General features: G+C 30.5%; 4 protein-coding genes across 11 annotated transcripts; 3 read left to right on the top strand and 1 right to left on the bottom strand.

Annotated features, from left to right (window-relative positions):
* Positions 1-5,748: 5,748 nt before the first annotated feature.
* On the top strand, positions 5,749-8,778 carry LOC149033328 (cytochrome P450 4V2-like). Of its 2 annotated transcripts, XM_089179812.1 has the most exons (12): positions 5,749-6,050; positions 6,124-6,230; positions 6,334-6,424; positions 6,687-6,869; positions 6,949-7,018; positions 7,107-7,233; positions 7,355-7,424; positions 7,522-7,634; positions 7,716-7,784; positions 7,893-8,067; positions 8,165-8,341; positions 8,428-8,778. In XM_089179812.1, exons 1-12 carry the CDS (start codon positions 5,879-5,881, stop codon positions 8,589-8,591), a joined length of 1,518 nt encoding a protein of 505 aa, XP_089035938.1. In that variant the 5' UTR covers positions 5,749-5,878; the 3' UTR covers positions 8,592-8,778. The 2 variants fall into 2 exon arrangements, with proteins under 2 accessions (XP_089035938.1, XP_089035939.1); XM_089179813.1 differs by lacking the exons at positions 5,749-6,050; positions 6,124-6,230; positions 6,334-6,424; ... (1 more) ...; positions 6,949-7,018; positions 7,522-7,634.
* A 3,242-nt stretch (positions 8,779-12,020) lies between these two features.
* On the bottom strand, positions 12,021-12,965 carry LOC149033327 (uncharacterized). The gene is made up of 2 exons (XM_089169761.1): positions 12,497-12,965; positions 12,021-12,135 (listed from the first exon to the last, which is right to left on the bottom strand). Exons 1-2 carry the CDS (start codon positions 12,963-12,965, stop codon positions 12,116-12,118), a joined length of 489 nt encoding a protein of 162 aa, XP_089025887.1. The 3' UTR covers positions 12,021-12,115.
* A 5,550-nt stretch (positions 12,966-18,515) lies between these two features.
* LOC107069071 (cytochrome P450 4V2) lies at positions 18,516-21,428 on the top strand. Of its 5 annotated transcripts, XM_015326034.2 has the most exons (12): positions 18,516-18,793; positions 18,867-18,974; positions 19,079-19,169; positions 19,431-19,613; positions 19,696-19,765; positions 19,854-19,980; positions 20,102-20,171; positions 20,269-20,381; positions 20,463-20,531; positions 20,640-20,814; positions 20,912-21,088; positions 21,175-21,428. In XM_015326034.2, exons 4-12 carry the CDS (start codon positions 19,484-19,486, stop codon positions 21,336-21,338), a joined length of 1,095 nt encoding a protein of 364 aa, XP_015181520.2. In that variant the 5' UTR covers positions 18,516-18,793; positions 18,867-18,974; positions 19,079-19,169; positions 19,431-19,483; the 3' UTR covers positions 21,339-21,428. The 5 variants fall into 5 exon arrangements, 4 of the variants coding, with proteins under 4 accessions (XP_015181520.2, XP_089026100.1, XP_089026098.1 ...); XR_016175809.1 differs by lacking the exons at positions 20,640-20,814; positions 20,912-21,088; positions 21,175-21,428 and having other exon boundaries at positions 20,255-20,381; XM_089169974.1 differs by lacking the exons at positions 20,269-20,381; positions 20,640-20,814; positions 20,912-21,088; positions 21,175-21,428.
* A 56,668-nt stretch (positions 21,429-78,096) lies between these two features.
* On the top strand, positions 78,097-132,021 carry LOC107069043 (zwei Ig domain protein zig-8). 3 transcript variants are annotated; one of them, XM_089169975.1, is made up of 6 exons: positions 78,097-78,267; positions 78,632-79,820; positions 113,635-113,846; positions 122,380-122,608; positions 123,276-123,575; positions 126,479-132,021. In XM_089169975.1, exons 2-6 carry the CDS (start codon positions 79,760-79,762, stop codon positions 126,577-126,579), a joined length of 903 nt encoding a protein of 300 aa, XP_089026101.1. In that variant the 5' UTR covers positions 78,097-78,267; positions 78,632-79,759; the 3' UTR covers positions 126,580-132,021. The 3 variants fall into 3 exon arrangements, with proteins under 3 accessions (XP_089026101.1, XP_015181460.1, XP_015181461.1); XM_015325975.2 differs by having other exon boundaries at positions 78,109-78,257; XM_015325974.2 differs by having other exon boundaries at positions 78,097-79,820.
* Positions 132,022-144,179: the final 12,158 nt, after the last annotated feature.

Raw genomic sequence — 144,179 nt, 5'->3', positions numbered from 1 at the left:
AACAATTCAACTTATTTTTCCGTTCAGTATACGATTATTCGAAAAAGCGTGGATAGAGGTGAGGCAAACAGTATCTTTATGTTCGAAGAAATTTGGGGAAAAGCTTACTGATAAAATGCTAGAAATTTTAACTCGAACGTAAATTGAAACTTATTGCGTTTAACAAAAATTGATATACCTATACTCCTATCTACTTTTCTATACTTTCGAAAAACAAAAATAACTATGTGTAGATTATTTTTGATCGTTGTATGTTAAAAGAAAAAAAAGACAAAGAATCTTCTAAATAAAATGTATCATGAAAACTGGCTCTTCTTTCCTTTCGGAAAATAAGAAACCGTTAGATTTCCCTCTGGAAATTCGAAAAAAGTAAGTCTGACATTAAAGTTATTTATTGTTATCGGTGAACCGTTAGAGAGTATCGGACAAAATGTTATAAGAACGTAACACGTTCCAATACGATCGAATATTTACTATACTATACCCACTTCGATACTTGTTAAAAATGGATACCAAATTACTAAAACAATATGAGAAGAAAAAACTAAATATTTACTAAATAAATGTTTTTAAAAAAAAGATAAGAAGATAGTGTAAACTAGTCTTGAATAAGCAATAGATTTAAACATCTTACGTAAGCACAAAAAAAAGAAATAAATAAATAAAAAAAGAAGAAAAAATAAACCAAAAACAAGATGGTTAATAAAAAATTAAATGAAATTAATGAGTATTGCCATAAAACACGCTAAGTCTTACAATTGAAAGAAGTGGAATAGTTGTGAATGTATGTATTAGTGTGTATGATTGTGTGTGTGTGTGTGTTCAAGTAATATGCTTTGACCAATAATTTTCATTCATAAACTTTTATTATGCACATTCACTTTATATCGTTGACTTTTCGATTGAAGATACTGAAAATACATACGTGTTACTCTATCACGAGAATTATTATTAATGGTTACTTTTCTATGGGAGATTCTAAACCTGCACAGGTGAGTTTAACATATGAGTATTTTCCTGCATGGTCGGAAACAGGTAGCTTTAAATCAGCTCGATTATCGTTTATGTATATGTAATGTATGTATTGTATATATTGTGTGTGTTTGTGTATATATAGAAAGTACATACATATAGAAGAATATTGTAGCCTAGTGTAAGGGTTCTACCCACTCAAAACGTCCAGCCATTAGGAACCAGGAAGTCGACCATTACGCTATCGTTCTCCAGAGGATGACGAAAAGGAAAAAAGAAAGAAATAAGAAAAAGAATAAAGAAAGATGAGAAAAAAAAAGAGAAAGATATAGAACACAAACCTTCGGATACTTTTTCGTATCGTCGTGACTACAATACAGAGGATTTTCCTTTTACTCCAAATCGATTCGTATCACGACGAAAGAAAACTTTTTTACCATTTTAACGACACCATTGTATTTTCCCTACATATTTTTTTACTTAAAATATTCTATACGTATACAAGTATTTTTAATATACACTCGCGATTATGAACAAATTTCTATTATTTTATCTAAGTATGAATATAAATATGTATTTTAAAATTTATTGTTGAGTTTTCAATGAAATTCATGGAGTTTTGGAAAATAATGTTAATTAAAAAAATGTATACAAAATAGAGAATTTCATTAAGAAAATCGAAATATTTTCGTTAATTATAGTTGCATTGAAAAACATTGGTAGAATAATAACATTGGTAGATAAAGATCTCCTTGTGCACTGTTCCCTCTGACGAAAACATATGCGGTACCCATTAGTGGACCATGGACTATGGACCCTTGTGCTATTGGTCAATCGAACTGAGAATCTCCTACTCTTTCCAAAAGGAGTGTTACTTATTAGACTATAAATGTGTGGAAAGAAGGGGACTGTGGCGGTTACTGTTACTAAGGATTGAGAGTCGAGTGTTTTTTATTAGAAATTATTTGTCTTATTCGTTTTACTCGTCTTATTCGTCTTATTCGTTTTATTCGTTTTATTCGTCTTATTCGTGTTACTAGTGTTATTCGTCCTATTTTATATTATTCGTATATTTGTAACATGTCTACATACTGTAACATTCGTATTGTGCTTACTTGTAAAAATAAAGCTGTTTATGTTGTTTACCTTCAATCATCACGAGTTCCTAAAGTGTTTTACACACTAAGTAAAAAGTATATGTATATCATTTTTCTGAGAAAAAAATTATAATTTATACATGAAAAACTTTATTACAATGTAAACGCGTAGAGAACAGCCTTTGAAAAAGATTAGAAAAACATCCAACCGTGCATAAGAGATTAATTATAATATTGCAATCAATTTTTTCGCATACTAAGTATACTAATTATGCACAGGTTTTTTTTTTAAATCGTAAGTATCTCTTTCCTAGTTTTTATTCTTTTTGTTATCTCGTTTTTTCTATTTCTATACAGATACAAAACGATCGACAAGTAACGGATTAAAAAAAAAATAAAAAGACAGATCACACGTTTTAGAAGTGAAATCTTCAAAAATCTAAGTTTCGAGAGAATCAGACGAATGCACAGTTTCAAGAGTAAGATAATTGTAGGATTTATTTATTATAATATTATTACCATATATAACAAAGGTCACCGGTATGGTCTATGGGTGAAATAGCTGATAAAAAATACACTTTTCCAAATTCAAGCAATAAAAATGGAATGCTGAATGCGATAGTTATAGATAGTAACCAAAATCGTAGAATGTTTATCAAAGGAAATATAATTCGTCGGAAACTAAGTAAATATATAAATTATCCTTTTTGTAAAACTCAGGTATAAAATTTTATTTGTTAGGATATTTTTCGATTTCTCGTTTTCATCTAAATTTTTGTGCTGTCTAACAAACATTTTAGGGGAATGACGACATAAAGACGTTACAAAAAACATATGGAAATTACTGCTGGACTGAACGAAAGTTCTGGTACAAATGCATTGAGAGATCTAATAGAGATCTTTTCGAGAAATAATTTTTCAACTGCATACCCTGTTACTCTTTGAGACTCTTATTATTTATAACATATCTCGTTTTTATTCTTTAGACCATAAACTTATCTTTCTAAATACTCTTGTCTAAATAAAGATATGAACCACGAAAAATCTAAAGAACGCATTTAATTGTATCGCTCTCTCAGCTTATCGAACTGAGTAAACAACGAGTCTCGAATTTGGGACCCCCCCCCCTAAATTTTACAAATTTCCGACTGCCAAATGGAAAATCAATCAAAGAAAAATGTGGGTAACTGCAGTGAGGAGGCAAAAGTAAGTAGTATCCTAACCTTTATTTTCGTTACATCAATAATATTGAAAATAGCTTGTGTTCTAATATTTGTAAGTTGAATAAAAACAAAAAATTTAAATTTATAATTAGTAAATAAAAGTTAGAGAATAATCAATCTGCATTTAATTCTTTACAATTACTTATTACAAGAATTAATTTTTTTTTCAATTTTATAATTCATTATAAAAAATTATTTATTATGTGTCTCAAATAATTAAATGTATCAGTAATATTTTATAATTTTTCCTGAAGCCCTGATGGATCACAGTGGATTTTTAAATCATACGATTATATTTGTAGTAATCATTTTATTGGAGGCAAAAAATCCGAAGAGGAGTTAAGTCCTAGCTATATTCTTACAATATTTCCTCCAAATTACAAGAATCGAAAAGTGAATGAACTTTCTGCTGAGAACAGGTAAATAGTTAGTAATAAAAATTATAATTATAAATGATTAATAAATTATATTTCATACAAAAAAATTAATTATTGCAAAATTTAATTTTGTTATTTTTGAAAGTTAAATATAAAAATTGTAATATAATAATTTTTTTAGGTACAAGCGTTTAAAGGATCGTCGAAAGAAAATTAATTATCATCAACATCTTATACTGAGTCACCAATTAATGAATTGGTTGAAATAATGATTGAAAATCCACCAGTATCACCACAGAAAGTCGACCAAGGGTGTCAAGTAGACTTTTACTCAAATTTTGATGTAAATTCTCAAACATTTATTTGCAACAGATACATCAAAGATGAAATATCTCATGCTGAAACTCAAACGGAAATTACAGAAGTTACTGGAGCAACCAAAGTTAATTATACTAATAAAAAATATGTAACAACAATGTTTTTAATAACAAAAATAAATTGTTATCGCAAAGCTCTATACGTTTAGATATTAAAAACCTCAGCAGCAGCGTTCTTTAGTTCATAGATACCATGGCGCTGCAATCACGCACGGTGCCTATATGTTTGTTTTTTTCTCTTCTTACATCCGTTTCGACCCGTTTTCGTTATGCCATAGCGTTACATTTTTACAAATTACTCTCATTCTAAAGAAGTTTTCACTTTAAAAAGGAAATAAAAAGGCATAGGTATGACAAACGTTACCAAGTAGTATGCCAGTAACTCGTTTATGCATCGCTCACACGCGTAAAGTTTACATACGAGAGTATATTCACTCGACATGTCAATCGTTGGAAAGAACCGATTTAGTATCCATAGAAAACAGGTTAACGATACAATTTTGGACTATGATGATACGCGAATGAATGTATATAATATTCTTTTGTGTATAATATATATATAATAATTCTATTTCCATACAAGATATTTCTGATTAACACGATCAACAATATCAGTTAAAAATAATACAATATTTGTTTTGAAAACAATAAGCCTTGTAATGTTACAAATTTTAATTTCTTTTCCTTTGTAAACGAAAAGCCATATATTTGATTTCCCTCTCAAGTCTTTTTATATTATTTCCTTTCGTTTTACATTTATTTAATTTCCTGTTATATTTAATTCCCTATTTCCTGTTTGGAGTGGAGACAATTACTTTTTCATTCAGAACAGTTTAATAACTTTATTCTTCCTTCTCTTTTAATACTCGTTATTTGCACCAATAATGGATGCAGCGTAACGAGCTAAACGTTATGAGAGCCCAGATTAACGTCAGGTGCGATGCTACAATGTTGTATACAGCTTCGGCTTCATCACTTCACCCATGGCCAAAGTCAAGGAGGATATACCCTCTGCTGAGACTCGATCCAATGATGGTTAGTAGTCGTGATGGGATAGTGCATCGCTACCACCTGGGCTATTCACCCAGATTTTGGTAAAAGTTGCTGAAAGCTGCTGCGTCAGTCTAATTAAAAACCTGAAAAAAACGCAACCGAAGGTAAATTGTCCTAGAAATTATTTATTAAATAAATTCATTAATTTATTAATTCAATTAGATAAGATAAGTTACGTATTTTTTCTTTAAAAATTAAAACTAAACGACACCATTTATATAATATTGAAAAATAAACTAGTCTAATCTTGTTTTTCTTTATTAGCATCTTTATAGATAGCATAGCTTATTAGCATTAGCATTAAACTTCTTTATTATGATATTGCAAATTCAAGTAGAAGCAATGTAAAGTAAAAAGGCTTCTTTAACAAAAAACTAAATATATTCTATCGATTACTATTTTTTAACCTTGGAATCTATGGTAATGATTGATTGCAAAAATTAATAGCTAGTATTAAAGCGCGCAAAAAAAATAAATTTATAAAAAGTAGCTTCTTTTTTTTATAAGAATGACATATCACACTTACGTATTAAAGGTATCATAAAATATGGATAAAGAACAGTCTTGGTAATCTATAAATTTGCTCGAGCTCGTTTACTCATTTTCAGTTTCTGTAAAGACGCGAATACTTACTTCTGAGTTAGCTCTGAAGTAAGTAAGTAGCTCTGGTTACTTCTGAGTAGCAATTTTGTAATTATCCCTTACTTATAAACAGAAGCAAAGTAGTATTTTTAAATGAATTAAACAACTTCTACTATTTCTAATTTGTTCAATTCAACATGGAATACATTGCATACTTTATTGTTTCAACAATAATAATTATTCTATTATACAATTTTATTAAATATTTAATAAATAAATTTCGGGAACATAAGATGGTAAAAAAATGTCCAGGTCCTAAAGCTTATCCTATTATAGGAAATATGCATTTATTTCCTGGTGATTTGAAAGGTATATTGTATTTTCATATTTCCAGTATATACATTTTTACCATTTTTATTGAATAAATCTATTTTAAAAATAGATGTAACTCGTAAAATAATACAATACTCTGCAATCTATTCTTCTCCTTGGAAACTCTGGTTAGGATTAAAATTAGCCCTATTCTTCGATGATCCTGAAAATATTGAAGTAAGATTTATTAAATTTACTGCACATTTTTTTACAAACGATTTATACAAATAATATTTTTTTTTCGTATCTTATTATATAAATTTATTATTTCATTTTTCAGATTCTTTTAAAAAGCCCAAAAACTGATGAGAAAAATTTCATATATAACTTTACTAAAGATACTGTAGGAAATGGATTATTGACAGCGCCAGGTAAATTATAAGCTCACATGGTTTCATTTTATTTAATATAGAACAACTACCAACATTCAAAGTATAATTTAGTATGTTGTATATATTTCTTACAAAGTATTGCTGGTAATAATAGTTTATTTTTTTTACGTTTGCATAAAAAGTCTACACACCCATGTGTGTCAATAACTATATGAAAATATAACTTTTCCTAATTTTTTACTAATAATTATATAAAAAAAAGAATAATAAAAAAAAGTAAAAAATATTTTCATATTTGTAGCGGTATTATGGAAAATACATCGAAGAATAATAGATAAAAAATTCAATGCCAAAATGTTTTCATATTATATGGAGCCATTGAATAAGAATTCAAAAAGGCTAATAAACATTTTAGAAACTAGAAACGGAGAAAACGTAGATATATTTCATTACGTACATTTATGTACGTTGGACATAATATTTGGTGAGTAGAAACTCTATAATTTTTAAAATATTCAGACATGTAAAAATCTTTAACAAATTATGTTTTTTTGTACTGACAGATAGCCTTTTGGAATCTGATTTAAATTTGCAGAATACCCTAGACTGCAAACTTGATAGATATGTAAAAGAGTAATAATCAAAAGAAAATTATTACATTTATTATATAATATAGTATAACTTTATATTTGTCTTCTTATTAAATTTTATTTTTATTTAGAGTAATGGATCTAATGATGGAAAGGGTCTCGAAATTATGGTTACATCCAAATATTATATTTAAAAATTCATCTCTAGGAAAGCGGTTACATGAAAATCTCGCATACATTAATAATATAACAAGCGAGGTAAGATAAAAATTAATTGTTTGTTTCAAATTTTTTGGTTGTAACTATATATTACAGTATTAAGAAAAATTATATTTTATTTATACTTCATATATATTAATATATAACTTTATTCATTAAGATTATAAGGAAAAAGAAAGAGTCAATAGAGGAAGAGAAATTTACCCATGAAGGAAATGGTCTATATGCAAGTAAGAATAATCATTTCCAAAAATATTCTTTTAGTAATGTATGTATGGATAGTTATCCTTGATATAAATAATAAATAATTTGGTATTATTCCTAAAGATAAAGTAAAAAATACGAGTCCATTTCTCGACGCACTTTTTGAATCACTTTACGAGACCGGAAAATATTCGGAGGAAAATATTCGCGATGAAATAAATACATTTATTTTTGCTGTAAGATAATTTTTTTATTAGATTAGATAAGATTTATTTTTATTTATAAATTGATTCTTAAAACTTTTTATTATTTTTTAGGGAAGTGATACTTCTGCAGGAACTCTTACATTTTTATTTTTAATGCTAGCATCTTTTCCTGAGATTCAGGTAACTACTGATAACCATTAAACATTATCAAATTTATCCTAACCTTTTAAAAATCAAATTTATTTTTGTACAAAACTTGTGTTATTTATTTGTCATTTTTGATTGTAGAATAAAGTTTATAAGGAGCTGTGCGATATGTACGGTTCAAGCAATGAGAATGATGATCAAATTACATACGATGATACTAAGAAAATGTATTATTTGGATCGAGTCATAAAAGAAACACTTCGTCTTTTTCCTACTGTTCCATTTTTTGGACGAACATCATGTAGCGATATAATAGGTATTCATATACACAAAAAATACTATTCGTATTTTTTTTCCAATATTTAAATTATTATCTTTTGTTATAATAATATGTATTTTATTATTATATGAAGTGAACGACAACATTGTAGTACCAAAAAATACTACATTATTTTTTTCGATATATTCTTTGCATCGAAAGGATAAATATTGGACGGATCCTTTACGGTTTAATCCTGATCGTTTTCTTCCGGGAAATTATGATCCGAAGTGTTTCATTCCATTTGGTTCTGGGAAACGAGGATGTGTAGGTAAGAGCACATTATTATTTATTTCTTATTTAGTTTCTAAACTTTTTGTTTTCAAAGTACATTTCTATTTAATATTACTTTTTTAGGTAAATTTTTTGCCATGGCACAAGTGAAAACTATAGCTGCTAGTCTATTGAGAAAATTTACTGTTGAAATAGATAATCCAGTATCAGTTGAAAATATTGGCCTACAAATATCCATAACTTTGAAACCAGCTGAAACTATACTTTTGAGATTTATCAAACGATAAAATTTATTATTTTTGTCAGTACTATGTTCCGAATAAAACAATTGTAATAATTAATTTTTCTATTAAAAAATAAATTTTAAATACTAAGCATTTTAAGTTTTTAATTGAGAATTTCGGTATTCGTGTTATTATATATGAAATATACAATATTATTAATTGAAAAAAATAAAGACTTCTAAAAATATAACTTATTGTAACATGTTAATCTTAGTTAAATTAGTTTTACATTTATTTTATTTTCTTCTCTATAAAATCTACTTCTCAAACTTTTGTATTGTATTGAATCCATTTGATCTAACCTTCACCAGTACACACGCTCATGCGCTTATGCATATCAATTGGAAAGGAAGAAAATGCAAACATGCGCGTATACGCTAAACGATTTTTATAAATATATACTTTTTTCCAGTTCTACTTTATCTATCATTTGAAAAAGACTATTTATTAAATTAATTTCTAAGTTCACAGACTTTCAGGTAAAGGACTTTAGTTTCCTATAAAGGTTTGTCTTCCTAACATAACAAAAATAAAATAAAAAAAAGAATTATGTACTGATATGTAATTAATCTATATAAATAGAATATTATTTCACCATAATGTAATTCCAGTTCATGTTTGATAAACATCAAACCAAGACTCTGTTGGTTCAGTAAATTTTGTTACATATAGAAACTGTTACTAATCAAAAATAAAAACCGACAACAAAATATTATCTAATCATTCTTATATTATCCAATCATAAAACCTGTTTATTAAAGTCAGTGTTGTTATAAATATTGCAGAAATTATTTATATTTTATTTAAATATAAATAATAAATAGATATTATTGTTCGCGTGCACTATATGTTATGCTGACGCGAATCCGTTTCAAACTAACGTACAATTTTTAAGTAGCAATTATACGTGCGTATTGTACGGAAAGCCTCACGACGTTATATTAATACGATTTGAGTGATTTTGTAGTATACTAAAGGCACTTTATTGGTCAACTATGGCTTATTAACTTGAGTTTTGGCGATTACGTTACAATTGCTTGATGTGGACTGTATAAATGTATGATGTATAACAGACAATTCCAAGATCTCATGAGCCCGCTGAAGGCGGGTGAAGTTTGATCACAATTATTGGAGTGTCTCGCACGAGAGATTACGAAGGTAGTACTACTTTTATGCCTTGGACCACACTTGAGAGCTAAGTGAGCGACGGAAGCGCCACTCGACCATCGTGGCGCTGCCCTATTTCTATCTATTCATTAGTTTAAAGCTATCGTATTTCATTTTTTTTTTGGGATTGGGTAACACTTGGTAATGTTTGGGTGGGTATCTCTCGTGGAAAACATTCGAATAATTGAGAACAAACTTCGCCCGCCTTTGGCGGGCTTGTGAGGTCTTGCAATTATCCTTCGTGTCTCGCGCTTCGAGATTAACCCTTTCACTACTACGGGTGACTATAGTCACCCGCCACAAAACGACACCCGCACACGACGGGTGACTATAGTCACCCGTCACACGATGCCACCTATACGCGACGGGTGACTATAGTCATAGACTATAGTCACATAATTATGAACAAAAATCATTTTGGTTCTAAAAGTAATGTCACAAAGTCGTTTTTGAGACAATAGGCTCCGAATGCTAAAGACTGCGCGCGCTTAATGTTCCCACTTTCGGTACGGCGCTCCGTTCTAGACGAGGTACTTCGCGGCGAGGCCCACCGTAGCGAAAGGGTTAAAAAGGTAACTGTTTAGAGCAACAATCTCTTAGTATCAATGGTAATTAACCGATTATAACGGAATAAAAAGAAAAAATAAAATACTTTACACTTTTAACGGCTTATACCTATAGCTAATATAATTATACAGATTTATTGGTTGTTAACATCACCTTTACAAAATTTTTGTTGTGAATAGTTACTAGTTGGTGGTAAAAGTCGGCAAACATTTTGGAGTTTTTGGACCAGCCTGCTACTTTTTTAATTTCCTTGATACTAATGCCTTTGTCAAAAGCTTTTGACGTCGATGCATGCCTCGTGGAGTGTGTCTTGTCATCTCCCAGCGATTCCAACGTTGTCCTTTTCCACCGGCTGATCGTTTCACTCTTGACCGCCTTATGCGGCTTGTTGGTTGAGATCAACAAAAAATCAACATCTCCTCGCAGCCCCTTAGTCGCCAAGAGATATTGCTTCAAGGTTTTGGCAAAACATAATTCTGGTTTGTCCAAAAAAAATGAAAGTCTTAAGACCGGCTGCGTGGCCCCTGGACGAGAAGTCTTAATCCTCCCAGGAATTCAGGTTTAGATTTTTGACTCTGAAATGGTAATACTCGAGATATTAATCAGTGCAAACGTTTGACAGCGGTAGGCTGTACCCAGCGCCAATATCACAACAAGCTTTTCCGTCAATTTCTTTCAAGGAAGATCCTCCACTGGACCTTATTCCGCTAGTTTTGATAAAACTGGGTCTATGTTATGGCCTAAATTCCTCAATTAAGAGTCCTCTGGCAATTTCGTATATGCTATTATATGGAGAATAAAGGGTTAGGTTCAGGTGTAAAATAAAACACGTGGTTAAGCCAATAAAAGATGCGAAGCTTTATTAGCTCGTCAGAAAAAAGCCTTGCGGCATAAAAACCCTGGATGATATTGGTAAAATACATTGATGAAAATCTTGCACGTGGCGCCGCCACGCGGGAAACTATATTGCGCGAGAAAACTATATAATGGAATGATCTCACCTCTCGCACTCCTCACGTATAGCGATCACAGCCTTAAGGGTTGTGGGGCTGAATAGGCTTACGTTCACAAATCGGAAAGATTGGGATGTTCCCTTTGTTGTTCCTTGTTATTCCTTAAGTCCTTTGTCCAGTATGGCTTCTATATTCTTTAGATGCCGAAGGTGTATCATCGTAGGCGTCCGGTGGTGGAATGGAAAGAATGTCCTTTTGTACTGGCCCAGCAGGGCGTATGTGTTAGGTATGTGAGGAGATGGGATGCAAGAGGTGGTGGTTACTATCGTAGCGCTTTGATAATCGCTGGTAGTTCGATACTCGTAACGAGTATCGATCTAGAATCTTAATCGATAGAATCGGACGCGCGACTTTCGAATACCGCTAGTTACCGTACGATCATTTCGGATCGTACAGTCTACATCCCAAGTGGATTCGTATTTAGGATCTCCAGGTCTCATCCTTAAAGAACCCTTGATGAATCGGCTTATTAAAGAGCTGTTCGTGATATCCTTGTTCGATATCAAGGATAATGCCGCCCTGCCTGTGTTTAGCAAGCTATGTCCAACTCCATCATCGAATCTTTCCGTCAAAAATTTCAGAACCTTTTCCACAGACACCTCATATGGATCTCCGATGACCTAATTATTCCAACGCCACCAGAGCTTCAAGGTTCCATTGTAATTTTTTAGTGTTGCTTCTGTTAGTGAAGCTAGCGAGATATCCACTGCTTTCTTAGGCATGCCTTTGATTACATGTGCCTGGCTGATAACCTGGCGGCAACCAGGGTAAGTCTCTCAGCTAAGGGATGATGTCGTGACCTACACGGGAAAACCAAAAATTTAATATCTGCCTCAAACCAACCCCAGTCTCTCACAAAGAGTTCCTTAAGGGCCGGAAACCAAACCTGAGTAGGCCAATAAGGTAAAACCACAATTCCTTCTGCCTTATCATCTTTGATTTTCTTAATTACTCTAGTTATGATGGAAAAAGGGGGGGGGAAAGGCATAAAATATCCAGTCAGACCAACTAACTTTAAAAGCTTCAAACGCAAAGGCTTCTGGATCTCTCCTCAACGAACAATAAACCGCGTATTTGGTATTGATTCGTGAAGCAAATAGATCGATCTCCAGATTCCCGAATCTTCTAACGATTGTTTTAAACGCATAATTTGCTAATTACCACTCCGCGTCTGAGTTATTGATTCTTGAGGATCGGTCAGCCTCCCCATTTTCCTTTGACGGGATCTACGAGGCATACACCCATAATTGGCGGCCCTCGCACCAATTCCACAGTTCACTCGCCAATCTATGTAGCCCGGCATAACGAGCACCACCCATCCTACTAATATATGCCATCGTTGTCCTATTGTCCACCATAAGTAAGACATCAGTGTCCTCAGGTCCGTCGCAAAACACTTCAAGGCCAATTGCGCCGCTTTAAGCTCCAGGTGATTTATATGAAGACTTCTCTCTTCCTGACTCCATAACCCATTGGCGCTTTCGCTTCCACAGAACGCATCCCACTCGGACAATGATGCGTCTGAAAAGATTGTTCTCTCATATTGGTTATTCTTTACCTTCCTACTGGCTTTTAGTAAGGCCTTTACCCACCAATCCCAGTCCTCTAAGGTAAATTTCGGTACTGCCATGGCTGAATCAAAACATCCCTTATTTCTTTCTAGAGCTTGGACTTTCGCCCTTTCGAATGATATACAGTGTAACAAACTGTATTTAACTGCTGGACAACACGCTACCACTGACCCCACAACCTTGGCAAAGTCACGGATCTTCACCGTGCCCTTCTTCTTAAGATCCTCGATCTGTTTCCGTACTGAAGCTTTTTTTCTCCTAGAAGCTCCACTCTCATTGTAGATGAGTCAAGAATAAAGCCTTTATACTTACATCTTCTTTTAGGCTTCAACTTGGACTTCTCAAAGTTCACAATGAATCCTAACCTCTCGAGTTAGACCTCGATCGTCTGACTCAGGTTCTCGCTGCACTCTGTAAACCGAATGACCAAAACATAGGAAGTCGTCCAAGTATACGACCGACAAAAACCCTTTCAAGCAAAGGTAGTTTATCACTGGCTTCAATAACTTTGTAAATGCTAATGTACACGTGCATAAGTCGAAGGGCAAACAGACAAACTCATAAATTTTCTCCTTAAGGGCAAATATCAGAAATCTCCGGTGTGGTTTCCATATTGAAATTAGAAAGTAAGCATCTTTAAGATCCACCGTACCCATGGAAATATCACGCTCTAAAAGGTTATAAACGGATCTAAGGTCCTCGAGTTTGAAAAGTTCTGCGTCAATAGACGTATTCAATTCCTTCAGGTTCAAAATAAACCTCTGTTGACAATCCGGCTTAGGGACCAAAAAGAACGGTGACAGAAATTGTTCAAGAACCCCTTTTACTTCCTCAATCGCACCTATCGAAAGCAGTCTGTTAATCTCAAATTGTATGCCTGCCAGTTCCTGACCTGACCAAACCCTGTCAGGTGATGGACGAGTTTGCACAGAAACCGATTTAAAAGGTATTTTATACCCTTGCACACACTGAATGACAATCTTGTCCTCAGTGATTGTTTTCCAGGCCTTTAGGAAATACTTTAGACTCACCGCAAACCTACTTACATTCTCCTCTAAAGTTAACGGTTCTGAGGCCGTTGTTTCTGCTGACGATATTGGTTCGACTTGGGATAGGATGTCTGTCTCGCTGGGAATTTGGGAGTTAGTGGTTTTTTCGCTGATGCGGTTTTCCCGCTCGTCTGAGACACTGACTTCCTTCGACTCGACGAGCTCTTGGAGTTTAAAGACCCGAAAGGCACGAACGACTTCTTCGGCTGGACGGGCTTCAGCTCTTCACAGACTTTCTCAATGGCCTTGATCTCCTTGACCTTGTCACCTAGTTTGTCGCTAAACAAAAATTCGTCAGCCTTTCTTTTCTCTAGTGTCGTCATCCACTGTCTGGACAATGTCGGCAAGATGCAAGCTCTGCGTGCAACCGTTTGAGATCTATGGATCTCAACCATTAGTTCTGCCGCATCTCAGATTTGCTCCAATCTCTTAACATTGTCTGGGTCCCTAAGGGATGCCAGAGACTCAATTACTGGAGCCAAAGCAGCTAAGGCAGACCTTGCTAGCTTCTGCATACCACTAAAGTGTTTGTCCCTCTTCAAAGCCGGTTTTTTTAGATTCACTGCCACCTCTTCATTCAGAATCGGCAGCTCGAGCGAGAATTTGCCCTTCTTGGGATATTTGCTTAGGAGTGATTCCCTAACCTCTTTCTTTAAGCTTTCGTCAAAATATTTTTTCCAGCGATTAACGACAATGGAGTGAAGGACTAATCGAGGTTCTTCCTGCACCGGTTCCTCTCCCAAGATACGGAGAGCATCCGCATCCAGCTCCCATGGAATCTCTGTTTCTGCGCTTTCAACTGGCTCTGAGTCCGGTGGGACTACCCTGCTAGACGTTTCAGGCTGAGAGTTCTCTTCTTCTACCACTTACTGCTCACTCAGGGCTTGGTCCTTGATTGACGTAGTCTTTGTATATTTAATTCATTTTATTATAGATTTTCACACATTAATTTATTTAACAATTGCACAAAAATTAGGTAGTTCATTGTTTACTCTGGATTAACCTCCAAAATAATTCGAGTAATTTTACTCTATACTTTACCTTCAAAGTAAAGTCACATTACTCTATGAGTCCTATTTTACCTCTCGGGTAAAACAGAGCTCTAAATACCGACAGAGCACTACCATGCCCAGCTGTAAGTAATAAGATTATTTATACCAATGTGAGCCTTTCGGGCGTGGTGCTTCTCGGGCGTAATGCCTCTCGGGCGTGAAGGTATAATTTACGAAAATTGTGATCTTATCTCGTGCTCACAATTAATCCGTAGTTATAATGGATACAGTATCTTCTACATCTGATTCCGACCGCTCTGACGTCTCACGGACTGCCTCGCGGCGTCCCAAGATGGCTTCCTTTATTGCAGCAATCCCCCTTGCCATCTCCTCCACCTTATTCTCTAATTTGCGAAGTCTTTTGGATATTCTTTCCTTTGAACGCTCTCGACTTCTTGATCTCTTCTTCTTGCTATTACCTATTGATATTTTTTATCACTATTATTAACAATAAAACCCGTTAGAACTGCTCACTTGCACCAAACGTGTGATCTCTCTGACACAAAAATAACGAATGTATAGATAGTAATAGGGCTGCGCTATGATGGTCGAGTGGCGCTTCAGTCGCTAACTTAGCTCTGAAGTGTGGTCCAAGACATAAAAGTAGTGATACTACCTTCGCAATCTCGAAGTGCGAGAGACGACGGATAATGTGTATTAGAGGAAAAAGTACTTAATGGACATAACGCTTCTTACATTATTTTACGGGTTTTTATACATAAGTTAGTTACACCCCTCTGGAGAGGGAAGAACCTAAATGGGACCTATTGTCTAATAGTAGGAGGGCTCACCTACCAAGATCTCCCGAAGGAAAATCTTATGTTTTTGGGAAAAGGAAACAATGCATAAAGAAATGTGATGTAGCATCTCGGAATGTTATTTCCTTTTATGGTATCGTACGTTCTTAGAAATGAATCAGAAACCTTTAAAGGGCCCGACACTGTATAAAGGGTTTTCATCGCACCATATGTTTCTTTGATCGTTGAGATAGTTTGGGAATTTATGGCCCTTTGGATTTTCTTAATATTTAGGTAAATAATACCTTTACTCTGCTTCCTATCGTATTTCATGATATTTTAATTCATAGGCTTATCGCAGAATCTGTTGCACACAAATTGAATATTATAAAAAAAAACAACAATAAAGTTTATCGTTTAAAGAAGATTTGTGTGTCTGTGTGTGGGTGGTACTGAACAGTTATCGTTAAATAAAAACAAGTATCGATAAAAAAAAAAAAAAACATGTGTGCAGATCACACGTGTTAGAAGTGAAACCTTCAAAAATCTAAGTTTCGAGAGAATGAGACGAATGCACAGTATCAAGAGTAAGATAATTGTGTAGGATTTATTTATTATAATATTGTTACCATACATAACAAAATCCACCGGTATGATCTTGGGGTAGATGACAAAAACTATCAATTTCTAAATTTAATCAATTTAGATGGAATGTAGAATGCGATAGCCATAGACAGAAACGAAAATGGTAGAATGTTTGTTGACAGAAAGATACGCCATCCTAAACTAAGTAAATAAGTAAATATACTATATTTTTTTTTTTTTTTTGAAACTCGGGTAGATGATATTTTCTTTCACACTTTTAACCCTTCCTTTGAATTTGAGATATCTTTATTATGGGTTTGCACACACAAGTATTTCTTTTTGTGTTGCAACTAATTACCTGTAGATGCTGTTAAAGAAGGGAACAATAGTGTTCTTTTTTTTTTTTTCATCTAGTTTGGAATTACAACACTTATAACATCAATTTTTTATTTTTGTTGTTTTAATTCGCAATTTTTTCAATTAAAAAAAATTTTCTTTTCTACATCTTTAACCCTTTCGCTACGGGGCGGATCTCTGCCGCGGTACTCCCGCAGTACGGCGCGCTACACCGAAACAGTGCACGGTGCACGCAACGTTCGAGCCGGTGTCGTAAGTCTTATGATCGAGGCATTTGGTTTATTATTGAAGCCCGTAAAAAACAAATGATGCAAAACGAAAGACTCACGCGGCATGTCTAGAGTGAGATACTCTGTGCATAGCAACTGCAGGCGCTTATCATATATACAATTGCGCGACATCTTTAGCGGGAGCAACTATAGCCGCTCGTAGTAGCGAAAGGGTTAAAACAAGTTATATTATTGTATTTTTATCGGAAATATAATAGCAAATAAGGTTTATTTGCTTGTGTCACGCACGTGTCCAGTTTCTTCTATTTAGAAACTTTTCAATTTTATTAAAAAACTAGTGTAAATTTCCTAAATACGCAAACATTATAATTAAAAAACATGTCTTTGGATATTTATATGAAACATATTCTACTGTGTTGTCTAATTCTTTTTTTCTGATGTATCTTGTAATCATTTTTTTTTTTTGTAAAATATTGCAGACAATACAATTATTATATTCTGTATATTTTATAATTATTAATTATAATATTTGCGATATGTAGAATTTAAAATTAATTTTTTAATAAAATAGAAAAATTTTTAAGTAGAAATAGAAAAATAGGAATAAAAAAACAGAAATAGAAAAAAATAGAATATTATATATTCTATATATTCTGTCTCATTCTCTCGCAGGCTCAATCCTATATGTTTGTCTCTATTTCTTTTCTTACTAAATATCGTGGCCATTGCATAGCGGCCCGTTGCTCCGTTGCCTGTCCGTAAACAGGCTCCGTTGCCTCGCTATCTACCGGTTCGTTGCCTGAACCAGCGTTTCATTCTTTTCAAATCACTCCCTATTTTAATGAAGTTTTCACTTCAAAAATTGGAGTAGATAGAAATGATTCGTATACGAATATCTCGCTACCGTAATAGTACTTTAACTTTTTATTATTTCTTGATTATCACACGCGACATTTTCTAGACGAGATATTTAATTTAATCAGGTGGACTAATATATAAATTATTGTGGATGTTGTTTAGAGCTACTGCGTCATTCTAATAAAAAACTTGAAAAAAACGCGACCGAAGGTAAATTATTCTAGCATTTACTTATTAATTGAATTTATTAATGTATTAATTCAATTAGATTAGAAAACTTGTGTATTTTATTTTTAATAATTAAAACTAAACGAAAACATTTATATAATATTGAGAAATAAACTGGTCTAGTTTTATCTGTATCTGAAAGAAACTTCTTTATTATGATATTGCAAATTCAAGTAGAAGCAATGTAAAGTAAAAAGGCTTCTTTAACAAAAAACTAAATATATTCTATCGATTGCTATTTTTTAACCTTGGAATCTATGGTAATGATTGGTTGCAAAAATTAATAGCTAGTATTAAAGCGCGCAAAATAAATAAATTTATAAAAATTAGCTTCTTTTTTTTATAAGAATGACATATCACACTTACGTATTAAAGGTATCATAAAATATGGATAAAGAACAGTCTTGGTAATCTATAAATTTGCTCGAGCTCGTTTACTCATTTTCAGTTTCTGTAAAGACGCGAATACTTACTTCTGAGTTAGCTCTGAAGTAAGTAAGGAGCTCTGGTTACTTCTGAGTAGAAATTTTGTAATTATCCCTTACTTATAAACAGAAGCAAAGTAGTATTTTTAAATGAATTAAACAACTTCTACTATTTCTAATTTGTTCAATTCAACATGGAATACATTGCATACTTTATTGTTTCAACAATAATAATTATTCTATTATACAATTTTATTAAATATTTAATAAATAAATTTCGGGAACATAAGATGGTAAAAAAATGTCCAGGTCCTAAAGCTTATCCTATTATAGGAAATATGCATTTATTTCTTGGTGATTTGAAAGGTATATTGTATTTTCATATTTCCAGTATATACATTTTTACCATTTTTATTGAATAAATCTATTTTAAAAATAGATGTAACTCGTAAAATAATACAATACTCTGCAATCTATTCTTCTCCTTGGAAACTCTGGTTAGGATTAAAATTAGTCCGTATTCTTCGATGATCCTGAAAATATTGAAGTAAGATTTATTAAATTTACTGCACATTTTTTTACAAACGATTTATACAAATAATATTTTTTTTTTCGTATCTTATTATATAAATTTATTATTTCATTTTTCAGATTCTTTTAAAAAGCCCAAAAACTGATGAGAAAAATTTCATATATAACTTTACTAAAGATACTGTAGGCGATGGATTATTGACAGCGCCAGGTAAATTATAAGCTCACATGGTTTCATTTTATTTAATATAGAACAACTACCAACATTCAAAGTATAATTTAGTATGTTGTATATATTTCTTACAAAGTATTGCTGGTAATAATAGTTTATTTTTTTTACGTTTGCATAAAAAGTCTACACACCCATGTGTGTCAATAACTATATGAAAATATAACTTTTCCTAATTTTTTACTAATAATTATATAAAAAAAGAATAATAAAAAAAAGTAAAAAATATTTTCATATTTGTAGCGGTATTATGGAAAATACATCGAAGAATAATAGATAAAAAATTCAATGCCAAAATGTTTTCATATTATATGGAGCCATTGAATAAGAATTCAAAAAGGCTAATAAACATTTTAGAAACTAGAAACGGAGAAAACGTAGATATATTTCATTACGTACATTTATGTACGTTGGACATAATATTTGGTGAGTATTAGAAACTCTATAATTTTTAAAATATTCAGACATGTAAAAATCTTTAACAAATTATGTTTTTTTGTACTGACAGATAGCCTTTTGGAATCTGATTTAAATTTGCAGAATACCCTAGACTGCAAACTTGGTAGATATGTAAAAGAGTAATAATCAAAAGAAAATTATTACATTTATTATATAATATAGTATAACTTTATATTTGTCTTCTTATTAAATTTTATTTTTATTTAGAGTAATGGATCTAATGATGGAAAGGGTCTCGAAATTATGGTTACATCCAAATATTATATTTAAAAATTCATCTCTAGGAAAGCGGTTACATGAAAATCTCGCATACATTAATAATATAACAAGCGAGGTAAGATAAAAATTAATTGTTTGTTTCAAATTTTTTGGTTGTAACTATATATTACAGTATTAAGAAAAATTATATTTTATTTATACTTCATATATATTAATATATAACTTTATTCATTAAGATTATTAGGAAAAAGAAAGAGTCAATAGAGGAAGAGAAATTTACCCATGAAAGAAATGGTCTATATGCAAGTAAGAATAATCATTTCCAAAAATATTCTTTTAGTAATGTATGTATGGATAGTTATCCTTGATATAAATGATAAATAATTTAGTATTATTCCTAAAGATAAAGTAAAAAATACGAGTCCATTTCTCGACGCACTTTTTGAATCACTTTACGAGACCGGAAAATATTCGGAGGAAAATATTCGCGATGAAATAGATACATTTATTTTTGCTGTAAGATAATTTTTTTATTAGATTAGATAAGATTTATTTTTATTTATAAATTGATTCTTAAAACTTTTTATTATTTTTTAGGGAAGTGATACTTCTGCAGGAACTCTTACATTTTTATTTTTAATGCTAGCATCTTTTCCTGAGATTCAGGTAACTACTGATAACCATTAAACATTATCAAATTTATCCTAACCTTTTAAAAATCAAATTTATTTTTGTACAAAACTTGTGTTATTTATTTGTCATTTTTGATTGTAGAATAAAGTTTATAAGGAGCTGTGCGATATGTACGGTTCAAGCAATGAGAATGATGATCAAATTACATACGATGATACTAAGAAAATGTATTATTTGGATCGAGTCATAAAAGAAACACTTCGTCTTTTTCCTCCTGCTCCATTTTTTGGACGAACATCATGTAGCGATATAATAGGTATTCATATACACAAAAAATACTATTCGTATTTTTTTTCCAATATTTAAATTATTATCTTTTGTTATAATAATATGTATTTTATTATTATATGAAGTGAACGACAACATTGTAGTACCAAAAAATACTACATTATTTTTTTCGATATATTCTTTGCATCGAAAGGATAAATATTGGACGGATCCTTTACGGTTTAATCCTGATCGTTTTCTTCCGGGAAATTATGATCCGAAGTGTTTCATTCCATTTGGTTCTGGGAAACGAGGATGTGTAGGTAAGAGCACATTATTATTCATTTCTTATTTAGTTTCTAAACTTTTTGTTTTCAAAGTACATTTCTATTTAATATTACTTTTTTAGGTAAATTTTTTGCCATGGCACAAGTGAAAACTATAGCTGCTAGTCTATTGAGAAAATTTACTGTTGAAATAGATAATCCAGTATCAGTTGAAAATATTGGCCTACAAATATCCATAACTTTGAAACCAGCTGAAACTATACTTTTGAGATTTATCAAACGATAAAATTTATTATTTTTGTCAGTACTATGTTCCGAATAAAACAATTGTAATAATTAATTTTTCTATTAAAAAATAAATTTTAAATACTAAGCATTTTAAGTTTTTATTTAGAATTTCGAATACAAAAATAAAATAAAAAAAAAGAATTATGTACTGATATGTAATTAATCTATATTCATAGAATATTATTTCACCATAATGTAATTCCAGTTCATGTTTGATAATCATTAAACCAAGACTCTGTTGGTTCAGTAAATTTTGTTATATATAGAAACGGTTACTAATCAAAAATAAAAACCGACAACAAAATATTATCCAATCATTCTTATATTATCCAATCATAAAACCTGTTTATTAAAGTCAATGTTGTTATAAATATCGTGTAAATTGTCTACATCTTGTTTGAATGTACTCGATAAATTTATTTAATTGTGAATTGAATTTTTCGATACTTGAGAATAAAATTGAAATAGATAGCAATTATTCGGACTTGATCGTCTCGCCAATGAGAATTACACTTACATTGTTTCTTTCTTATCTCATGTGACATTTTTGATATGAAATATTTAATTTAGTACGGGTCTAACGAGGTTGGGCCAATCAATAAATTCATATAAAAGTTGTTGAGAATTACTACGTTATTCTAATTAAAAATCTGAAAAAACGCGGTAGAAAAAACTATGTATTTTTTCTCGAATAATTAAGACTAATAAGAACTTTTTATATAATAATGCAAAACGATACGTCAAATCTTTTTAATATTTTATGAATGTTGATATAGATAATGTATGACTATGTAATGACATAGATAATGTAATAGGAATATACATATATAGCTTTACGTAATAAACGCTAAGAGTATGTATGTAAAAAGTATTACGTATATACATTTACGTAATAATTTTTTATTAGCACAGTACAAAATCGAAGGCATCAAGTTACTTCTTTTAATTTTAATAATTACATGTATGATAAATTGCAAATATATTTGCAAACTGGTATTTATAAATGCTTTCAATAAATAAATTAATATAAGACACTTGTGTGTGTTTTTCTCATTTTTTCATGTTCTCATGTTTTCATGTTCTCATGTTTTCTCATATGTATTGAAACGTTGTAAGTATTATACATTTATTATGTATTCATTTTCTCATTTACATTTAAAATTGAAACTCATTTTACATTAGAAAAGAACATTTCATTGATTGTTCAGAGAATTCATGTCTATTTATATTTTAATACAAATATATCATTTTTGCTTGAAAAGTTCGTTTTGAACGTAGAAAATACATATTGAAATGTTATATTTTATTAAATAAATATATAATTTTTTGTGAAACTTTTCAAATATCCATACAATTATCCATCGGGTTACTCGAAAATTTTATTTCCTTTTTTTAAATAAGGAATATTATGTTTATATTAAAAATAATTATTAACATGAATATATTATGGACAACCTAGTATGTATAAATATATTATTTAGATACGTATAAACGTATGTAGTAACATATGATTTAGCAAAAAGTATTTAAAATTGCTTAATGATTGGCCAAATGGGCTGAGAACATATGACGTAGCAACAAATATTCAATACTGTAACACATGCTGTATGATAACACATGCATATCGTATATCACGTGTAAATGCTTTTTACTTGTAATATTAATAATAACGTGATACAATCGGTTTATAATCGATTGCGGATGTTCAATACAATTCGAAAACTAAATTGAAAAAATCGATTTTGAAATTCTTTTGACTTTTTGATTCGTTAATGACAATCCTACGGAAATCTTCTCGATAGAATTTTTTATACAAAATCTCGCTCACTGATATTGAAAACTTTGATAAAAGGTTTTTTTTATGGGAGAAAAAAAAGAAAGAGAGAAGAGAAAAAATAACTTCGATCAGGAACGTTAACTGTTAGGATGAAAAAGTTTTTCCAAGATAAAATTTGTTGAATAATTTCGGACAGGTAATGGTAGTAGTAGTAGTAGCAGGTCTCTTTGAAAAACAAAAAAATAAATATCAAGCGTACAACTTTTTTAAAGTAGCAATATATCTAGTGATGTAATTTTGAGATTGATTGGTAGATCAATTTTCTCTTCTTAATGTTGTTAACCCACTTCAAAGAAGATTCGATCTAACATTGTTTCTTGGTAATTAAAAATTTGAGATGAGGAAAACAAAAAAGAAGAAAAATAAAAAAAATTCTTTTAACGACTTTACTCTTACGGCTTCGATTTATTTTCTAAAGAAAAATATCTCAAAGTTTGTAATAAGAAAGCGAAGAGGCGAAAATGTAGAAAATTATATATCAGAAATAAGAGAGAAATAAGGGAAGAAGAAGGTATGAAAAAGGAAGACCATAATCAACGTTGCGTAAGAAAATAATACATCCTCAAGAGATTTCTTTTTCTACTGACGAGGCTTCGAGCTTCTTTTCTTCTTATCGTTTTCTTCAAAGGATACCGGGGATTCACTCTTGATAAAAGAGAGAAGAACATCATCTTTCGATTATATTACTTGGGATCAAAACGACAGCTTCTCTATTAATAGAAAAATGTCGAAAGAAAAGCTTTTCTTAGTTGACTAAGTCCCATCCTATTTGACATGAAATAAAGAAAAATATCAAATTCAAATTTTGCAAATATAAATTTTACAATTAAAGAAATGCTCGAGCGATAAAATTTTTACATTTTTTTGATGATGTTGTTGTTAAAAAAATTTAAATATTTTATTGAAATAAAAAATACAACATTTAACGGTCGACCTATTAAAACATTTTACGCAAAAAATTAAACGATATGCTAGTTATAAAAAAATGGGTAGCAATCTAGCTCTGAATGAAAATGAAAAATAAAGGTTTTCTCAATTGAAATAAAAATAAAAATAAAATAAAATGTTTATTTTCGATTAAAGCCTTTGAAAAAGAATTTAAAAAACAAATGAATAAAATTGAACAATGAGCTAACAAAAAGTATAAAAAAAAAAGCAAAATAATTGATAATCTAGGGCGGAATCGAACTAAAATGATTTTTCCTAAATTACCATAAAAGATAAAAGAAATAGTATATTACTCACCTAGGGAGGAAAGTATGGCATTCCGACCAGTGGAATATTGTCACCCGAGCCGAATGGGACAATAAAAAAAATAAATAAATAAATAAAAATATATATATATATATATATATATATATATATATTGTCATATTGTTCGCAAAAACGAACTTTCGATCCATGTGTGAGAAAAAAATTGTTATTCTCGTTCTGAAACTACTTAAAATAAATCACACATGGTACGAATGTCTGATTGTGAGTTTCATAATATACTTGTTTATAAATAATTATCATTTCGAATGTTGAAATATTAGTTTTCTCTCCATCCATTCCCCTTCTTCTCAAATTCTCGAAACTACAAACAAGAAAATAAGTACATTAGAGATGAATTTTTCCAATTGAAGTTAGAATTCTACTACTGTTGGTTGTAGTAGTGGTGGCGGTGGTGGTGGTGGTGGTGATGGTGGTTGGCTGGTGCTAGGCGTATCATGTTGCCGGCAAGTAAATACATTCATATTCATGAGAGGCTACATATTGCGATGCGACAAAAATGCTTATAACTGAGCGGATAGAAAAAAATCGACGAGGCGAGGAACGAAGCAAGCTTGGATTTTTCCTAACAAAAGGGTCCACACACGTTCAAGTTTGCTCGTTGTTTCAGTCAGAGGGTACACATCTATCATAACATAAAAAGTTGGCTCGTATGGTGAACTAGTAAAAAAAAAGAAAAAAGGAAAGGAAAGAAAAAAAAAAGAATAAGAAAGAAAACAACAAAAAATGCTTTTTCGTCCCTCCCCCCCCAACCTCCGCTGCTTTCTCTTCTACCTCTTTTTCCATTACATTTTTTTTTCTTTTTTTTAGTTTTACATTTTATTTCGTGTACCACGTACACACAAGTACCTTACAAGAGATTGTCCTTGTATTTTTCGAGTCCATTATTACTCCTACTTGACACAGTGCTGAATTTAACCAGTAAGAAAAAAAAACAAAAAAGTCATTTTTTAATATTCTTCCCATAATATACTTAACAATATTATAATATCATATCCCATAAGTGGAAGGTAAACCGATTAAAGTGAGATAAACTTAATTTGTTCGTCGTGCGCAAGATATTGCGCGCAGGCGGTAAAATATGAAATTAAGTAGTTAAGAAGTGGTTGGTGTGTTGCATTGTAAAGAAAAGGAAACGTGGTCGGGGGGTCTACTGGTGGTGTATAGGGGTAAATGTGCGGTGGTTAGTATTATGGTCGTGGAAGAAAAGGTTGGTTCTAAGGGTCAGAACAGAATAAAGGTGAATGTGTGGTACGAAGAAGGGGTTGAAATTAGCGTTCCTGGGAAGAGGAGGGTGAAGCATGGGGTCAGAGGAATCAAGGGAAGATAGGAAGGAAGGAAGGAAGGAAAGGACGAGTTGGAGTTTCCGCGAGGACGAGCGAATTAAACCGATCTATCTGTGAGAGTAGGAGTATGAGGAGAAGGAGAGGGATAGGAGTGGAGAAACGTGCAGAGGAATATAATCGTTTCGGCCACGCTCGCTTTCGTGACGTTTCACCGTATCTCGATTCGTGGACGATTTGGTTGGCTTCCTTTGTTAGACAGAAATGCGGATTTACGCAATAGAAACAGTTTTGCACGAAACAGGAATAAACCGCACACGTAAACGAAAAATATACGTAGGTGTATAAATAATATTTGGATTTTGTACATTTAATTTAATTTTATGCCTAATGGTCGGTAAATGGAGATAATATTATAATACATTTATTCCGTGATTTTAATGGAAGTATATTTTTCAATTTGTTAGTTTTATAAATAGAAGAATTTAGAACGAGAAAATATATCTCTGTGGTAATTTTCTAGTAATTTTTATACGGAATGTTTTTCATTTTATAATTAAATTTATATTAAATAAATTAGATTTAATTATATTCGGGTAAAAAGGTTTGATATCATTTATATTTAAATTAATGAAAGTACGTAGCTTTGTTTTTTTGAAAATTTGAAATATTTAAAATATTATAAATAAAATTATTATATATAATTATATATAATTATTTTATTCTTAAGCCACACTCTTTTAACCGATTTATATCTTATTAGACGATTCGAATATAAAACATAAACGTTACGTTTCGTGACTTAACCTGTCTTTTTTTTATTAATACTTTTTTTCTCATTTTTAATATTTTTAATGTTTAATAATTCTTTTGTTGTTTTGCCTTGTCCTCTTTTATTTCTAGTGTTAAATTTTCTAATGGAGACTTAAATTATCTCTATCTCTCTTTCTATTATAAATTATGGTTTAAATTGCAAGGCAGAAAGCTTTCTGACTTGTGAAATATAATCGTTATCATACTGTCCAACTTAATATACCTGTGTCTTTCTAATGTCAGACCATGCCAGTTAAAACTTCTAACATTCGCATATACACACGAACTTCTCGATCATGATATCACGCGTAACATACTGCATTAATGACGTTTTGTTTGACCTTAAGGGTATATATACACGTGGCATTTAAAAGTGTCATAGGTCAAGGATTAAAACGATTTTTTTACTAACGGTATTAATATCTTACGTTACTAAATTATCCTAATTTACGCAAGACATTTTTTCTCGTTAATACCTAATTTTAATTTTATGAATAGTCAGTATGGAAACACGAATAAAAAATTTTATTTTTACATAATTCGATGTCATATATTTTTTTAATTTTTAATTATTTTTATATATAGGCAAATATTTTTATTAATTATTAATTTTCGAGATTATTAGGCGTTCTCTTTTTTTTTTTTTTATATATAATTTGTGTTCTCATATTAAAACATTTTTAAAATTAGCTTCTAACGTTTTACTTTAAATGACTATATTTACTTTAACACTTGTATTAACTTCAGACGAGAACTTGTATAAATTCTAAAATTTGTTACACAACATTTACCTTAGGATGTAATAGAACAAGTAGAAGGACTTAAGTCCTTCGAAACATACTATTCTAATTAGGTTCAACATCGGAGCACCAGCTTGAATCTCAGTCATGATAAAGTTTAAATGCCTGTTCTAAAGTCCGATATATGATATATTGTCTTTATATTTGTCTTAACAAGACTCAATATTTAATATTATACAAAAATCACGTATAATGTATAAATAACAAAAATGAATTATTTGTCGCTGCCCAATAAATGTGTACTTTTTAAAAATAATTTTATTCAAATTTCATTTCGAATTATAAAATTGGAAATCTAAAAACTTTTATTTCACTCTTTAAAATAGTAGCATAATTGTATTATATAACATAAAAAATATTAAATATAAAGAAAATTTTCATTATATTAGGTTGTTCGGAAAGTCGTTTCGTTTTTTGCTGACGCAATAATAGCATTAGTTGATGCAAACCGACAAATAGTAACACATGAGATCGATGAGAGGTTAAATTTATCAAATGCAACTATTTATGACCACTTGAAAGGTTTAGTTTTAACCTCAAAGCAAAAATTGTTTTCATTTTTACAAAAGAAAAACGAAAAGACTTTCCGCACCACCTAATTAAATAAATTGAAATAATACTTAGAAACTAGAACAATATATTTACATGTAAATGTATAACCATGAAAGTTATATGACGTTTTAAAATGAAAACGTTTATGAAATAATGAAAATTATGTAATTATGTATGTAAAAATTATTTTACGAGAATGTAACTGTAAAAAGGAACAATGTTAAAAGTAATAACATTTTCTACTGACTATAAGACGAAATATATTATAGTTTTCGTGAGAAGGAAGTAAGATGCCTAGAGTAATGGAAAACGCATGCTCTTTTGCTCAAGTACGGTCGAGAAATAAGAAGGTAAGAAGACAGGAAGAAAATACGAGCTTCTGTAGCTTGACCTCCATTTCGTTCGACGTTTCACGAAATACTGAACTTTTACTGCCTTTACGTTTAGTATATCTATTTTAGGTATTTTTGAATTTTAGTCATTTTAGCTTAGTTCTTAGTTGCAATGATCCGTTTTCTTATTCGACTCGGTAATTAAAGATCACTAATTTTTCATTCTTTATTTTATTATTTTGTATAATACTTAAATTATTTGCGATTATAATTATTACTTATGATCAGAAATTTTTCTTTCTTTATTATTTTGTGTGTTACACATAAGCTATTATTTATTATTATAAATTTTAAACAAATATTTTTATATAATAAAATAAAAATATTCTGATTTTTATATATTTTGATAGATAATTTGTTTTTATTATTTTGTATTTAAATTATTTGCAATTATAATAATTAGATAATAGATAAATTATATGAATAGTATATAAAAATCATAAGATATGTTATAGAATTATTTTGTATTTTTAAGAATGAATAGAATATTTGTGATAAACGTTAGAAACATTGTTGTTGACATTGTTTCTACTTTCATAAGGAGTGTAACGCGTGACGTGAGAGAGACAAACTTCGAGGATGACACGAAAGAAAGCTGTTTGAGACTCGTTTTAATGAGAGACCCTTTTGGCAGGTACATAGGACTGGTTAACTATATATCGCACGTTGCCAACAGTGTGTACACTCAAAATTTCCTAGCACGCGACTAATTGCCGGCTTCTTTTGAATTTTTTAAGTCCACTGTCAACGAACCTCGAGGCAGTAGGCCAAATAATGTTAATGGAATACGAAAAATAGTTAAACTCAACTAACTATTTTTTCTTGAAAAATATTTTTCAACATTTTATATTTAATAAAAGTATTTCGCTCGAAACATGATTGAATATATGTGTAGTATGATTTAAAAAATTTATTTATAATAAAAATATAAGAAGTTGATTGGATATATATGAAGTCAATAAAAAGTAAAGGGAGAGAAAAAAGAAAAAAAGAAAAAATGAAACAAATAGCTTCGAGCCATGAAGAAAATTCGAAATTTGATTTTTGTATGACGTGTTGTTGTCGTCACTTTACGAGCAGACCTTTCTTACCGGATACGATATTAGGAAATAAACCGAAGAAAATCTCATTTTCACGAAAGTTTACGAATCGAGAAAATATTTCTTACGTATTGTAACAGATGTTTTTATTTTGATAAAACATAATAAGAATTTATTATTGAATTTCGTATAACGATATGATACAAAAAAAAAAATCAGAAAAAAACCAAGAAAAATAAATTACATTATCATCAAACAATTTTTAACGACGTTTAATCTATCACGATTATTCTCGACATTTGTAATAACTCGTTCGAATTATTTTTTGTTAAATATGAAAGATCTATATATCTTTAAAATCTAAGATAAATTATATTTATATTATATATTAGAATTAAATTATATTAATATTAGAATTAATAAATTAAATTATATTTATATTAGAATTAATAAATTAAATTATATTTATATTAGAATTAATAAATTAAATTATATTTATATTAGAAAATCGTAATTAATCGAGCTAAGTTAAGTTAATGAACTTTAAAACGTAATCTGTAACAGGGGTAAGGACAATTCGCGAACATTTGCGTATAACTGCTGACGCTTTTATCGCATCCGTTCACTTTGCTATGACGTCTAGTGGTCCGACGTGTACGGCAGATGTTATGTCGCGACGTCGTAACGAAATGTCCTCTCTGATTAATTGCAAACAACAAGTACCCTTAGCATACGTTACTGTCGTCTGCAAACGGTCTAGTACGCACGCACGTGCGTGCATTCCGAATGAAAACAAAGACGACGATGACGATGACGATGACGATGACGATGGCGATGGCGATGTAATAACGATGAATACATTATTCAATGCATTCAACTCAACGAACTAAGACAAAAAAAAATAGAATAAAAAAATAAGAGAAACAATCCTGAATTTTGTTTCCAAAAAATTAATTCACTTCCCCTTATAATACGTCTATGTAATTTGTATAATTATCATATTTTCGCTTACTATGTTATTTATTCCGTTAGCTCGTTAAAATGTGCGTACTCAATGATCATTTCTACTGCATTTAACGCAATCGTTAAAACAAAAACAAAAATAAAAAGGTTAAAGTTATCTATTTTTAAAGCAATCTCTTCGAACGATATTTTCCAGCCATTGCATAATAATAACAAGGGGGATTAAGTTTGCATAAATTTTTCATTATTTTGTAATACGATACATTATATTTCCCATGCAAATTTTGTATATTATTTTTATACCATTTCCTAGGAACACTTTTAAATTATACATATCATTTGTTATTTGATGTTTGTTAATATTATTTTATGATATGATACTATTACAATTTCATTATATTTTTCTGATTACTAATAATAATAATTACTTATATTATACTAACATTGTATTGTATTATTTAATAATTGAATACAATATTATTAATTAGTAATATTTTTTTAGTAATAAAAATATTTATTAGAAAATAAAACAAAAAAAAGAAGCAAAGGATAACTTTTAATAAAAACATTTTTGATAGGAATTTTTCGGTGTCAACTAATAGAACGGTCAAGTTAAATTCTCTTTGAAACGCTACAAACTCGTTTAATATATTTAAAATTCTTACCCTCTCTAAACGAAGGAAAAAAAATTTTTTTTTTTTTTTACATTTTAAAACACGTTCGCATGTGATAATCACTTTAGTGGATAAGCGGCACCTCGGATAATGAGTTTATAGTATGGCTATCAACGCTCGAAACCCGTCTGTCACGAACAGCAAACGATATTAATGATAGGTTTTCAAACATTTTCGTGACATGCTATGAAACATATTGCGAAAGTTCATCGATTTAATGCAAGCAGTGTTACGGACGTTCGTTAGTGAGCCGTGTTATATATAATTTATGACACACGGAAATCGTGTTAACTCTTTATCTCATATCGATTCTTCCTTTGACATTCGTTAAATTGTCTATTACTTTTGAAGATGAGAAGATGAGAATATCGTATTGTGATATGACAAATAATTTGTATTCATTTGATGTCACTGATAGTATTAACAATAATGATAATAGTTATTCTTGATATTACCGTAACATTTTTGTTTCAATATATTATTAGTTGGTAATAATATAATAAGAATTATATTATCAGTTTTGTATATGTATGTAAGATTTATTTAAATTTAAAAATATAAGTATTTATTATAATAGAACAAATGTTTAATATAATAATAAAGAGATAGAAAAGATAAGAAAAGCAAGTAATAATAGTTGACACACTCGAATTACACTTCTTTCACTCACAGATAGTAGCACCGAATCAAGAAGGCGAAGACCGCATTCTTCGCCGCGCTTATATACACATTCACCCCACCAATGGTCCCAATCACTTCCGTCAATCATTCTCGAAATCTCCAGACTATTCCCGACCGATTAAACAAAAGACCTTTTCCCGATTTCCGGTTCGGGAATATTCGAGAGACTTCGGGGTGCACGCTCGCTTTTCTTTCTTACTGGACACACTCATATTCATACTGCTGCGCGCACTCACACTCATATCCATATCGCTGCGCGCACACACACTCATACCGATATCGCTGCATACTCTCACACATCTTTCACATTCATCAATTGTTTTCACGCACACCATACACTCTCACTCTTCGTCTTTCTCTCACTCTCACATGTATTTTTACTATACATATAATTATGTAGTTATTTATAATATGTTAAAAATGGTTATACTAATAACTTATAGCTATACATTAGCTTACTGTATATATTATTAAGTTATTTTAGTAGTAGTTATACTAAAATACATAATTAAATTAATATACAATAAGTATTAGTAAGTATTATATAATTAATATAGTAATACTATTTAATTATTTATAATATGTCAAAAATGGTTATACTAATAACTTATAGTTGTACAGTAGCTTACTGTATCTATTATTAAGTTATTCCAGAGGTAATTATACTAAAATACATTTATAAATCAATATACAATAAGTATTAGTAAGAATTACATAATTAATACAGTAATATTATTAATATTTTAATAGGATAAGCTTAAGTTTACCCATCCAATTATTTCTAATCTACTATCAAGTTCTATATATATATTTAAGGATCTAAATCATACATATTTAATAATCAATAAACATTTTTCAGGCTATCCAATACAATTCTAACGAAATGAACAAATAAAAAGAAAAAAAAAACTAATGCATTCGTCGAACGATCTCAACGTCTTTGCATTTAAACAAGAGATGGAAAGTATGTACTACATATACACACACAAATATACATATTTACACACACACACATACACATATATAGAGAGAGACCTTTCTAAAATCCATTATAGAGAAACAGTGAGCTTTCCTTGTGATGGGAAAAGCTTCTTTCTACGAAAAGTCTATAGGCGATTCGAAATAAAGTGTTTTATCGTTCATGCGAGAAGAAGGAAAAGAGAAACAAATCGTAGAATTAGTAACGCACGAGTTTTAATTATTTTTCTTTTTCTCTTCTCTCACGGTATTGATAAAAAATAAGAAAAAAGAAAGAAAAAAATAATTACTAGATCGTAATGAATTCTTCGACTGGACTATTAATTCTCACTCGTACAAAAAAAAAAAAAAAAGAAAAAAAAATATTAAAAATATTTTTCTCGATTGAATCTTATAAAATAGGTGAATAATTTAATCGTTGATCGAAGTATTATATGTCATTTCGCACATTTAAACATGCTTTCTCTAAATTTCGACGAGCACTGATTGTAAGTGTAGTTTTGTTAGCAGAAATCCTACGATACCAGAACAAATGTATTTGTGTGTACGAGTGTTGGAGAGATAGCAAGAGAGGAAAGGGGAAATAGAAAGAATGCTTTAGAAACGATGAATGTGAGTGTTAGATGGAATGAGATGAATAGATAGGATAGATAGATAAATAGATATATAGATAGATTAGGTAGGGCAGTAACAGTGGAAGTTTCGTCTCGTAGCTAGCTAGCGACGAAACGCCGCGTAAACACGGCCCAATCAAAGGTTATGGGCCATTAGGCAGAAGAGAAAATCGTGCTGCGTGTGCAGACGAACACACGCCTATTACTATCCTACCAAGAGTGAGAGAAAGAGACACTATATATATATATATATATATGTGTGTGTGTGTGTGTGTGTGTGTGTGTGTGTGTATGAGAGAGAAAGGTGAGAGTGAGAAAGCTCAAGTCCGACAGAGCGTATAATCTTTTCGCGTCATTGGTCCCTAAACGCGAATAAATCATCGGTTTCGCTCGGTGGCAGCAAGCGGTGGCGGCGGCGGCGCCCATTGGTGTTACCGTAAGTTAAACGGAAAATTACACGGATCGTTTCCGACTCTGTGTGTAACGTATTACCGAAGTGTGTGAGATATAAAATGAAAAAGAACAAGAAAGAAAAAAATCATGTGTGCAGATCACACGTGTTAGGAGTGAAACCTTCAGAAATCTAAGTTTCGAGAGAATGAGACGAATGCACAGTTTTAAGAGTAAGATAATTGTAGGATTTATGTATTATAATATTATTACTATATATAATAAAGGTCACTGGTATGGTCTCTGGGTGGAATAGCTGATAAAAAGTGCACTTTTCAAAATTCAAGCAATAAAAACGGAATGCTGAGTGCGATAGTTATAAATAATCACCAAAATGGTAGGATGTTTATCAAAGGAAATATAATTCGTCAGAAATTAGGTAAAAATAAATAATCCTTTTTTTGAAACTCAGGTATAAAATTTTTTTATTTAGTATGGTTTTCTATTTCCCGTTTTCATCTACATTCTTGCGCTATATAACAAACATTTTAGGATAGATGAAATAAAGACGTTACGAAAAACATATGGAAAATACTGCTGGACTGAACGAAGGTTCTGGTAAAATGCAATGAAAGATTTAATAAAGATATTCTCTAGAAATGTTTTTTCAACTCTGTAGCCTACCACACTTCGAGACCATTATTATTTATAACATATCTCGTGATTATTCTTTTGACCACAAACCTATCTTTCTAAATACTCTCGTCTAAATAAAGATCTGAACAACGAAAAATCTAAAAAATGCATTGAATCGTATCGCTCTCTCAGCTTATCGAACTGTGTACACTACGAGTCTTAGATTTCAGCTCCGTGGTAAGCTCCACCGATTCACGCTGGGCGTTCAACATCTTAAAAATGTTTTTATTTTATTGAAAAATTACTATAAGTTTCTTAAATACGCAAATATCACAATTTGCAATATAATTTTCATATAAGCATGGGTCAGTACATCTCTTTGGATATTTTTCATATAAAAATCAAATTTAATAGACATATTTTGTCTTTATGCATCAAATATATTTTATAAGGAAGCAAAATATAAAAATGTGACATTAATTTACTTGCTTTTGAATGGAATTTGTCAGCTGTTCCTCATTTATTTCACAGTATTCTCCAATTCTTTTTCTCTGATGTATCTGGTAATCCTTTTTTTTTAAATATTTCAGACAATACAATTATTATATATTCTATGTACTTCATAATTATTTATTATAATATTTGCGAAATAAAGAATTTAATACTAATTTTTCAATAGGATAGAAACATTTTTAAATATAAAAGATATGACTCGTTGTAAAAAGAAAACTATAGGCATGAATATTATCGCATCGATAATAAAGATAATAAATGTAGATCGAATTTCAACAGACCTTCCCTGTTTTTTATATTTCTTTTCTCATGATAATGAACCGACCTTGGGGTGTAGGTAGCTGACAAAAACTAATATTTTCAAAATGATATCCATCAACATAGAATGCTAAATGCGATAGCCATAGATAAAGACGAAAATTGTAGAATATTTGTGTGCAATGCACAAATATATGTGTGTTGAAAGATACGTTGTCCTAATCCAAGTAAATATAATATATATTTTTTTGAAACTCCGGTAGATGAATTTTTTCTTTCACTCTTTTCACCTTTCCTTTGAATTTGAGATATCTTTATCATGGGTTAAAACACACAAGTATTTCTTTTTGTGTTGCAACTAATAACTGTAGATGCTGTTAAAGAAGGGAACAATCTCATGTATCTGATAATCATTTCATTTTTCTGTAAAATATTGCAGACAATACAATTATTATATTCTATATATTTCATAATCGTTAATTACAATATTTGCGAAATAAATAATTTAATATTAATTTTTTAATAAAATAGAAACATTTTTAAATAGAATAAATGGAAAAGAGATTACACGTTTGGTAAAATAAAAACAGTCCACCCACCTTCTTTCTTTATTTCGACCGTCGGTTGGTTTGGACCTTATACTTTTGTCGCATACCTACGTGCTTATCTCTGTTTATTCTTTTACCTTTCTATCACTCGTACCTACAAACATATCGAGTATCGAAAGAATACGTGTCCACGCTTTGTAGGATGCAGTCGCGCACAAACACACACATATAAAACCAGGAGCGATAACTACGAAGCATTGCATAAAGAGGAGACCGAGAATAGGAAAAACTGTATAGCTATATTCCGTCTCATTCTCTCGCAGGCTAAATCCTATATGTTTGTCTCTTTTTCTCTCATTATTTAGTATAATAGCCGTTTCATAGCTTCGTTGCATAGCTTCGTTGCATAGCTCCGTTTCTTTACTTTTCAGATCACCCCCATTCTAAAGAAGTTTTCACTTCAAAAAACAAATGGAAAAGGGATAGGATGATGCTTTGAAAAGATACTCTTCCTCAGTGGGAAATAAGTGAAAATTATTTTAACCGGAAGCGATAACGTAAGCGTAACGGAGCGATAGGCGGCGGTGTAACAGAGCAGCGGGCGTCTATGAAACGGCCAAGATACTAAATAAAAAGAGAAAAAGAGACAAATATGTAGGATTGAGTCTGCGAGAAAATGAGACTGAATATAGCTATACAGTTTTTCCTATTCTCGATCTTTGACTCGAAGTCCGCACCGCACCGCACCGCACCGCACCGCATTCAGCAATAAAATTCAGCATTTATATATATATTAGGGTGGGTCAAAAAAATGACTTTTTTTTTTTTTTCAAGTGCCACGCAAAAATGGGTTCCTAGACACCTTAAAAGAATTCTCACCCAATATGAGCTCTTAATTTTAATAAGAAGATCCTCCGCATCGCAGTTTTTTATTTTTTTTTCAGTCCAATAGATTAACATTCATACCTTATTATTTATTGATTGTACAGAAAAATGTTCTAGACGAATTTTGTAGGAAATTTAATGCTCTACAAAAAAGGTATCTTATACTTTTTCCGTAAACCTCACCGTTTGAATGATATTGAAGATTTAAATTTGATGATTTTTTGACAAATCTCATTTTTGCTTATGAATTTTATAACTCGACAATAAATGACTATCAAAAAGTGCACAATGCAAATTTTTGTAGGAAATTAACTGAATTAGGAAATGTAGGAAATTAATCCAATAAGAAACTAAGTTTTATATCCTACAAACTGATTCGTTATTCAACGAAGTAATTGATTTAAGAAGTGGGAGTAGAAATAGGTCTATAAAGAAGATTAAAAAAAAGTACAAGACACTTATAGTTTTTTTTTTTTTTGCAAAATTCAGTATTTTTGTTTTAGTTAATAAGTCTGTTTAGTTAATAGGTTTATATTCAGTTTTCATTAATAAGTCTGCATTTTAACTGCGTGACCAAAAGCTGACCACAGTTTTTATTAAACTATTATTGTCGAATTGTTGTTTTTTTGCTTTTTATTTTTTATTTTTGCTTTATAAATACTAGAAAAACAAATGGAAAAGGGATAGGATGATTCCTCGAATGGGAATAAATGAAAGTGATTTAATTTATTATTGTCGAATTGTTGTTTTTTTTTTGGTCTTTTATTTTTTATTTTTGTTCCATAAATAACGTCGAATTATCTTTCTAGCAATAAAAGGAACGAAGAGAGATAAGCATAATGACGATGTATCGTGCTCAGACCCGTTTTTGTTTTCTTTCATCTTATCTCACCCTCAGAAGTTTTATTATTGGATGGATGATTTATCAGAAACGTTAGAGCGTGCATATCGTACTTAGTTTTTATTTTAAGTTTGTTTTTATATTTTTTATTTTAAATGAAAAAAGATTGTTCTTTCTTATGGCTAGTTTTTTTTTCGTTTTTTACGTTTAGTGTATTATTTTGTTTCTTTAATAATAATATGAGAATCATCGAATTTGATTTTGGTGTTTGTATAAACGTAGTAAAGCAAATCGTTAAGAGTTTGAAAATGTTGGGATAGAAAATAAATAACTTATATAATATATTTCCATAAAATATATAAGTATTCCTATATTTCAAGAGAATTTAATGTAAGTGAAGTAGTAGTGGTGGTAGTGGTTGTAGTAGAAGATACTTTTCCATAAGACGGATAGATGCAAACAAATTCGTCTTCGTTTGCCCGACTAACAGGAATTCTGACGAGTAGAAGAGAGTAAGAAAGGACTTGATCTATGTTTCAAGCAAATCCTATATTAAAGTACCACCATCCAGAAAGAGAAAGAGAAAGAGAAAGAGAAAGAAAGAAAGAGAGAGAGAGAGAGAGATAGATAAGGGAAGAGTATTTTAGGATGACGAGAGACTACGAAGGTCTGTTGCTTTGTAAATTCGTAACGAACCTGTGTAGGGTGTTTCAAGTGGATGATTAAGAAACCTTAATTCAAAATGCGTTTGGAAATAGACTAACTCTCTATGCTTATTTTCTTAAGAAACAAGTTCACTCGTTAAAGACTTCGGTGAATCTTACGAATAAGAGAAGTTACGAGAAGAATTGTAAGCTAAGTTTTCAACTTCTAATTTCCGAAGTATTAATATATTTTAAATCACTGAACTGTAATCTTTTAAATTAAGAAAAAAAAAACAAATAAAAAAATTTTTACAATTTTAAAATATCGTTCTTTATTTGATAGATATTTAAAAAAATTAAAAATAAATCAAGTCATTTGTTAAGTACTTTCCAATTAAAATTAAATTATTAATAAGTAATAGAATCATTTATTAAACTTACAAATAAATTATGTAGTGTAAATTATGTAGTGTATAATTTATACAATGAAAAAAATTCAGATAATAAAAAATAAATCCGCTCGATATACTCTTCATCTTCGCACATAAGTGTAAAAACTAAAAGAGAAATAAGTTTTTTAAAATGATGAATATCTTTTTGAAAAGAAAATGGAAACGATAGATCACAATTGTAACCATTTAATATCTCAGATTGATTTATTTAGAAAAAAACTTCCGTAAGATTTAACGTTCAATAATAAAACGTATCACCCACTTCGTTTTCCCGTTTGAAGGTCCTTATCCTGATCCACTTATAGCCAACTACTAGAGCAAGGAGGCATCTTCTCTTTCTTTTGCTTCTTCTTCTTTCTTTCTTTCGAACAAAGAAGATTGGTTGCTGGTGATAATGAAGTCTCATAAATAAAAATTACGGTAGGATCAGCGACCGGTTGGCTAGCAGTATAGTATAAAAGTGACATGAAAAAAATACTCCACCTTGGTGGTAAACTTTATCACTTTCGTTTCTTCTATCTTTTACTGTGGGGGAAGTAAGTGGAGGTTGAAGGGGGGAAATCTTTTTTTTCCTTTCTTCCTTCCTATCTCATTCTTCTTCCATCTAACATTTTGTTCTCAACACTTACCTCCCACCCTATCTCCTACTGTGACAACATTGAACATAATTTATCTCATTCGATCATCCCTTAACTAGAAAATATCAATATATTTTTTTTCAGTCGCCCAAAGTGCTTCTAACGAATTTTCATCCCCCCCCCCAAAATGTATTTATTAATACAATATATTTTCCTTTTTATTATTCATTTCTTTTTATTTTAAATTGTATATATATATTTTTTTTATATTAATATTACATAATTTTGATCTTTTGTTTTATTCTTAAGAAAATTTGTTTCAATAAATTGGCGCACGAATTTTGATGATAATTCAATAAGTACATTGGTTTTTTTTTTATTAATGTCTTTCGTTCATCGAATAATAGTTATTATTCAAAAGTATGCAATTATTAATAATTTTACAAACGAGGAAATTGTTATATAATAATCGTATAAATTCATCGAGAAAATCACGAACCATAATTCTATATCTCTTCATCGTGATAATTTATCGTCCTTTCACTTTACTCTCTCAGTTATTTCAACGATGAAAAGTTTAATGTACACGTTGATTTTAAATGATAACATATAACTTGAACATAAATGTTAAGAAAATCAATATAATATAATATGACTACATTGTATATAGAACATTTAAATAATTAAACGAAGAATCAATGTTACCACAATTTTATAATGAACTAAAATATCCATTAAATTATGGATCGTATCGAACAGTTTTTGAATATCAACATTCTAACTTAATATTATGATCAAATTAATTAACTCCCCAAACGCGTTATGTAATTTTGAAACAACATATCTTCCATATAAATTTATATCAATAATTATTTGATAAACTATATTCATTTAATCGTATTTCGATTACTTACAAATTCTTCAGATTTTATTTAAACTCAAATATAATTTTGATTTTGATAAAATTATATCAGCACGACTAATTACGTATTACTTTGAAATTATCAATACTGATAATGATAAACAATTTTTTGTAACTGAAATTAAATTACACAGTTTATATGCTCCTCATCATTTTATATATTTTTTATTTTATACTATAATAGATATTAATTCTTGTTATATTACATTATATTATATTATACATATTTTTAATTTATATTATAAAACAATTGATTTTTTCATAAAAAGGATTAACACAAATATATTTGATAAAGCATATATGCTGAATAAAATTAATTAGATGAAAATAAAAAAAAAGATATAAAAACAAATGCGATCGTTAAATAGAATTATATTTAAGTAAAGTTAATAATCATTTTCCTGTAGTAAATTTTCAAACGGGACTAAAAAAAAAAAATTGACGATTAAAAGAAAAGAAAATACATCAATGTCTGATGAAAAGATGTAAGGACGTGCTGATAGCCATAGAGCACTACATCACGACATGGTCGCAAATTATAGTTGGTTCGCTCTGTGTTTGATGGACGATCGTAATTCAGCTTAATAATGGCCACGGGAACGCCTTCCAAGTACCTGAATTACTGTAACTTGTGGAAATAAATAATGACCCTTTACGTTCGCACCCATTTGACTTGCTTTTCGTGTTGTTACTATGAGATCAGTTATTTTATTTTATTTTTTTTTATATTTTTTTATCTTTATCTCTCTTTCATACACACATACACATACACAGACACAAAATCACACATACGTAAACATACACATATTCTCGTTTAATAATCAAGCGTTAAAGCTCACGAGTTTGAGCTCGTTTCGTGGCTTGCATGCGTAATTACAAGGACGCTTAACGTAACGTCAGTAGTATGAAACTACAAGCCCGCGTATCGATTATTCTTAGAACTTTTTGAACATATTCCTACATCATCTTGTACCATACCTAACTTTATTTTTATTCGTTATTATCGAGTCATGTTATATAAGGTTGTAAATAAACAAATAAAAAAAACTTACACGTATCTTTTAATTCATTGAAATCAGTTTATTGTATTTAACACACATTGACATCTATAAACACTTATACATATATTTCACGCATGCATGCATATATATATATATATATATATAGATAGGATAAAGTAACTTTGCTATATCAGAGAATGGAGGAAAGTTAGCGGGCAGATTAGGAGCAGCTGAGAGAGTGCTTTACCCGAAGTTCATTGTGATCAGTGACGTGAACGATGTACGTACACGTACGTTCCCAACCATCGACAGGTGTGTACCCGCGTATTAAAGGTTTTGCATCGACGACAACGTATACACCTTAACATACATGTATAGATATATAGATGTATATCCTAGACGAAACTGGCTGAGACACCAACAATGAAGCTTTCCTAAACATTCGAGGCTTTAATATCAGTGTCACGTGGTACCATGTCATACAACGTTTCCTTAGTAACATCGATAATTACTATAACCCCTAAGTGTGTTAATATACTTAAATAAAAATCTAAAATATCATATCCCACATACATACATCCAACAATGTTCATACATGAAAAGTAACTTTGAAACTAGTCTTCTATATTTATATGAATAAATAACTATACGCGTTACAGAGGTTTGATTGATATACCTAAAGTTATTTAGCATACGTAGCTTAACGAAAGGAATTAGGCTTTGTTGACGTCTGTATCAGATAGAACGGTTCGATATTCTCTCTCTCTCCTCTTGGCATAATAGATATCGTACACGCCGACGTAATCAGTATCCATCGTCTTAGAATTAATAGGATAATGGAATACGAGAGGGTCAATCAGATCTTGGCACATTTGGACGCCCATCAGAATTCGAATGGAAACGAGATAGTGTTTCGGATTAATTATTGAAGTATAACATCCGTTTAATTAAAAGATACGATCGATAAACCAAACTTTATTATTACTAATGTTCGTGTTATTTGACATTAGGTTCTCTAGGATCGGCATGTCTATCGTTTAATAAATGTTAATAAAGAAAATGGAAAGAAGGAAGGAAGGATAGGGAATTGTTGAATTGCGAAAAATGGAAATAAAATATGAGGTTGTCTCGGTTAGTTGTATCGATTATTTCGCAAAGGTGCTTGCCTGTTTATAAATGTCTTCCAAGTACCACGCACGTCCTGCGAGTAAACACGCGACAAAGGCGTGCCACTAAGGGGGTATAGAAATTGCCATATATTTTCTTATTTACTATACATAGTAGAAAAATACCCTTCTAAGAACCCTACTCCTAACATCTAAAGGTTCGCTCGGTTGACGCGTTTTTTCACGTGGAAAATTCGAACCGTGCATATTGCACGGTTCCATACAAACTACCATCGTCCACGGTAACTTAACATAGTTATATATAGAAATATATATACATAGAATTTTCATGGGTATATATAGTATACATTTATGCATACTTCCAGCTAAAAGTTTCATATAGTTTGTTGATTTTTGTGAAAAATCAAATATACCAATTAATTTTCGAATGATGTATCAATGTTGCATGAAATATTTACAAGCTTAATTATCCTTTAAGAAATTCTAGCATTCTCGTATACCCATAGTGATATTATAGTAGTTCAAACGTCTAATTTAGAACAATATTTGGGATGATTTCTCCTATCATGGGATCGCATATCCAATTTCAAGTAAAGTAGACATTCACGATGAAGTTGACCAGTGAACTCAAATAAATCGAAGTTTAGTACAATTCTTCAGAAAACGAATAAGATCCTAATTCGTCATTTTTCTGACAAACAAATTTGTAAATGTATTCATTTTTGTCTAACGAAATATCTTCTTCCTCTTCCGTAATGTACGTAACTATTAAAAACTTTTAGCATTTAGTGTACATAGACGACGTTATATTTCTAAATATAGAAAAATAATACACATCATAACACGGTAAAGATTTACCTGAAATCACTTTTGCTTGCACGGTTAACTAAAATACCTAATGACGTATACATTAGGCTATACTGCGTGACTACTTGTTTAAACGAGTTAATAAAATTTTAAGAGAATAATGATGTAATTAAATCTAAGGTCATCGGTAAAAGGAGAAAATCGATCGATTAAGAGGCTGATATAGATCGTTATGAGAAGATGCTGATTATTAATAGGATATATGTGCATGAACTACATTCATATAGGTGTAGTAAACGTACCTATATATCTATATATAACATATATATGTATGAACGTTCACAGAAGCACGTTGGTCAGCGCCTGTTGACCTCGTACGAGCATAAGCGTCTACACTGAGTCCGCAATGGACTCGTACACTCTAGTCCAGGAGTGTATCAATTCGATGCATTGAACAGATGCCACTTACTGTACTATGTCTCTCTCTCTCTCTCTCTCTCTCTCTTGCACTTCTCTCATCGATGCTAGCTAGCATACGGTGTACACAGCACGATGCACGTTAGTACTTCCTCTCACTCCTCTGACTATAGTCATCTCTCCATCTCTTCGCATACAGTTCCCTCTTGATGCACTTTACTGCGAGAGCTTCGAACGAAATCAGCTAGCCGAACGAGATAATTGCAAATCGCCATTATTTATAGAAGTGTCGGTAAACTCTGTGCTACGATTCTACTCGTTCTCCACTTTGAAAGTGTACTTCAACCACGTTAATACTGGTTCTACCATGAACGATTCACCGTTAAGTTGTTATTAATATCATCATCATCATCATCATCATCATCATCATCATCATCATCATCATCATCATCATCATCATCATCATCATCATCATCATCATCATCATCATCATCATCATTATCATCATTATCATTATCGCCATCGTCATCATCATCGTTTCAAAGATCTTTGATTTCTGATTTTCTTTGCTCTGAATAGTGTTTTCAATATACAAACTCGTTGTAATAATTTACATCAGTATCGATTTACTAGCATTATTACTATTATTAGTATAAGGAAGGTTTTATATACCTGTGGTATAGGTAAGTAGAATATATTGACTAGAGAATTATGTTTGAAATTTATAGTTGGACTATAAATCACGATGACTATTATTTTCTTGATTCAGTGTCTAAAAAGATATTTTATTGGTTAATCTAATATAATTGATTATATCAAGGAATGGTAATTGTTAGTTAATCATCGTGGTTTTTTCAAAAATCTTAAATTTTCAATTTAATTGTTCTAATAATATTTGTGAAATCTCATATATTGTGATAATTTATATTTTGTATTGATTTGTCATTATTATTATTATTATTATTATTATTATTATTATTATTATTATAAATCCAAGGGTTGTCTTTGAAATGAATAGTTCAACTAGACCACAATGACTATTATTTTCTAGGTTCCATTTGAAGATAGGTATAATTGACTACATAAACAGTTGTTGGTAAACCACATAGACAGTTCAGTAGAAATTTGCACCTCATCAGAGATAGTCGCAGGACACGTTTAGTTGGTGAATCAATTAAATAGGATAAATTGCGATCAAAATTTTCCTATTCGACTCGATTCGATTCGATAACATTAACATAAATGACATGAATGGACAGATGAGTACGTCCAATAGACGAATGAGAAATTAAACGGGATTGACTTACAATTAAATTACGTATACGTATAATTATTAATTAGAATATAATGGTATGCTACACATCGTTTAGATATTTATGTAGCATCATTGTTAGAATTTCATTCCTAGAATTTCCACGTGTATTAAATATTGAAACGATTCGTACGTACGTGATTATAATAAAAAAATTTGAAATAAAAAATTTATTCATCATAAAAAAAGAAGTTTTATTTTGCTTTATCTCTTCTTTACAAGATTTCCACACAAATTTGTAATAATAAATAACGTTAAATTAATTTAAACAACAGCACAAAATTTATTATAAACTAGCACGTTATCAAGGTTTCGTTTTTAAAATTTTACAACCTTAAAATCGTAAAATTACTATTTTTCCCTTCGTTTATAAGCCTATTCGTTAAATCAAATTTCTCTTTATAAAAAAAGAAAGAGAAAGAAATATATTACCAAAAACAGAAAAACGCATTAAATTGAAACAAAAATAAAAGAAAATAAACAAAAAACATCAAGAGAAGAAGAAAATAGATCGCTTTTGTCGATTGTAACTGTTACAAATCGAGGATGGAAGCTTTTATCGACGAACGACAAAGCTTTTTTTAATTAAGCTGCGGTTTCTACATGGACGCGATTTTCAATAAACGTTACTATTACCACTACTACTATTACTACTACCAATTACAAACAGTTCAACGAAGTCACCTTTGATATCTATCAAATAATTGTCAATATTTTCTTGATCCAACGATAAACATTATTTAATAAAAATTATGCGAAATAAAAAAACATCATAAATAATGGGGACGGAGAAAGAAAAATAGAAGAAAAAAAGAAAAGAAAACTTAAGAGAGAAAAAACCCTTACGTATTTTTAGGATATAGGTAGTCCCCTTTTGTTGATTCGTACAACCGGATGAGATTCCATGGAAAAGCAAAAAAGGGATTGAAAGACAGAGAGAAAAGAAGAAGAAAAAGAAGAAAAAGAAGAAAAAAAAAATTAAATAAATAAAGTGGCAAGCGAATCGAAGAAATTTCCCTAATACGTGGGAAAAAGAAGAAAAAGCAGCAGTAGCAGCAGTTTGTAGTAGAAAAGACAGAAAGTAGTAGACTGAGAAGAGGAAAATGAAAATCTTTTCCTCTCTTCTCTTAACGTGGAAAAGAGAATTGGGCTGGATGGAACATGGGCAACGGGAGCGGAGGCAGGGGTGGAAGGGGAGGGGGTAGAAGAAGGTGGAGAAATGTAGGAGTGTGAAATGAGCGAGTCTCGAACGGACCTCGAGCCAGTCTCGAGCTATACTACTACCCTCTTCTCTCGACAGAGATTTGCAATGCTAACCAGAGACTGCATTAAACGGGAATTAATTTCTTGTTAACCGTCTGGAGTAGTGGTAGCTGGTAGCTGCCTTGGTCCTCCCATTTCTCCCTCCCACCCTCCCTTCTTCTTTTTTTAGCCCTGTCCCTTTCCATCCTTCTCCTTTACCGTCTATCTTTGCATATATTCTATCCTTCCATTTTGTTTCTTCTATTTTCTTTTACTCTACTTTCTACCTCCCCCTTTTATCTTTTTTGTCTTTCTTCTATTTTCTTTGATATTCCCTTTCTTTCTTTCTTTATTTCTATTTCAATATTATTTTTGCGTTTTTTTTTCTACTTTGTCATGTCATTTCTCTCTTTCTCTTTCTCATTTTTAATTAATTTTTTCTCTCTTCTTTTGTTTCTATGATTTTATTTTATTCAAGTAATATAAATTTAATTTACAGTCTATTGATCGTTTTAACGTTGACAGAAAATATTTATTTCTGTTAGTTAATTTACTGTTCCACTTTGTACTCGAAATGACTATGACCAAACTCAAATGATGACGATCAAGCAGACTTTCCTTCATTTTCTTCCCTACATTCTCGTCAACGAAGGATTTAAGACGTGGTTAGGATTACACGTTAAGGATAAAAGTAAAAGAGACGTTTCCCGTGTTTTGTCCAAGAAATTCTCGTAAATTCTTTATCATGGATCTTCTCTATTCTTCCATTCCCTTTTCCTATTCTTCTTACTCGCCCTTCTCTCACGTATCATCTTTCCTAGAAAAAAGAAAAAAAAAGAAAGAGAGTGTTAGGACCGACGAAGGTGTCGTAAAAAAAAGGGAGTGGATTGGGGAGGGTGAAAAGATTTAATACTTGGATTTGTTTAATTACGCTTGTCTTGAACCACGGTACTAAAGTTCAGTATTAAACATTAGCCATGGGACTCGAAATAAAACAAAAAGATATGTTAATAAAAAATTATATCACGTGATAATTTAAATTATCTGTTTATTAAATTTTTATTTTTATGCCAAATATAATATAAAACATAATGCGCTTTTGTGTGAAAATAAGAATTAGAAATCAATTTGTCGTTCAAGTGATGAAATCACTAAGAAAAATCTTAGCTGACTGGAAAAACATTTTAATGCTTAAAATATTGAAAAGTATACAGAGTAAAACTTGATAATTTAAATGAAATTTAAAGTAAATGATTTTTTTTTCTTTTTTAAGACAAGAGTAAAGAAAAAAAAATATCGAAGAAATAACATCGAGTAGACTCGGGTCAGATGTAAAACCCTGGATCAAAGATTCACAGTTTTTGTTCTGAATTCTGTGAGATGGAGGTTTTACGAAGAAGAAAAAAAACTCTATAGAAACAAGTAACACCGTACCTAACGATGTAATCATTTAATGGACTTTCTGGTCGTAAGCACGATGAACCGAACCATCAGGAAAATCTAAGAAGAGGAATGAAAGTACGCGGTAAATTCCACTCTTCTTTCTACCTAACCACACGGATCTGTTCTTACTCTCTCTCTCTCTGATATGGTAGAAAGTAATAAATTACTTGTTACACTGGTAAATAACTTGAGAGCTTTCAAGTTTTACTAAACTAAATTAAATTACGAAAATATCCTAAGTTATTCCTATCTTCTCGAACACAACCTTGGTATCTATTATATATGTGCATATTTCTTATCTTTATTAAAACAACTCGATATATAATATGAGCATCTTCCAATATTATTTTATTGAAATATTTATAAAATATTCTATTAAAATATATTAATATTTGAAATTTATTACAAATATATGATATTTGCAAATTTAAGTATATTATAAGATTTATAACGAATCTATATAATAATAAATGTATACTTAAAAATTTTTAATACTTAATTATTCATTTAATCGTTTTTACAAAAATACCTTTTCCTCCACACTGTCCAATTTAATTTCAAATATTTTCTGTTCTTTTTTTTTTTCTTGCAATTTACAATAAATTTAAATGTCGACAAAAAAGTTTCATCAATCACTACTTTGTTATGCTGTCAGAAAAAAAGGTAGGGTACTTTTTTTTCTAGTAAACACGATTCATAAATCAGTCGAGTCTTTGATACGTTGCTCTTCACTGAAGCGCGTAAAAAATATGTCGAACTTTAATACATACAGATGTGTATTTATTCATATTTATATATGAGATATATATACTAGTTACGTGTACATATGTATTAAATAGATATTTCAAGATTCGAGAACGTTTTCCTCAAAGTTCGCATTAAAATGCTGATATGTTAATGAGCATCCATATATACGAGATATTATACGCGATTCACTGCTGAAGTTTCGAACGTATAATACGTTTAATATTATTATGCGACGAAGAGTACGATAATACATTTCTCGTGCAGCTACTCTGACTCTGTTAATATTTATCGGTTTTACTCTACGTACTACGAACCGAATGAATAACAAAATACGATACTCTTTCAATATATTAATGGGTTTTTATCACCTATATATTATTATTAAACTCATTTCTTTCCTTTAATTTAATTTTATTTTATTTTAATTTTGCAATGTTTAAATATTAACACAAATAAGTTTCTCGTGCTATTCAAAAGAAAAAATAATTTTGACACCACACCACGGTCATAGAAATCGTGCATGACATTAAACTCGTGTAATCAATTTTGATTATTATTTGATTTTTTTACGTTATTTGATTTCAATTCAGATCTCATTTGTCGTACTTTTTGAAATTATCTTTCAGTATGTATCGCATACGAAGACTACGAATACAGAAGGAAGACTACCTATCTACCTTGCCAAGAATGATTCTGAAAGAAGTTGATATCCCACGGGTATATAGGATGGAAATTTATTTCGTCCAAATAGAATACGAATAATGCTAGGAAAATCTTTTGAAAGAAAGCCGAAAATATACGGTAACATGTGACGCGAATCGATAAGCTTTGCCAATTCTAGATGTTTACAAATTGGATTTCATAAATCAATAATACTTAATGTCTACTTTGTACTATATATATTTAATATTAAAATCTAAATTTTATTTTAATAATTAATTTAGTAATTAATTTAAATACATTCATTAAATATGTAGAAAAATGACTATTAGGTTCGATATAATTATAAATACGATTTACAGAATCAATACTATTTCGTTATATTCGTAATTCTATTGACATCGTAATTTATGTTATTTTAATAATTTTATATTTGTTTGCATTATATAATTTCCAATATATTTTATAATCTTATATACAGAAAATTTGAAATATGAAAGAAATTCTGAACCGATTTGAACGTTATGTTCATTTAAAAAGAAATTTACATTAATACAGATTTGAACAAGTGAAGAAAAAAAGTAGCCAACGAACATGTTAACGTGTAACAACAAACGTTATTTTAGCGAGTACTCGAAAACGAGATAGATGAAAGCCCATATTCGAACAATTCTATATATATATATATATACATATAGAATTATATGTATATATATGTATACACATATCGTGTCAACATTTATTATTCATGACACGTCACAAGTTTTGGAAAGAGAGAGACTGTGCAAAGTGTCAATTTTAATGGCTCTCGTATAACCCTGACTGGCCAACGTGCTTTTATAGTTCTAGGGATTGTAAATTTGAATACAAGTGGCCATTGTCGGTACTATTAAACGGCTTTTATACACAACCAACGTGAGCAACGTTAATAACATCGATCCTGATTTGATAAATAAATACGTTTATCGTATAAATTTTATATGATAAAGAAAAAAAAACAAAACAAAAAGAAATATAAAAAATCAATGTATATTCGTTTTTATTTTCCTCGTCTTTACAATCCTATATTTTACCTTTAACATTGTTTTTCTATTCTCGTTGCATTCATCAAATCAAAGGATTATTGACCCTTTGAGTGCTGAATACTTTTATCCAAAATATTTTATAGAAACGGAATTGTTTATTATTAACTAGATTCTATTAATAAACTATATTTAATAATTAAAGTTTTTCTTTATAAATATAATTTAATTAATTAATATAAACATTGCATTATTTGACATTAATATAAACAAACACATATGTGTCGATAGGCCACTCTCGAATTATAAGATTCATAAACAAAAATGAAATTTGTCTAAAAATCATCAAATTTAAATCTTCAATATCATTCAAATGGTGAGGTTTACGGAAAAAGTATAAGATACCTTTTTTGTAGAGCATTAAATTTCCTACAAAATTCGTCTAGAACATTTTTCTGTACAATCAATAAATAATAAGGTATGAATGTTAATCTATTGGACTGAAAAAAAAATAAAAAACTGCGATGCGGAGGATCTTCTTATTAAAATTAAGAGCTCATATTGGGTGAGAATTCTTTTAAGGTGTCTAGGAACCCATTTTTGCGTGGCACTTGAAAAAAAAAAGTCATTTTTTTGACCCACCCTAATATATATGCACTATCAAAATTTTGATTTAAATCAAAGGAAATGGTAAAAAAAGGGATTATTAAAATTTGTTTTTATAGAAAATTTTAAGAGTCGAAAAAAATCTTTTCTATACTAGTCTTGTTTTCAATGTTAAATTCTCAGACAAAAGAAAAGACCCAAGAGATATGTAAAATAATATCTTATCAGATTCGTGGAAACCTCAAGAAAGTCTAGTCGTACTTCGTGAAATCTCCTCGAACTCGTTTCTACCAAGCTCGTCCATTTTCCACTTTGCAACTTGCCTTTCTCCTCCAGTTACCCATCTTTTTCGTTTGCTTCTCCTATTCTTCGAGCCGTCATCCAACCTTCTTCTTATCCGTTTAACCATAAGATCTACGATTGCTTCTCCCGAACGTCGTCGAATCCTGAAACGGACATGTTACAGATCGAAACTCTTCTATTTCGTGTTTTATTTCTTTGACGTTTGACATAAAATCGATCTTAGAACTAAATTAGATTCTTAACAAGATATACATATATATAAAATATACATTAGCATTATAATCATTTGAAATATGACAAATTCACAACTACGATTTAATTTGAAACAGTTGAAAGAGAATAAAAACAAATTTTAATTAATTATTTTAATTTAAGAAAAAATAAAATAACATCTTCGAAAGAGGTAATTTATTTTTTATATTTTCCAATAACATTGAGTTTCTTTAAATACCTTTAATCAAAAATAAGTAAAAAATATGTTTTTACAAAGCGCATAGATGTAAGGTAGGAAAAAAAAGAGAAAATAAATAAATCGTAAAATAAATTCGCGTTTTGAAAATTTTCTATATAAATATTTCAATATAAAACATAAAATAATTGTGAATCAATGAAACGAACATTTGTAAAAATTTTTTGTTTTATTTGTTTTCTTTCTCAAGGGTTAATAAAATATGTATTTTTAAAAGTGAATAAAAAAAGAAAATAAGAAAAGATATATATATATATATTTATCATTGTAGATAGATATCGAAACTTTGAGCAGACATCATCGGATGTTGGATGAGGACATTGGTAGGTAGAAATCGTTTATCGAAGCGTATAAAACGGATCGATGTTCGGTCGATTGGAAATTGATCTTCGACAGGAAGGTCCAAGAGGTTTCGACTTATCACGAAGTATCTTTTCGTTTCCACATCGTCGAAAGATCACCGGTTCTTGAGGTCAACGTATGTATTTTCTTTTGTTCAAACAAACGGAAATATTTCTAAAGTCAAGGTATCTATAACAAGGTTTGTAAAACTTACGGAAACGAAGAATTATTTTAACGAGTAGAAAGAAAAAAAGAAAAACAAAAAAAAACTCGTAGAAAAATAAGAAAAACCTTAATTGAATTTATTTAATTATTTTGTTTTTGTTGTTGTTAATCATTTCAACATTTACGAACGCTTATTGATACGAAATGGAAATTCGAAAAAAAACAAAATATTTTTCATTTTTTATTTGTAATAAATATTGTTAAATTATCGATTGGTGGTATAATATAAAAGTGACATTTGCTTTTTTTGTTGTTGAAAAATTTATATTTGCATTAACGCGAATGAAATACAACGAAAGTATTGTTAAAATAATATCACAATTTACCGAAAATAATGTCTTTTTTCTCTTTTTGTTTTTCTTTTTCTCTCTTTTTACGTATTTTATCGACAAACTATCGAATTTTTTGTTTTAGAGGTAACTGTCGGTTTTGCAGCCAACACAATAGATTTTTATTAAAAATTTAACCATCCGTTGATTCCCTACCATCGGATCGATACTCCTATTTTTCGTCAAATTTTGTTGTCTCGTTAACGAAACAAAAAATAAAACAAAATTAATGTATAAACATAGGTTTATCTATTAATTAAAAAAAAATGTTTTTTAAATATATTAAACCATTTATAATACATATATCATAAAAATAAAAATAAAAAAATAAAAAGAAAAGAACAACTTTTTCGTTTGTATTTTAATAGTCGAACGATATTTGCTTGTCTTATTTTCATATCAGATAAAAATAACAACCAAAAAATAAAAGTATTTAAAAAAAATTAAACAAATGTTTATAAGCGATTTTTTGTATTTTACTTTTAATAAGAAATTAAAGAAAAATTCATGAATAAACTAATAACAGTGTCAAAGTAGATTATTTATTTATCAAGAAACGTAACTGCCACCGGGTAACGTGGCAGAAAAATATAAAGAAAATGAGAAAGAGAAATGGAAGAAAGAAAATAAGAAAGCTAAAGAAAGAAAGTCTGTGTATGTGGGAGAGAGTGAGAGAGAGAGAGTGAAAGAGAAAACTTGACGTGATATGCCGATGAAATTCTTAATAAGAATGGAAAAGAAGGGGAATATTCGGATCTCGAACAAGAACTATAATAAACGATATGCGAAATGAGTAAGAGTTCATTACGAAGAAGAATAGTCGCGATAAGAGGATTATTCGATATCGATGATTTCGTAGAACACGAATGAGTACTAGGAAGTCTATTTTTTTTTTTTTTTTAATATTACATCCCGTCTTTTTTACATTCTTTTCTATTTCTTTCTTCCTTTCTTTCTTACTTTTTGTTTTTTTTTCCCCATTTGCATGAGATTTTCTTTCGTCGTAATACTTGATTTTTGTTCTGTTTTTTTTTTTTTTTTGTTCAAACCCTCCATACGTTGCATAATTTAGATTTGGAATAAGTGAAACGAAGTACCCATTAAAAAAAAAAAAATAGAAAAACCTATTAAAGCCCTTCTTTCATTTGTTTTTTAAACGATTTTTTCTTGCTTTTGTTGTTGTAATACTTGATTTTTTTTTATTTTTTTTCCTAATCATTAGTTCGTAGAACAATTTAGTTTTCGAATATAAGTGAAACGAAGTATCCGTTAAGAAAAACAAAAAAAAAAGGAAAACCTATTAAAGTTCTTTTTCCATTTGTTTTTGACGATTTTTTTACTTTTGTTGTTATTATACTTGATTTCTTTTCTTTTTTTTAATCATAGGATCGTAGCATTCTTTAATTGGAAATAAGTGAAACGAATAATGAGTTTCTATCTGAAAACCATTTCGTCTTTTTTTTCACACGTTTCTATGGGATTCTTGTTGTTTTAATATTGAATTATTTCCATTCTTAATTCACAGGGCTAATTTCAATTTTTTATAAGTCAAACAAATATATTTCAGACTATTAGCATAAAAATAAAAATAAAATATTAATAATAATAATAATAATAATAATAATATAAAAATATTATAGTTATTATTAGAATAATAAATATTAAAATTTATTTATTTTTTATTATTTATGACAACATTTTTCAATATACGATGAAAAAAAAAAGACCGATATTAATTTTTCCGAGATTGTTTGAAAAGATTCTAGTCAAAATGTTCCTCCTATCAAACTACAATGACTTTGTTCAACATCAAACAATAAACCGATTGGTTGGCACGCCACAACGTTTGCTCATCGATGTGAAACCTGACAAAACTGTGACTGTGTTTGAAATACGACAGGATTCATTTTTCCCCTTTTATGTTTCTTGTTTACACGATAAATTCTATGAAATATTACTATATTTCGTGTATACTTATAACAAACAAAGAAAAAACCAAAACTATCATATTTCTTTCTACTGTTGAGCAGACTTTCAATATTTATTTTAATTCATTTTATTAAATTAAAAACCTTCTCGATATCATTTATGATTTATTCATATTTTTTCTATCTATCTTTCAAATGTTTTCATACGTAATAAATTAATTTAAAAAATCCAATATATGATTGCATTCGAATGTTAATTGAAAATATCTATAGAAAAGCAGAACGTTCGGCGATGATAGAAACAAAAAGAAAAATAATTTTAAACATGAATATATAATTCAGATTATAAAAAAAATAACTCGCGGCTAGATCCTAATTAATTGTCAACAATAATTGAAACAACAATATTTTTTAAACCAATATTCCTAGCTCCGAGTTTTTTTTATAATAATCAAATACTAATACTAATCAAATACTAAATACGAATACTAAATACTAATCAAATACCAAATCAAATACTAATTTACAATAATAATTTAATAATCTATTTAAACATTTGATTTCAGTTTGTTTTCAAATTCGAAAATTCTTCTATCGATTAATATTAAAATTAATTATATATTTAAAATATAAATAACGTATGTGTGTGTGCGTAAAAATAAATAAAACCATTATTAACAAAATAAATCTTTTCTTTCTTTACAATTCTTTAAATGAAGTAGAATTTTATTCTACTTTGTCTATGGAAACTAATTTAGGGAAAAGGTACTCGTAAGATCATTTCACTCCCCTATCTTAAAGTGTATGTTCTATAGTATCCAATTCGATCTTAGTAAGGGACAAAGTGAGAATCTGGCAGGTAATCAGCAGTTCAGGCCGATACTCAAGGATTCCCATGACGGGGGAAGAAGCAGGAACGGGACACGACGATTCATGCTTGAATTCTCTCTTTTCCTTTGGAATCTCTAACGAGAAGGCTAAAAGCCCTTTCCCGCATCGAAGGATTTCTACGAATGTTACCGGATACGGAACATTCCACAATCTCAAATATATTATTCGCAAACGTTCATTCATTCGAAAACGTTACGACCATTTGAATTCCACCATTACACAAAACCTTTAACTACGAAACGTTTAATTACATTTTTCATTAATAGTTGTTATTTAAATTGTTCAGAAAATAATTATTGCCAATTTATTAATTAATTAATTCGGTATAAATTACACAATTAATTTCTTTTGTAATTTAATACAGAGAAATCTTATAATTTTAGAAAGATTGAAAAAACAATTTTGAATGTTACCTCCTTTTTAACATTTTTTAAAAATAAATTACCTAAGTATGTGTAATAATTCTTATGTATATATTGTTTAACAATATTAGTAACATTTTTTTCTTATTTTTCTTTTTTTTATACAATGTTCTTTGTTAATGCACATCGATGCAAATAATTAAATTTGAAAATGTATAATAGCGAGCTGAAAAACATCAAAGGATCACCACTGATGATCTTTACTTGATACTAAAAGCTCAAAATGAGATTACTTGATTATTTAAGAAAAAAAAATTAAAAAATAAAATAATAAAAACAGGAAAGGGTCGAAGTATTTATAGAGAACAATTGAGAGATCGAAAATGGTGGGAACGATGCCAAGCGAATGAGTTGAATAATCTGAACGAAATGGCAGGCGTTGAAAGAGAAAGGGTTGGGAGTCGGATGGGGTGGGGTATTGGGAGAGTAAGAGGAGGAAGGAGAATGAAACACGCTCGTCCAGTAAATTACTGCTCACTCTCTGTACAGGCAAATATATTTTTCCGTTTAACGTGTGGCCTGAACCACTCCTTTTCAACGTACCACCCCTTTCAACCTTTTAGGTCGAACCAAACGAAACGTCACTATCCCTAACGCACCCTTCCCCACCCCTCGTAAACCAAAAATTATTTCAAGGGAAATCTATATAAGTTTTTGTCCGATATTTCGTCGAAATACATTTTCTCTTTTTTTTCTTTTTTTTTTTTTCCCTATCTAAATTTGACCACGTTTTATCCAATCCTTATACTTTCATTTCCGCGAGTTTGTATTATATACATATATAGATATATTTATTTATCTATAGAATTTTAGAGTAGTATATATATGTATTTTATGCATATAAAAACGGAAGACTATCAGTTTTCGCCCTTATTTCACGAGTTCTTTTTTCTTTCCACCTTTTTCAGTCCCGCGAGAGTTTCTTAGACTCGATAAAAAGTACCAACGTTTTTTCATCATTCTACAAAACTATCTCGAAATATAAATTCACGAAATTTTACGAACACACACACACACACACATACACAAATACACGAATGAATCTTACCGTACCTCAAATTACCTTACGAACTTTATTTTTTCGTACTTTTCGTTTAATCTGATTTTTATGTCTATCGATTATTATCTTACAGCGATAAAATTATTGCTGGTCATTAAATATTTCTATATATTTAATTAAATAAATTAAAAGAAAAGAAAAGAAAAATATATCACGATATTCGTAAATACGTTACAATGATGTTTTATTGATCAAAAATAATTAATAGGAAATAATTATATTAATATATATATATCGATTTATTATGAATAAAATTGTCACGATTCTAAATTATCTATAATTAAAATATAAATATGCTTTGTGTGTGTGTGTGTGTGTGTGTGTGTGTCTATGAAGAAGAAGAAGAAAAAGAAAATTTTGCTGATAACTTCTATATTTCTCAAAATTAAAGATTGTGAAATTAATTATGAAAATGACTAGTAAGGATAGAAATTAAATATAAATTTGGTCGATTGAAAGCGAATGTAACGGGTTTGAGATTGGCACGATCCATTTAAAGTCTAGCAGGTAATTTGGATAAGTGGCCTGCGGAGAAGCAATAATGGATTCACCATTTTCGCAGGAGACGAAAACATCCCCCTACCTTCCCCTCTATCTACATACCCTTTCCCACTCTTCCCTTTCCAACGTTCCTTAGTAAAACGGATGCTTTTGTAAGCGTTTGCCATCCTCTCGTTAATAATAGACATTTAAGATCGTCTAACTCACTCACTCATTCACATTCTCTCTCTTTCTCTTTCTCTCATAGCGAAGGGTAAGCACATAAATTGTTTCCCATTCTACTGTTCTGACAAACGTTAATGAAGACTTATGGGAAACTCTGAAACGACCATTAGTATTGGTCATCGACGAATTACAATTTTGGTTGAGTGATCGGATGAACATCATCCAATCATTTTACAATATTTTTATAAAAAAAGAAAAAACAAAATATTAATCGCTTCGTTTGGACGTTCTATCTAACTGTATAAATATAATTATAACGACGATTGGATCGTACTAATTGATTAATATTTACTACGATACTACGAGTATCATATATATCAATTTTTACATCAACTATGTTTTATTTAAATGTAATTTCATTTTTTTTTCATTTTTTTTTTATAAAGAATATAATCGAGGTAAAAGATCTTTAACCGAGTATGTTATATTTTTTTTGTTTTTGATAATTATAAAAGCTTCATGGATATTTATTCTTTAAAAGTTAAATAACACTTACAATCTCAGTTTGTAATGATTAATAACTTTATTGTTAACAAATAGAAATAATAAAGAGAAAATCGTTGTTAAATAGATCGTTCGTGTTTTATCAAATATTTTTATTGATAACTACTCAACGTTTATAACCAATTACTTTTAATTCTCCAATCACGATGATAAAAAAGAAATCACTCGAACGATTGATAAATATTAAAATTGCTGACGCATATATCGTTTAAATAAAATAAAATGTTTTATTTATTTTTTTATTTTGAGCGTATAAATAATAACACAAAATTGATAAATGTAATATTAATGTATAGAAAAATACTAACACACACACGTTATCAAACGATATGAAGTACCTGCGATTGGGAAAGTAAGGGCGTACACGTGCAGGTTTGTCATTAAATTCGACCAATGAATATAAAGGAAATAAATTTTCAAGCCTGATGCACATGATCGTTGCTCTTTATCAAAGAAAACTAGACTATTGTACGGAAACTTACCTTATTTACGCTACAAAGAATCTTCCCGCATGAGATGACAAAAGACCAACTTACGAATTACGATCTACTTTCAACTAACAGGGGAAGTACATGAAAGATCGTTGAACTCATCGATTCGTTTTCAATAGTTTTACGAAACTCTTGATGGATTTTGTATAGAAAAGAAGATTCTTTTGTATCTTTGAAAAATTTCGATAGATGTACCATCATACTTGTACGGGTACCAGGAGATTTACTGCCAATCGATCTTTTCTATTGGTTTATTTTATTTTTTTCCTTTTTTTATTTCTTATTTCATTTCTAACGAGATACATAAACCCACTTTTGCGTTTTCTTTCTTTACGGTACTATTTGAAATGTATTTTAATAATAAGTCAATTTTAATAATAGAAATATAACAACATTATGTGTATTTTATACGCGATAAATTAATTCTTATTAAATAATTATACGATTTAAAAATTAAATTATTTACGTATATTATTTAATACAAATAGAAAATTTCATTTGCAAGATTGTGTGTGAAAATAAATTGCATACAGATTAACCGCATTTAAAGTTAATTGATAATCCATAAATTTACCTTAAAATTGCTAAATCAAATCTATACAGATAAAATTGTTCGTTGAAGTTTAAAATAAATAAAGAAATAAATTTTCAAATTCTGTTTTTGTGAAACATAAAAACCATGTGTTGTTCTGTCCATATGAATTATCGTGGAAGTCAATAAAAAATTAAATGACTGTTAATGCAAAGTAACTTATAGGATTACCTCAGTATACTAAAATACTTGAGTAGTTTAAAGAAGATACCAGAGAAATGAGTAGACACTAAAGGGATTAAATGACGATAAAAGTTTTTTACGATTAAACGATCGGCCTGCAAAAAGGCATCGCTTCTTCGAATCTATCTTTGAAGATTGTAAAATGTTATATGACTTTGAGTTTAACTCGTACAAAACTCGAAGAATCATCTACTAAAAGTAAAATTGTTTTACATAAACTTAATTAATTTCGAGTGAAAAAATATCGATCTTTACGAACTCGTTTTAAAATTAAATTGAATCAATCTTTACATTTAAATCAAATCGATATTAATTAGATGTAATTATGACAATACGATTATGCATATTTGATTGGAAGATTATTAATTTGGATCTCTTTTAGAAATCATTATTCATTGATAATAAATTTTATTATATTTACTCTTTTACTGTTTAATTAATGTAATAATTTAAATGAGTAAAACGTGTTTCACGGCTTTGTATAAAGGATTGATTAATATCAAATATTTTAATGTACATTTGATATTTATTTTTCCTATGGTAAACTAAACGTTGAACGTAACCAAGTAAATTTGTATAAATTAATATTCTCTTTTAATAATGAAAAAAAAACCTGAAAATTTTGATAAAATACTTCTAAATACAAAATAAGTTACCTTATTAACAAAATGAATCAACAATACCCTCGACTATTTAATTACCACGAAAATAGACTTAATAAACTTAATAATCTTCGTTTTTATTAAAGACAAAAAATTGAGAAAGAAAAAAAGTACTAGCACGTGAACGATCCTGTAGAAAAAAAATATAATAAATTTGCTCGTGGATACGCAATTTTAACCTTCTGACAGTAAAAAAAAAAAAAAGAAAAAAAAAACTAAAGCATTTATGCGGATGTTTTAAAAAGAAGAAAGTTCTCGTATTGCATTTATGCGGCATCGGAGGGGTTGGGGTTTAGTATCTAGCTTGAAAGAAGAAATATGAATACCGTTTTATATACGACGGTTTTAAACGATCTTCCAACAGCGGTGATAATATCGGCCTATAGTCATCGCGTCACCAAAGAGGCAGGAAAGCATTTATGTCTTCGTGTCCTATCTTCCTACGAGCTTTACGAGCGACCCCGCTGCGGCCTACAATAAAGTCTCCGTATTCCAGTAACCGTTTTATTTCACCGACTTTATTGATGTCCGATCGGGAATAGACACAGGATGAACCTTTTCGAAATGTATCGCAAACAAGTACACCTTATAAAGAAGAATTATCGTTTCCGAAAATCGATTTTCCATTTAACAATACGTATTATACAATATTTTTTGATAATAGTTTGTTTATATAGTAGCATTAAATCTTTGACTTCTATGGACGCATATATGTGTCTGGTAATAGCTTCCAGTCGAATCTATCAATCCATATAAATGTTTGTCAAAATGAAAGTGTAAAATAATGTAATGTTTGTTTGCGTATTGATTATTGTTTTGTGTCTTGTCATATGAAAATTATATAAGAAACAATAATTTTAATTATTAAAAATAATTTATTATTAAATCTTGTTAATAATATCAATTAACGGAAATAGTCAAATTAATAATAAACTATTACATTCCTATAAAATATTTCAGCCAAAAATATTTAGCATTAAAAGGGTTAATATCAGCGAACACTTTTATCATATAGGTTCTCATATGTGATTATCCGATGATTAAAAAATACATGGATATCTGTTTTACAAAAAAATTCAATTAATTTATCTTTTTAAAAAAGAGTAATACTGTACTTGGTAGAATAAAGTAGAATATGTTGGATAATGTTTGAAGTATTTTATTTATTGTTTTTAATACTGCAATAATAATACTAACATTTATTTATTTAAAGTTTTATTATTGTTTAAGGTGATACATCATTTGGGAAATGTTTTTTCTTCTAATGGTTTTCTGTTCATTACTTAATATTGTTGAGTTAAAGTTATTTCATTAATCATAGTTTTGCATGATGAACTTCGATTTGGACGAGAAGTAACAAAAAATTGTTCAAAATGTGATTTTAAAAGAACAATTAATAAATGTATAACTCAATATTAACGTGAAATATTTTCCTGAATAAAAACCCGATAGCTTTTGAAGGATTACAAAAAATTACTTTAGATATTAACAAACGTGATTTAAGTATTACGTAAAATAACTCAGAAAAATTGCAATAAAGTTAAACATTGATTTAACATTTAAATCATAAATTTTACTTTTTGAAAAATTAATATTATTTTAGTATCCAATCGATGATACGTTAATTAAAATAACAAGGAAAAAAAACTAGTTTAAATATAATAAAATGATGAAGAATCTTGTGAAAGAGCTTTTAGTTAGAATAATAATATCTGCGAGAAGATTAACGAACGTTTTCGGATAAAATAGGAAAATAATCTATAATGGGATTTTATAATAATAATAATAATAATAATAATAATAATAATGATAATAATAGTGACGATAGTAGTAATATTTCTCTTGAATTTTCTAATATCTATCCTTTTATTATGAACCATAGTATAATTTCCCTCTCGACCAGATTCATAATTCAATTCCAGTCGGTTCATTTTGCTTAACACCCAGCGTACAATTTGTTACGAATCCAAATCGCGAGGAGATATTACACATTTCGGACGGATGCATGAAATTATCGTAATTATGTTACCTCTATTACAATTGTGTATCCATATATGATACATTCTGATCATTTGAAATTCTAATTCTATTTTCGTTTCCACAAACAAAGCATTTTGGAAATAACAGAAATGAATTTCACTAATTTTATGTATATTCCCAAATAATAATAACAATAATAATCATCGTAATGGGGTGGGGTAAAAATATTCCAGTTGTAATCTCAATCTGTCGCAAGAGTCAACTAAGGAAAAATTAGGAAAGAAAATAAAAAAAAAGTGTACAAATAGAAACGAAAAAGGGTTAATATTACGGACATTATTTACTTTTCTCATTTGTTTTTATACGATTGCTTTCTAAAGAATTAAAGGCCATCTGCTTCAAAAGGCATCTTCTTTCAAAATGGCTTATATTGTCAAACATTTTATAATGGAGTTTTATGCAGTGAAGGTGAACAAAAAATAGAAAGAAAAAGGTGGAAAAAGTAAAAGGAATAAAAACAGAGTGCAAGAAAAAAAGAGGGAAAGGGAGAGAGAGAGAGAGAGAGAGAGAGAGAGAGAAGAGAAAGCAAAAAAATGAGGAAAAGAAAAATAAAGATAGAAGACAACCAGCGTTAACTTTCAACTGCAACTAAGCTGGCCTCGCTCGGTCAACGAGATTTATATGTTTACGCGCTTCCATAGCAACTTCCTATTTTCTCGAGCTCGCTGAGCCCCCATTCTTTTATTTTATCCTAATATAGAAAGAAAGAAAGAAAGAAAGAAAGACAAAACAACCACGTTGTTTCTATATTTCTACAAACGGTTTACAAAGAACGCTTCTGCGCCATTTTTATCCTCGTTTACCACCATTCGCGTCGACGAATCACGATCTTAGTTTGGCGCATTGCCAATACGCGTCATCGGCCGATACTGTTTTCGACAAAGTTTAGGAGAGAAAACAAAAAATTTCTACTTAAAACAAAATAAACAGAAAAATAATAAAAAACAATTAATGATTTTATTTTTACGTTTAGAAAATTTTCACAGTTACAAACCTTTTCGTTCAGCCGCCTTCATTTGGTTTTATTTTAATACAATTCTTTTAATTTATATTACAATATGATTAGTATTAATAATTTTTATATAAAGTATTAATATATTGTTTTTTTAAATTCAAATGGAAAATATCGTTTATCCAAAAAATTTAGTAGTGTATATTAAAATAAATGATTTAGCTAGGATGTGATAAATAATCGTTTTTGTTTGTTGTAACGGTTTAATAATATAATATTCATATTTCATATCATAGTGTGGTTGGTAATATTTAAAAAATATAAATATTAATTAATTGATCATATCGTTCTGTTGTAATGCAAAAGAAAAATCGCACATATTTTAAGTTCCGAGCAAGGAACAGTGAACAGTAAGCAATGAGTAAATAAGGAGATGAGCAATTGAGTTAATGAGTAAACGAGCAAATGATCAAATATCCACTTACAAACTAACAATAACTTTATCATTGTCATGACGCAATCATTTTCATATTTTTTTCTCAAACAACGATCAATCAAAATTGTTAAAATTACTATTACCCTAATGCGATAATAATATAATAAGTAACTTGTTGATTGTTAAAATATAAACCACTTGGGGTTGCTTACGTAACCAATAAACAGATGCGTCTTATACGAAACGTAACGAAACGAAACGAAACGAATTAGCTAGGGATAGGGGAATACGTCATCCCGATGGGACTGAGAACAGTTTGTACTTGGGTTATTATCGGGGAAAAGCGCCTTAAAGCGATTCGATTTTGCTGACACAGATTGCTTACCGCCGTAGGACGAATCACGATTGAATCCTGATCCAATGCAAAGCTTGCAAGTCTCGTTTCGTCTTCCTCTCTCTCCCTCCCTCTCTCTCTCTCTCTCTCTCTCCCTATCCCTCTCCCTTTCTCTTACTCGCGTCCCTCGTCAAGGGAAAAGCAGAGAGAGTGAGAGAGTTACATATATATGTGTATATATATATATATATATAGTGTGAGTGAGATGGAGAGTTCATACTGGTTTGCATCGAGTTCGAATGGCCAAGGTTTAATTCTCGTATTGGCAAGCTTCGAATCGAATCGATCGTCGATGCCCAGTGAAATTGGCCGTAAGTGTAGACTAGTTAAACAGGGCGTCGTTGAAGTACCATCTCCTGGTTTACTCAAATGTTTTCTACTTACCCTTCCTCCACCTTCTATCTCTTTACGTAATGAGAAAAGAAGGTCATCCTTTTTCAAGAATATTGGGATAAAAAAAAAAACATTTTTTTTTCAAATAACATGACTTATGCAGGGACGATATTTAAATTATCATTGTTCAGGTATACTTTTTAGTTTATCATTGGTGATGGTGGTATTCATGAAAATGGATTTTTAAATCATCTTTTTGGTCTTTTTTGTATTTAAATAATTAAACCCTGCTGAGTTTGGAATAATTTTTATTAGTAGTTTAAAGCTTTCATTCGTGATTCAATTTTACAAAGCTAATAGTCTGATAAATAATACTACAATATTTTATTTCTATATTTTTTTTGAATATAAAATTATAAAATTATATATGTACCAATTACCTTTAACATTTCAACACGTTCCATTATCCTAATTACCAATGCAAATTATCTTTAAATTTCATATAATTAGAAACGAAACGAAAAAAGACACATAAAAAACTAAACAATAAGAAAAGGTACAAAATTTAAAAATAAAATCCATAATATGCTACTTATTATATCTGATTGTTAATAAACTTGGCGTGAACCAGACGACAATTCAATAAAAACGAACGAGAAGTTCATTCCTGTAATGTGTGTTCTCCTTCATTAACAAGAAAAGTGACTACACGCATATACACATACAAACTAATATACACACACACATAAACCTTCGTCTCTTTCTCTCTCGTTGTCGTCGTAGCTATGAACAGCCATAACGGCAAGCCTTATTTATTTGCTCGAGAAAGAGGATGGCCGAGGTTCAATTTGCTCGGGAAAGCGCCTCTCTGTATGTCGAAAGTGCGGCCAGCTGCCTTTGTCACGTTACCAGCGTGTAAACACGTTGTGTGCGGTTTACCCTTCTATTGTACGAATTACAAGCGAGATTCGCTCGTGTACGCGTGTGCATTCAACCCACCTACGTATGAATCTCTAACATACTATATATATATATTTCTTTCTCTTGTCTCTATTCCATCTCTTTCATACAACGTGAACTTAAACTATGCTTGCGCTTGTGTATATGTATATATGAGAGAACTTTCAACAATGTTACCAACTACTTCTTGAACCGTGAAATACAACCTCAAAGATGCAATTATTTCAAATTTTGTTCCTAACAAATTGGCCGAATTTTCATATTTTAAGGTTTTTGTTGTATTGTTTTTTCTTTTGGATAAGATGGAAGATAGGGAAAGAAAATTTTGTTCCCTTTTTAGAAAAATAAATTTTAGTATTTATTCGTACCATCAAATTTATTTTCTACGTTTAACGTTCTTAAAGGAACACATGCTGATAATTTATTTTTATAGGATTTGTTGAATTTTAATATTTTCTTTTATCTCAGAAAATTTTGTAGAAATTCTTCAATATTTAATTAATTTCTATACTATGTTTGAAAAACAAAAGACAAACAACGAGAAAGATTTTAGATCGTCCAACGAGCACTTCATTTTTATCAATATAAATTATTGCAATTGAAAATAATTGAAAAGTTCTTAATATAACAACTTGATAATAATGATAGATTGTGTTATTCGTTTGTATTTTTAACATTAATTTTGATTTTAAAATACATAAATGACTGTCAGGTTTCTAGCAAAAAGTTTGCGTCGCTTTAATGAGTTTTTAATTTTCCAAAAACAAGAACGTCATTTTAATGAAAAGAAATATTCGTAATTCTGTTGAAAAAATTACGAATCCTTCATATTAATATATTACTGTAACTAGCCGTTTGTTTTTTTTTTTTATTTTTATTTTTTATTTTGTTAATTCAAATAAAATAAAATTTTAAATGAAAGGAGTGTTACGAATGTTGCGAAAAAGTTTCGTTCTTTCGACGAGATTTTTTTTTCCGGAACAAATTATTTTTTTATGGAAAATAAAACGTTTGATAAATATTGTTGTACGAATTACACACACACGCACACACACACACATTAACTATTAAATTTGTTAATATATATTAATAAACATATTTACTTATTTATTTTATTTTGTTTTCTTTTCTTTCTTTTTTAATATAACAAATTGAGACGAGACATTTTGATAAGGAAAAAGTAAAGATAAGAGTTAGAGAATACTTCGAACTGACTTTGCACAGAATATCCGAAACTATGAGTAACGTTTTTAACGTTGCCGGTTACGTCTGGATAGAACGTGACTCGACTTTGCATTTTTGCCGTCTCCGCAAACTCGACGGGACGCAGTTGCAGAAAATACAGCACAGGAGACGTCGAGAATGTAAGCAGGAAATGAAAAAAAAGAAAAAAGTAAAGAAACAGAAAGAGAGAAGAAAAAAAAAGAGGAGATGGAAAGAATGTGGTTTTCTTTAGTCGAACTACTGAGACCGTGGAAGAAATAAGAGAACTTACATATTTCATTCGATCAAGACCAACTTCCTTCCTCGCATTTCGATTGTACCGACACTGGTAACACTATTCTGTTTATTTATTTATTTTTCTGTTATATTTATTTATTTATTTAGTTATTTATTTAATTCACGACACGGTTTATCTCTATTCTATCTTTGAATCATCAGTCTTAGTATATATTATGTATTTTCGTTCTAACATCTATTTTCTATAAATATTATAATTATAAAATAAATAATACATTATTGTGCATAAATTTTGTAGATAACTTAATTTAAAATTAAATGCATCAATTTATTATTTAAAATGATCTAAATAATTATGTCATCATAGATTGCATTATGATAAAAGTATAGAAAATTTTGAACAATATATTTATTATTTAAATTAGATAACAATAATTAGGTTAATTTATGCGGAACATTACCAACTTTTAGAATGACAAAAAAAACGAAAATATATATCGTAAATCACCATATTCTTCTGATTTTTATTTCCCAATAAAAAATATCTTCAAACAATCTCATTTTACTAATTTTGTATTATTTCAGTCGTAAGAAAAGATACGAAAATTTGAACAAAAATTTATACAAACACCAAACAGAACGTAGAAAAATTTTATCTTTTAAATGAAATTCCTTGAAATTCAATTTACTCCGTCTCAGATCAAAAATCTTTTGCGACTGTACGAGTGTTGAGTTAATAAAAAATTAAACATCAGAATAAAAGAAGATTAAAATGTCGCATTATCAGCATGTAAATAACGAAGTTAAATTTTCCTAGAACGCGTTACTCGAAAGCATACACCAACTCTTGTCCGACTAATTAACGTATCTCCACGTGGCTTTTCTACAATTAACACAGTATAACGCCGCAACAGTGATCCATACTTTGCTATCGCGTACACTAATTACCGTTGGTAAATGTAATTGCATTTTCGACGTTTCAATCTCCATGCACGTATTCTGATTCGATTATATTCTCGTCTGTGCATCACAACCACCATCGTCATGAGCCGATACTAATTGGCAGTGATACTATACACCTTTTAAATTTTTCTACGTTAATACCGATTTATTCGTATGAATTTCTCATTTAGATTATTACATTTTCATATAAAGCAAATAAGGTGGCTCTTGATATCGTACAAATTAATTATTATTTGATAATATTCATTATTATATTATATTATATTGAATTATTTACAAATTTAATAAGGGATAAATGATTTCATATAGCTAATACACAATTCTACTTTTAGAAATTTTCTTATTGAATCGATATGATGTTTATAATCATGTAACAAAGATACACGAGGGACGTATTGCCAAATAATATGTTGCACTTTATTAAATTAATATACTAATAGATTTTGTATTTATACGCGGTGTATGAATATATCTGTATGTGTTTTTTTTTTTTTTCGATAAGGATAGTACCCTTTCAATATGTTTTCATTTTCATGATTTCTATCGTACACATATTTGTGTATAAAAAATAAGGGTTTCATTTTTTCAAAGCCACATGTGTGTTATTTAAAAAAAAAAGGAGATACTTGACACCTTCCATTCCCTTATTTTGATCGATCCCTAAAGCTCTTATCGTAACATAGTAGAAAATTCTGTGAGTTGTCAGTAGCTTGGAATCTGAAAGCTTGCCTTTGAATCCTTGAATCTTCTTTTTTTTTCTCCTTTAAGATTCGTGATCGCCGATAGAAGGCTAAGAAGAAGAAGAAGCAAAGTGAAAGAAAAAAGAATGAAAGAACTACTCGAATATGAACGTTTCTGTTGAATCGGAAAACAATTTGAAAGCTAATGTAAGTGGAAATTGAAAAGGAAAAATTCAAGTGAGCTTGAAAATCATCTAATTAAAGTTTTATTACTTTTTATATTCTTTTTTGTTTTTGTTTGATTTTCTTTTTTTATAAATTTATATTACTTCAAAATTATACAGTCAAGTGTCCACTACTTGTGGATCTGTATCTTTTATTTTACGAATATTTAATATTATTTTAATATTAGCAATATTTTCTACTTAAATAAATTATAAACTGTAGTATCGTTTTTATTTAAGTATACTTATAACAGTTATAGTAATTTTTTATTGTAAAAAATTTGACATCTTTTATTGGCTAATCTATGATACGTAATTTATGGTAGTAAACATTTAGTAATACAAATTTCTATTAATAAACAAAAAGAGAAAATAGTATATGAATTTTTTTACTACTCATTTTGTTCAAGAGTATTTCAAATAATTTTAAGGTCAAAAGATTTTATATAAACTTACATATATAGGTATATATCTTTTGAATTCCATGTTGAAAACTTTGGTTTTACAATGAAATGAAATGTGTGAAGTAATTAAATCAAACTTTAGAGATTTTTTTTTTCTAATAATGAATTTGCTAACAAAGCTTGCATTAATTCGAAATAGTAACAATGGTTTTGAGAGAAAATAACGTAATGATAAATAATCTTCGAGAGAACATGAGAAAGGGACAATAGGATAGTTTCGGTTTGTTTCGAGTTTCGTTTCTTGCTATTTTCGAGGGTATCTAGAGTACTACTGGGTACATCGTCTAGTTTACCGCCCATCGTGTTTTATCGTCCTTTTAGTTCTCTCGGAATGTAAATGTAAAGGCCAGAAGGAACGATTAATAATTCCGAATACGGAAATGTTCGAAATTTTTCATTAAAATATTTATGTGGGATTCTATCGTATAAAACATAACACAAAAAATTCATGCATAACAATTTTCGTCTTTTTCCTTTATATTACATGTTTTATTATTTAAAATTCTATTGAAAATGAATGAAAGTTAATAAATAATAAAATACAAAAAGAAATATATAGATGAAATAATAATAAGTAGTTTATTTGGATTTTATTTATCGTTTTTACAATGCCATCAATTAAAAGTTTGACATATTAATTTTTAGATTGAACGAAATTAATATATAAGAATTTTTATAATTAATTTTTTTCCTCTTCTTTTTTTAATATTATTAATAATTATTATAAAATTAAAAACTCGCATAATAAAATTTTTATATAACTCATCCCAAAATATTTAAAATTTAACTATTACGCGTCTTTTGATTGTATAAAAAATGAAACAAACCCATTTAAAATACTTTATAATTTCATTTTTAATTTGAACATTGATTATTTTAGATGAAAAATGACTGAAAGTAAAAAAATAAACGATACGAAGGATGTGCAAAAAAGATTGATAAATAGATAATAGTAATACAATTTTTTTGTCTTGAAAAACTTCATGTGTGTGTGTGTGTATGATCATTAAAACTCATAAACAAAGCTTTTCAATTTTCATTTATGACAAATACGCGAGGTTAAAAGTTGTTCCGCATGCGGTAGAAAAAAAAAGGAGAAAAAAGCGAATACAAAATGGTGTAAGTCTTCCATCCGGGAAAGATCGTAGGTGATAAGTGACGAAGGAAGGAAAGATTTTACGATAAAATGGGAACGTGATCGACACTCAGCTGAAACGATTTTTTTTCTCCCTCTCTCTCTCTCTCTCACTCTTATTCTTCTTTCTCTTCTACATTTTTCTTCTTCTTTTTAAAATCGATTTCGATCAAAGATCGGAAAAAGACAAGGCTCGATTCTCAATTCGGTTTTCTAATAAAATTGAATACACATACAGAAACTCGAGAAAAATATAAGAAACGCTTTTTGAAATCGAATTACATTTTGTAAAACTTTGGCAAAGATATTGAACTGAATTTTTGAATAGATGTGGAAAAATTACATTGGTACGATTGCTTGATTTTATATATATATATATATACATTTAAATACCATAACTTTTTTGTAGCATCCTTTAATGAAGACCTCGAAAATTGTTTTCAGGTATTTTTTGCAGCATCATTGTTAATATAACAAACGATTTTTTATTTATTTATTTATTTTTATTAATTTAATATTTTTTTATTCTAGATTTAATTATTTATCATGTTATATTTATTAGTTTAATTATAGTTGATAGTTTTTAAAATGAATTCATTCAAAAGTAGATCAATGCTTGCTTGCTTGCTTGATTGCTTGCATTCAATACAATTCGGAACAAAGTACGTTCGAAAGCAAAAATTATTTGAATCGAAAGCGTTTATTAACGGCATTGTAATCTTTAATGGAGTCGTGAAAATCTGTCGATCGTTGGAATTTTCGATACTTTCATTTTATGCAACGTACGTGCTCGCTTATCGAAAAAAGCTTGATAGGAAATTCAAAAGAACGATGATATTTTTCTCTGTTAAATTTATCGATTATTGTTTGTCATAATTGAATTTTATATTATTAATTATTTTCTCTTTTATAATTTTTTTCCCGAAAATAATTTGAAGTATTTTTTTTTCATAAAAACGATTGCAATTATTTAAAAATAAAAAAAGGAATTTTTTAAATCCAAATTTAATGAAACATATTAAAGAAATAATATAAAAGCAAATCGCTCGTTTGTACAATTATTTATTTGTACCAAATAAAAAGTTGTATAGAAAATACTTAAATTTAAAAAAAAAAAAAAGAGAAATGGATAAAATGTCAATACCATTTATTATTCAATGATCATAAAAATTAATTAATGTAATATTTAGAAAATTAAACGTTTCAATTATAATAAAACAATACATTTTTTTTTACAAAATTATTGCAATCCCACAAAAAAATCTATAAATGAATATCAATAATTATAACTTTAGATATACCAAAGATCCTTGTTTATTTCAATGGAATTCAGAGTAAAATTTTACTTCTTTTTAAAGTAGAAACAAAGGCATCAATGAAACGACAGTAGTCGTTGTTTTAAAACGTTGCGGTTTTGACGGTACGACGGGTGTTAGAAAAAGAAATGAAAATAAAGAAAACAAAAAAAAAAAGGAAAAGTAAGCATAATAAACATTCCTAGAGATCGTATTTCTGTGAAGTAAATACACTTTATGTACGTCTTGGTCGTGTCATTTTCTTTTATTCTATTTTTTGTTTTTTTCCCCTTTTATTTTCTCAGTTGCATATATGCATATATTACCTCATGTTTTTATTCAACCCTTAGCTATTATTTAAACGTATGCGTACTACATCAGGGGGTGCTGCGTCTTTCTTTCTATTTTTTCTTTCTATTTTACATTTCCTCTCAAATTTCTTTCTACATTTTCTCTATCGCGACCTTAACGCTAAACGTGGTAAACTTTTTTTTCCCCCTTGAGAAAAAAAGAGGAAGAAGAAGAAGAAAAAGAAAAAGATAATAGCCGGCACTCTCGCGAGCAACGAGAGATTTTTTTCACGCCTTTTTCCTCCAACCCGTAGAAGGTAGAGACAAGAATTCGCTAACATAGTTAACTTTTCCTGTTGTACCTTTTTTCTTTCTTTAATATTCGTCACGTTCACTCATTTTTCATTTACTTATTTTATTTACTTTATTCGACATCTAAGTGTAACATTAGAATAAAAACTTTTATTTTATCCTAATTACGATATTATATATCGTATTTCATTCGATATTTATTTAAATTTTAAATATAATACGTAAAATATATAAGTAAAACAAATAACGATTAAAAATTTAGTTATCAAAATTATTATAATAATTTAAATAATTTAAATAATAAAATATACGTAATTATAATAATAAAATTAATTTAATCTAATAAATAGATTATTAATTTTATTTGCTAGAAAAAAAAAACTAGAAAAATAAATGATTCGAAAATAAATTAAGTTTTTTCTAAAATAATAAATATATTCGAATAAACGAATATAGAGCATAGTAATAGTGATAAAAATAAATCATATAATTAGCTAAATGTATCGAGTATTATTTTTTATTTTTTGAACATCATTAATAGGATTAACATTTTCGGATTATTTCGAACGACTTAAAAAAAAAAACTTTATTTCGTTTTGCTTCAAGTTAATTTAACTCGACGTTCACAAGGATACCGGAAGATTAGAAAATGAATGATATCGTAATCGCGATGTAATCACATTTCTTTCCAATTCTTTCCGTAACCATGGATATTTTTCATTTGGGAATATCGCTCAATTCGCAACGCTATTCCAACATCAATACTTCACTCATTTATCGAGATATCCATAACGATTTAGTTCTGATTTATTACGATCCAACAACGATCGTTCTAGATAGGAATAAAAAGAGAAAGGGAAAAGAGCTAAAAAGAGAGAGAAAGGATAAAAATAACAGATAGAACAAAAAATATGATACTATCGAATACTCGTAGCCTTGAAATTCACCGATACGTTTCATAACAGAGTTATGGGACGGATGGAAAATAGAATTTGCTGAAAGAATTATTGCTTCGCATAGTATTCGAATTACACTACAACGTACTACATATGTATATATAAAAATAAGAATATACTAATATAATACTAAATATATATATATATATATATATATATATATTTTTATTATTATTAATAAATAATTAATAGATATATTAATTTTCATAATAAAAATACATATATATTTATATAAAGTATATGTACAAGTTAATAAAAAAAATTTGTATAATATATATATAAATTAAATTTGTTTATTATTAATGTAAATTAAAAAAGTAATAAATTATTTTGTATATAAACATACATATATATGTATACAATTTGTATAAATATAATAAATAAATAAATAAAAATAATCCACACACATTCAAAATATTATATATATTAAATATTGATTTATTCTATTAGAGTTTTTCGATGAACCCAATATTTCCAATTAATAAATCTTTTTCGATATAAATGATTAAAAGGAAAATATTGGATATAATATTTTATAGGTAGTTATAATGAAATGAACGTAAATTTTCTCTGATTTTAAGGGCTTCATGTAGCACGTTAATTTTCAGTTAGTTCGCAGTACTCTCAGTGATAGGGTGACTTCGAAAACAGCTCGTTCAAGGGCTTTACTATCGTTACTGAAAGCTACTAGTCGAACAACGACACGATGGTCAAACGTAGTTAACTCTGGATTAAACCTAGATAGGTGTTGCTAGATTATCGTCCACAAGCACCATACTACAAATTATAACTTATGGAAAACCAATTTTACCTTCTCCCCTCCCTCTCCCTCTCTCTATCTTTCTTTATCTATCCTATATTCTGCATTTTTATCACACATAACTTCAACTTTATACTAAAATATATCTTTCTCATAAATAAAGAGATTTGCATTTGTTTACATTATTTACACTTCGATATTATAATACATCTTTTTATTTTAATTTATTATTAGAATACACATTTTAAAAAATCACGAAAAAACACACACAGACAGTTCGTTAAAATTTTATTTGTGATCATAAAAATAATAAAGCTAAATTTCCAAATAATATTTTAAAAGGGTTTAAAAGTGCAATAATCATAAAAAAAGGAATAATATAAGAATGATTTGTCATATAACGACAATTATTAACTACACTTATTTCAATGAAAATGAGGTAGAAATTGTAGATTTATTAGAATCGATTTTTCTCTGCATATTTGAACAAACCTCGGACATAATATAAGCTGGTTCTTGTTAAGCGATAAAATGATCGTCAAACCCAGTAGGTACCCATTACGATCGTATTCTCAATTCGGTTGGAAGCGGAACTAGCTTTCCAGAAGTTTGCTGATTTGCGGAGAAGCCACATATCCATCTATGCTTTGAACAATCGTCCGGTCCTTTCTACATATGCATGTCTATCTGCACATATGTATGTATGCATGTATGTATATATGCATGTGGAAAGTAGAAAGGATTGCTCGAGCAATAAATCGGATTGCGGAAATTCGAGTGACTATGATTCTCTGCTGATATTCTTAACTATTTGATAGAGAATGGGAGAGGAAAGAGAGAGAAGATAACAGAAAATTACATTTTAGTTCACGAACAAATCAAACTGTTTTCACGATAATTTCCCATTGCTTTTATGCATCCTGCATAGTTGAATAAAGTTTCTTGATTATTACGGTTAGAGAAAATTAGTATTAAATGATATATATAAAGTTTTGAAAACAAAACTGATAATACTGAAATGTTGTTTCATTCAAATTTACAAGCAGACAAATGATTGCGAAAAGTATTACAAATGTTTGTTATTTATTTTAAAAAAAGAAAACAAATATAGTAAGGAATAGTTATAGTTTATATTATACTTGACGTTAGAGTAACAATTAGTATGGGTTACGTGCACTTGAATGCATTCACGTGCATTATATTATCTTTTGGCTTATCTCAAAGCTGTTTAAAGTTCTGGACTCGACGATTTTACGCGTCTTCGTTTAGGATGGTAGTTTAGAAAGGGTGTAATCGTCCTTGGCAGTATTTTCTAACGCTATCCTATGAAATTAGCAGATGCTTCCAAGTCCGTACGTTCGTTTGAAACAGATCGGTAAGACGATTAAGAGTCGTTTTTCTTTACAAATGGCATTCACTCTATTACGAAAAGTCGAGGAGCAAAGTAACATAGTTTAAATAGAAAATTCCATGATAAATCTAATGTTCAACAGTTTATAGTACTACTATATTATTACTATTTATACTTACGAGATTACCAGTCGAAGTTATGGGAAAACTTGGCAACATTCTATTAGAACTATGCAAGCGTTAACAGAGTGCATTGTTAGTACTTTACTTGGTAATGCAGAAATCCTAATCAACACTCCAAATGATCCTAGTATTATAAATTTGTATGTAGAAATCATACGAGTTCTAGAAACAATCATACTTCGAAAAGAAATTTATATCATAAATGAAAATGAGCAAAAAATGGGGAGAAATTTTAATAAAAGTTATTGTATTTTGTATTAATCATTGCTATTAAATCAAGTAATATTTAAACATCTATTATTCGAAAAGAAATAAATACAAAATTGATCGAAATTAAATAATATCTACTATTGAAATAAATTGTGAAATACCTACTATGAAATTATATTAAGTATTAAATATACTTATAATTTTTATTAATACATTTGTAATTTAATATACTTATATAATATAATAGTATTTAATATTTTATATAAAAACTAGGGGCGCCCCGGCCACGCGTTGCTTTTTTGACGTGAAAACTTCTTTAGAATCAGATTGATACCTTCATTTAATATAATTTTAAACTGTTGAATGAAGTCTAAGTATTATTCACTTAAACTTATTTTAATAAAAGTTGAAAAATTGGAAACAAAAACTTAATTTATCGTAATGCCATTGGATGTATAATATTTTCGGTTGATCCTTCAGGAGTATACACAAACAAATTCGATGGTTTTCCAACCCTGGAACACGCAACATATAATTGACCGTGAGAAAAGCACGGATTTTCTAAATCTTGACAACAGTGTCAATTGAGTAACTTCTTCAAACACTAATTAGATCTTAATGTAATATTTTAATTAGCACACGATTTACAAACTGGAATCGAATAATTTCGATTATCGACTTGAATATTCTCTATAATTCGAATATCGACTAACTTCAACCTATAAACTTTTCGCATAACAATTTATAAATAAAAAATTAATTAAATAAACAACTTAAAATGGACCAAATTGTAACGCAAAACCATTATCGAATCCACCTTAAGACACACAAAAAATTTCATTAAAATCGGTCCAGCCGTTTAGGAGGAGATCAATTACATAAACGCGCACAGAAGAAATATATATATAAAGATTAATTTTTTTTAACAAAAAAAAAATGTAAGGAACATAGATTAGGCAAAATTAGACAAAAATCTAAATCTATACAAATAATTCCAAAATATCGATGTTATTGGATCAAAATTTGGTCCCAATACTAGTTATTAACACTAAATTTATAATTTAACTCATTTCAAATTTTTTTTTGCTACACATATATAAAACAAATATTATTATTTAAAAATATATGTTGATTTTTATTGCCGTAATAAAATATACGTAAATATTAGTTCCTTTACCCACCTTTTCATTAACAAGCAATGTTTGTAAGTTTTCAAAAAATAGTGATCAAAACATACGTAGATCTAATGTTAACGATTAAGATCATTTAATAATAAAACAAAATAATGATTATTAATAAGATTTCATTGTAATAACGAATAAAAAAATAATATGAAGCGTTAAATTGGTGTATATTACCTTTTTGGATAAGTTTTAACGATAATACATTGCAAGTACGAGACCGGATGACCGAATAAAACGATTCAACTTGTGTCAAAAGGGTATATATATAATGTATATATACCTATATATATATATAGGATTCACATATAATATCATATATAATATCGTTTCGGCGCTTTGTCGTCTCACGTATTGACCGAAAGCCGTCGGTCGTACTACTCCCTGGCGTCGAAGGGATAGAGCGTCGAAGGGATCCCGTAGAAGGGATCGCGTGAAAACGCATTGAAAGCGTCGAGGGACTCAAGCCCGATGATCGTGCCTATTACCAGGGAACGATCGATTCTGTCAGCGTGAAAGCTCCATTATGATTTATACCTTTACGGTGATATTCACGCGCTGGTACGGTGAGGGGGGGGGGTGATCTTTAAGGATATTAATCGATCGAATTAATAAATTGAAAAAAAAATAAAAAATCTCTCTTAACATTATCTACATTTAATTTTTAACAATTTACAATTGCTATTTTCTAATCATATCTTCCTATTATTCACATGTATTCGCATAATATTTGCAATATTTTATATTATATTTAACCTAATTATAATTTACAAATACAATTATTAATTAAATATCAAATTGATGTAACTAATTGTAATGAAATGTTTATTATTTAGTTGAAATTAACTGAAACGTTGATATATTTATTAACCTTTTGCAGTAGATAGGTTACAATCGGTCACATCATATTCGATTTAACGTCATAATTCAAACAATAACGTTGTTTATATAAGTTTTATTTGAACAATAACGTTTTGTAAATAACTTTAAACATTCATACGTGCAAAAAAATAATTTTCAACTATCTATTATTTCCTATACATAACTGTAAGTAATTCAACAAATGTATGGACAATCGTCTCGTATTGGTAGTTCGTCCGAACGAAAAAGGTCTCGAATACAAAGGATTAATAATACATGAATTATTCAATATAAATGAACATTTTTCAACGATGAAAAAAAGTATAGATTGACAAACAAGAAGAAGATAGCCGTCATAATAAAAAAATTGATCATTTTCCGAACAATTTTAGAAAATGGAGTCACCTTTCACATATCTTGCCCTTTCTATTCCATCCTCGTAAGACCTTTAACACCTTACGTCAACGAACATAGATTCACACATACACATAAAAGTAACATACATATATACAAGAATAGATGCAGTATATAGATACATTCATCTAGACGATCCCAGTTCAACTAACTTCTCTTTGATCTAACCTAATCTTGTTTATACTTACAATATCAAAAGTATTCATTACGAATACTAATTTTAATACAACTCTCTCTTAATAAACACAAAAGTATGAAAAATTATATATATAATAGAATTTTTAAAGAAGAAATAATAAATCGATTTGATCCAAAATAATCGTAGATCTTTTAGTTCTTTATCGATCACGTGCTACTTGTACAACCAGTTACGGTTTTCAAAAACATTTACAGAAACTTCATAGAAACAGAAAGAGAGAGAAACACACACAAAGATTATTGAAACAAAGATAGAAATAGGGATAGATAGATAGATAGATAGATAGATAGATAGATAGATAGATAGATAGAGAAACATTGGTGTTAGTAGACATTTCGAAAACACATACATGCACAGATACATACACACACACACGAATATACATTTGGTAAGAGAGAAGGTACGCGCGAGCAGAAGCGTGTAAACCGTCCTCCTTCTCGCACATCGTCTCGTCCCCTTAGCTTTCCACTCTTTTCCTAACCACCCTCAATCCTTCCCCTTACCCTTTCTTTGTGCAGCATCGTAGTAGGTACGTGGTGTGGACGGTGGCGGAAAGCTGTGCGCGCCAGAGCACCGTGACAGGGGGTGGATCGGAAACGCGCATGCTCCCATAGCCAAGAATCTCCCCAGTCAGGGTAAATCTGCCAACGAACGTAGACGTGCCTGTGTGCCGGGTTGATGGTGTCCCATATGTGCATGAACGATGTGATTATTTCACGTTTTCAATCAGCCGGCAACTAAATTACATTTTATTAAAGGACAAACCCATCAAAATTTCACCATAATCGTAATAGATTGTTCGTATATGATTATAAGAAGAAATTAAAGGGTAGGGGGATGATTTTTTTCTTTATATGGGTTCAATCGATCAATGTGATTAAACGAGATCAGAGGATCAATATATACGGTCCCATATTTAATTGGGACCGTAAACGAGCACCCCCTACCCCCTGGACAATAACCAATACTTATTATACTCTTTACGCTAACTGGAATTTATTTATTGGTGCGGTTTTCTCGTTAGTTGTTTTTTTTTCACTTTTCTTTTTAGTGAGCTTTCGTTGGTTTATTCGGTATCGTTATACCGATGGGATTGTTATTATTTGTTATATCGGATTGTGTAATTTGATCGTCATTGTGATTTTTATATTTGAACTCTAGGTCTGTTTAAATGTATAGATACTATGTACGTATGAAAAATAGATAAAGAATGTTGCGTTTATATGTTCTTATGTGACACTGTGCGAATTCATTGTGTTATCTGGAAAACACTTTTTAGACATTGTGTTATAATCGGTGACCACCCTTGGAGGATAAGATTTTCTTTTCTTAAATTGGATTCAGTGAATCAAGATTAGATACCATTTGGGAATGAAGATCAAAGAAAGAGAAAGAATTCGTATATTGGTGGTACAGTTGAAATGATCTTTATTGATTACCAAATACTTTGAAATGGTGGTTAAAACGTTCAGAAAATAAATACGAAGAAAAAGATAAATGATAAGTGATCGTAAAGTGATGATAGGACAAGTTTAAAGAATAGAAATAAAGAAGTGACTTTTTTAGTGGATAGAAAAAACAAAACGCACATTTGGAAAAATATTTTGAAAAAAGAAAAGGAAAAAAAGTGATATCTTCGATATTTTTGAACTATCGACTAGAACTTTTCTCATAACGATACTTGAAAACGTTTATCGAAAGGAAATATATATATATACACAATATTAGAACGATCTTCTTTAGGAAGTTATAACTTGTGTAGGGAAAGGGCTGATTTGTGTGCTTATTTGTTCGCGTATATTCGTTAAGGCCCACATATACATAAACACACACATATATATATACACTCATATACACACATATACATAAAAACGCATACGTAGTCACTTTGGGTGTGGAATTTACGGTGTCGCAAAAGTTTCGAAGATCGAGTGGTTTATTTCACTTTGGCAAAGTGAAACGACAGTTCGAAAGCTCTTCAGATACTTCGATCGATCTTTTTTTTTTATCGATCAATCGATCAAATTTCTTCCTCTTCCTCTTCCTCTCTCTCTCATTTTTTTCATGTTGTATTTTTTTCTCCCCTTCTCCCGTGACGTGTATCACAAGTTGGACAAACCCTTACACACACACTCACACACATACACACATACACAGACACGAAAACGCGAAGAGATAAAGTTACAAAGAAATAAACTTTAAATGATGGAAGAACTAATGATAATAATGTGAATCGTTTGAAAAAAAAAAAAACAAGTGGACAACGTTTTAACACATAACTTCTTGGAAATGGCTTTAAGATGGCAAGCCAGACTCTCCATCGCTGCCATACTGTTCATGTGCACCGAAGGTAAATTTTCTTATTTATCATTTTTTTAACATTTGTTTTTATTTTTGTTTTTCATCGATACAAAAGTCATTTGATTATTTTAAATAATCCTTCGAAAATGCACACGAAAAGAAAATTTGTAATTTAAAAAAAATTACATTCTCAGGAAGTGGTTAAATTTTTTAAATATATTTTTTTTTCGATGTATATAATGTTTAAAAATATAAACGTCGAAAAATAATACGACATCGGATATAATATGATTTTAGTTATGAAACAGGAATCCAAGTTATGCATAAGCCAAACTTTTACTGCACGGCAAAAATTTCAATTTTGTCGCGTAGAAATTTAAATTGCTATGCATTAATTTTTTTCCAAATCAAATTTTTTTTTTTTTTAATTTCAAATCTGTAAAACATGTCATCGAGAGAAATGCTAGATCGGAATTATAGGAATTTGAATTCGTGATAAAAAAAAAAGAAAACAGAAATATTTTAATTATAAAGCCCAATGTTTTATTAAACCTGTTTTTTTATTTATTTTTTTTTTTATTCGGCTTCAACTCGCAATGCACAAAAAACGTTTTCTATCGTAATTAAAAATATTACCCAAAATGGTTTCATTGAATTTCGATATTTTAGAAACTTCGTCTTCATTCTGATCGTTAAAATTATGCACAAAATAAACGAGTCCAAATATATTCCGTAAATTATCGTTTGAATCGAACGAATTTTCCTTTCCAATGAAATATTTACTTTTAGAATACGGTATAATATATCGGAGTCATACTGTTTCGAATCAGATCGAACGAGATCAGCGAAATTACATTGAATATCTCAACTAGAATACGATCAATGATGTGAAATCATTTTAACACGGACCAATAAAAGAAATGAAAAAAATTCAATCAAAAGAATTTTGAGATAAAATAAAATTAATAATAATATGTTCTCAAACGTGTAATAAATTACATTGTAATTAAAAACACCGTTGGATTATTCTAATGTGTAGAAAATCATTAAACTAATTATTACATCCGAGTATGTACATTTAAAAGAATATTTTAACGTAAAATTAACGAGAGTCAGTTTTCATAATCGTTCGAATTTTGTAAAATTGTATAATATCTTAATTATCATATAGAGTTCACACACATATGCAATGAGCCACAGAAATATTCCTACCTCTATTATCAATTTCAAACAATCAATATTTACTCTTTCAATAAAATATTTCAATTTATTTTATATAGTATAAATATTTCTTAAGATAATTAAAATTTTCGTTGATATAAATAATATTAATAATTAAAATAAATTATCTTTTTGCAAAAGAACATTTTATTATAAGACAAATAAAATTGTATAAAACTGATGACCAATCATTTCAAAAGAATTATAAGATCAATCAAGTATTTTTTAGAAAAATAATCAGTCTATTATTATAACATTTTACGTAGATGCAAATATTCCTGTAAGATCAATTTTTGATGTGATTGAAAATTTAATAATCCTAAAAAGAATTTTATATTGGTAATGATTATTATATATGTCATAAACTTAATTTTAAAGCTTTGCATTACAAGGAAATATCAATTATTTCAAACTTATAACGAGAACAAATACGAATACTCTTTCGACTATTTACCATACATACATAGATACATACATACAATGATTAAATTACATAGATATTTATTAATATAAGTTCGATTGGAAGTAGATAAATATTAAAATCTCTTTCGGAATATAACAAGCAGTTAAGAAACTTTATGTCAAAGGTCGTTGGTCTTAATTAAATGGGCTTGTTGGGTAAAGGGTTGATTGGTTAGTTGGTTGTTTCGTTCGTGAACTTAAAGACGTCGAAGTTGCATCTTAAGATACTTAGAGAAATCGAAGTTGATACCTAGCGTAAGGGAAACTAACCGATCGGTTAAAGTCGGTGTGTAGATAATTCTACGTTGTTGGTCCATCCAAGTGAATAATTCAATATTCTCCGAAACAACACGCGAACGTTGTTATATATAAACGGAAAGTTATTCGATCGAAGCCACGGTATTGGGCGATAAAACGGCATAGTTAATGGAATTACAAACGTTGGTTGTATGTGCGCTCGTTCGCGATCCTAGTTCAATGCACATATAGATACGCGTACAACGATGCAACTTCGACTCATGCATTATTCATAAGTTTCCTCGATCAAGCGTTATACGCGTGGAAAATGAATAAAAAAAAAAGAAAAAAAAGCAAAAAAAAAATAAATAAATAAAAACGCCAACGACGACAAGGACAAAAAATAAATTGAAAGAAAATAAAAGTGGCGGGCTAGGGGGAGGGGGCTTGAATGTTAGAGTAAAAGTACGTAGAAAGGAAAGAAAGTTGAAATAAATTAGCGCGTGAAAAGAAAGGAAAAAAAAGGATGAAACAAAAATGAAATAAAAAACAGGGGAAAGAGTTCTTCAACCGGATTCTCCTTCTCTCCCTTCCCCTTCTTTCCCCTACCACCACCCATCCATTGCATTTTATTTTCTCGTTCGTTCTGAAATCGTATTAAATTCTTTTGGGAAAAAACAGAAAAGAAAAGGAAAAAAAAAGTCACGTTTAGAAAACGTTGTAACGATTTCGGTAGCAATTCTAACAAGTTGAAATTAAAATCGATAGTAACCGGAAAAAGGGTAACAGGAGTTAAAATCCGGGGGCTTGGAGGGTTAGGGTATGGGTGTCGAGTTAGTTATAGAAGTAACATACCTATAAGGGGTTAACGTTTCGTGTAATAGGCAGAGCTTTACACCCCATTTCTACTTTTGTCGCGAACGAAACTAACAACTTTTGCAATTTCGTTCGACGGGGCGCGAATTGTTCGACTCTACTACTATGGCCATGTTCGCGGGGAGGGGGAGGGGGGACTACGAAACTTCGGAACGGACAAATTAAACGGTAGTGCAACCGCATCGAGAGGGGGTGGTAACAACCTCGCGGTAACGTTCGTGGCAAGCCGCGAGACGGTGTCGTGCTTCTCACGTCGAATATCGCACGAATGAGAATAACTTAGATGGAATGGGGAAAAGAGTTGGACGTTATCCACAGGTCAAAGGTTAAAAAAGAAAAAGAAAAAATGAAACGTTTAAATTGGGTCAGAAATTAGAAAAAAATATATAGATTTTAGATTGATGAGATTTTTTTTTGTTTTCTTATAATTCGGTCAAAATTAGCGTACTTTTTTTTTTAATTTCAATAATTATTAATCCATACATGTATTTTCGTGTAAGTTTCATTAATAATTTTGTTCTATTTATTATTTATTAATGTGGGATTTTATTTTTTATTTTTATTTTTAATTTCATTTTTTTTTTGCTTATTCTAAATTTTAAATATTATTTGTTTCAATGAATTCGTTAAATTTCATTCAGATAATTTTATTGTATTTATATTTGTAAATGGGTTACATCAAGGTTGCATAATTTTGAGAGAATACACTGGTATAGATAAAATTTTTGTATTCCTTCGATGATACTTCTATTTATTGGGTCAATATATATTTTCAGTCGATATTTTGTAAAACGTATTACAAATATATTCAAGTTTCTCGTGCACAGTATTATAAATAATAATTTGTTAATATTTGATATAGAGTGTTTGAGTATTTATGTTAGGGGTAGCGTTGCATCGGAGTTACATTTTGATTTAGGGTATACATGAGATATTTTACTGTGTATAAATATCGATCGCGCAAATATTGGAAAAAATAAAATGGAACAAAATTGTACAACCTTAATACAAATGTTTAACAAATTTGAACTAATTTCGTAGGTTTAAGCAAAAATTGTCTACATTTATTCAGCCCAATTATCTAAAACTATAAACTGAACATATAGCGTTTCCAAAATCCGATAATACCGATAAGATAAAGTCTACATAACAACTTTTGATACACTTATATGTATATAATTACTTCTATCATTTCCATTGATCAATCATTCCTTTACGTGACCGTAGCAAAGTTTCCATTAGAATTTATTTCAACGAAACTAACAACACGATTTTGACAAATATCACTAGTTCAAGAATTCCATCAAAAATAAACAAATTATAATGAAAATAAATTTGCATAGTTATCATTATTAATTAATATCATTTATGTTATTTTCCATTAAGGTTGTTAAGGAACTTAGATAAAGAATTAAATGATGATTATTAGAGTCTTCAAATAAATAGATCCCCTAAGTTAGATTATTTTCAATTATATTACGTGGCTAACAATAAGAAAATCACTAGTCTCTCACGTAGAGATATAAGAAAAAATTTCAAACGATCTATATATATATATATATATATATGTATACATCTATTATATATATAAAACGGAAAAGCGCTAACGTCGTCGTTGTACGAAAGTTTAAGTAGGTTAAACTGAGAAACGATCGATCCGTTCTATCGTTGTCCGTTATCGGTCTTTCTATATTCCTAAGGCGTTCTGAAACGCAGCCAAAATGTCATCCACGTTTCGATATACTATCGATATGCTCTCTGTTCCTAAATTTTCTCACTTTATATGTTCCTCGTGCATTGACAAAATAAAACAAAGATAAATAAAACATGAACGGAGAAAATAATATTTATCAAATATCTGTCACATAAATTAATATTCCTGTCTAAAAGATGAGCATATACTTAATTCAAAATATTATAATATAAAGTAAAAAATAAATTATATCTCGTACTGTAACAATCCAAAAAATGAAATAAATAATAATATTTTACATATATTTTTCCCTTTTGAAAATAAAGTATAATTATTCGAATAAGGATATTGTTGATTATTTTCTAATACTATACTTTGATATTACCTTGTTAATTATTTTTTGCAATTTATTATTATTTTATAATAGATATTACTATATATTACAAATTAGTACGGTATAGTAAAATATCATTGAATATTACTGACACAAATTTGTTTTAAATTATATATAATATATAAATTGTTATATTACTTTAAATGACTATAACAAAAAACTGATATTCTGTATGGATTGTTCAAATAAGTTCATATGTAATTTGTGCTAATTTTTTTATTTGTTAGATACACGTTTAAATTTGTATGTGGATATCATTAGAAAAAAGGTCAATGACCTCTTATTATACCATACTACTTACTTAAAACTTAAATATTCAACGTGTGCGTGTGACTTATCAGAATGGATCGTAGAAGAATTTCACGACTTTACCAACCGAGTCACCCCAAGTGTTACAACCTGTTTTCTCTGAAAGTGTTAAGGCTCGAGGAAAAATAATTTGCATAGGAAACGTGTGTTGGTTGGTAGAACAAAGTATATTACTACGGACCGTGAAGTGAAGTGAAATATTTTTGTTCGAATACGAGTTAAAACACAACTATCATTGAAGATCATTCTCATATCTCACTATAATTTTCAATCATTCTATTTTTATTTTTTTTTCTTTGCAAAAAAATATTCGAAAGATATTTTGCGTTTATTTGTAACTTGAAATAATGGAAACTGTTGTGTCCAACTTGTAAGATTATGACAAATGTTGCGCGTGTGTGGTGCGTTTGTTATTTTTTTTTTGTTTCCACGATACGTTATCTCTTGGACAGAGTTGCGAAATAAAACGAAGTAATTTCATCCTCGTGAAAATCGCGTTTTTTCTTCTTTTTTTTTGTTCTCTTTTTTTTTCTATTCTACTGTTATTTATCCGTAAAATAATCTTTCATCGTAAAAACTAGACGGAACGTCGTAAACGCCGCGTGCCATTCGTTAACTAAAAAATTACTTTTTTCTTTTTTTTTTTAGTTTTACAACGAAAGTGAACGAAGAATTTTCTTCGTAACGTAAATTCCAATATTTAACAACATATTATCGTAAACTGTGTTCAACAACGAATTTTGAATAAATTCCAAATATTTTTTGTAAGAACATTTCTTTTGCTAATAAATTTCAATTTTTTTTTTTTTATAAACAGCTCGATCATACTTCTCTTTATTTGGAATTTTTTTTTCTATTCTAACATTTTGTAAGTCAAAGCTTATTGAAAGTTAAAAAATTGTTCGGGTCGTTAGGAGGGTGCGATAAAACTTCGCAAAATTCTTCCACAAAGGGGAATAAGGGGTAGACGTTTTTTTCCATCTTCTTTTTTCTTTTTTTTTTTAAATAACGACGTTACAGAGAGATAGGCGCGTAAATGGGGGATTCGAAGGAAGATACGCAAAAAAAGGGGGAAAAAGGACGAAAGTAAATGTTTTTTTCGTTTTCGTCGATCTTTCATCAAAATAAGTAGCTCACAAAGATAGGGTATTGTCATAAATATAAAATCAGGACAAGAAAATACGAGGAATCTCGTTTCTGATTAGGATATTGAACGTAGCAATCTGTTTCGTTAAATTTAGATTTGAGAAGATATATTAAATATTATATGTCATAACACATTGTGTGTGTGTACATTTGCGAAATATTGATTCAAATAAAAATCATTTTTTACATTGTTTTACGTTACCACGTATGATATATAAAAAAAAAAAGAAACAAGAAATAATTAAATCATTTTTCTAATTTTATTTTTAACTACGCAAATTTATATTTTGAATTATGTTTCATAAGTTGATCTTTTATCTTGATTCTAGAAAATAATTTTCAAGTTTGTTATTTTTGAAATTTCTTCTTGAAACGTAATAGCTGCTTTTTTAATCTTAGGTAAGCAAATCTTTGATAAGAAAAAATAATAGCGCTTGTTCTTTTAATTTATTTCCATTTCTAAATTTGAACTTTTTTATGAAATCTATTTTCTAACCTTTAGTAAATGCATCCTTGATGAAGAATGTAATTGCATGTTCTTACAAAATAATGTGCTATCGTTAACCTTCGTCTTAGAATAATATTCATAATGTACGATGAATAAAAATGTTTAGTTAAAAAAGAAAACAAAAATAGTAATTTCATATTTGCTATTTTTAAACTACGATTTGCAATGTTTCATGATCTTACCATTAGATAAAAAGGAAAAGAGAAAGTACAAAGTAATAAAACATGCTTCTCGAAATGGAATTCTTATCTTGAAACTACAAATAATATTACATTAGTTGAAATTATTTTCTTCAATGCCACGGTATATAACTTCGATGTTTACTTATATCATTGATAGAAAGAAAAAAAGAAAAAAAATAATAATATAATATTTTTAGCAAATATTTGTCATAGATTACATTTTCAATTTTCAAACATTATTAATTTTCCTCGCTTATATACGCCAAGATAAATACGATCGATAAGAACTGAACGATTGATAGAAAAGTAAATTCTATTTAAAACTCTAAAGAGAAAAGTTAAAGTGGAATTCGACAAAAAGATCGATCGATTCAAATTGATACGAACAACACACGCGCGACTCTTACATCGAACCAACTCAAAGGAATATCTTTCGTAGAATTTCCTTTTCTGGAGAAAAAAAGAAAAAAAAACAAAAAAAAATAAAAGAAAAAAAGAATAGATTTGCATTCTATCATTTTCATTGAACTTTTATTTAGGTACTTGAGATACGCGGAAGGTGCAAGAAAGGAACGGGGGGAAGTAGTTGGGGGGTCAAACGAGAGATTATTTCAAAATGAACTCCGTGGTTGTTGGCAGGTGTTCCGTCGATCTCTCGAAACTTTGTCACGAAACTTCGTTCAAGGGAATCGTTTTATTCCCTCGTTCCTCTTGCTCTTACTCTTTCTCACATTCCTTCTCTTTCAACCCCCTACACACACACAAACACACACAAGTGCGAGCACGCACACAGAATATTCGTTCAGTGGCACATGAAATCAGACAAAGTATGACGAACCTTGAAATAACTTTCCACAATAATAAAGCGCAACCCTGACAGCGTGCATCTTCACTTTAATCTCACGTTTCTCATTTTCCTCCTCATAATTCGCACAAAAAAAAAACAAAACAAGAAATAAAAAAAAAAACAAAGGAAAGAAGAAAAGAAAAAAAGTGTGTGCATGTGTGTGTTAGAGTTAGGGTGGAGGGGGAGGTGGTAGACTGTCCAGTAATTATTTTTTCATTTTGGAAAATGTCATAACTAGGATTACATTTTACAAAGAGATGCATTTGCTTATATACACACACCTACACGTATGCTCATATATATACACCCATTTATAAAATTCTCTCATCGTTGAAAGAGAAAGATTTCTTTCTTCCTTATTTTTTCTCCTTTTCCTTTTTATTCTGTTTTGTTTTGTTTCCTTTCTTCTTTTTTATTTCTATTTTTTTTCTTCCTCCTTTCTTCCCCCTTTCTTTTTTTTTATTTCTGAGAACAAAAAGAAAAAGAAAAAAAAACATCTCGGATTAAAAGTTTCGTTCGGCGTACTTGAATCTCACCTTATCTTTAGGGTTGTGAGGATACAATGAAACGACTCGAAACGAAAGCACTCACTCGTTCGTACATTCCACTTTCTCGGTTAGAAGACGAAAACGAGGAAGTTTGTAGTGGTAACAGTGTCCTCGGTCTACATTTTTACTAGGAGGAAACCTTATACGAGATGGTCCGACTTTTCGGAGAACGTACTACTTATTGAAGTAGGACAAACTTTACTCTAGTCTGCGAGAGTTAATTCTCTCTCGCTTTCTCTTATTTTAAGTATGTACCACGAACAATAAGAAAAATATTTTCATGCGTTGTGACGAGAGTATATCATTAAAGGATTATTTGATTTACTTAATTCCACACATGTACCAAATCTTATACGAGACGGTCCGACTTTTCAGAGAACGTACTACTTATTTAAGTAAAACAAACTTTACTCTAGTCTGCGAGAGTTAATTCTCTCTCGCTTTCTTTCATTTTAAGTATGTACCACGAACAGTAAGAAAAATATTTTCATGCGTTGTGACGAGAAGAAATCATTAACTGATTATTTGATTTACTTAATTCCATGCATGTACGAAATTAGTTTGGAAATTTCCCGCGTGACAACTTTCTCGCTATCTAACCGAACTCTTCCCCTTTCCCTTCCATTCCTCTTCGATCATCATCAAACACTTGTGCATAACTTCCTGAATGTTAAGCTTAACCACATATTCATCAAGATTCTATTTTTGTACAATTGCATGCCTGTGAAACTATGTCATCTCGTGATAATAATTTACCAAAATTGCAATGTCGTATTTTGAATTACATTTCATTCAATAACTCTCTCACCTTATCACCCTCCACCCGTTTTTTCTCGTCGTTCGTTCATTTATAAGACTACAATGAATTGTGACGAAGTTTTGTTGAATTATTAAACCTTTATTTGATGTAGAAAAAAAAAAGATAAAAATGGTTCTACAAAACTGTACTTTGTCAGAAAATACATTTATTCGCGATATAACGTAGAGCTTTGAAATTGTAGCTTTATAATAAGACGAGTTTGAGTTATATTAAAAGATCTAAGTAAATACGGTTAAATAATTAATGATGTTAAAGGTTGGTTTTGAAAAAAAAAAGAACGTTTTACTCGAATCCTTCTTTCGGGTACTTTTCGGAGAATTTTCGAATACGAACTCATACTCAATGTACGTGTATAAGTACTCAACCTAAGTAGAAATGCACGTGGATGTACACGTAACACACGCAATAGCAAAGTTCGCGATCCCCGAGTATAGCCACATTCGGGTTACATTGCCTTGTTACGTGGTTGCAGTCAGCTCACAGAGGGAGGAAACATTAAGTTTCTCCGTGTTTTAATTACGAGTTGGGAACGGGAGCACCCTCGACCTGGTTAAATGCTAACGGTAACTTGCTACCTCGGAGTCTTCCTGTGTTTCCGTGTCACATGACGGATTGACTATAACCTTATGTAGAATAATGGAGAATCATGAGTTATTGTTTTCTAACTTGTCATGAAGTTTTCATATTCTATGCATATACATTTGAGTCAATAATTATTAACATTGTGTAATAGGATTTTTTTAAATCTTTTTTCCGTTACGTGTACATTGACAATTGTCAGCGAATTTTCTTGAGTTTCCTTGTCACCTGACAAACTGACTATAACCTCATGTAAAGTTTTATATATATATATATATATATAGAGAGAGAGAGAGAGAGAGAGAAACGTGAGTTATTCACTGTTCATTTTTATTCTATTCCTACACATATATACTAGAATGAATCAATAATTATTAACATCGTAATGGTATTTTCTTTTGTAATGTTTGTAATACTGTTCTATAATATTCATGCATTAGTATTTATAATTTTGTTTTTAGTATTAATGTAAAAGTTTGAGCACGCAAATGTTGGTTATATTTTGCTTATTTTGCAGTTAAAACTTTGCAGTTATCAATTTTTGTTGAACTTTTTTTTAAGGTTTGTTATTGGTTAAGATCTGAAATATCAGGAAAATATTTAAAAAGTAATTAAAAGTTTTAGGATTTTGTGTATCGGATAAATCTTTAGATTACATGATAGGGACAACTTGCTTGTTACTCGCCATTGATGAATTGGTAAAACAACGATAAATAAAATGTAAATTTAGTGTGTTGTAAACTAAACAGTAACATATACAATATTATAAATTAATAATATAATAAATTTATAATATAATATGTACAATATATTAAATATTATTATATGTTATATATTATTAATATATAGTTATTAATTGATTATAATTAATTATAATTATATTATAATATTATTGATTATATTAATTATAGTTATTATTTTAAAAATATCACATATTTAATTAATACACATACCCTTTAATTGAGTATTTCATTGAAATTTAAGTTTAGTAACGTGTTCCAGATTTCTAGTAAGGTTTTAGAAAATGTCATTAATCATTGAACTTAGCTACGGTGAATGGAGACGCCCTTCTTTCGTCGTTCTCATTACGATAGGGTAGAAACTAAGGGAGAAGAATGTCAAACCGTTAGGCTTATATATATAGAGAGAAAGAGAACCCAAGAAGAAGGAAATCTGATCGGGAATCATTAGCTACAACCTTCTTACGGGAATGGCTTTTACTTGGGGATTGGTATTTCGTGAGTGAGTGAAGAAAACGTTAGTTCTAGACTGTATAATTTATTCGAAACGACACGACGAACCAATTTGTCCATGTAACTTCCCTTCCAAAAAGTTGAAATACATATATATATATGTATGTATATATACCTTTATATACATGTGGGATTTAGATATCTTTCTAAGTCAGATCAAACGACTCTGAAATCTAATACGTGACACTTGAGCTAAATTGATCGATCAAGAAAAAAAAAAACAAAAAAAAAAAGAAGAAGAAGGAAAAAAGAAAAAGAGAGAGAAAGAGAAGCTTAGAAAACGATATCGGAAAGTTAAGTAGCAAAGCATTAAATTCTTATCACCGATGTATCCGACGGTTGTAAGCACGTTGACTCGACCGATAAGCTTAGCTTTAATGTTCGATAATTTCTCAACATGTTTCATATCTGTTCCAACCCACCCCCACTCTCCCATTTATGAATTACTTACATCATTCTTATCTTCATGACTTAAAAACAACTTCCACGTCGTTCTAGTACCTCTACGCATAATTATAGATTTTCTTCTTTTTTTTTTATTATTAAATCTTGCAATCTTTATAGACTAACCATATAAGTAAAAGAAAGAACAAGTATGTTAAATTTTCGCAGCTTGCTACACGTTCCAACAACGGAACGAAGTATTGTTAAAAAAAAGAAAGAAAAATATATATGTATATATATAACAGACACACATCTAAGATATAAGTCACGCGAGAAAGGCCACATGTGATTAAATTACATTACCCCTTTTTAAAAGAGATAAGGTTCAAGATTTATCGTGCTTATTTATCTAAAACTCGAGCTTTAAAGCTACCTCTTATATACCTTCATTTTTTTCCTTCTTCTTCTTCTTTTCTCTGTTATTTTTTAAAAAAAATTGAACCAAAGTCGACTACTTTCTTCGAGTAGTTCAAATGATCACCGAGATAAGAATTAATTGTAGAGAGCCTAAAGATTTCAAATGATTTTTTTCCTGCTTTTTTTTTTTTTTAATAAACGTTCAACGCACTAATAAGTAACTATAAAAATAGTAGTCAAGATCGTCGAACTTTTTAGTTGTTACACATCGTGTTATAAAGTTATCACGAACAAAATAGTCTCTTATGGATTTAACATTCTTTCTCAAATAGTATTTTCTCTTACATTTCTTTCGTGTGGTTGTTCTATTATCTCGTAGTTGGTCCCAGAGCAACATAAATATTCAAAACGTTAGCATTCAAGTAAAACTTTATCTGGGTTCTTTCCAAACAAAATTCGATCGATATACATATACGTATAAGAGAAATATAAGTCATGATATTTCTAGTATTAAAATCTCAAATTTTAAAAACATTCATTCATTATTGCAAAAATTTTACTCAGAAACAGAATATATGGAATATAAAAAAAAAAGAAAAGGAAAAAGCAAATATTAGATTACCAGCAAAATTTATGCAATATTATAAATATTGTTATAAATAATAATTGAATCAAAAAAGATAATTTTTAATTTATTATATAATATTCATATATACATATAATATTATATAATAATCGATAAATAGACTCGACAAATATTCTTAAGTTTTATATGCATATAAAAATATAAAAGTTTAAATTTAAAATTATTATCATTTAAAACTCCGATAAAAGTACATTCCAGGTAATCCAAAATCTACATTTTCTTATCCACTTTATTCGAAATTCATCGAATTCACGAATAACAAAGTTATCGGTTCTTCAAGCACATTTCTCCTATTTCCTTCTATATTTTTAACATGTGATAATATACGTATGATTTCATATAACATTTTGTGGATAGAATAAATAGTGTTCTCATCCGTTTTCCATCAGCAACGGTTTATGGTTGGACTGCAGTAAGTGCTAGCAGCTGTTGCCGTATCCCCGTTGATGTTCTTATCCCAATAGTTCCATCCGCAAGCAAGCAAGGAAGGAAGAAAGGAAGGAAGCATGGAAGCAAACGCATTTTGCTTTTCCATCGTTGCTAACCTCGAATAGTCCACTCCCAAGAGGACTATAAATCACGGACATTTCGTTCCATTTTCCCTATGTAATAACGAACATAGAAATAAAACGATAACAATGAGTTTATCGCTTTCTACAATAACAATAATAATAATAATAATAATAATAATAATAATAATAATAATAATAATAATACATTTGAAAAGTAAAAATGAATCATCTTTTAAAATTGTAAACGACAATTTTTTAAACTAATCGATAAATAATTCAACAAATCATATTGAATCAAAAAAAAAAAAAACAAACAAAGAAAATTATTTCCATTTTCCAATCAGAATATTTAAATCTCAAAGTTCTATTCATTTTCTGTGTCAACCTAACGTTTTCATCGTAGTCATCGTTATCTTGGCTATCATCTTCCAACTTTTCACGTTTTACGATAGACTATTATGGTGAACGCAATCTCTGTTGGATGTCTTCTTCGTAAGTTCAACCTTACTTGCAGCAATAACGTGAGAAGTCGTTAGGGTTGTTGGAGAATGACAGAGAACGCAATTACTGCTTGGACGTTCCTGTTAAAAGAAGAATATAAAAAAGAAGAAGAAGAAGAAGAAGGGAAAAAGTAAAAAAAAGTAAAGGAATACTAGTCTTATCGACAAATCCTCTTTCCTCGTAGAAGACTAGCCGAAAACGAATGACTAGCAATTTGTAGGACGAATTGGGTGCGAGACTATAAGTCAATGCTATGAACCAGTCACAGTCTTACTTTCCCTTCTTGTTACTCTTACGTGATTTAAACTTCTTTCACTAGGTATCTCCACTTCTTCGTTTAGTTTCTTATCTTTCTTTCTCTTTTTCTATTTTTCTATTTTTATTTTATTGGATTTCTTTAAATGCTACGACGTTTTTACGAGCACTACTTGAGGAGGAGGGTGGAGAGGTGGTAGTGGTGGTTGAAAATTAAAGAAGGATGAAGTTAGAAAGTAAAAAAGAATAAATCACACTGAAACGAGATGGAACACGAACACCATAGACCAAGGATTTTGCAATCATAGTAAAGTGTCAGCTCACGTAATCTTCTAATGATAACTCCTTGATAATTTCTATCTCATGTCAGTTTATTCGGATTAGATCTTTTCTATCTTTCTTTTTTTTTTTATTTTACTTTAGTTTAATACTAGCGTAAAGATAAGAACGTTTCTTCGTGTTACTAACAAGAATACTAACAAGAACAAAATGAAGATGAAGAAGAAGAAGAAGAAGAGGAAGAAGCTCTTAGTGTTCTCGTACGCTGGAAAGCCGCGTTATAAGCTCTTCCCAAGCTTAGTTACGACTACGAAATTAATTAAAACGAGAGAGAGACTGAAGTGTTTGAAATAGCAAGAAACATCATTTTCTTTATGGTTAGATATAGAAGAAAATCCCATAAATCGCGACATCTGCTATTGAATACAAGTATGATTGACGCATAAAAAGAAAGACAAAAAAATAGATAGTATAAAAGGGAAGAAAAGAAAAGGGTGAGAGAGAAAAAAAATAGAGAAAAAATGAAAAAAATAATATGAAAAAAATAGAGAGAGAAAAAAAGATAAATGAACCATAAAAAAAAGAAAATCAGATAAAGAAAGATAAAAGAAGAGAAAGAAAGATAATGATAAAAAAAAAAATAAGAAAAAGAAAGAAAGAAATAAAGAAATGAAGAAGAGATAAGAAAGAATGGAGAATATTTTCATAAAAGCAAAATGGGGTTGGGAAATATAATCAAGAATACTAAAAGGGGAAAACGAAACGATAGCATATAATTATTATTGAATACATCTTTTTCTAAGGGAGTAAAAGGTAGTATTATAAAAGCTTTCCTTTCTAACGTTCATAGGTGGAAACCATTGGTTCCCTTAACCTTACAGTTCATTTAAACTCTCCCTACTATTTCTAATTCATTCTTGCGAGGAAACGTAATGAGCTCTGATCTAATCTAATTTCATCCAATCTCCCTCCGGCAATAGCAACGTCCCAGGACTATTAAGGGTTTGCTAAGCACCAAGGTATAGACACTTTGTACCTAGGTTTGTACGTATTTGCGTGTATATATATATATATATATGTATGTGTATAATATTGCTCTCTTATATTGCCAAAGAACCTTTTTTCGTTTTTATTCTTCCATAGGAACGTACTGAAAAGATGATTCCCTTTCTTATTCGAATTTTCAAAGAAAATTTTTCTCATCCGGCAAGTCTCGAGCGTTTTATCCAAAAAGAGAGGGAGATAGTATGCGTGTTACGAGCTCCTTTGAGTTTTAATTTTTGTTCAACTTCCTCTTTCTTTCCTTCTTTCTTTACTTTCTCTCTCTCTCTCTCTCTATCTTTTTTTATTCATTTCCTACTTTTCTTTCCTTTCCTTTTCTTTTCTTTACATTTTTTTTCTTCTCCTTTCATCGTTGTACGTGTCCGTTTTACTTTCTCATCCTCCGTTAACCCTCAAACCCCATCTACTACTATTTTCACTCGATTTTCGAAGTGAATTTTTACCGAATTCTTTATTGTAAGATATTACGACGAAACTTCCATTTCCTATTGAACCCTTTTGTTACTTATCGTCACTTTCCTTCGAGACTTATTTCATTTTTAATGATTTGTTTATGATTTCTTCTTTTGTATTGTATTTTTTGTTATATATATATGTATTTTAATATATTTATAATAATTATTTTAATTTATTATTTCATGACTTTTGAACTAGCCATAAGTAACGCCACTAATGAATGAGGGTCATCGTGATCATCATTCTTGTTTTGTGTTCTAGTCAATTGAACGGTGTTTATTAATTCGCGTATAGTTACTGCGGATATTATTAATTAATTTAGTGCTAATATTTATGAGATGTTGAATATAATTGGCACTAGAAGTGAAATAATTTATCACATTTAGTATAATAATATAATAAATTATTATTACGCAACATATAATATTACATTTGTATGTTTCTAAATAATTATTGTCGTATTTTACAAAATATCTTAATTTTCACATGAAATAATAATAAAATATTGTATTAAATCTATAAAATCTATAATTATTCATAACATATATATTTCTATATATTATAATATAGTATATTCTACATAATTACAATATATTTCTATTATTATTTATTTTAATATAAATGTATGCGAATATTTAATGTAACTGGTGCTAGTTTTTAAAAGTTTTAATAATTATTAAATCCAGTAAAACTAATAATATACAACATATTATTATAATATGTTACATAACATAATTTTACATATTATAATATACTATTGTATATACATAATATTACATAATAAAATATATAAAAAATATTATTATACATTATAATATTTGTTAATTCTTAAAATATATTTCTATGTGAAGAGACAATAAAAATAAAAAAAACATGTGTGCAGATCAAGCGTGTTAGAAGTGAAACCTTCAAAAATCTAAGTTTCGAGAGAATGAGACGAATGCACAGTTTCAAGAGTAAGATAATTGTAGGATTTATTTATTATAATATTATTACCATCTATAATAAAGGTCACCGATATGGTCTCTGGGTGGAATAGCTGATAAAAAGTACACTTTTCCAAATTCAAGCACTAAAAATGGAATTCTGAATGTGATAGTTATAAATAGACACCAAAATCGTAGGATGTTTATCAAAGAGAATATAATTCGTCAGAAATTATGTAGATATAAATAATCCTTTTTTTTGAAACTCAGGTATAAAATTTTTTTTGTTAGTATGCTTTTCAATTTCACGTTTTCATCTAAATTCATACGCTGTCTAACAAACATTTTAGGATAGACGAAATAAAGACTTTACGAAAAACATATGGAAAATACTGCTGGACTGAACGAAAATTTTGGTAAAATGCAATGAGAGATCCAATAGAGATATTCTCTACAAATGTTTTTTCAACTCTATAGCCTGCCACACTTGGAGACCCTTATTATTTATAACATATCTCGTCTTTATTCTTTGGACCACAAACTTATCTTTCTAAATACTCTCGTCTAAATAAAGATTTGAACAACAAAAAAATTTAAAAAATGCATTGAATCGTATCGCTCCTCAGCTTATCGAACTGTGCACACTATGAGTTTCAAATTTTAGCCCCGTTGTAAGCTCCACCGATTCACGCTGGGCGTTCAACATATTTTAAAAATGTTTTTATTTTATTGAAACATTAGTATGTAAGTTTCTTAAATACGCAAATATTACAATTAATAATATAATTTTCTTATATGCGACTTAAAATGTGACAGTAAATTTGCTTTTGAATGGAATTTATCAGCTGCTCCTAATGTATTCTGCAGTGTTCTCTAATTCTTTTTCTCTGGTGTATCTAGTAATTCTTCCTTTTTTTTAAATATTTCAGACAATACAATTATTATATATTCTATGTATTTCATAATTATTTATTATAATATTTGCGAAATAAAGAATTTAATATTAATTTTTTAATAAAATATAAACATTTTTAAATAGAAAAGAAATGACATGTTTGGTAAAATAAAAACAGACCACGCACCTTCTTTCTTTATTTTGACCGTCGGTTCGTTTATACCTTATACTTTTATCGCATACCTACGTGCTTATCTCTGTTTATTCTTCTACCCTTCTATCGCCCCTACCTACAGTTTGAGTATCGAAATAATATGTGTTCACTCTTCGTAGTATGGAGACGCACACAAACACACACATATCCAACCAGGAGCGATAACTACGAAGCATAGTATAAAGAGGAGACCGAGAATAGGAGAAAAACTGTATAGCTATATTCCATCTTATTCTCTCGCAGGCTCAATCCTATATGTTTGTCTCTTTTTCTCTCATTATTTAGTGTAGCAGCCGTTTCATAGCTCCGTTTCCTGACCGACCGTGTTTCATTTTTTTCAGATCACTCCCTATTTTAAAGAAGTTTTCACTTCAAAATATTTTTTATAAGATTTTATTTATTTCTTATATTTTTTTTCTTTTAAATTATAAGTTAGTATGTATTATCATTTCTATGTGAAATTCAAAGATCCCATGAATGCACATAGAAATGGAGTTTCCTTTACATCGCATATACCAATTTCGTTTCATCGTACTTTGACTCGGAACATACGTATAAACGAGCTCATACATACATACATTTATATATATAAATATATATACGCGTGTGTATGCTCGATTGGAAACTGTTGGGCATCGGAATAACCATTCAAAGACCACGACGTTCAGGACGAGCTTTTGACCGTAGAAACCGTCGAGAGTTTGAGCACGTCAAAATACTCAACCTCAATTGATCGTCCATAGCAATCACTATGCCACGAACATGTACGCAACAAAGTATTTACACCTGAGGCTAGAAGCATATATATACATGATACACATGAGATTGGGGTCTCGTACGTAAAGTTAATAAAACTTCTCTCTCTTTTTTTCTTGTTTTTTTTTCTTCTTCTGTTTTCTTAATCTTACAGACGAAATTTAGTTTTCGCACTTAATCCAAAAAAATAATAGAAATGACAAAATTGTCCATTTATCATAATCAATTTCTCTTTTTTTTTTTCTAATCCATTAAAAATCTAAAAAGTCAACGCAGGCATCGTTCAAGTCCTACAATTAATTGAAAATAATAAATCAAATTAAGCAAACAATCATTTCTATGATTTATTATTCAGTGATAATAATAATACTAGAAATAGATATTCAATATTCACTCATTGATATTAAAAATCTTTCATTTATTCTAAAAGATTACCTTAAAATAAGTTTTTATTTATGAATAACAATGAATGAAACATTGATAACGTTGACTGTTTTTTTATTTTTAATTTTGTAATATAAAATTACAATGAATAATAATCGTAATGTTTAATTCTTTCCTTTTACTCATACAAAAGAGAAAAACGAAAAAATACGGAGTAAATAAAAATAAAAGAAAATCAAATTACCCCCGGTGTATAAATTTAGAACGAAAATCGGCTTAACCGATGAAAAACTTCTACCGTTCATTTTTTTCGCTTTCTTTTCTATTTTTTTTTTATTTTTTTTGTTTATCCCTTTTAACCTGGCCATGGCTTTTTTATCTCGTTAAAACTGATCTCGAATTGCGTTTTTCTAAATTTACGAGAAAGACCCCCCCTTTTGCCCCCTTTTTCTTGTTCTTCTTCTTTTTCAAATGGTCTACTAAAACCAAGGACGCATGACTATTTTTTTTGTTATTTTTGGTACTTTTTAAAAAAAAATTTTTTTCCATGTATATTTATAATATATGTGTGTGTGTATGTGTGTTTTTCTCTTCTTTTTCTTTGCGGTTTGTAATCGTTAAAGAAAAAGAATAAAAAAAATTAAAAGAGAGAGAGAAAGGGGCAGAAAGGGAATGGGATGCTGCCTGGTCGAGACAGTTTTAACTATTGTACAGTGTAGGTGCAGTAATGAGAGACAATTGTTCGAGGAATACAATACAAGGAAATATGCACAATGGATGCTCGTCGACGATCGTTAGTTAAGATATTCCCTCTCGTTGCCTATCCATTGCATTATATATATATATATAAATGGAATTGTGTATGTTTATGTGTTGTGTGTGTGTATTTGATGTAAAGAGAGAGAACGAGAGAGAGAGAGAGAGAGAGAGAGAGAGATAAAGAAAGAGACAGAGACAGAAAGAGAGAGAGAGAGAGGGGATTACGTAACGAATGGTGGCAATGTATAAGGTGGAATGGTAATCGTGAGGGTGGAAGAAAATAGTGTCAGGTGCGATGATAGATGAGAGGATTTTATGAATGAATGATGAGAAGAATAAATAGTCAACGAAATCAAAAGGATAGGATCGATGAACGAAAGATTCAAAACTAGAAAATAATTAATCTATATATATAAAAATGTAGATTTTGTTTGTGCCTAATCGGTAATCTCCAAAAGTAATTTACTGATTGTCTTGAAATTTTGCATACACGTTGCATTTGCATACAGATAGGTTTTTGTTACATTCATTTTTTTATAAAATAATTAATTAATTAAAAAAAAAAAGAAAAAGATGCAGTTAATTCCAGCACCATCTGTTGGTCATAGATTTTGGTGAGTGTACGAAACATTTGAACATAACCTAATCTTTATTTATAAGACAACGTCATATTTTGGCTCACATAAGCCACAGTTATGTGTGGCGGGGCACAGTTAATATTTTTATTAAAAAGATATACTAATAAATGTTTAATGGTATCTAACGAATGTTATATAATACTTAACTCCTGATGTTTTTTTTTATTACGTGTCAGGATGGATATAACGCAATTAAGTTTGGTTCTTATTATTTTTTGTCTTCTTTTTTTAATATTTTTTCAATTATAAAATTCTATTTTAATGTATTAGAATTGTATTAATATAAAGAAAAAATTTAATATAAGCAATTATAATAAAATATTTTAATTTGATTTATTAATATATTTTATATGGTATTGTCAGCAAATTTTTGAATTTTTTCAATCATGTTCGATATTTCCTGTTTTCTTTTGTTTTACGAATAAGAACCCTTTAGGCAAATTTTTTTTCTACGAATAGCAGAATTTTATCATTACTTTCTGATTTAATTGATTTAATCGAGTACTGTGGGGAAATTATACAAATTTAGCGAAATTGTTAAATTTAATGAAGTTTCTTTTTATCTGAAATCAAATTTTTACGTCTTTCATATTCGATCAAATTTTTATGCAAAAAAGATGCAAAATATCTTCAATATATTTTTAATTTAATTTTTAAATTCCACGTATTTGATAATGTAAAAAATAAACTTCTGAAATTATACAATCCTGTTTCTAATTTTATTTTCTATAAATATTTTCAACTTTTCTCATATTACTCTTGTGACGTTCCGCCACGATTCGCCACCCAAAATTTTTCGCAGTGATTCAAATCCAGTTGCGCGAGACATCTTTCCAGTAGTCCACCAAATAACAATAGAAACAATTATAAGTAGTACAAATAGAAGAATAATTATGACTCGTAACTCTCGAACATTCGTTCTCTTTATCGAAATAAACTAGTGGAAGGACTGTCCTGTGCAAAGCATCCCTTGAAGAATGTTTTCCTAAAAAGTATAAATACCGGTTTATGTATTAAACTCCGACGCCACTCCAAGATTTTCCGTGGCGCCAGTAATATTTATTGCTGGACAGAGACCTTCCTTTTAACAAATATTTAAGGGCAATAAAAAAATAAATAAATGTCAAAGGAAAAGAGTCAAAACTCAGAATGCAACAGACGAAAAGGTTTTTAGTAGCCACCAAATATGCTCCAATTTCTTTACATGGACCCATTAGCTAACCTATAAATCTTATTGAAAAGCACCACTAATAAAAAGGACCTCCCTGAAGTTTCCCTCCACCTTCACAATGCCATATACATATGAAGCCTGTCATAAAAATCCCACCTACGACGCAGGTAGGCAACCCTTACCTAAATCCTGGAGAATGACCATCTCCCCTTGCAACCGAATATTAACCCCCTCAAGTCATAAAACCTTTTCCCGCGACTGAGTGTCGCCAAGCTAAGAAACGCTGGTAAATGTCACGTAGGCCCAACAGAAATCTTACACTCTAGAATTTTCTGGAACCAAAGATAACTCCTAGATATTTTCGCCCGAGACAATGTAACTCGCGAAACTATGTGCCTAATTGGATAAACGACTAAATAAGCGGAATAGCTAGATAAACCTAGATATAAAGAATATAGCTAGATATAAACCTAGAATAAAGATGTCCTAGAATAAATAGACCTCATCGCTAGAATCGTACCAAGTATGTAGCCAATTAAAGGATAATGAAATGTAATCGTTCGAGAACAACGCATTGATGATTGATTAAGGATTAACAAGATGTAACTAAGAATGATTGACTAAAAGATGTATAATGAACATAAAAGGGTATAAATGCGCAAATACTAAGCTACGAGGTTATATATATATGCGTAATATGTAAAAATATGTTAGAGATGTAAATGTATTAGTAGTCCATGAGGACATAAGAATTTTCTCGAACGAGGATGCTTAGGACGCTTGGGCCAGTTAGAGACTAAGAGTGGGGGTACCCGAGCTACCCCTCCCACGAAGGATTTTCGGGGGCTATAAAAGCCAGAGTCCATCGCCCCCAGCACTTACTTCAGTTTTCACTTCAGTCCGACTTACTCGAGTTTTTAGTTTTCGCCTAGTCACTTCAGTTTTCACTTCAGCTTCAGCTCAGTTTTCACTTAAAGTTTTCTATTTACAATTTTGAACTCAGTTATAGTTTGACTTCGATCGTTACTACTAGCTACCAGCTATTCGATACTTAAATATTAATTGATTGATCGGTCATAATAAATAATTAACTTTCGGGTCTTTGAGTGTCTCGACCCCTTTGGAAAGAAAACCAGCCCAAGCCTCCTGTGCAATCTCGAAAGCAACCAGCAACTGTACCGAACACTGTAAGTCACCAATCATATTTTTTTTTTTTATCATTAAATTGTTGTTAAATCAGAGCTGCGGACCACTAATCTTCTCCTTGCTTCAAAACCTTCCTCAATCCACCCTCTTATCGTACGCTTTTTGCCAGACTATATCACTGTTTTAAACGAGAAACGAACCAGCCTGGTCCCGGTTAAACTCGGTGAAAGCAGAGTGACCATAAACAGGCATTATTTATACTACTTAACTCACTTCGTCCTCTAGGACGTAACAAAATTGGTGTCAGAAGTGGGATACGAGTTCGTCTTTCGTTGCAAATAGTGATAGAAAATGGCAATGGGCACCCGCGGTAAGACTAATTTGTCCGTGGAAGAAATCAGTATAATGATGGAAGAAATGAATAAGAAAGAGAAACGAATTAACGAAGAAAGGAAAGCGATGCAATTAGAAAAGGAACAGGCCGCGGAACTAATTAAACGACAAAACGAAGAATTAGAGAGATTAAGGGCGCGTCTAGAAGCCCCCGAAAAGTCCGCGAACCCCGAACCGTCGAACACTCCTCCTTCTCACGTCCCCGTTTCTCGCCAATTTTCGCAACCCACAACCTTCAGTCACGCGTATTCACTCAAAGAAATAATCGAACAAGTGCCTAAGTTCAACGGAGATGGTTCCCAGACCGACACCTTTATCAAAGCTTGTCAACGGGCCGCGCAGTCATTACAAAATTATCCGGTCGATGAGGTAATAGCCGCGTTGAGGAGTAGGTTGATCGGAGACGCAGACGATCTTTTCGCGAACGCCGAGTTCGATTCTGTAGAAGCATTCATAAGAAAATTAAAAATAAATTTCAACCCGTGCAAAACCACACTCGAGTATGTCGCCGAATTATCTCGTTGGGAACAAGGGCGTAACGAAAGCTTAATTCACTATAGCCTTAGAACGCACCGAATGGAAGCCGATTTAAGGAATTCCATCCGTAGCAACCCCACGGAAATCGCCATCATCGCGGATGGACAGGTTAGCCAATTAATGATAAGTCGGTTCATAAAGGGTCTGCATCCATCGATTCGTACGGGCATGCAAAATACGACTTTCGCTAACTTAGGAGAAGCTACCGACCGAGCAGCCGAAATCGCGGGGAGTGACAACATCGGGTTGTCACTTAACCAAACCTATCAGCCGAGAGGACAACCCTCTTCTTACAGAAGTAATTATCGCGAGAACACAGAAGACAGAAACAGACGCATCGACTATTATCGGGACAACAACGATCTGCCGAGACAACCGAGCGCCTTCGAAAACCGGAATTCTGAACGATCTATTAACCCTAGATACAACAATAATTTTAGTCCCCGTCGCTACACCGATCGACAGAGCCCGAGTTACAGACCTAACGCGTATAATTCCCAAAACACTTATCGGCAAAACAATTACCGCCCGAATAATTATCGTCCTACCATGCGTTTTGTCCCTGCACAGAATCCACAAAAGACTGTACCACCCCCGGAAAATTACGCCCCCGCTAGAGATCAAACCGCGCAAAACCAAAAACCGGCGGAAATTCGCGCGTTATCTGCACAAGAAGACTCAGAATCCGCTTATGTAGCTCCCGTCCGCGATCTATCTGATGTACTTATGGAGAAGAGAAATTTTTTGGGGAGGAACCCCCTTACCCGGCGAATTCCCAGTAAGGGTCTCGACAAAAAGACAAGGGGGTAGAGCAAAATTAGTAGCTACGTGGTTGGAAGGAGTAGGAAAAATCATCTTTGCTGTAGACACCGGAGCAGATTTAAATATAATAAAATGGACGGCACTCCCCCCCGAAACTGAAATTAACGGCACATTCACGCGACGCTTCTCCGGAATAGGAGGTTTAACCACGGAATTTGAATCAATAGGCATGGTAACCTTATGCGTGTACGGCAAATGTCTACCCTTTCACGTAGTACCGGCCAACATAGGTTTACAAGCTGACGGTGTCCTGGGAGACGAATTTTTCGAAGACAAGGTCGCCCTACCTAGATACGATAACCGAACTGTAGAATTCGAAGGTGTCAGCGTCCCCTTTTTCGAATCGACCATCAGACTTCTCCCGCCAAAACAAGCGTCGAATGTAAGAGTATGCGTTCTAAATCCAGAAGTTCGCCGAGGTTTAGTAAGAGGAAGAAATGCAGGTCCCGGCATATATTTCAAAGATACTATAGTAGATGTTGAAGAAGGAAGATGTAGAATCAAGGTTTATAACGATTTTGATAGAACCGTTCCGTTAGGAATTCCTACCGTCCTAGTCCACCCACTAGAAAATGGAAACTCTTTGGAATTGGGCGAAGTAAGTGATCATGCTGCGTCAGTCGTAGACCATCACAAGGAGCCTTCGTTCGAAGGGAGTTCGTTGACTAGCAAAGGACAAAAGGAAAACCACCAAATAAATAAAGAATTTACGTCCGCGTCACGCGTAGAATTGGCATTTGAAGAATTGTTAGGTATTTCGCCAGACTTATTTGAAATTGACAATATTAAAGAAGGATTGAAATCGAGTAGAAGTAACGAGAATATTATTGAGGAGAATATTATTGAGAATATGAATGAGGATAAGAATGAGAATATTACGATTGAAGAAAATTTAAACGTAGATGAAATGTTGGAAAATGTTGAATTTGATGATGAAGAATTGTTTTCAGAAGAAATTAGTAGTGAAAAGAATAACGTAAGTAGGAATTTCAATGAAGAAAACGCGAAAATTAACAATTTGAATAGTACAAATGAAGAATTCGATCCAGAATTAGAGCCGATTATTAATTACGCGGAATTACAGAGAATAGAATTTGAATTAGAAATTGATAAAGAAAAATTAAGACTTCGGAACGATGATAATTGTTATAAAATAATGTCATGTAGTGCAGTAGATACACCCAAGGCCGTCATTTTGACCTCTTTGCTAAACACGGATAACCTAGGAGAAAAAGAAAAATCATGTATAGAACTAATTGCAAGTAAATACTCGGAAAATTTTCACCTACCAAACGATACTCTTGGCGCGACGAACGTAACACAACATAGAATCTTAACCACAGACGAAATCCCGATACATGTAAGGCAATATCGATATCCAGAAGCTTGTAAAGACGAAATTAAGGCACAGATACAGACGATGTTGGACAACAAAATAATTGAGCCCTCAAAGTCCCCATATAACAGTCCTCTTTGGATCGTGCCAAAGAAACCGGATTCGCAGGGAAATAAACGCTGGCGTGTAGTAATTGATTATCGCAAACTGAACGAAAAGACCATCGCCGACGCTTACCCTATACCGAATATAACGGACATCCTAGATCAGTTAGGTAACGCGAAATATTTTAGCACGCTCGATCTTGCATCAGGATTCCACCAGATAGAAATGCATCCAGCAGATGCCCATAAAACAGCTTTCTCGACTCACTCCGGTCATTACCAATTCAAGAGAATGCCATTCGGTTTAAAGAACGCTCCAGCCACCTTTCAACGAACAATGAATGAAATACTAAACGGTTTAATAGGCGAAATACTATTCGTTTACTTAGACGACATAGTGATTTACTCAAAGGATCTAGACGAACACATGCAGAGAATCGACACATTCATGAAACGCATTAAAGACGCAAATTTAAAATTACAACCAGACAAATGTATATTTTTGCAAAATGAGGTTCACTACTTAGGTCACGTAATAGGAAAAGACGGAGTCAAACCGAATCCCGACAAATTAAAAGCAGTACAAAATTTCCCTGTACTTAAAAATCAGAAAAACATAAGAGAATTTCTAGGTCTCGTAGGATATTATCGCAGATTCATACCTAATTTTTCGAAAATCGCCAAACCTCTCACCGACTTACTGAAACAAGATAAAGAATTTAAATGGACAGACCTACAACAAAAAGCTTTCGATACAATGAAAACAGCCCTATGTACGAAACCGATACTGCAACACCCGGATTTCTCTAAAACCTTCATAATAACCACCGACGCATCGAATTACGCGATAGGAGGCGTTCTCAGCCAAGGAGAAATAGGAAAGGATCTACCCATCGCTTACACATCACGTCTGTTGAAATCCGCCGAATCTCGTTACTCCACAATAGAAAAAGAGTGTTTAGCAATTTTGCACTGCGTTACACAATTCAGACCTTATGTTTACGGACGACATTTTAAATTCATAACTGACCACAAACCTCTCGTGTGGCTAAATTCAGTGAAGGATAAAACTTCTAGACTATGGCATTGGCATCTGAAACTAAGCGAGTACGATTACGAAATAATTCATAAACCGGGAAAGGTGAACGCGAATGCCGACGCACTCTCGCGAAACCCAATTGAAGCATTAGTCCCTTGGGACACAGAAGGAAAAATTTCCAAGATCATGTACCTCTACGGCTATGATCAAGGTCAGGGACTTGGGAAAAATTCCGATGGAATTACAGTCCCCATCCAACCGACATTCCCACCACCGCGCCGTGGCATCAAACCCGTGCTACTCGGAAATAGAGAAGTTAACATAATTGCTCCTATCCACACTCGTTCCAAACGCAACGCCCCCTCCTCTTCACCTACCGAAGAAGAACAACCATCTCGCTCTCCTCCCTCGAAAAGACCAACCACCAAAGCCGACACGCCTATAGAAGGTCCCAACACGCTTGACCTTTCCGAACATCCTCTCTCTTCTCCTGACCCATCCCCACCACAGTCGCCACCGTCTTCTAGACCTTCATCCCTTTCTTCCTCAAGTTCCTCGGACCCCGACGAACCCGAACCGCATGCAGTCCCCCGCCCCGCAGCTCTGACTTCGCTTTTTAAACTCGTTGATTCCAGAGATTGCCTAAAATTCCGAAAAGATAATTTAGTAATATTCATATCATACCAAGGCAAACCCCTTGATAAAGGCGCCTTGGAACTCCATGAAAGTAAAATGCTGCCAATATTCAAAGACATCATGCCCGAAAGAGCAAAAGTAACGAATATAACTAAAGATAAGAAATTAATAGCACTACCGATAGCCGATCCTCCAACTAAACAGAGCATAGTTGAAGCATTAAAATCATTACTCGATGTAGTTACCGAATTAGGATTAAGTTCAATGAGCATCTCAAAAACAAATTACATGAGTGATCTTCCATGGAGAACAATAGAAAACAAACTCAAACAAATATTTTCCGAATCTAATCTAGCTGTAATCATTTGTAAGTCATTAGTTCGTACTCCTTCTGAGGACGAAAAAATTAACATACTACAGGAATATCACTCATCCCCTACAGGAGGTCATAAAGGTGTGAGCAAAACTTATTGTCGCATTAGAAATTACTACTTTTGGAAAAACATGAAAGACGATGTCAGGAACTTCATAAGCAAATGTAAGACATGCCAAATGAAAAAGATGACCCGAGTAAAACCAAAAAGGCCAATGATACTCACCGATACTCCCGGTCGAGCTTTTGATAAAGTAGCTTTAGACATCGTGGGGCCTCTCCCCATGACCCGTAAACGAAACTCATACATATTAACCGTACAAGACCTATTGACAAAATTTTCTCGAGCCATACCTTTAGCGTCAATCAGCGGCGAAGCTACCGCCGAAGCTTTTTACCAAGAATACATTTGCCTTTTTGGAGCTCCTCGTGCCATAATTACCGATCAAGGCAGAAATTTTATATCCACCGTATTCAGAAAAATAGCCAAGAAATGTAATATCAAACAATTTACTACAACCGCTTATCACCCCCAATCCAACGGATCACTCGAAAGATCTCATCAGGTTCTATTAGAATATTTAAACGCCTATGTAAATAGTAAAGGAAACGATTGGGATTCATGGTTAAACTCAGCCATGTTTTCATACAATACTAGTGTACATGAAGGAACAAAGCACACTCCGTACGAACTGGTTTTCGCTCGACTCGCCCGTTTGCCGAGCTCTTCCCCTCCTATAGAGGAAGACGTAGACGTTACCTATGCGCAATATTTGAACGAACTTTTTGACGAAATAGACAGACTACAAGACCTCGCTCGCAAAAATTTGGAAGAAGCAAAAGCCAAAAGCAAAACATACTATGATAAAAAGGTTGTATCACAGAAATTGAAAGTCGGAGATGATGTCTTCTTATTGGCAGTGAAACAGGGTAAATTCGGTAATACTTACAATGGTCCTTTTAAACTAGTAAAACTGTTAGAAAACAACAATGCGATCATAGAACTAAAAGAGGGAAAAACCAGAAGGGTACACGTCGACAGGTTGAAGGTTTACAAAACGTAAATCCAGGTTATATATATACTCTTTACACTCCGTCATTTCTCTCACCTGATTTAAGCATATACAAATAAACAGAACACCCAAGAAATGGAAACCATAAAAGAAGGTTTACGACCGAATGGAGCCAGGAAGCCGACGGAGACCCCTTCTCCACCCCCGAATTCTCAAGGCAACCCCTCATCGGAACCCTCCGGTGAAACACGTGCCGGGCCCAATAGATGCTGGATACCCGAATCTAGTCCCGAAGAAGGAGCGACGAGAGGGACGCAGCGCTCGGACCACCCATCTCAATGCGAATGGGACTGTTGTTCTTCCCCCTCCACGGCCGCGGGCACGTACGGATCGAAGCTTTGGAAGATCCATCTAGAAAATCTTGCCGAAATAGATCGAGCTATCCTTAGGATGCTGTCAAAATACGACATTCCTGTTAACCCAACTTCGAGACAATAAATAGCTTCAAACGAACTAACTTAAGAGAGAAATGACGATCCACCACCCTTACATACAGACACCCACCCAAGGTTTTCCCTCTGAACATTTGCGAAATAGACTCCAGACTTCCCGCTGCGAATCGCCAATGTACACGCACACCCCCTTCTCTTCGAAAAATTACTTTATAAGACACGTGATTATAAATAGGAATGGCGCACCGCACGCTCCTGGTTCTCGCCTTCATACACTTCGCAGAAGCCTTCATCGGTTTTGATTGCGGCGGCGGCTCGCTGAATGTCACGACAGTTTCGCTCCGTGAGGTGGGCGATTGCGATATCTCACCGCGTCGCCTAAACATTACACGCACCCACATACATTTACTCCAAACTGTCGAGTACCAAGTCATCCCCTTCATCCAGTGCAAGATAGAAATGGCACGTACAGTACTCTACTGTGGCGCACACTCACACGTATCGATGGTCACTAACGGCGTGGCCGAATATCTCTATGAACCCACTCTTCAACAATGCCAAATCATGCATCAGACCGGTACCTTCACACTCGGAAACGGATTAACGATATTCGGACTAAAAGTAAACAGCACCACCGCCCGCTCCGTAACCCTGTGCGGTAAATTGGGCATCGACGGAACATGTGCCGGCTCACAATATTCGGATCAATATGGATCTTGGTCAGGTGTGGTTGTCCCAGCCAATCTAAGAATAACTTTAAGAGCAGGATACGTCCCAGTAAGGACTTCTTCAGGAAAAGTCAGACTACATTCCGGTACCACATGCCAACTTAGCGACGGACATTGCTTAGATCTAGATAACGGCCACACATTCTGGAACTCCCCACCCACTCGTCATTCATGCGACTTCGCGAATTACGACATCTTATACGAGGGACCCGCTGATAAAATCTCCGACATCAACGATCCCCGTGCACCTACAGTCTACTCGCTCACCACCCGAGAAACCACCTTCGCCTTGGCCAGAACAACGGAAACAAGACTATGCGGCTTCACTCTCCTCCGCACGGAACACCCGAAACTCTTCGTCATGGAACTTCAACCCGGTGAATCGAACGGCCATAGACAACCCATACTTACCGAAAATCTAGACATCTTCGCATATGTCAATTCGAAATTTGTTTTCGTCGAAAGGTACCTAGGGGCACAAGTAACGGAGCTGTACGACAATGTAGTGACACAAAAATGTGAACTCGAACAACAAGTATTGCGAAACGCTCTCGCCTACGCTACAAAGGATCCAGTGGAATTCGCATACACGGTCATGAAGGGACCGGGCTACACAGCAGTACAGGCAGGAGAAGTAATACACATAGTAAAATGTACCCCAGTTAATGTACCGTTTCGTCACACGAAGGAATGTTACGACGAACTGCCAGTAACCTTTAGAAACGAATCATACTTCTTAACTCCGAAAACCAGAATCCTCAAGAAAGTAGGCAGCGGCAGAGAATGCAATTTGTTATTGCCCGCACAATACTTATCGGAACATGGTTGGATTAGATTAACCCCAAACCCGATAGATGTATCTACGCCAGAAACATTAAAACCAAAAGCAAGGCTCTCTTGGAAATATACCGCCCCAAACACTCTCGCCACTAGCGGTATTTACACACCTCAACAAATAGAACAATTAAAAGATCACCTAATGTTCCCCTCCGAACAGCAGGCTATTACGAATAACATAGCAAGAACCGTCACAGGTAGACAGCAATTAACCGACGGGCTATACCTCGCAAATCTACTAACCGAAGATACGTTGGGAAAAATAGCAGATTCCACCGCAAAGAAAGTGTGGGATGGTTTCGTTAATTTCGGCTCTCTCTCCGCCGGATGCATTACAATATTTGTGATTCTCAGAACAATAAAAGCATTGGTCAATTCACTAATAAAAGGATATACCAAGTCCTCCGCCACGTATGCATCGGTTACCTGCTGTGAGCCACGCGAAGCAAACTAAGTACAGTCAACTACGCTGCAACCAAATTGAAGAAAACACCGTTGGAAGATACAACACCGTGAAACTACAGAAGGATCAAGAGGTCACAGGTGAATGCGAGAACCAACGAGCGCCGTTGCGTACAGCAGTATGTAATAAAAAAATCTTTGTTAACACCCACACTAACAAACACATACGTCTAGTGAAAAATAAAGTCATCGCCTTCACGATAACTTTATTTTTCTAAGAGGGGGAGGTGTGACGTTCCGCCACGATTCGCCACCCAAAATTTTTCGCAGTGATTCAAATCCAGTTGCGCGAGACATCTTTCCAGTAGTCCACCAAATAACAATAGAAACAATTATAAGTAGTACAAATAGAAGAATAATTATGACTCGTAACTCTCGAACATTCGTTCTCTTTATCGAAATAAACTAGTGGAAGGACTGTCCTGTGCAAAGCATCCCTTGAAGAATGTTTTCCTAAAAAGTATAAATACCGGTTTATGTATTAAACTCCGACGCCACTCCAAGATTTTCCGTGGCGCCAGTAATATTTATTGCTGGACAGAGACCTTCCTTTTAACAAATATTTAAGGGCAATAAAAAAATAAATAAATGTCAAAGGAAAAGAGTCAAAACTCAGAATGCAACAGACGAAAAGGTTTTTAGTAGCCACCAAATATGCTCCAATTTCTTTACATGGACCCATTAGCTAACCTATAAATCTTATTGAAAAGCACCACTAATAAAAAGGACCTCCCTGAAGTTTCCCTCCACCTTCACAATGCCATATACATATGAAGCCTGTCATAAAAATCCCACCTACGACGCAGGTAGGCAACCCTTACCTAAATCCTGGAGAATGACCATCTCCCCTTGCAACCGAATATTAACCCCCTCAAGTCATAAAACCTTTTCCCGCGACTGAGTGTCGCCAAGCTAAGAAACGCTGGTAAATGTCACGTAGGCCCAACAGAAATCTTACACTCTAGAATTTTCTGGAACCAAAGATAACTCCTAGATATTTTCGCCCGAGACAATGTAACTCGCGAAACTATGTGCCTAATTGGATAAACGACTAAATAAGCGGAATAGCTAGATAAACCTAGATATAAAGAATATAGCTAGATATAAACCTAGAATAAAGATGTCCTAGAATAAATAGACCTCATCGCTAGAATCGTACCAAGTATGTAGCCAATTAAAGGATAATGAAATGTAATCGTTCGAGAACAACGCATTGATGATTGATTAAGGATTAACAAGATGTAACTAAGAATGATTGACTAAAAGATGTATAATGAACATAAAAGGGTATAAATGCGCAAATACTAAGCTACGAGGTTATATATATATGCGTAATATGTAAAAATATGTTAGAGATGTAAATGTATTAGTAGTCCATGAGGACATAAGAATTTTCTCGAACGAGGATGCTTAGGACGCTTGGGCCAGTTAGAGACTAAGAGTGGGGGTACCCGAGCTACCCCTCCCACGAAGGATTTTCGGGGGCTATAAAAGCCAGAGTCCATCGCCCCCAGCACTTACTTCAGTTTTCACTTCAGTCCGACTTACTCGAGTTTTTAGTTTTCGCCTAGTCACTTCAGTTTTCACTTCAGCTTCAGCTCAGTTTTCACTTAAAGTTTTCTATTTACAATTTTGAACTCAGTTATAGTTTGACTTCGATCGTTACTACTAGCTACCAGCTATTCGATACTTAAATATTAATTGATTGATCGGTCATAATAAATAATTAACTTTCGGGTCTTTGAGTGTCTCGACCCCTTTGGAAAGAAAACCAGCCCAAGCCTCCTGTGCAATCTCGAAAGCAACCAGCAACTGTACCGAACACTGTAAGTCACCAATCATATTTTTTTTTTTTATCATTAAATTGTTGTTAAATCAGAGCTGCGGACCACTAATCTTCTCCTTGCTTCAAAACCTTCCTCAATCCACCCTCTTATCGTACGCTTTTTGCCAGACTATATCACTGTTTTAAACGAGAAACGAACCAGCCTGGTCCCGGTTAAACTCGGTGAAAGCAGAGTGACCATAAACAGGCATTATTTATACTACTTAACTCACTTCGTCCTCTAGGACGTAACACTCTGCAGAATGTAAAAATTATGAAGCCGATTATTTTTTAATTTAATTTATTAATGAAGTACCACGAAAAATTATATAAATTTTAAATATATTATTCAAATAAAATTTTTTCATTTATCATAGTCCTTTATATTTCTACACGAAAAAGAAGAAAAACAATTCTGTATAATAACCTTACCTAATTAATTAATCTAGTTTCTAAGATAATATAAAAAAATTAACAAAATTATCCAATATCATGATTCTCATGTTTGTAGAAATGAAATTTTTTTCGTTTACCATATTTGACCAAGTGTTTTTATTCAAAAATAAAAATAAACTATCTCGATTATTTTTTGATTTAATTATTTGATACGATGAGTAAAATAGTATTTAAAAAAAATAATTTTAAAAAAATTATCAACGTAGTTCAATTGTATATTTTATTTTTTTGTCTACGCGTAAGATTTCTTTCTTTCATGTGACAATTCCAAAAAAGAATTTAAATGATACCATTCATTTCCCTCTTTAATTAATTAAATATCATGTCAATATCATAAAATAATATTTAAAATATATTTGTTTGTTTTATTACAGACACGTTGAGCCTGGGTGACCGGACGTTGGATAACATGGATAGAAGAACAAGTCAAAGTAATAGGCCTCGTCAACAAATTTTGGATAATTCGTCGGGTCTAAAAATCAAACCAGAACCAAGTTTCGATTATTCGCAAAATACGAACGTGACTGCGTTGATAGGAAAATCGGCCTATCTCATTTGCCGAGTACGTAATCTCGGTGATAAAACGGTAAGAATTATTTATCCATTAGTATTAACATTATCAGTAATACAATTTCAATTAACTTTACGAAATAAGAGAAAATAATTCATATTAATATTTCTATCTAAATCTGTGGATGAGAAAGAGAAAGAAGAGAAAAGGGACAAGGGGGAGATGATAGGGAGGAAGTAGTAATGGGGGTTGTAGGATTACACGCTGATATGACACAATAACAGGAACGTATATGCATAACAATAGAAACGTATAATACTGCTTAATCCCAGTTGTGAATTTACGACGAATCCTTTATGAAATTACATGTCTGCAACGTGAAGAGACGAGCACGAAGAACTATTATGTGCATGTACGTGTGTGTGTGGGCGTGTGTATCTATATGTGTACAACGTTTTCCAATATTATCTTCATAAAGTCTCCATAAACGCACATATCCATGTATACACAGAGATTAGATAGAAATTTCTTTTTCTTTTTTTCAAATAAATGGTTTTTGATTTTTTGCTATGGAAAAAGATTAAAAAAAGCTATAAATTTCTATTGAAAAAAAAAAAAAGAAAAGTAAGATTAACTTTACAATAATATTATTATATAGTCTATTATATTTTTATATTTGCTATTAGAAATCAAATAATAATATTTAATTTAAAATACTTTTTCCCTTGTGATATTTAAATGTTTAGAGACGCGTCAAACTTAAAAGTCAAACTTTTTTCATAAAGTCAAAGTTACGTATAACATTTTTTTTTTTTTACTATGTATACTACGGAAAAAAAAGGAAAGAAAAAAATCATCGAGTAGATAAAATCTGTTGGAAATAGTCGATCGGTCAAACGAGTATTTGTTTTTCGGACATCGAAAGAGGAATTTCCTGAACATGGTAAATATTTTCCTAGAAAATTGCAACATGTTGCCCAAGCTTTTGACAAATTCAAACCGGCGAATTTTACTATTCGTGAGAGAGTAAAAGAGACATATATATAGCGTTCACTTTTATCGAACGGTAGTTCTCGATTTTCGTAAAGACGTTTCAGTGAAAACGATTTTCCCAAGAAATAATCGAATCTCTCTGGGTCGATTGAAGGTTAATCGAGCTTTTGAGGGGAAACTAGAACCAATTTTATCAAACAGTGCTATCGTTCCTTAAATTGACCAATCAAAAGCTATGCATAGAGATTTCGAATATTGCGTTTATAATTCTCTCTCTTCTCTCTCTCTCTCTCTCTCTCTCTCTATCTTTTGATTACTATATTCGATTGCCCAAAAAGTTCATACAGCCTTATACAAAATTTTATTTTATTTTGTTGTTATTTATATAATATATGTTTTCTTTTTTTCAATCAAGCAAAACTCTATTCGGGGCAAGCTAAGCAAGCGAAAATAATTGCTGATTTTAGTAAAATTATATTTTACTATGAAATAATAACAATCCGATCCGAGATTTGCCAATAATACGATTATGTATTAGGTTTTTAGAATATTGATTGCCGATTTTCAGAACATTTCTATTCATATTAAAAATAATTCATCATCACGAGCTTTCCTGGTAACCCATATATTTCTCTTTAATCGTTTATGTTATCTATGTAAATAATATTATCTATAAACATGTAGATTTATACAAAATGATAATAAGCATTTCTATTAATGAAATACAAACGATTCGTAAATTATCATCGAATTCGACAATGATAAAATATTAAATAGCTTGGGATATGTTGAAATTAAATTATTCTCTCTCTCTCTCTCTCTTTCTCTCTCTAACTACAATAGATAATATTAGATTAGATTTTTAATATAATTATCTTCATGTTCATTTCTTTTTTAGAAAATATACTTATAATATGTTGCTTGTTTGTAAGCTAATTATTTTATCTCTTTCTTCTTCTCTGCCTGACTTTAATTTTTTTCTCTTTTTCCTCTAATTATTCGCTAAATTACATTTTGAAATTGAGTTCACCGTACAATACGATTAAGTACTTTCCTGTTACAATCTAACTTCTCCGTAAAAGCAATTTAATTATTTCGACTATTGTAATTGAACGACGATTACAAAACCGATTTAATTGATCCTTATTATTAATCGATAAGATCATAAAAAGTATCTATGATCATTTACTGGTATTTTAAAATCTACTTAATTCCACTTCATATTTAGTTGAGAAAAAAAAAATCCATAAATGACCTCTCTCGCGGATAATTAACTTTTTGTCGAAAGTAAAAATGATCAAATTGTCATATCGTTCATCTTAAATTGTTTCAATGTATAAAAACTCTCCTATATAATTTTAAAAATTAAGGAATTGTAAAAAGCAAAATGTATTGAACAATTATTACAAATGGATATTGGTAATATTTTTTTTATACAGATACAAATGAAGCTACAAAATTCTAGATTTTTATTCGATCGACTAATGTTGATTTTCAAATACTTTACAATAAAAACAAATGTAACATTTACCGTCAAAATATTTACTTATTTTAATTTCTCAGTTAGCATAATGCTATTTTAACAAGAGATTCTCGTTATTTTGATTAAATTTTAACAGTAAAAGAGATTTTCCTGACCGGTAACTATAATGTTTTTTTCTTGTATTTAAAGTATAACAAGTTTCATGCGATTAGCAAAAGTTTTACTGTGCACGCACCTCGCAACTAAATATGTACTTTAACAACACGTTTATATAAGCACGAATTGTTAGAATCAGGTTTAAACGGGGATTGCTTCATTTTAAACGGGTTGAATGTAGAATTTGTAAGACTTAAAGACGCAGTTGGAATATTTATCGTATCTACCTAACAATTCTCATTATGCGTTTATGGAAATGAATATTTAAAACTTCATTCAAAAACATGAATTTATCTAACAAATGAATTCGTAAGATAACGATACAAATAATTCATAAATTCTACATTCGTTTTAGTAAAATATAAAAAGAAAAAAAGATCTGAGAAAAGATTTTATCCGATTATCTAGAAAAACTTACATTATTTGATATATATTTTTAATAGATATAAAATATTTTGCAAAAGTTTCCCAAAAAGTTCGTACTTATTTTGAGTAAAAGTGTAAATCAAATTATAAAACATTAAAATAAATAATATTATTAATTTTTTAAACTAAATCGAGTTATACGAGCACAATCAATAATTCCTCATTTCGCAATACTAAAACACATTTCAATTTCTGAACTCGTCGATGTAAGACGCTTGAGAAATGGAAATTCGTAATATGGCAAGTGGAATCTCGCTTATCCTGACGATTCCATAGCCTCGAATACATGGTTAGAACCGGAAATTTCATTTATTTATCGCCCGAATTCCATAGCTCCAACAAAGGGAGATAGTATGATCTGAGAATCGTTTTACATATACTTACATATACATAGATCTGTATATGACGTGCATCGTGCAATTTCTGCCCTCTAGAAATGATATTACCTTCTCATCTTGATGCTTGCGTATGAGCTCGTCATAAATTCCTAATCATATTTTATTTCAAGGTTGACTTAAAATTATACCCGTAGAATCGATGATCAATTTCTACGAAATTTAAACAACATCAAAATTTCATACAATTTTTATTCGTTTTGTTAATTATAATGTTTAATTGAATAACGTTGTATTATTATTATTATTATTATTATTATTATTATTATTATTATTATTATTATTATTATTATTATTATTATTATTATTATTATTTCACACATTTGATGAAATTATACTGCAATTTAAATTTTCAGAAGAACACTATAGTGTTTAAGAAATAATATTAAACTTTACATGATTTTAACCGATGTATATTTATTCATGAATTTATAATGAAATTTACTTTCTCAAATGTATGCAACGTACTTGTATACAATCAACGTCCAATTCTCTATCATTTTCATGTTTATTCGTTGATATAATATAGAAAAGTATCTGTAAATAGTATTTATCATTCAACGATGGGAATTGTAGTGCAATTGAATTCACAGAAGGAATATGTGGCCCTCTAGAAACGATATTAGCTATTTCTGATCTTGACAGATGTGTATTAGCTCGTAAATTCGTAATCAAATTTGATTTCTGAGTGCTCGAAACGTACACAGGTTTAATCTAAATCAAAATTGCTACGATTTTGGAGGATTATTGATCGATGCATTCTCCGTTATAATTATTAATATTCATTTTAGATTTATATAATATCATTCATTTATTTTCTATTTATTTAATAACAGATATATTTATTAAAAACATTTATTTTTATATTAGTGAGAAATTTTTTAAATTATAATTTTGTAAAATACGAAACCCCATGCTATATCTTTTATTTTTCAACAACATTAAGCTCACTATTATTTTCCATGCACGACGTGAAATTTAGACAAAAAATATGAATAATATTTATTCGAAATCAATAAAGTAAAATATAATAAAAGAAAAAAAAAGCTTAGCATAGTAAAATAAATTGAATCGCAATAATGATCGTTCATGATTATATAGTGAATCCTAGATCACGTTATACGTGGTTTCAAGCTGGATACTTGAAGCTCGTATTAACGAGCAATCAGACTTCAAGCTGGAACGAGAGATATCGATAAGGATTTGAACGTTCTTGCACGTACCTGCAATATCGGCATATATGTATGAGTATACACACGTATATATGTATTTATATATACACATACATACATACGTGTATTAATTTCCGTAAGACCGACACGGCTTATTCGCTATGCTCTTAATGAAGAGAATTCGAACATTGGACGGTCTGAGATTTGGCACGATTTGATAAGAACCCTAAGATATACATATATATATATACTTAGATGTATTGGTATGTAGTAGTATAGGTAAAAGCAGGAAACTGAAATTATTATCGGTCGTGTGAAAGTAGGTCAATATTTCCTACGCGACCTTTTACATATCACCCAGCCCAGCCCTTCTCCTTTAATCATTTACAACATCGCCCTCAACGTTGAGAATCTTCTACCATCATTCAACAACCACCGCCAACCCATCTTCAACCCCTTGAACAATCTATCTATCTATATATATATTGATATTATATTATATATATAACATCGATATTACAAATTATAAAAATGTTTTGCGTTCAACGAACCGTACAAGAGTACGAACACGTAAACTTATTCGAAGGCTAAATTGCGATTGAAGTTATCGACGTATGTGTATGTTTCGTTGAAAAATATTGCACGGTAAAATACTCAAAAATATCTAGAAATATATTTCGTTTGAAGTATGACGTAGAATATAGGTGAAAATATCACCAACACACACCTTACGATATTTAATAACTTTTTTCTTTTCCCATGTGTTTTATTTCCTGTTTTTTTTTTTATTCCTTTTTATTTTTTTGTTATTTTTTGCAAATATAAAATATTTGATTTTGCTTTTTTTTAAATATATTATTAATGACTAAGCACGATTAAATGATAATGTAGAAATAATAATGTTTGGAAATATAATTAAATTTTATCAAGTATATCAATCGATTATTAAATATCAAATATTAATTATTATAATATAATATTATTAAGATTTAATTAAATTTGTGAATTATTTTCCACAACACTCAATAGCACATTTTATTTATTATATTATAAATTAATTCGTGCATAAATAATTACGGTTCTTGAGTATCGTAAATATCGAATATCGAATAAACTCTAACAGAATGATCAAAATTTCATTCCCGAACGATAGTCAGTTGTTTTATGCAAGTTAGTTTCGATAATGGCCCTTACATCATTATTGTCAATAGTTGAAGGACATCTGCGACCCTCTTCATCCTCGAAGCTTTCCAACTCTCTTAATATTTTTCAAACCAATAATATCGAACTATTTACTACTTTATTGTCTCTTGAAAATTATGAAAAAGTTTCTGCTACTTTTAATCTCGATTTAAACTAGCGTAATAAAAATCAAATCCTGCGAATTAAATTGTTATATATTCTTGGTGGTGCACGATGAATTTAGAAACCAAAACAACAAAAAAAGAAAAAGAAAAAGAAAAGCAAGAAAAAAATTTCCTTCATTAATTGAAATCTTAAATTCGTGAAAATATCGTGGAAAGTAATCGAATTCTTTTTTTTGGAGTTTTTTTTCTTCTTTTTTTCTTGAATTATATATAATGCAAAATTGTGATGATAAAATGAAGAACGTTCTTCCGGTTGACGGTTATGTTCGCCGTAACGAATTTCAACTATAACGTCGTGCATTCATCATTGCCAACATCTTGCCGAGCACTTAGCACGATTCGCAATTTCGAGTGGTCTCGTCACTAAAGTCGGCCTCGGTCTTCGGGTTCGCAAAAGCCAACTTGGAAACCGCTAAACCATTTCTGGAACAGAAACCGGTCCTAGTTGCACGACTCTCGAGATCGTTACGAGACATAAACTTATCTCGCGTGTAAATACGCTAAGTGGTGCCAAGTGTACTCTGCTGTGCGCAGCACCGAGTGCAAACACGAGTACGAAAGCTCTTCGTTCTCGCTGAGAAGACGTTGGGGCACTTGGAAATTTTTATCTTTCAACGTGACTTTTCTAATATTTTATTTCTTTTCTTTTCCTTTTTTTTTCTCCTATCTTAATACCAACAACAAAAACTTAGAGAAATGAAAGAAGAAAAAATAAATATTTAATCTCACCGAAAAATATTATACATTTAATAATTGAATTTATTATTTCAAATCGTGTTCATTTATTTTTTGGACTTTTAATTATTTTTTTTTTTTTTAACCATTGCATACACGCACACAATAAAATGTAAATTCCGTATGAATTTTTTAATATCGATAGAATATTTGGAAATATATGATATTCGTAAATTAAAAAATATGTAATAGTAGAGAACCTGAATTCTGATTCATAATATAAAAAAAAAGAAAAAAATTAAAACAAACGCATGAAATTGTGAACGAATGGTGTGACTACTACGGGTTCTCTGAAACGCGTTTGACCGTGAAGCAATTTGTCCGGGATGGTCGAGATCGAGGTCGAGCGAACACAACTCGTTTCACTCGTAGTTGTACGTTCAAACGAGGGGAAAGAACAATACTATTTTCAAGAGTGAACCGTACAAAAGTGTCATTGGAAAGGAAAGAAGTTGAAAATAGGCGGAGAAGTCCTATCGTATTCTTTTAAAATTATCGTAAGTTTCTTTTTTATTTCTCTCCTAAGGCAATATAGTTGATCTTCAGAAATAGGGGGTAGAAAAATTTCATTTATTTTATGACTCCCACAAGTTGTAAAAATATAATAAATGTAATATATATTTATTAAGTATTTTTATCTTACCAATAGATGACCCTAAATAAGAATAGAAAAAGAATTAACGAAGTATTTTTTATTCTTTCATTTTATTTATAAAGAAAAAGTAGAAAACGTGAAGAAAAAAATCAAATAAAGTTTTCTTTATAATATTATTATTAATTAATTTACATTTGAAATGTAAACAGTAATGTAAATTTAATATATATATACGTATGTAGATGGTACATCTAATATTTGAGACTACACTTAATACATATAGATAAAAGTATTCGAAACGAAACATGGTGTAGATATAAAACGGACAAGTTTGCTATTCGAAAAGTTAGGCAGGGAATAGAAGTAACTTTGAATTTTTGCAGATCGAGGGGCTTTCGACTTTTGCTAAAGCACAGACGGAAATAGGTGAATTTCTCTCGTTCGTACGGTCCACCCTTTCGTTTGAAAATCTCAATAAACTCGAACGATGTACCACTGTGGATACTGCTTCCTGGAAAAGTAAAGTTGGGCTACTCCTACCAGATTACTTTCTCATAGTTACGGCTAAAAGCGCAGAATCTAAAGCAAATCGTACGCTCAGCCGGATAACAAAATCGACAGAAATACAAACACTAAATATTCCCTTTTTGGAAAATTATGTTCCACGATTAATGTATTTCATAACTTTTCACTCATATGTGTGACAACTGTTCGGTTTACCCGACATAAATAAATTACAGTAATACGTTATACAAGTATTTTACACATGTTATCAATATTATCAACATTAGTACTTTCGTTAAGTGAGTGTAATGATTTATTATTTGATCGGTACAAGTTAATATGATAAATTATTTTTGCTCGAGAAAAACAGTTTGTCTAATACAAAATAAGCTTACGTAGCTTTTTTTCATGTTATAGCAGTAAAAACTGCATGTAACGTAACTAGTTGACCTAAAAAAATGATGTCAATATTTCAATTAGAGTCACTATCGCTAAATACTTCATTCTTTAATACCAAAAATTGATTTAATATAGAGATACTGAAAAAGTTCAGTTATCTGTTAAAAAACATTACAAAAATCATTCCAATACTATCGATTAATAGATTTTTTTCCCACACAAATACGAAAAAAAAATGTTTAAAAAATACTGACCCAATAACTCTGAGAGAGTTATAATACAGGGAAATGCATATAACATCGATATTTCTCGTTTCAATTTGTAAAGCATCAATCGGGATGATATTTTTCTTTTTTTTTTGTTTCTTTCATTTCTTTTTAAAGGTATCCTGGGTTAGGCACAGAGACATTCACATCTTGACGGCCGGTGCTTACACGTATACGAGCGACCAACGATTTCAAGCATTGCATCAAAAAAATACAGGTCAGAACAGCGAATGGTCGGAGTGGACACTTTGCATAAAGTGGGCACAGGAAAGAGATCAAGGAATTTACGAGTGCCAGATATCAACCATTCCTGTAAAATCGCATCAGTTTCGATTGAACGTCGTTGGTAAGTATCCCCATCCCCCCGTTTCATTTCTATTAATAATAATAATAATAAAAAAAAAAGAAAAGAAGAAAGAAAAGGAGATGGAAACAGAGAAAGAGAGAGAGAGAGAGAGAGAGAGAAAGAGAGAGAAAAGAAAAATATGATTTCAATGTTGAAAGTTTAAAAGGTGAAAAGTAGCACGCTCGATACTCGCTGCATTCTCTCAATTACAGAAGCTTCAGCTCGCTACTTTTCCACGGGATTACGATCCTACTTAAAAAGCTCACTCACATCTCTCTTTCTCTCTCTCTTTTTTTTTTCTCGTCGGCTCGCTTTTAGCTCGTTCAAGGGTAGTATCACCACACCCTGTCTCTCTCTTTCTCTCAAGCGGTATTTCTCGACTAGAAAGAGCTTTTTTGAGGGCACGCGTCTCCGTATTTATCCTAAGAAACGACGATAGCGGATAAAGGCCGTTGAAAAAAAAGAAAGAGAGATATATATAAAAGGATCAAAAAAAAAAAAGAAAATAAAAGAAAGAAAGAGAGAGAGAGAGAGAGAGAGAGAGAAAGGAAAAAATATCAAGAAGACGAGACAGTGAAAAAAGTATTAAAAAAAGAATGAAAGAAAATTCTTTTTTCTTTGTTTCTTTTCCTTTATTTTTTTTTCTTTTTTTTTTTTATTATTACAGTACCTACAGCAACGATACTAGGTGGTCCAGAAATGTACGTCGGTGCAGGAAGTACGATAAACCTGACGTGTACCATCCACTTCAGCTCGGAACCACCGGCCTACATCTTCTGGTACTACAATGAGAACGTCCTCAGTTACGACAGTCCCAGGGGCGGTGTTTCGGTGATAACCGAAAAGGGTGGCGACGTCACAACCTCCTGGCTTCTCATCCAAGCTGCACAACCCTCTGACTCTGGGGAATATAGCTGCACACCCAGCAATGCCAATACGGCCTCCATTAGGGTTCACGTACTCCATGGTAAGTGTTTACGACCTAACGCCGACTCCATCTTTCCTTAAACATCCCGAATTCTCTCGTGACTTCATCAAGAAGCTAAGAAGAACTCAAGTATTATGACGAAAAAGAGAACGATGATGGTAGGTAGGGGGTAGATAGATGGAAGAATAGTATAGGACTATGTATTATCCAAAAACGTGACCACCATTCACCCTAGGGACATTTATTTCTTGCGAAACAAGACTCCTATAGATGGACGAACCCTTCGATTATTCGAACAACAAAGATACTTGAATTTCTACACAGCAAGATACTTTTTTATTTTTTCCTCTTTATTCTCTTCTGAAAATGATAAGAAGTGAAAACTAGCAAAAGAGAGGTACACCATGCCAAATCGATTTGGCAAGGTTTGTATTCTGAGCTACCGAGAATGGTGGAAAGATGGATAGGAAATATTTGAAGTGAATATTATCGTGTTAAACCAATCGTCCTAATTTTTTTGATATCATCTTCTGAGGTATTTGATATCGAGAAAATATCCGATGATATATATATTGAATAACGCAGATATGTTATAAGAATTTATTGACAATTCCCATAAGTGGATGAGTCATCAATGAAAAAAGATGGAAAATAAGTTTTGTCAACTCCTAAACTAAATGTTGTGTGCCGATGATTTAATACAAAACTAAATTCTATGAATTTAGGACACACGCAAGATTAGAATAAAACTTAAAAATAAAATTATTTAAAAAATAAACCTATAAAATATATTTTAATAATAAAATTTAATAAAAATTGTCTAAAAGATCTGAACAAATTTATTCTAATCAATTTTAGGATTTCTTCTTATCTAATTGCTATAGTATTAGTCTTATAACATTTATTGAATAACATTGACTGGTCAGTGTTCATTTAAATGGATTTTATTGAACGAATAATAGCGTTGAATTATTCCTGTTAATCCTAATATCGTTATTTTTATCCTTAGTTATAAAAGTTGAATCAACACAGCCGTCCATATTCGCGGTCGACCAAAATTTTTTCCTCTGCATCGATTAAGAAACTTTTACGAACCTTTTCTCCTAACTCTCAGGATCCATTTCATTTTTACGATATTTTTAGGTCGCCATCGTGTTTGTGAATCTTTCTCAAAGAAGAAATTCTTCTTACGACTAGGGATAATCTTCTTTCGTATACACATCTGAGACATTTTATAAGCATAAACGATAATACGATGAAGACTGCGTACAAAGTGAAAATTTTCTTTTCCAAACTCGTACAAGTAAGATCATAAAAAAAACTCTTTTGGCTTTTTTTAATCAAAATTTCAAGATTATTAAAGAAATATAAATAAGAATATAATTAATTTTTTTGTATTTCGGACGTTTTTCGATTAAAAATTATTCAATTATGTCCACGAATTGTTTTTATTATAATTAAACTTGAATTTCTATTCGCTTTATATTTCTTTTTGGTTAAGGTTTCATTAACATATTCTATTTTCTTTTACAACGGTTGTGAAAATTCAAGCTAATTAGTAAAATCATGAATATTTAAAAAAGGAAAATAGTACAATTTTGTTTCTACTTTCATCAAAAATTTAACTATTTTCTTCGGTGTGTTTTTATAATAAACAAAATATTTAATAAATTCAGTTCATTATTTTAAATTGCATTTGGTTATAACTCATATTAGTTTAAATACATGTTTTTATACTTATTTATATAAATCAATTTTGTCGTAACTCTTTTAACACGATTTTTCTACGCAGTATGCATTACACGTATAAAAAAAGAGCTCACGTGTAATATTCTTTTTTAAACTCTTTGAAAAGTACTGAATGAAAGAAACTAGAAAGAAAGAAATATAAAGAAGAAATGAGAAACGAAACGGATTTATAGTTTGGTGTACAGTTTCTTCCAGTTTACGAGTTTAGAAAATTGTACGAGAGTTTTTAATGTGGTAGTGTTCACGACGAACGTACATACTTTATACATGTACATATGTAAAAATACATACACACATTTGGCAGCTATGCGTGACACAAGAAAAGAACGTGAGGAAATTGCTTTTCCATTTCTTTCATAAAATAGCAGAGACACGAGCGCGATGGCTCGAGTATTGTAAATAAAAGGGTACTAAAGTTATGCCGGACCTAAAGGGTCACGCGATTTAGAACACCCTTTTCAAACTTTCATACATACGAAAACGACAACTTGATACTTATATTAAAAAAAAAAAAAAAAAAAAAAAAAACAATAGAAAAAGTAGGATACATAATTTTTTACTCGTATAAAATTTGTTTTAAAACCGGTTTTAAGAAGTGTTCGTATTAAAAAATTACAACTTTTCAACATGACAGATTATTCGAAACATATTTTAAATACGATTAAAATTAATATTTTTTTATGCAAAATTTTAAAAATCTGCTTATTTTTCTTTATTTTTTTTTTTTTTGAGAGAGAAATAACCGAAAAAATATTCATTCGTAAATGTATTCACGTAAAATGATTTTAAGGATTAGAGTTAAGTTCATGTATCGGTAAATGCGATTAACAAAATCTGTGTAAAAAAAAATCGAGATAACTTTACAAGCAAATCCAATATAAAATAAATTACATCGGATTTTCGTTAGGTGAAAAAAACAAAAATTTGTAAAGTCATATTTATTTTGTACATGATCAAGTATCAATTAGTATCTTCATAAAAAATTAATTGTTAACGTCAAACTAGGATAATGTTGAGAAAATAAACAACATAAAATAATCGAGTATCAATTAATACGCAGTGGGTCAAAAGTTCGGTGATAGCTAAATAAAAAATAAACCAATTAATTTTTTTTTCAAGATTATTTATAGCAAATCATTTCGGCTTAACTTGTATTAATATAAACGAGATTAATCACATGAATTTGATTACAGGTGAGCGACCGGAAGCGATGCAAACTGGAACAGCGGGACCCATTTTATCTTCGAGCTGTCTTTTGGTGTCTCTGATCATTTTGTACATATCCTCGATATAAACGAACTTAAAAAGTAACCTTAACGAATGTCGCTGCAATGCCGTTTAGATCGTGTTTAAAAAATCCATCGAGAGGTACGTTTCTCATTTTGAAATAAAAATCTCGATTATAATATATACGAACGAAAAAAAAAAAATGACAAAACGAAAAACGAACAAAAAAGAAAGAAAAGAAACGAAAAATCATTTTTCTTATGAATCTTAAAAGAAAAAAAGAGAAATAATTTAGAGAAACACGTTCTCTTTCGCGTTCTTTTTCAAAAATCCTTAGAGAAAAAGAAGAAAAGATCTTTCAATAAGTCAATCGAACGATTATCAAGGATATCTCTAAAGGACGCTAATAAAATATTAGAAAATCGTGACCGTGCGTGGTTACAGTTTTAAGTAACGAGGAGAACTTCTATAATCCGGATAATCCTCGTGGAAAAAAGAGAAACCGATTGCAAGAAAGAAAACGTTGAAAAAGTTAGAACGCATTTTTTGTTTTCCTCTTTTATCGATTTTTTAAACGACAAATCGAATTCATAGAAATGCGGATGATAAGAAAACAATGCAATTCACTAAACAAACAATGAATTATTAAATTAACTATTAATTTATTAAACAATTTTTTATAAAAGAAAACTTCATTTCTTCTCAAACGAAATCATTATTATTATTATTACTATTATTATAATTAGATGTAGAAATGAATTCGGTGTCTTAATATTAAATTATTTACAACTTTGATTTGAATGTAAATAATAATTGGCAACTCATTTTATAATAAGTACTTAACATTTACAATTATAAAACACTGATTAGTCAAAACAAAAAACTATTAGTAAACAAAATTCCAAAATTCGTATATTTTTCTTTTTGTTTTGGAATAAGTACCGATTTAGTTTCTACACCTAATATTATCATTATTATTATTATTATTATTATTATTATTATTATTATTATTATTATTATTATTATTTGAATGGTTTCCTATAGGTGAAAAAAAATAATAATACCTAAATTATTCGTAGGGTGTTAATTAACTCGTCGTTGTCGAAAGTGGTATGAAAATTGTGTCTATATACGGGGAAAATCCATTGTGTATCGTTGACACGAAAACTCGAAAATAAATCGGCGTGTAAAGGTATTTGTAAGGTCAACGAAGAGATCCAATTATAAAGGAGTGTGTGTGTGTGTATGTATGTATATATATTTATATATATATGTATATGTATAAGTACCGATATACATATACACATATATATGTATAATATATTAAAACGATCTGTTTGCGTTGAACCGCGTTACTCTCTTCGTCAAAACTCCTCTACAGGAGATAATTATTATTAATTAACGGATCCTGTAATTTGGTAGCGTTAATTAACGGCACACACACGCCGGATTAAATTCAATGATTTACTAGGGAACGAAATTGATAAAGAAATAGAAGAAACGGTACAATCGTTTTTCGATTCAATTCCAAAACACATACAAGCATTACACACGCTCTCAAGTACACACACACACACACACACACACACACACACACACACACACACTGTGTGACTAACTCTTCCTCTCTCTCTCTCTCTCTCTCTCTCTCTCTCTATCTCTTTCTGTCTCTCTCTTTCTCTCTCTTTTTTTTTCTTTCTCTCTCTTTTTTTTTCTTTCTCTCTCTCTTCGTTTACGACAACGAATAAACGTTCGAATAATCGTTTTGTTGAATTTACGAGTATTTGCCATTCCGTGCAACGAGTTAACGCGTGACACGAAGCTTAATGAACGATATGAATGCGTCAAAGCGAGTCCGCGTAAACGGATACGTTTCTGTCGATTAACGGATATAAAAGTGTTACCTTTCTACCATTATACTCCCTCCCCCTGTCCCTCCCTCAAACCTTCTTTTCATTTGACTTCAAAAATGTGTAAAACTTTTTCAAATTATTTTATGAGTAGAGAGAGAAAAATCAACTCAAATTCGCTGACAAAAATCGTACGAATTAAAAAAAGAAATAAAACATACGAAACAAAGTTGGGAGGATAATGAAAAAATAAAAAAAATTGTACTCGAGACAACAAACAATGAGATATTATAATAAATGTCAAGGAGGAAAACAAACGCAAGCAACGTCGTAGTATCTTTTTTTACCCCTTTTTTATACTTACGTGTTGTTGAGTAATATAATATGCATCGATCTACTTTCTCTCTCTCTCTCTCTCTCTCTCTCTCTCTCTTTCCTCTTACTCTATCTTTCTCATCAATTTCTCAAGAAAGTACTCAAATTTATTTATAAATCTTATGATATATCACGCCTAAGATATCTAAAAATCTACGTCAATATTTAATCATCATCTTGCATAATGTTCAAATTAAAAAATAATAAAGAAAAAAAAAACAACAAAAAGGTAGAATTCATATTTGAATCGTCAATCGTATTTAAATTTCGTTTTGAAATATCATGGAAAAATTGAAAAAGAAAAAAAAAGCATTTGTATCGAGTAGAAAGAACATTATTAATAATTATTGATCAATCATTCTTCATAATACGACGTTAAGTATGTGAACAGGGTAAAGAGAGTAATATAATGCGTTTAATCGTATAGAAAATTTTGTTTTTGGTTCAATCATCATGACCGGTTGGTTGTTCGATGTGCTAATGTAAATTTTCACTATTGGTCGGAGAACGATTTTGGTATATCTGTTACATGATAGTGTGTAACGTATGTATGTATATGTACATGTATGTGTATGTATATATGTATATGATATGTATAGGTTGGACGCAAAGAGCTAAATAACGGTGGTTGGACGGACGTTAACGTTGACTCGTCGACGGTTCGGCTCGGAGCGGCTTTAGTTCATTGATGTAAACACGCTCGTCGTCGACAGATGTAAACGACAAGCGTCCTATATGTATGTATGTGTACTTACCTAACGTGTGTAGTATCGCGTGTTTGAATCGACCATGTTAACGTTCCTAATCGATGCCGAGAGATGAATTTAACTTATAAATATTTGCTTTTATACTTCTACTCCCTAACGCCCACCCCCCACCACCACACTTCCCTAAAAGATATTTGTCTCTCTCTCTTCTTTTAACACTTTCGTGAACACGATCAATTTTGTAGGGGGAACAATTGTTGTATAAATGATTCTTTAAATATTTGATAGATGTATAACTTAAAAAAAAATTTTTTTTAAAATGTATAATTTATAATTGTCAAGTAACTATTTTGGATAAGTTGTTTTTTTATTCGTAAATTAAATTGGGTAAAGTAAATTAAATTTTTTATTCATAAATTAAAATAAATTTCGTAAACACAAAACAAGCTACTCTTAAGTAAAATATTAGTTTATTAATTCTTATAAATTTTATCCATAAACGACAAAAATTTGTTGTAATAAATGTTAGTTAACAAAAAATGACATTCGTTACCGTAATACTTTAAAAATTTGAAGAAAGAACGATAAAAAAAAAAAAAAACTACACAATTGGTGAACGAAAGTGTTAATACATTTGTTTATTATTATTCTAAATGTTATAAAATAAAATAAGGAAAAGGAAAAAGAAAAAAAGAGAAAAAAAAAAAGAAAAGAGAGATGGTCGAACTATTTTTCAATGAAAATGGGAGAAAAGGAAAAGTTAAATATCTATACATTCTTGATCGTAAAATAGAAAAGAAAATGAAAATGAAAGAAAGAGAGAGACAGAGAGAGAGAGAGAGAAAGAGCCTCCAGGGCCAAGAAAACTTGGAAGAATAATTGCGGTGGTTTCCGGAGAAACGAAAAGAAAGAGAAAGAAAGATAGAGAAAGAAAGAGAGAAACGGGGAAGAAAAAACGAGAGAGCAAAGTTTCAAGATATTTTTCTGCTCTTTCAACGGAAACTAGGTGTAAGAGATAAGACTCTCCTACCATTTACCAACATCCTAGATCCAACTCCTAACGCGTGCCATTGCTAACTTGACGTCTTTCCTTCTTTGTCTTGCCAACCAACGACATCCTTCCGACTTCCTCTCGAAAGAGACGAAGACTAATATATCAAGATCACTTTTCTGATCTTTTAAGACTTTCCTAGAATCGTTTATTTTACACGTATTTTTCCTTTTTTTAATTTCTTTTTTTTTTACTATTCTTTTCCCATCATTACTTTTCGTTTCTAATCAAACTCGATTTAAAAATAAAAAAATAAAAAGAAAGAAATCAGAATTTTAACAACTTACATCCGATCGAATAAAAATGTTGAAAACAATTATTAAAAATATAAAAAAATTGAATTTCGTATTTTTCAAAATATTTTTAAACGCGTGTAAAATAATTCTTTCTCTCATTGTACGATATTTAAATGTAAAATTAGTTTTCCTATTTTTCTTAAATCGAGTAAATCGAATTATTTTGTTTTTCATATCAAACATAGTTGAAAAACACGTTTTCCGATAATTTAAATTAACTTTTGTCGTATTTCATTCGAAAATATCAGTAATGTTTTGACGAATAAAAAAAGCACTTTTCTTTTTTAACTATGAAAAAAGAGAATAATACTATTTTCCCTCATAGAAAAGTTCATTTCTCTTTTTTCAGATTTTCTTGTTCCCATTTATATTTCTAACCGTGACTTTTCTATATCTTTTATCTTTTCGTAAAACTCGTCAAAGAATCTTGAAGAGAACCATTTCTCGCGGTTCCATCACAGTCTCAACCATTTTCAACTATCACTTGCCAATTTTCCTTTGAACTTACGAAACATGAAAGGTCGAAGTGTACGAACAAAAATCATTTCTTAGGAAATGTAGGAGGAAAAAAATGCGGTACTTTCTTTTCCTATTTCCTTTTTCTTTTTTTTTTTCTTTATATTTGCACTTTTAGTTACACCTTTTCTCTTTCTCAATTTTCGTCTCTAAAATCGTCGGATTCCAAGCATTGCAATAGTACGTAGTATTCTCTCTTTCTTTCATTTTATAAAAGCAAGAAGGAAAAATGTTCGCGTGTGCGTGTTACAAACGTCAAAAAGAAAATAAAAAAAATAAGAAATGAAAGAAAAAATAACCGAATGAAACTACTGCGAAATACAAGAAACGAGGTGACTTGCGAAAGATACGATGGAGTGAAACTCGACAGGCCGTACGAATTAAACGATGGTTTTTAAGTGCGAGACTTGTGAAAATAAATGTAAAAAAATAAAAATACAAGAAGAAAAAAAGGATAAAAAAAAAATAAAAAACAATTAACTAGCGTAAGAAAAAGTTTAGATAAAACAGAGAGAGAAATAGAGAGAAAAAAGAGAGAGAAAGAGATTGTGAGAGAGTGAGAGAGAGAGAGAGAAAAAAGAGATTAAAGATAACAAATGAAAGAGAATGAACGACACACGTAATCGCAGTGACATCGTTAGAATAGATAGGTATATTATTGTACATAATATTATGACATTACATGGTTTACTAAATAAAAACATTTAAAAACGATTACAAATGAGTTTTCTAATAATTATTCAACAAGATACTTTCAAACAAAACTATCTATTAATCTTAATTATAAGAACCTTTATTATCCGATCTAAAAAAAAAAACCGAAATTTTTCCAATCGTTCTAAACTATTTGGGAAAAGATATTTTCGATTTTGATTAACGACGGTAATCCTGCAACAAATAGATAAATAGACAGATAGATAGATTTGACAAATAGAAAAAAATTATTTAATTCACTCAGTTCCCTCCCCAAAATCGTATAAAATTTCTTTTTAATATTTGCTAAATTTAAAAGACTAAATTTGAATAAAAGTAGTTTTTGTTACCTTGCCAAATATATTTTAAAACAAAGAAATGAAAATATTTTATCAAATTGTGACAAAGATTGAGCTTAGTATAAGGAAAAATAAAAAAAACAATAAAAATAATTAAATATAAAAAAAAGAGAATAAATTATTCATTTGTTCGTAGTTCATCGGAAAATATTTTTAATAGAAAACGAACGGTTTAAAAATGAACAAACTGTATAATATTCGTTGAATACAAAAAAAGAGAAAATTCGGTTTTAATTAATAAGTGAAAATTGAAATTTTAAAAAATGAAACGATCTTAGCCTGAATACGAGTGAATAAGAGTGAATGAGTGAGTATGCGAATGAGTATATATGTGTGAATTCCATCCTTGGCTTATTTCCAAATTAAGTGTAAACTCAAAGCTTCCGTCAGGAGACCACCTTGCTCCGAGTAGGAAGTTTTCGGAATGATTTTAAAATTTCAACGTCCGCAATGCAACGCTTCGTTTATTTCTAAAAAGAGCGAAGAAGATGAAAAAGAAGACAAACAAAAAAGAAAAAAAAGAATAAAAAGCAAGTAAAAGCCGAGAAAACTTTACAAATTAATTTAAAGAAAATAATAATAATAATAAAACTAAAAAGGATAATGAAGATGTAATGAAGGTACAGCAGCTTAAAAAAAAAAAAAAAAAACAGAAGAAAAAAAAACACTCTTACCATTCAATCTAATAAATTCGTTAAATGAATGAGTTCTAATTCATATAAGATTTTTAAAATTGTTAAAAAGAAAAAACAACCTATCTCAAAAATTTCCCCCTAAGGTGAGTATAACGTCAAAACACTATTGCTAAAGAAATTCAAATAAAAGCCTATGCAAAGAAGAAAAGGAAAGGGTTTAGAAGAGTCGAATGGTGTTCTTCAAGTGGCCAACTACTTCGAGCTAGGAAAAATGTTAGGAGAACTTAGAGAAAAAACAAAACAAAACAAAAAGAAAACGAGGCTAACCACCTCGCTAACGGCCTGAGGCAAACACCGTTAACGGCGACAACTGCGTTGAGAGTAATACCGAGACAAAGGTAAGTGGAACGTTTTGAGATGTATTTTAAATGTCACTAGGAGAACACTTTCAACAATATAAATACACACCCAAACTTCCTCCATAATTCTAAACAATTCTTTAAATTGTCAAGAAAATAAAACAGTAACTAAATGAATCAAGATATAAAATTATTTGTCAAAATTACTGAATAAAAAGACAATCATTGAATATCCGAGTGCATAAACACGGTTCCATGTGATTTATTTGAAGACAATTCGTTTAGATCATTTTCCTTTGATTGATTTACTTATTAACAGTCCTAATATAATTCTTTATATATTTTTCTCCTCGAGATAATAATTTTTGAAGATGAAAAAAATGCAGGTTACAGTTTCTAGGTTAACTACAAATTTTGTAGTAACGACAGTAACTGTGCATGCGTCGAATACTCGACTATTTGGGCATAGGACTTTACTGCTCCCATGTGAGATGATCACCAGGAGCTAGAAAAGGGGTGGAAGAGGATTGGCGAATGGGTTTAGTAATGTAGAAAAGAAAGAAAGAGTGAGAGAGAGAGAGAGGAATACTAACGTCACTAAAACAGCACGTATGTAAGACAGAAGGATATATAGTGGTCTGTAGAGAAAGAAAGAAGTATGTATGCTATAGAGGTAAGGTTTTATGGGCTCTACTAGATGGTCCGGAACGTGGAAGAGAAATAAAAAGGATACTTGCTGAACCGTGCTGTCTAAGAGCTGAGGGGTAAGTTTGGTGGGTGGGTAAAGGTATATGGAAGGGGTTTTTGGTCTTTGGTAATAACGGTCGATGTTACTGTTAGACCTGTTATAGATACGTTGTTTCCATTAACCCTTTCTTGACACCATAGATCCTTGAATTTCTTCAACAACGAATAACCACCACGCGTGCAAACGTGCAACGATTCATCCTTGGAAAAAAGAAAGAAATAAAATAAAAGGACAAAAAGAAAGAGAGAGAGAGAGAGAGAGTGAGTGAATGAGAGAAGAAAAAGAAGAAAAAAAAGGATCTATCCTGAGAGCTTTAGATCACCTAGGAGAACAGAGAACAGTGGTGCCATCCTAGAAGATTTATTTCGTACCACAATTTCTCTACCACCTCCGTCTACTACCACTTTTTATGCGTTGCTCTTTTCTCTTTGCTCGTCTAATTTTTTTTTCATCCCTTTTTTTATTCATGTCTCTCTCTCTCTCTCTCTCTCTCTTTCCTCTTTTTTATTTTTTTTTCTCATTAAAGGTATCTTTTTCTCGGATAAGATAAAACGCAAAAGATGGTATACACATTGAGCTAGTTAGTTGGTGCATATCCCTTCCTATATATTTACCCTTTCTTGTCTACAAGATTGGATGGTATCTATTACACGGTTGGATGCTAATGCGGTATATGTCATAGTCGTATTGGAGTAAATATGTAAATCGTTAACGTTCTATCTTCCTCTCTCTCTCTCTCTCTCTTTCTCTCTTTTTCTCTTTCTTTCTATTTCTAACTAAAAACCTTAATACAAGTCATATAAATGATAAAGTTTATACAAAATATTCGTAAATTCTGTCTCCTATATTTATTGGCCAACATTTTGAAGATAACGTTTTCTTTTGTGAAAAACATTATTTCTTTCTTATTTAACATATGTATGTTAATTAATAACGTGTACGCTTGTTAAATCTCAGTGATACCGAGTTTATCGTTTAATTATGTACAAATATACATAACTCTCGTTATATGAGACTTTGGAATATGCATATTGCAGTAAAAAGATGTTCCTAGTATGTTTCTTATTTTTCTATTTTTATTTTTTGTTTTGTTCTTTTTCCTTTTCTCTTTAAGCACATTTAAGCACGTTCTTATCATAGAAGATTCGACCAAATGGACTTGCATGAAAGTAGTAGTTGCACCCGTGGTAATGACGCTTTTAATAGAACACTTTCGTTAGACGATTATTAGGCTCTTAGCAAAAGGACTATGGCTTTCAAATCTTCCGGTGCATTAACCTAAACGTACTCGCGTGCTCTATAAAAGGTATTCATTTCGAAAGATCTTAAGACTCTCTTTTATAACACGAGTAAATTGTTTTTCTTCTAATATTAGGTTTACCGATTTTAATTTCTTTCCCAGTGTTGAATAATTTTTTAGCATAGAACTATTTCGAGAAAAATAACAAATGTACGTCATTACTTTCTAAATAAATATTCAATTTGTAACAAATATATTTAATTAATTTCTATTATGTCTAATAGTTTTAATACCATTCACATAAATTGCATAATTATCTAAGAATAGAAATCTGAAATAGGTATATACGGTTGTTAATCTCGATTGTAATAAATAAACTGACCGAAAACGTTTTAAAGGTAAAATCTGAAAGTGAATCTTTCAAAAGGGATGAGAAAAGCGATTAGCTCCGACGAATCCTGAAACGACAAATCACCTAACCGCACGTAACAACAACGTTCCTCGTCTAGTCGCGTATTCTCAATATATCATCCAAGCAAACGCATCGTAGCGAAACTTTAATCATCCCGGACGTTACTGAAGTACAGTCACCACCACAACCACTACTACTACTATTACTATTAATACTACTACTCCTATTATTAATATTTCTTCACTACTACTATCGCAATTATTACTACACCAATGGCAAGGTTTGCTAAGTATAGTAACCAAGGAACATATAAGCAGGAACGTACACACAAACACATGAAACGTATATAATCATGGAAAACGATAGCCGAGTTCACAATCCGAAAGTTTCTAGAGACGAGAGAAACGACGATTAAACTCCTTAAGCTGACTCCTAACGAGTCTTGGAACATCGATATCCAATAACCCTTTACTTTTCCTACATGATATAAGCAACTCGTGTAGTTTGACAGATGCTTCAGGATAATGAGACGTTCTTTTACCAGGAGATAACATATTTTCGTGGAATTTTTAATTATTTATCATAAGTTTTTGCTAAAGAATTTGGAAATTGTTAAATTCGTTAAATTCTAATTAAAAAGTAAAAAGTACAAAAAACAGGCAAAATAAATTTATCAACACCTAAGAATACAAACAATTTTTTAAGTTAATTTATGTCTTTCATAATCAATTTTTTAATAACTCAAATGTAAAATAAAAAAAATTTCTAGACAGGAATAAAGTAATATTTAAAATTTTACCATTATAATTTTAGTTTAAAATGAAAAAAAAAATTCTTATGTGTTAAATGTTGAATTTTAAAATTTTAAAATGTTGAAATTTAAAAAGGATCGTGATATATTTGATATTAAGTTGTATGTAAGATTCAGTTAATACAAATAGACGTTCGTATGTAACGTTGACACGGATAAACGAGCTGTACCGTTCTTTTGTAAAACGTGGAATCAAACTCTTCCTCGATAAGTTCGAAGAGTTCATCGATCTAACCTTTCGAAAGCGGGTCGAACATATCCGAGTTACGCGGTGTTATCTCCAACTCTGTGAGACGGTTCCGAACGATTGATACACATACTTTTTGACGTAGAAAACTTTTCCTCTACTAGTTGTTCCCCTTTTCAAACACGATGCCAAAAAATTCACATCGGATTTAACTCAAAAAAGAAAATTATTATTTTAATTCTTTTCACGATCTTCCTGATCCTTTCAACGAATCAACAAAATTTTTGTCAATAACAAAATATATAATTTATACTATGAAAAAAATTCTTTTAGAAACAATACATTTTCTTGAAATTTTAATCTTTTCTCATTATTATACAATCAAGAATTATTTTATGATAAATAAAAGTTATTAAAAATTCGTTGTAACAATTTTACTTTTCAAAAGGATTTGAATTTATTTCTACCTTTCTACCTTTTTTAATTAATAATAAAATACAAAAGTTATTCCTATGATTACACGTGGTTAATTCATTTTTCTATTAATACATTTATTAAAATTAATTTTTTAATCAGGATTAAAAATAAACGTTAGGGTATGCGTTGAAGGCCTAAAAGATAGTTCAAAATTCGCAAGAATATTTCGTAACATATAATAGAAAGGAAATGGGTATAATAGAATGTAACGAATGGCAACGAACAAATCGTCAATAACGTTTCTCCTCGAAACGACGACGATAGGTAGAGAATTCCATTCTCTTTCTCTCTTTTTCTCGGAAAATATCGCTTTAAAACAGGCCAACGTTCGATTAAACTCGCTCGATGGAAAGCTTGTATACATCGAACGATCGTGCAAATAGATTGATTTGTAAGCTCGCGATACGTTCCAGCGATTAACTTTATCGATATCTCATGCTTACTCGATCGTTCAGGATTTCGTACATAAAGAAACTACGACGATTATGGATGGATTTGGTCGAATCGTAACGGATAGGACATTTAATCGGTACAGGCACTTCCAGCAAGGCGATAATTACGAGGACAGTGATTAACCGTACTTGGCATGCTCGATAGTGCTGAAGTGCACCGACGAAGAAGAGCTCTACAACTACGAGTTGACAAAAGAGACGATCAAGTAGATGATCGTGTCAGTATTTGATTGGACAAATCTTCTCTAATAATCATTAACAATTTTATCTATTTTCAATTTATTGTAAGATAATTAAATATTCTTTTTTAAAGTACATTTTTCAATTGCAATTTAATTTGATGAAGTTTGATAGTATTTATAATATAAATACGATACTTTTGCGGATAATCAAGTAGAACGTATCAACGTATAATTCGACATACCTTTTTAATGCTATTCCAATTATATAGAGAGAACATTTGGCCAGTATTTTACACGAGTGTTAATTAGTATAATCAAGTTAAATAAAATCTGATAAATAATTTTTAGTATAAATACAATTGATTTGTATAAAATGAATGGTCAAGTAGATCGTGTTAGTATTTAATCAAACGAATTTGGTAATTACAAATTAACACATGATTATAAATTTGTCGAAACTTTTCCAACGTGTTACAACATCATGACAGATCATTTTGTTAACATTTCTATATCTCCAATTAATTTCATGTATTTTGATATATTATTTTAATCATTAATATGTTTGATTTCTAAAATAGATGATTAAATAGACGATTAAATAGATCACGTCAATGTTTAATGAGACGAATCGGTAATTATGTATTGAAACGTGAAATAAATTGATCTAAATATATTACAACGAAGTATTTAATTATTTACCAAATCATTACCTAATTCCATAAAAAAATCATTTCATTATTTTTTCATGTAAGCTACACTGTTAACTTGCTAAAGAAAATCATCAATTTAGTTAATCGAAGCGTAAGAAAATTGTTACTCGATGCGTAAACAATGTGCTAAGAAAGAAACGTTCTGGAATTTCCTTCCTTATTTTGACTATTACAACTATTTCGTTATCGCAAGCTCGTACAAATTACGTTAAAACACGAATCACCGGCTCGTAAGAAATGCGAAATTCAAGCGTTGAGAAAGGGGCTTCTTTTTTATTACGTCATTGTTTTCAATGAATAATTCTCAGTGTCGTTTGGTGACTAATGCGAGTAAAACTGAAAAAAGGGGTGCAATCGATACGGTCGTCTTTTGACTTGCGAACTTAAATAAAGGATTAAAAGCTATAATACTTAAGAAATGACTTAAGCTTAAGTCTATTCTGAGTTTTCTTCAAAAAATAGGTTCTTGAACTTTAGAAAAAAAGATTTTCTTTTATTTTTGAAAGTTTTCGAAAGTTTTGATTTTTAAGTTCTGTTGATAGGAGATTGCTTTATGAGATCTGAAGTTGTTTTATAATGTTTGTTCTCTATCCTATTTTTATTGAAATAAAATTATACGATATATTTTTAAAATATTAATTCCTGGATATGAATTTTGAAACAAAATTACAAATATAAAATACTATATTTATTTAAAACATTTTATATACTACATTTTTAAAACGATGAAATTGATATGTCCATCAAATATATCGACCAAATGTTTATTGAAACGCATAATGACGACAACAAAAGTTAAACAATAAATTAATTTTTCCACAATAAATTGATCGCAAAACGGAAAATTTTTATTTACAAATTCACGCTAATTTTTTCCATTACAAAAAATCAATGAACATAAATCAATTGATATCGAACGAATTAACCTAATTAATTTGCATTCTTTTGCTATAACATTGAAAATAAAAAAAAATAATAAAAACGAAAAATTCGAAATTGTATACAAAATTCAAAGTGAAGAAAAGAGTCCAAATCAGAATAATTTGTATAAACAATTTGAAATAAAAAAAAATGAATGAAAAAAATTATTCATCGGACAAGGAAAGTGAGAGAGAGAGAGAGAGAGAGAGAAAGAGAGATAGAGAGAGAGAGAAAGAAAGAGAGCAAGCACACACGTACAGACAAACACACGTTTCTATTCTCAAAAAACTTAACTCCCCTTTGACGTTCCCTTTTGAAAGAGTAGGATTGTGATTGTTCAAAGCAAGCTCTTAAATGGGCCGCGTATAACAGCGTGAGAAATGGCGTTGTTTTGACAGTCGGCCGTTGTGCCAACTACGATTCGAAACTCGATGCTGGCGTCGTCGTATTCCTCGTCGTCGTAGTCGTCGTCGTAGTCGTCGTCGTAGTCGTCGTAGTTGTCGTCGTCGTAGATGTCCCGTTGCTGGCTGCTTTACCGGCGCCATAATTTTGCGGTGTCGTCTACACACGAGACCATACCCAACACGTGTGTACATATGCTTGAGTGTCCATGTACATACACGAAAATAATAATGCACGCGTAAATCACAAAACTCTTGCTCGAGTATGTGTACAGATAGAGAAAGAGAAAGAAAAGGAATAAGGGATGGGGGGAGGAGGAGGAGAGTAGAAAGGGGAGAGATATGGTCTTGGAAAAAAGACGAAAAAAAAGATATATATATATATATATATATATATATATATATATATATATATATATCTATATATATATAGAAAGAGAAAGAGAAAGAGAAAGAGAAAGAGAAAGAGAAAGAGAAAGAGAAAGAGAAAGAGAGTCCTCAACAGCGCAGAATCCTTTTGTTAACGCCTTTATCGATGCCTTCCTTTATATCGTCTAGCCCTTTATCGTGCTGTAAATTTAATCTTTTAGGTATGCTGCTATTTATTGGGTCAGTATTTATTTTTTCTACATTTTTTTCTTTCATTTTTTTTTCAATCTGTCTTTGAAATAAATAGTCATTATTTATAAAACATAGTTTTGGTATTTAATTGGAAATACATGAGTGGTCAAGAATATATTGTTTAATAAAACTGTGGTCACACAGTTGTGTTTTTACGGAATAATTTATCGATATTTCAAATAGATTAATACTATTAACAATAAAAATATTTATATACAAAAAGAGGGAGTATCAAGTGAATAACATACTAATAAATTCAATTTATTATCAAAACAATTATTTATATTTAAATATGTTCGAAAACTGACCACACTAAGTTTTAAAAATATTTACTATTAATTGTTACGAGATATTGAATATATAAATAAAAATAATTTTGGTGGGTGCATATTTGTACAAGGTTGGGAAGCGAAAGGATGAATATAGGAGATATTGTATTACCTAGGAATATTTTTTAGATAGTAAAAGCACACGTATGCATGTAAACTGGTACAGCAAAAATAAAAAAATAAAATGACACACACACACACACACACACACAAATAGAATGAGTCACCAACCACCAGCTCGATCGATCGGTACTTACATTCACGACGCATCTAGCGTCCTCGTTCGAAACAAACGAAATATCTTGGATTCGTTCGCATACGTGGAAAACTTACAAGGAAGGAGAAAGCGTTTTCTCTGTCTTACGTTTTTTTTTTATTTTTTTTTAATTTTTTTTTATTGTTTTTTTTTTTCTTGAAAACGATCGCACGGAATTCGAGAGGCACATACTTTCGACGATAATCGAAAAATACCGATTGCACGATATTGCTCTTTCACTCCATTTTTTTTTGCCTACTTTTCTTTTCTTTTTCCTAACGAGATCTTGGTAGACTTTTAATTCGAATGCGATTCGCGAACATAAATTTATAAAGCTCGAGAAGTTTACAAATTTAACCCTCCTATTACTTTTTGGTAGATTTGAAGTGACAAAATGTTTCTCTTGCAATTAGTTTCTTTAAGTTTCATTAAGTTTATTTTTAAATGTTATACAATCTGTCGTTATTGCAAATTAATATAAATGTAAATCACAGATGTGCTGGAAACTTTTCTCTAAATATAAAATAATAAATGAAAGATATATATTTTGAACATTCTGCATAAATTTCTATTAAAATACTTTTATACAATGTTGTTTATATGACTTTTAGAATGTTTTGCATCTGTGCAACAGTAATAACATTCCTGTTAGAAAATTAAAGAAAAATAATATAAAAAATAATAAATAATAATTAATAAATTAAATTAAATAATAATTTTAAATGATATAAGAGAAAATTTAAGATTATAATATTCTAATTTTAACTTTTTTTTTTCATTTTATAGTAATTATTTTATGCTCATGCGCAATGATGACTTCGAGGGTAAAATTTTCCCGTAATGTAAGTAAGGTGTATTAAAGTATAAAAATAATTGTTAATTAATATATCATTGCTGTTATTATACCTGTGAGGATGAGAAAAAAATTCGAGAATTAAAAGAAAGGCAATGTTTCCTGTTCCATATGAACGAAAAGAAACATAAGACGTAAATAACGAGATGTGGTTGTTAGTATTAGAAGTATGTGTGTGTGCACCGATATTTCTAGAAATATTTTCTTATAAGTATCGCTAAAGAATTGTTATATTTTATTTATCTCATTATAGTAATATGAGTATGAGTAAGTAAGAATTTATAGTAGGATGAACAAGACCGTTTCTCTAGACGGGAACGCATGTGTTTTATTTGTAAGACGATACCACTTGAGTGTATCCCCTAATGTGTGGATTTATCTCGAATATTCCCTAGCGGAAGTAAAAGAATAATCTTGATGTATTATGTTCGAGAATGATCGAGAAAGTTTGAGAAAGACGTTACGGAAAATGACGAAAGGTGTTAGAGGGGGATGATTAGTATTATATATATAAGAAATAAAAGAACAAACAGGGGTGCATTTGTATGGTTTTGATTTGGAAATAACAACGAGTATGTTTTGTGTTAAAAATTTATGACGAAAGACTACGAATAACAAAAAGATAATTACTGCAATATTTTTGTTAATAATTACGACGTTAAAAATATGTCATAACTACAAGTATTAATTATTTAATTTATACGATTATAAATACGATTTTATCCTATATTTCCTTATACCTTATTAAACTTTTTAAAAGGCCTTATTAAATAATAAAAAATAAATAAATTAAAAAATACATAAAAATTCTCACATACCTATAACTCAAAAAATAAAAGAAAAACATTTTAAAGAGCTTTATTAATATTTTAATGATTAAATAATGAAAATAAATCTCACATGTAGAGATATTTGTGTATTATTTACTTGTTATGTAAAAAATTAAGAAAAATAAAAGAAAAATTGAACAATAAACAAAGATCGTAAAAAATAGTCTGAAAACAAAATATAAAAATTTTTAATGTTTTCCCCATATCGTATTAAAGACCATAATACATGGATTACGGTGCAACTCGTTGAAATAGCTCGGAGCGAATTTGCTTTATCTGCGTTATTAATTAAGGCGTACCTAGGTAATATTGTATAGCTTGCACCACGTAAGCCTCAATTAAACACTTGACTTAGCGTTTAATTAAACAGCAGCTGTGACGACAACGGATGTGAAATAAAAGCAATTTTCGTTTCTACGCTTGCTTTTCTCTTCACATATCACATATACCACACATTTTTCATATTTGTTCGATCATTTTTCTATACCAAGAAACAAAAATAAAGAACAAAAGAAAACCATGATATTATTTATCAAGAAATCTTTTCAGAAAACAAAAAAGAAATTAAAATTTTGAAACATTTAATCAATTAATAAAATAAATTTATCAATGAAAAACATTAGAAACAGAAATATCGTTGATCACATTTGTCGGAAAATTTTTTTCTAAAAATAAAAAGAAAGTTCGAATCAATTTTATTGAATGGTTTTTGTATTATAAAAAAAAAAAGAAAATAATGAAGATGTGTATGTATACTAATCTGGGATTCGTTACCCTTATCATAATTTCTGCTTTTTCTTTCATGCATTTTTTTTTCTACGTTTCTGTTTAGTTGAGGACAGTGAAAATTCGATTTGGGACAATTCGTACGAATGAATACATGCGTCGTGTTCTTTCCAGCGCGTAATTGAATTTCACTTCTCCCCCATCGGAATTTCTTCGTATTCTCCTAGGCCGTTACCCTTTTCAAATATCGCAAATACGCTCGTTTGCATTCGTATGTTATCTCGAGAACGACCGTAGTTTTTTGCTATCTCATGTCTATAGAAACTGACCTTTTAAAAGAGGGATTTTGAAATAACAATAATCATTTTCTATATGATCGAGTCGAATATATTTTACATTTTCATAATTTTATCAAAAAGAATTGAGTTAAAAAAAATTGATATAATTATGAACTATGCATAATATAATATCTTAGTAAAATTTAATGAAATTTGAAATCTCTGGAGAATGAGAGAAACACCATAGGAATATATTTAACCTTAGACCAATAATAATTTCCTTTTGGAATAAGCAAAGAAAAACATTGTCCTGAAACTCTGTGTCGACATTTCGGTACTTCTACTTGGTCGTTTAAAAGTTTACCGCGAAGAAAGTGGATTATACTATGATA

Source organism: Polistes dominula, unplaced genomic scaffold (assembly GCF_049000335.1).
Source record: "Polistes dominula isolate Pdom_NZ unplaced genomic scaffold, Pdom_raw_medaka contig_49, whole genome shotgun sequence".
In the NCBI taxonomy this organism is placed as follows: domain Eukaryota; kingdom Metazoa; phylum Arthropoda; class Insecta; order Hymenoptera; family Vespidae; genus Polistes; species Polistes dominula.
The sequence above is the reverse complement of the archived record's forward strand: the minus strand, read 5'-3'. Positions and strand labels throughout refer to the sequence as shown.

Excerpts from the sequence above, each read along its gene's own strand:
- LOC149033327 (XM_089169761.1), bottom strand. The coding sequence starts at position 12,965 with ATGGCAGTACCGAAATTTACCTTAGAGGACTGGGATTGGTGGGTAAAG. Across the intron at positions 12,136-12,496 it reads AATAACTCAGACGCGGAGTG|GTCACGACATCATCCCTTAG; the intron begins GTAATTAGCAAA and ends TTTCCCGTGTAG.
- LOC107069071 (XM_015326034.2), top strand. The coding sequence starts at position 19,484 with ATGTTTTCATATTATATGGAGCCATTGAATAAGAATTCAAAAAGGCTA. Across the intron at positions 19,766-19,853 it reads CTTGGTAGATATGTAAAAGA|AGTAATGGATCTAATGATGG; the intron begins GTAATAATCAAA and ends ATTTTTATTTAG. Across the intron at positions 20,815-20,911 it reads ATCATGTAGCGATATAATAG|TGAACGACAACATTGTAGTA; the intron begins GTATTCATATAC and ends TATTATATGAAG.
- LOC149033328 (XM_089179812.1), top strand. The coding sequence starts at position 5,879 with ATGGAATACATTGCATACTTTATTGTTTCAACAATAATAATTATTCTA. Across the intron at positions 6,425-6,686 it reads TGGATTATTGACAGCGCCAG|CGGTATTATGGAAAATACAT; the intron begins GTAAATTATAAG and ends TCATATTTGTAG. Across the intron at positions 8,342-8,427 it reads TGGGAAACGAGGATGTGTAG|GTAAATTTTTTGCCATGGCA; the intron begins GTAAGAGCACAT and ends TTACTTTTTTAG.
- LOC107069043 (XM_089169975.1), top strand. The coding sequence starts at position 79,760 with ATGGCTTTAAGATGGCAAGCCAGACTCTCCATCGCTGCCATACTGTTC. Across the intron at positions 122,609-123,275 it reads GTTTCGATTGAACGTCGTTG|TACCTACAGCAACGATACTA; the intron begins GTAAGTATCCCC and ends TTATTATTACAG. Across the intron at positions 123,576-126,478 it reads TAGGGTTCACGTACTCCATG|GTGAGCGACCGGAAGCGATG; the intron begins GTAAGTGTTTAC and ends ATTTGATTACAG.